Raw genomic sequence first — 127,374 nt, forward strand, 5'->3', positions numbered from 1 at the left:
TGTTTACCAAGATAAGGTCAAAATAGTTACATGGTTTAAATAGTAATATCATAGGCAAATTAGGGAATTATAGAAAAATTTATCTGCCCAATTTTAAGGGAAACATTTATGACCAAACAAGAAATAGAGAGCTTTACAGGATATAAAATGGATAATTTTGATTACATTAAATTTAAAAGAGGTTGCACACAAAACCAATGCACCAAGTTTCAAAGGAAAACAGGAAACTTGGGGGAGGTTTAGAAAGTTCCCCTGATAAAAGCCTTATTCCTCAAATTTGGAAAGAAATGGGACTGATTTATAAGAAGATGAGAAATTCCTCAATTGATAAATGGTCAAACAATGTGGACAAGCAGTTTTCAGAAAAAGAAATCAAAGCTATCTAGAATCACACACAAAAATACTCTAAATCACTGTTGATTTAAAAAATGCAAATAGAAACAACCCTGAAGTACCAGCTTATCAAATTGGCTAAGATTTAAAAAAAAAAAAAAGAAAGAAAAAAAAAGAAAGGAAAATGATAATGTTGGAGGGGATATGGGGAAATTGGGGCACAAATGCACTGTTGATGGAGTTGGATATTGATCCAACCATTCTGGGAGAGCAACTTAGAATTATGCCCACATGACTATGAAATTATGTATACTATTTGAAACAGAAATGTCAGTAAAGAGATCAAAGGAAAAAGGAAAACCATTATATGTACAAAACTATATATAGCAGTTTCTTTTTGTGGTGGCAAAGAATTAGGATATTTATTAAGTAGAGAATGGCTGATTAAGTTGTGATATATGATTGTGATGGAAAACTATTGTGTTGTAAGAAATGATGAGTAGGTAGATATCAGAAAAACTTAGGAAGACTTAGATGAACTGATACAAAATGAAGATAATAACTTGAACATTATACATAGTATACATAGATACATAATATCAGCAATATTATATGATGATCAACTGAATCATTATTCAGTCATTCTGATTGATACAATGATCCAAGACAATTCCAAAGGACTTATAATGAAAAATGCTATCCACTTCCAAAGAAAGAATTGATGTAGTCTAAATGCAGATCAAAGCATACTTTTTAAAAATTTATTTTTCTTGTTTGGGGCTTTTTGGTCTGTTTTCTTTTGAAACATAGCTAATGAAAATATGTATTGTATGACTTCACATGTATAACATACATCAAGTTCCTTAACTACTCAAATAGAGGAAGTGAATGGAAGATAAAAGAAAGAGGATTTAGGAGGCAGCTAGGTGGCACAGTGGATAAAGCATCAGCTCTGAAGTCAGGAGGACTTGAGTTCAAATTTGGCCTCAGACACTTAATACTATCTAGCTGTGTGACCCTGGGCTGCCCCAGCAGAAAGAAAGAGGATTTAAAATTCAAAATAAAAAAAAAAGAATGAATGATAAAAACATGTTAATATTTGTTTGAGAAATATTTAATAAAAATAATAAATGAGCTGAACAAGTTGATATTGAGATAAATGATTATTAATAATTAACAATTTAGGGAGATCCAAAATTCCCCTTTTCTAATGTCCTGATATTATAAGTTCATCTTCTTGAAGAACATTGTGATAATGAGCTTAGACCTATTGTTTCCTGCTGAAACTATTCTCTGAATAGATAGCCTAAAGCTGGGGTTGATGTGAGTATAGAGATTTTTTCTCCTGTTCTAAAATAATATGATGTCATCCTCAGCAACTCATTTTAATATAGCTCACCACCCATTGTGTTAACCAATCAGGTTGATTGCCATTCTCCTTCCAAAGGAACATATAAGCTCCAAGTGCCTTGTCATGTTTGTCTTTGGTCTAAGAGTGACAATCAAGTCATAATCCTTTATTAATAATGTGCTGGTTCTGCTAATAAAATAATTAAATTACCCAGAAGCTTCATCTTTTGAATCTTTTTAATTGTCACGATATCTTAAGAAGGCGCTTCCACCCCTAAATAACTTTATAAGTTTATTAGTATAAACATTCCTAATAATAATAAAAAGGCATAAATTAGTTTTTTTTCAAAAAGTATTTATTAAAGACTACTATGGACCAGGAATTATGCTGGGTATAAATGGATGCAAAGGCAGTATCTGCTCTTGAGGAGCTTATATTGTATCTCAACTTGGTGGTCATAGATAGAAACTCAAACCAATTTCTTCATGGTCTTGGTATTATGGATGCCTGAATAAAAGAGCTAGGACACCCAAATGTCAAAGAAACTGTAAGGGTAATATTGCCAGGAATCCTCTCTAGTCCTCTTTTTCTTAAGAGATCTAAAAAAAAAAAAAAAAAATCAAAGTTAGTTTGAATGGTTGACTGCATTTTTATTCAATCAGTTGTGAGTATCTAGTAGACTTCACAAGAAAAGCCTTCAATCAAGATCTCTTTTATAAAAGATACTTTTTAATACAGTATAGCTCCAAGACATTATTAAGTAAAATGCTTCATGACTTTTTTTTTAAATCACAGCCACCTTTCCAAGTGTGCAGTGCTTCATAGGACAACTAAAAAAAAAAAATTTCAATAATCTTTTGTGATATTACTAACACTTCTCTATGATAACACTATCTACTTGGCATTATCTTCATCATTTCTCAGCATATTAAATATCTAAGTGGTTATATATTGCTGGAAAATCTTCCCATAATTTTGCATTCTACCTCAGAAAACAAGTTGGATTAATGGAAAAGGCACATATTTAGACATAGTTCTAAGAAGGCTTGAGGAATGAACATTGTTCATTTGGGTTCAAATAAAAATTAGAGTGATCTCCCTCATTGTAACTGCCAATCCATGGCCTTTTTCTCCCTTAATCCCATGCTTAAAATTCACCTTATACTTATTTGAAGTTATCCCAAACAGCCCAGAAACAGAAATGCAAAAGTTCAGAAGTATAAAGGACCTTAGCAGTTACCCAGTCTAGTGCATACTTGACCAAGAAAATCCTTCAAGTCACATCAAACCATATCAACTCGCCTTTGCTAGAAGCCCTGAAGAAAAGGGGAACTCTATCTTCCAAGGAATTATCTTCCACTTTGATATAGTGCTGATTATGAGAAAGCTTTCCTTTTGTTGTTTTGTTGTTCACTTGTTTCAGTTGTGTCTAACACTTTGCAAAGGTGTTGAAATGCTTGTCATTTCCTTCTCTAGCTCATTTTGTAGATAAAACTGTCTACCCCTTTCTGACCCAATTTGGGATTTTTTTTTTTGGTAAAGATTTTGGAGTAGTTTGCCATTTCCTCTTCCAGCTCATTTTAGAAATGAGGAAACTGAGGTATACATAGTTAAGTGACTTGCCCAGAGCCACATAGCTAGTAAGTATTTGAGATCAGAGTTTAACTCAGCAAAATGAGTATTCCTGACTGCAGGCCTTTCTCTATCATTTATATGTCATTTATATTCTCTATCATATATATGTCATTTAGCTAAATCTTTCCCTTACATGAAGATTAAACTTGTTTGTCTCAATGATTCTGGTTTTGCTTTGTGGGCCCAAAGGTCTAATCACTCTTCTAATGGAACATCCAACAACTGTGGTACCTACATTTTACTCTCTAAGTGGTCAGTTCCCTATTCACTCCATTTCTCCTTATATTTACATATATTATATTCACTTCAAAATTGTTTTTCCAATATTATCTCTGAAATGTTTAAATGCTTCTCAGATGTGTTTATCTTGTCTGTCCTTTAGGATATAGACTCACAAATTTAATTTCATCTGTATTCTCTACCCTGTCTTGTAACATGTTCTACATGATATATGCTTTCAAAAGCTGTTAGGGATTGACAAAGAATAAAATTGGTCTAATGAATATCATCCACTATTATTGGAGCAGGATTAAAGAGCTTATCTTATGATTCGATGGCCCAATGATCTACACCAATGGTATCAAACCACTGATTAGCATTATGTAGGTATCATTGTATTTTTATTTATTTTGTTAAATATTTGTTAAATAAAATTGTTAATCAAAAAAATTGTTAAATAAAATTAAAATCAATTAGATTTTAATCATGATAGGGATGCACTCTGGAGTTTTTCTGGACTGAGTTTGACCTTCAGCCTCCAGCCTCATCTTCCAGGAAGGGATCTGATAACAAGCAGAGAAGCCTTGGAGTGAATTTTGATAACTTTACTACTGAAGATAGTTGTCTTTTTAACTTTGATTTTAGCTGTGAGAGGAAAGGCTGTCTCATCAGCTGTCCCATCCAAGAACCCTTAAAATAACACTTAAGACAATTAGGTTTTGCTCCCATCTTCTAGTAAGGTTAATTGAAAATGATTTTGGCTGTAAGACTGCAAACCTTATCTCCCTCCTGACAAGTATCCAGACATATGACTATGAAAATGAGGAAAAAGACATATTTTCCTCTGACTCTACTCCCTGTTCTTAGAATTTGAAGATTTAGAATTGAAGAGGAACCTTAAAGTTAGCATAATTTAACTATCTCATTTTAAGGAAAGTTGAGTTGTTTTCATTTATGTCTGACTCTTCATGACCCCATTTGAGTTTTTCTTGGAGTGCTTTGCCATTTTCTTCTCTGGCTCATTTTACATATATAAGGCAAATATAGCTATGTGACTTCCCCATGGTCACACAGTTAGTTAAGTGTCTGCTGTCAGATTTGAACTCAGGAAGATGAATTTTCCTAACTTTGGGGAGATACTCTATCTTGGAACCTAGAACTCAATTGAATTCAACAAAAAATAATTAAGGAATTAGGATGTTCAAAGTATTTGCTCTAAGCACTGCAAACACTAAGACTAAAACAGTTTCAAATATGAACACAAACAAATAGGTTATTTTAGGAAGACACCATTAGGAAAAGTTCCATGAAAGAGGTGATAACTAGAATATAATCTGATTATGTCACATCCTTGCTTAGGAAGTTCTAGGAGCTTTAGTATCAAATGTAAATCCCTGTTTGGCATTTAAAGCCAATCTATTCTAGACTATTATTCTACACTCTTGATATATCATTTCTATTGATAATATTCTAGCAAAATTAGGTTAACCCTAAAAAAGGAATTAGTGAAGGAATTCCAATACAGTATACATACTTTTTATAGGGGAAATATAACCTGGGGTAGAGTAAGATAACTTAGCTTTTTGATAACTGTGCAGTTATAATTGGTTACCTGGCCATGGTGTACTCCTATTTCCTAGTCTCTTTCTCTTTGTTAAAAAACATTCTTTTTAGGGTGCTAAATCCCTTTTAGGGTTAGCCTGCCAATCAATGGCATAATCCCCTTCTCCCCTTCTAACTCCTTTTTGGGGTTAATTACTTGCTAAGTATCACAATAGCTAACATTTAAAGAACCCTAAACTCCTTCTAGGGTTAACGTAGTACTCCCCCATTTGCAATATTTTGCTAGGGAACTTGCCTCTCCCCTCAGTGGCTTAAAATTCCTTGCTAAAATCTTTATGGATTTAACTTACTCTAAGCAAAAATAAAATCTTTGCCCCTTGATTTGAGGGGTAAAATAAATAAGGACCCTGAATTTCGTTCAAAGTTCACTTTAAGCACCATCTTTCTTTAGGAAGTCTGGATTCCTCCAGTTGTTAGTGCCTCCTGTCATATAACTTTATATTTACTGGATACATCTACAATACAGATTGTCTCTTTTCCCCTTCCTCTGAAGCCTTAGAATGTAAGTCCTCCAGGCCTAGGACCTAGAGCCTGACCCTTAAGTAAATATTTTAATAAGTATGTGTTTTGGTTGAATACCTGTGTTGAATTCTAGGAGATAAGGATTCTGAAAAGTAGAGATAAGGTGGGTAGTATTCCTGGCATGGGGAATGGTTTATGCAAATTCATGGAGGAAATTCAAGTTCAAGAAATAGCTGTTTGACTGGATTGTAAAATACATGAAATAAGTCTGCAAAGGTAGATTAGAGCTAGATTGTGAAGGTTCTTAAATTACATATTTAGGAGTTTGTCTATTATTCTAGAAGTGATAGGCCGGCAATTCCAAGTTTATCACAGAGGAGGAGAAATTGAAAACTAGAAAAAGACAGATAAGTAATGGTAGATAGATAAAATAGTTCTGAAGCCATGATCAACCTCAGTCACTACTCCTGGAATGGAAAGGATAAGCTCTGTCAGTCTATTCCCCAAAAACTCACTTATTCTTTCTATAACTTTTTAAACAAAAATACTTCTTTCCCAGTAAAATATAAACTCTTTGATGACAGAAACCATTCTTTGCTTTTTATATTAGTATCCTCGAGATTTAGCACAGTGCTCAGTACATGATCATTCATTGGTCATATACTGTCTATATTTCTTTCTCTCTCTGTCTCTCTCTCTGTCTCTCTGTTTCTTCTTCTTCTCCCCCCCCCACCCCCCGTCTCTCTATATGTCTATATGGATATGTGTAGAAATGGTCATTAAAACTGTTTCTTTTGTGTCTTTGAATCCTAGCCACCAGAGTAATACCTAGAATATAAAAATGTGTAATGGACATTTGTGTAATAAATAAATGACTGCTGCAGCCACCTAGAAAAAATAAGGAGAGAACAGAACAGAACAGAACCTTGGGAACACTAAAACTCAGGAGATAGGAGATGGATGATGAGACAACAGACTGAGAAGGAGAAACCAGAAAAAAAATAAGAGAGAAAACTGTCACAGAAACTAAGAAAGGACTATCCTGGAAGAGGGGAAAATCAACGATGTAAAAAGCTTCAAAGTGATTGAGGAAAATGAGGATTTATAAAAGATCATTAGATTTGGGATAGGATAGTCCCAGTTAAGAGATCATGGTAACTATATAGACTGAAGTTTCAACAGGCGGTGTTATTGGCCTGATTATAAAGAGAACTTACCTCTAATAACTAGAAGTAGCCCAGTCTTCATTCTAATATTATAGCAGGTTCCCTTCCACCATATTGCCTTATTCCTATTAACAAGGAACCCCTGTGGGCAGGGGTGAGGCAAGACTTCAGATTTATGACTCCACTAGAGAATTTGGAGATGGCTAATCCTTCAACAGATAGTAAATCAAACCAAAGAATCCTTTGTTGATTCTATTTTTAGGTTAGGTTCTGTCCATACCCTGTTAGTACCAAATATATTCCTAAAGAAGCACCAAACTAGGAAACAGAAAATAATATTTGTTTATTTCTCTCTGTTAACAACTGACATCTGAATAGTTATTTCTGAATGTTCTCAGTGTACCTGCCTCCTCATGCTATACTATATTTAATCTGCTGGCCTGGGAATCTGATAACCAAGCTTGTTAAATTTATGTATAAACTAGGAGTAAAAGACTGAAATTCTAAGGCCTTTTTAATAAAAAGAATCAGTTGTAGTATGTTGTTTTGGGGCTCCTGTTTTAAAGGCCAAGAATATTTCTTTTGCTTTTGGATTTGTGTTTATGTTTCAAATAGTTGACCTAACAATTTCATCCCCTTTTCTTCTAGAATGATGGGTGGGGAATGTAGGGGTACACCAAATCAATCTTTCCCTAGAGGGATTGTCATATACAACAGGGAGAAGATTTGTTCTGCTTGGCCCCAGAGAACAGAACAAAAAGCAATGGGAAATCATGGGAAAGAAAACTTTTGCTATTTATGAAGAACTTCTTAATTATCAGAGGTGTGCACTAGTGAGACAGACTGCCTTTTTAGTGACGTCCCCACCATTGGAAAATAAAAGCGGAATCTGGATGCTCAGTCATGAAGGAAATATTAGAGAGGGCTTGTCCAGGTCCAATTTATTGAACTAGAACTTCCAAAGGCCCTTCTTCTTGGAGATTCTGTGATTCTTTGAAAAGGTGGTGAGGGATCAGAGGTTAAGGGCTTAGAAAATTCTTTGGAGAAATTTAGTAGTGAAAGGAAGGCAAAATATAAGAAAATGGCTTCAGGGAATAACAGGATCAAGTTAAGAAAAGTTATTTTTATAGAAGGAAGTGGAAGAAAAAAGAAAACTAAAATAGGAAACAGATAGAAAACAAGAAAGAGAGAAACAGTGAAAATGAGGACAAAGAGAAGGAGAGAAGAAGAGAGAAAGAAAGGGAGGAAAAGAAATAGAGACAGAAAGAAAAAGATTGAGTGATTACTAGAGCAAATTGCTAGAAGAAATAAGGAGTCAAAATGGAATAAAAGAAGCAAGATGTTACAACCAACTGAACAAGAAACAATTGTAAAATTTTTAGTGTAAGCATTTACACTTCAGAAATTAGCCACTGCTAGCTACAATCAGAGCTTGATTTGTTATTTTAATTATTGCATGAATTTAACAGTACTAATAATGAAGATTGAACTTTAAAATATGTTCTGCAAACATTTTTTCCAGCTTGGTTGTTAAATATTTACCAGCACTCAAGGCCACAAAGGCATAAGGTGAAGCATCAGTCTTGATCAAAAGAAAAATACTCTCTTGCCATGGGATTGGAGTCAAGGACAAAAAGGAGTAGAGAAAGGAAAGTAAGTTCACCGCAAATGTCCTTAATTTTTTTTTTTTTGAGAAAGTAGAAAATCCAAGATGGTCCATGTGATTTAGGAAGCAGATTTGAAACTGAAGCCAGGTGCACCATTTTGATCATTTGTTGGTATCTCTGAAAATTCAAAGAATTTAACATTTTTTTGGGGGGGGAGAGACTTGAACTTGTGACTTCATTAGTATAGGGTACTTTCAATGCAGTAACTCTCTCCTCTAAATGCATATTTGAAAGTAGGGTATATTTTATAGTCTTAAAATTGAACATTGAGAGGTAAAACTACCTACCCATGGTCACACAGATAATGAATCAAAATGCAAGCCTTGAACCCAGACACACCCAACTCCAAGACCATTCTTCTATAAACTGTGCTATAATGTCATAGACTGAAAAATATGATTGGCCCTTCACATTATTAGTTTGCATCAATTTTATTACAGCTATTTTCTTTGTGATGAAATTCTTTTTTTTTCATTATTTGAAATATGCACAGCATGGATTCTGAATCCAGACAAACCATTACTTCTAACAGTTGATGAACAATTATTTTTAGATGCTTGCTATCTACTAGACACTATGCTACATACTGAAGACACAAAGACAAATAATCTTCTGCCCTCAACAAGTGTATATTATATTGAACAAAGCAACAAATTCATATATAAGTAAATACAAGACATATGGAGAATAAATACAAAGTAATGAGAGATTGGAGGTGGGCATTAGCAGCTAAAAGTATTAGAAAGGCCTCATGTGGGAAGCAGCCCTTGAGTTGATCTGTAAAGGAAGCTAGAGATTCTAAGATTTACAGAGGAGGGAGTGCATTCTATGGTTGGGGGACCATCAGGCAATAAACATTCATTAAGCACCTATTATATACCAAACACTGTGCTAAGATACAAAAAAGAATTTTAAAAATGGGCCTTGCTCTCAAGGAGCTTACAATCTAATTAGGGAGATAACATAAACAAATATGTACAAAGAAATTAAATATGAGTTAAATAAAAGAGGGAATACCCCAAAATTAAGAGGAGTGGGAAAGGACTATAGAAGATGGGATTTTAGTTGGGTCTTTTAAAAAGAGGCTAAAGAAAGGGGACTTAATGAAACACTATCCAAAAGTATGGGAAATAGAAGGTTATATATGAGTAATACAAGTAGAATGGCTTGGCAGAGCCTAATGTGTATAATAGAAAATAAATAATGTACAACAATCCAGAAAGGGAAGAATGGGATGAGATGATGAAGAACTTTAAATTCCAAACAAAGATGTTGCATTTTATCCTAGAAGTGATAGAGAACTACTAGAATTTTCTGGGTTCAGGCCAGACATGGTCAGGTATGCTTTAGAATATCCCTTTCGCAGCCATACAGAAGATTTAAACCAATTCTAAACAAATACGTGGAATGTTCTTTTTCCTTGTTAACAAAACCTAAGCAATTCTTACTGATGAATAAAACAATGGCTTTGGAGTATTTGGAAGGGCTCAATACCATTCTGGAGAGAATCTGCATCAATCATCACAGAAAAAAGGATCTGTAGTCTGAGAACCTGGGTTCAGATGTGACCTCTATTTTCTGACTCCCTGTCTGAACTTGTGTTAGTACAATTCTGGGCTTCAATTTTTTCCTTTGCAAAATGGCTGGGCTTGACTAGATGGCCTCTGAGGTCTCTTTTAGGTGTTCTTATATATTTTCTTAAGACGACTAACAGGTAATCCATATACAGCTTTAGGTCAGAGCTGACCATCAACTTTCAGGACCCCTCCTCAAACTAAATGAACTTGGAAATGCTGCCTGTTTCCATCTAATCTAATATGTATTCCTCAGAAATATATATATATGTATACATATATATATATATATTTTTGCTGAGGCAAAAAAAAAAATGTTGAGTTGCCCAGGGTCACATAGCTAGGACATGTTAAATGTCTGAGACCATATTGGAACTCAAGTCTTCCTGACTTCAGGGCTAATGCTCTATCTACTGGACCACCTAGCTGCCCCTGAAATATCATTCTTAATATTGTAATTATGGTCTAAGGAATCTCATTCTTATAATTTGTACAAAGATTATATTTTCTTAATTTTTTTTTGTGTAGAGCAGTATTAATATGAACACAATCTCAAGTTAAAATCTCCATCTAGCCTAATATATATATATGTATATATATATACATATATATATATATTGCACTTGCATAGCTTTCATTTTTATGTAGAAGCATTATTAATTTAAACATACTGTGTTAATCCTCTTCATTTAACCTATATGCTCATATACATATATGGATATATATGTAATTATTCTCTATATATGTTCACCCACACACATATATAATCTTTATGATTTTGTTTTTTTTGTTTGTTTGTTTTTTTAAGGTAAGGTGAGGACCCACAAGAGAATGAAATTGATGACAGTTTTTGATGTGTGTAGTATTCATTCTGCTGGAATTACAAATATGACATTGGGAATCTTTGGAAGAAATAAACATGACATGAAGAATGGAATGTGGTTTACCACTATATAGAAAAGCTGTGTCTACTCTCAACCACTAAGCATTGTGGCCAAAAACAGTTTTAGGGGGAAAAGGGGAATCCCACACATTTCAGGAGCAAATGAATAATGTCTTCTACAATCTTAAAATAGTTATACAAAGACTTTCCCTCTGAATAAGTCTTTGTTTTTTCTTCCTACCAGTAAAAATTGTTTGATTTTGTGAATAAGGGAAAAGAATGTTTCTTGTCAGAAGTAATATATTCCTAAAGTATGGGAATATACAGCACTGTAAACTGTAAAGCACTGTATAAATCCTACCTATAATTATTATTAGTAAGTTCATAAGATTGAGAACTAAAAGAAACCTTAGAGATCATGTAATACTGACTTCTCAATACTGACATGAGGAAACTGAAGCCCAGAAATAAGGGGGCTTACCCAAAAACCATAAAAATAGTGAATTGCAGAACTGTGATCTGATCTAAGGTCTTCTGACCCCAAAGACTGCAAGTGCATCTGGCTAAGCCTGGAACATCATTTCTTAGCTGAGTTATACAACAAATTCAAACAATTTCACACAAATTTTTTTTAAAAAGTTGTAAATGTCGTATAACCCCTCCCATCTGAGAATAGGATTCATGATACAGAAGGTGTTTTCTATGCTGTCATAGGAAAGCCACATCCATGTACAATTGAAATAATTTATTTACCACTAGAGCACCACAAAACAGTCATACAATGTGATAATATACAGAGTAATCAGTCACCAAAATACAAAACAGCTGTTCTTATGTTTCATTAAAAAAAAAAACATGCCAACCATACAATTGTATTGCTGCTTAACACCCAGAAAATGCTGCCCTAACCCACCCATGGTGTTAACATTTTCCCTGTTCCCCTCCCACCATTCTATGTTCATATTTGCTAAAGGGGAATAAATGCCTAACAGAAGCCCCAAATGAAAAGATTCTGGAGAATTAAAATAGAGCATTTAAAATATTATCAGTGCATCCATGAAGAAACAAAACAAAACAAAACAAAACTTCATCTATTTGGGAGAAAATACCTACAGAAATAAAAGCTCATTACAAAGAATTAAAAGGAAAATGGAAAAAAAAAATTACTCAAATCTGACATTGGGCTGCATTAAGCACACATCAAGCACAGGTTTATCATCATGGCATCCTATTTCTATGCATTACTACATTTCAAACTTTTCAAGCAATGTCTTCATTTTAAACCTAAAGACAAGGAAAGTGATAAGAGGAAACAAAATTAAAAGACTTTCTTTTTGATATTTGCCACTTTCATAATGTCTCCAATGTTTTATTTCAGTGTTTCTTTATCAATCCACTGCCATGGAACAATGCTTGCTTGGGACATTTAGAGATGCAGATACAGGTATTTTGTCTAAGGGGTCTAGCCACCTATGTTAATGTGAGCCAATGCAATCCAAACCTAGGAAAGAGATGACTCTCATTCCAGCGCGCTTCATTTGTAGATAAAGAAGAATTTACCTTCTCTTGGAATATACAAAGAACATCTGGAACAACCATTCACTTTGATAAAAAATAAACCAAACTAGTTATTTCTATGCTGATCTAGTTTTTATTTTTCTTTTAAAAAAATTAAAAAGAAAGAAAGGAAAAGTATATTTCAAATTTATTTTCCCCTGAAAACTCAAAATCCAATTAAAGTCCATGATATTTCCTAGGAGCTGTCTACTCATTATGCAAACAATACATTAAGTGGAATATGTGAAAATATTGATGTAATCAAGTTAGAGATACCCATTTACTCAGCCATCAATTTCAATCAGATCTTTAAGCCCTTTAAGGAAAACATTTCACCCTGACCATATCTATTTGTTTAAAGCTCTTTGTAAATCTCTTAAATCTCCTAAAAGACTGTGGGTTAAGCTTTTAAGATTCTGAACTACTTAGTAATTTGCAGCTGTAACCATGGAGACATAAAGTTCTGTGATTTTAGTCAACATGGGGAACTGCTCTTATAGGAACTCTCTTCACCAGTGCAGACAATAACCTATCTATGAGTTCAAGGAAATTACCTCAGGCATATGGTGGCTCAAGGACTCACCTAGTGCCATCTTGCTAAAATGTATAGAGGCTGAATTTGAACCCTGATTCCAGGGGCAGAAGTCTATCCACTAGGCCATGTTGTCTTAATATACATGGATTTAAAAAAAAAAAAAAAGGAAAAACCAATGAACTTGAATCTAATTCTTGACAAGTGGAGTCAGGTAGCTTATGTCATAATGCTGAACAATATACAAAGCACATGTATAGCAAATATCATATAAACATGTATTTGTAGTGCAAGTAAAAATATAGGGACTCTACTCATACTGGCCAGCTAGAGGGAAACACATTATTCTGGGTGATCCAAAAAAAGAGCCCCAAATTTAAATTCAAACTTATCATAGTTGACAGCATTACAAAATACAAAAATATGGTGAAAATTTACACAATACACGTAAAGTACTTAATGGTTTTTTAATAGTTTACAATAGAGATCTACAGATATGTTTCCAATTAAGCTGGCTTTACTACCCACCTATTGTAATACTATAGGTATGGTTATAGATACCAAAAAGAAGGAAAAAATCCCATAGCATAGCTATACAGCAACACATTAAGTAAGATCTGACAACTAGACCAGTACATGTCAAAACATTTCCACATTTCATTGGTTTTACTAAACTGACATTTGAACCACTTATAGTAAAAAAAAATCTTATAGACTTATCTTTCAGGCTAAAGATTTCTTTTATTAATAAGCTTTTTTCAATACCTTAAACCTTACAAGAAGCTTTCTTAGGCATCTGGCATATGAAATACGTGTTTGGGTTTTGTTTCTTTTCTTTTTTTGTCTCACGTCAGACTTTTTTAGTCATGTAATCACTGACTTCAGTCTTCACTCCACTATGGGCCTTTTAAAAAATTTTTCCCCTCTGGCTTGTCAAGAGTTCAGGTTCCCTAAGCCTTCCATCCTCAGGTTTCTGGCCATTGATCAGGTCTCCTCTTCATCCAACAGTTTTTGCTTTCTGAGGGCCATGAAATGTTCATTGTATAGTTACACACAAATAAATAATGCACTGTTAACTCTACAGCTAAAAGAAATGGGAAAAGGGCTATTGCATAGCAATACAGAGAAATCAAGTGAGGCATGGGACAGGACAGGTACATACAACAACTCCACTTAATGGGATTTTCCTGTTTTTTTCCTTTCACATAATTAACACTAAACAAATTTTTCCAGTGTTTATTTTTTCTTAAAAAAAAAAAAAAAGGTTTTGCTTCTTGTCTATCTCACTATCAAAGAAGATGAAATGTAGGATAAGGCCTTCAACTTTTTTTTTTTTTGCTTCGAATGCCAGTTTTAAAAAAACAAAGAATCAAACTTCCAAAGTATTCATACTAGTACCGCTTTTTCTTTTCTTTTTTCTTTTCTTTTTTTTTTTTTAACACTGATGAACTGAGGCTCTCTCTTTTGTTTTTCTTGGTTTGCATGTCGTTATCATTGCAATCATCATCATAATCATTGTGATCATCATTATCATCATTATCTGCTTCCATGATTTTTAGCTGCATTTGCAAGATTTGACAATCATATTGGAAAGCTGTTCAATCTTGGGTGTTTTGCCAACGTAGTAGAGGATGGTGAGAGGTTCCAAATCCTGTGATACACAGCAAGGAGATGCCGATGCTTCTGGGTTTATGGTATTATATAAGCTGAGAACCTGCAAAGGAAATAAGTGATTGTGAAAAAAAAAGTAATAGGTTGAAGGGGTTTAGCAGATGGCATATAGCAGAATGCTTCTTAAACTTTTTCCACTCCCGACATCTTTTTGCCAGAGAAATTTTTACATAACCTAAAGTATCTAGGTATATAAAATAAATCTACAAATCAAACATTTACTGATAATAAATCATAATTTCAAAAATCACATTCAGTTACATGACCCATAGTTTAAGAAGCTTGCTTTATTGATAACTGATCTTGACTGAAAGTTCTAAGTTTTGCTATTTTTTTTCTCTTTCCCATTCCATCTATATCCATGATAGGCTGCATCTATGTGCAGAGTGAACTGGTCACATTTCACTCAACATTTTTGGTGGCCATGTCAGCAATTCATTTCCTCAATAGTGGTCAGGAAGAACAAAACCAATAAATCAATGATTTTCCCATTTATCCCCAAGAAGCTTCCCCTCTTTTAACTTCGCCTTCTTACCATGATCAACTTTCCTATAAAGTTCCTAAGCACTTATTGATAATGATGATGCAAAAGCTAAAATTTGGTTCTAAATTTCTTTATAAGTGCAATTTTTCCCCCATGTTCATACAACATGTCTTTGTAATTAAATTATGAACTTCTGGCTTTTGTTATCTCTTTCTCCTAGAGTAAGGAACTTTCTGTTAAATACCATAAGATTCATGTATATGAAATGAAAAAATATATCCTCTTAGTCACAACTTTATATGATAGAGTTTAAAGTTACTTTTGAATACAGAGTATGATCCCTTTCTTCAGGGTGAGAATATTGCTGAGACAAAGCATCATGGGGCTACGAATGAAAACTAAATTCAGCATCCTAAGCTGTGACTTCTGAAGCCAGCGCCATGTGACCATAGGCCTCATTTACAAAATTAAAGGGCTGATCCAGATGATCTCCAAACGCTAAATCCTCTGAAGGTTTCTTGTCAAATGAATTAGGCGATGGGATTCTTAGTTTCATTTTTCTCTGAAGCTCCAAAAAGAAATTTCCTTCGGTTTAACATTTGTTTTCAGAAATGAAAAGATCAAGGGCAGAACAGGAAGCCTTCTTACTGCTTTTTCTTTTCCTTTTATTACTTTAAAATCACATCAATTTAGAGTTCCATGTTGTGAAGGAGGGAGAGAGGAAGGAAGAAAGAGGAGACTACATATTTTAATACTATACTTTTAATCCCATGCTATATTCACCTGGATATCCACCAAGAGAAGTCTATAAGTTACCCACTGATTATATGGAAGTATTTCCAAGGACACCATTAATGTATTAGCTTACACACTAACTGGACTTATTTTCAAAGATTCTATGTAGTTTTTCAGCCTCAGACAGAAGTTCTGTTAAAGCCGGCAATATTATCTACTTTATTAAAGTCTAGCTTCTTGGGGAGCTGTCCAAACAACATATTTATGACCATGAACTTTATTCTTCCTCTTTTCCTTAAAAAACAAGCATAACTCCCCATTTTCTATACTACCTATATGTATCAAGGAGACAAACAAAGGGACCAGCCCAAATTGTTTTTTTACTGCTGCCCTATTGGTCCAGAGAGAATCCAGACAAAGGGAAGGGAATGTACGAGAATCTCTTTTGAGACAGTACTCAGTTACCTTGGAATATCAAATTGATTTGATATAATGTTGTTATTTCTTGTTGTTTGTCCTTCATTCTCAAAGAGGAGGGCCATGACACAGGGAGGTAATACTATGACATGCAAGTAAGTTGGATTTAAGTGAGGGAGGGCTGTGAAAGGTCACCTGCCTCACTTTCCCCTTTACAGCCATCTGGGTCTCATGTCTTCCTGACTCTAAATCAGGTACTATCTCCTTTGTACCACCTCAAATGTCAATCTAATGTTTCAAAATATAGAGGAAGAAATGCAAGTCATATTTGCTTGTCTGATGTCAAACAGATATAGACATTTTTAAACCATTTCAGATATCAGAAAGAATTGATATTCTGTGCTTTGGGACAACATTACTGGGAGAGCTCACTCTAAGCACAGGGAAATTCTGTAGACTCATCTTTCACTTCTGGATAAATTATGTGTGTTTTCTGGTGACAGATTCACTTTTCTATTCAGTACTTTAGGATACTCCCATAGGATCTCATAAGCAGGAAGAATGACAAAGATTATGAGGGGCAAATAATAGTGTTTAAATAATTTTTAAAGTTTGCAAAGCACACGACATACATTAGCCCTTTTGAGCTTCTTCACAATCTTGTAAATCAGGTGATCCTCATTTACAGATAAAGAAATTTAAGTTCTGAGATTAAATGGATTTATCAAAGTCACTCACCTAGTGACAGAAGTTAGTTCTAAACTAAGGTACGCTCTTGTTATATCCAAATCTAGCATATATCTCTACTCCAGCATATTATATTGTCTAATCTATCTATGCCAGAATTTGGCAGGTTTTTGACACAGACACTTGAAAACCTGGACAATATGAGTGACATAAAGAAAAAGAAAAAAGCACGAAGCTGCAAGTTAAGAGATTTGGCGTGCTCCAACCTAATGATTCAACCTCAGACAAATCACCTAAATTCAATGAATTCCAGTTTCTCTTCTATAAAATGAAAACAACAACAACAATAAAAAGGCCTGAATTAAATGACCTTTGCCAACCAGCCTAGCTTATTACAATTTCTTTAGTTCTAATGATGAAACAAGATAATATAGCCACAATGCTCTGCAAAACTTGATAAGTTAGTGATTGCAGTCATTCGTTCTCAAGCAGAACCAAAATGCTATCACTATGTTAGAGTCAAATTGCAGTGTGTCCAGCTGTGGCTGATTGGACAAATGTGAGCCTGGAATGCTCTGCCATAGGTTGGAAAAAATAAGTCCTATGAACATTTGGAGTGGACTGTCTAACTTTGTAAATCTAGCGTTTCCTTTGGGTTAATTCAATTCTGCTTTGCTCATAGAGCGCAGCACCTACTCTGATGAGGGCACACCCATCCTGGGCAATCCTGTGCCAGTGTCTCCCATGTCATACAATCGATTCTAAAGTTCTTAGGAGAGACCTTGAGAGTATAATAATACTTGTAGCAACTATGTTATTGTGAGATTTCATGGAGTTAATTTATATAGTGTGTTCCAAACTACTTTAAATATAAATAAAAATAATCTCAAAGATAATTGTCTCAAAAGTCTTAGTTCAGCTTTAAACTATTAAAGCTTAAATGATTTAAAATATAATTAAAAGTCTTAATACAGTTTTAAGATATGAAATTTTAAATTTTTTAAAAATCATTATCATTAAGGTTTAAAAAAGCTTAAAAGTTTTAAACTATTTTTGGAACTCCCTGTATAAAGTACTTTGCAAACTTTAAACTTCTATCCAAATGTCATTTGTTAATATCTTGACTTATATAACTAAAAAACTAATAAATCTTCATATTAATTTAGTCTATACAGAATTTAGAAATTAAAACATTTAACAAATTACTATAAGGACAAGTTACCATCCAGTTTCCAAGTAACAAATTTGTTTCCTCTTATCATTTTGTCTATTAACACAATGTTATTCTGTCACTCATTCATCCAAAAATTATTTTCAGGCTACCTGCTATACACAAAGGAATCCTGAGAGTCTTTACCCTTGGTAAACTTGCAAACTGTTTGGGGAAACAAGCCTTATGCACCTTTTCAAAGGCAGAAAATGATCGGGTGAACTAATAACTGATTTCTCATTTACCAAAGTTTCACATCTTTTCTCTCCCACGTAACAGATTCCTGCAGCATCCATCCATGAATAGTAAGGCACCTACTGCATGCTGACCAGAAATCATTTGGAAATGTCAATGTATGTCTAAATGTTATCGCAATGATGTCAAATTTAAATAGAACCAGGGATCAATAAACCAGAAGACCCCTGCAAGATATATATTGACTTAGAAAACCACGTAGTAGTAATAACTATGTTCCATTGTTTTATTTATTTTGTTAACCATTTCCCAATGGGGAATACTGTAGGTTGAATGTTTGTCACCTCTTCTGTGAACTTTCAATAGCTTTAGAAGTAAGTATTCAAATTAGTGAGGTACTTACTCTACTGTGCTGAGTATCTGAACTCCATAGATATGGGCAGGCACCAGCACAGAAATTAGCATTGTACCCTTTGGGTTCATGAATCCATTTCCATCCAAGGTCTCTCTTGAAATCAATATAAAGTGGGCGCAGACAACAGTTATCCTGTACGTTCCTGTTGAAAGTAAAAACATAGAAAGACGTATTAGAATGAAAAAAAAAAAGGAACCACAGGTCTTTAGGGCTTTGCTGTAATCTAAAACAGGGCTTCTTAAACTCTTTCCACTTGTAACCTCTTTTTGCCCAAGAAATTTTTATGTGACCCTGTTGGTATATAGGCATATAAAACAGGTATATAAATCAAACATTTACTGATAACAAATCATAATTTTGTAACCCATGTATTGAGTTCTGGGACCCTATATGAGGTTATAACCCCACAGTTTAAGAAGCTGGTATATAGAGTGATCCTGTTAGTTCAGTACAGTGATTTGCTATGCTTTATGCCTTGAGCCCCTGGACCTGGCTAATCTAAACTCTGGCCAGAATGATCAAACTTTTATTCTCAATTTCCTTGTCAGACAATAGCAGAGAGAAGATTGGAAAAGATCAAATTCTCTGCAATTCTGAACAAAGGCAATTTTGCAATTAGGTCAAGCATTTATCACGTGCCTGGATGTCAGGCACTATATTAAATCATTAGATATAAATACAAACAGATAGTCTCCACCTTAAGGAAACATATACTACTAAATCAGTTAATCCTAAAGGATTTCAGATGTCTTAGTACAGGAAAAGACTCCAAAGATCTTCAAGATCAGGGATTCTTGAACATTCTTGTGCCACAGATTCTAGTGAAATCTATAGCCCCCTTATCAAAATTATGCTTTTAAATTCATAAAATAAAATAAAGGAGATTACAAAGGACAATAATTAAACTGAAATATAGATCTCAAAATACGTTTTTCAATTCAAGTTTACAGAGCCCAGATTAAGAAGCCTTGAATTAATGCAACCTTTATGTCTTACAGATGAGGAAGCCAAGACTGGGAGACTAAAAAACTTGTCTGTGTTCACCCGTGTGATAAATAGGAATAGCATGAAGAGTAAATGTTGTGCCAGTGAAACTTTCTTGGGACAAAGTACCACCAAAGATGAGTGTATCACCAGTGAGAAAGACTGGCCTGTGTCTCAGCTGGCATAGATGGCATTTTTAGTAATGAGAGTGTCAAATGAAACAAAATGGTTCTAGACCAAGGAATGTAATATTTATTCTGATAAGCATAAATGAGAAATAGGTATACTCTTAAAGCATATTTAAGATTTGATATTCCTCTTTCTATTGGCTGTGAGGGTCACAACAGCTTCAGGTCTCATCTCTAGTTCTCTGGTACTATTGATTAGGATAAAAGTCATCCTGGTGCTTCCTAGACCAATTCTGAAGGAAGGCATGATTTTTACTCTGCTCCCTTCCCTTTCCATATTTTCTGTTGTGGCACTAATCAGGCAGCAAGAAGGACATAGTCTTACTAAGCCTAGCTACAAATGTGTTGCTTTGGGTAAGTGACTTTTCTGTGTCCACAATTCCTCATTTTTACAATAAAGGAGTTGAATCAGATGGTTCAATTTCTAAAGTCCCTTTTAGCTCTTATATTCTGTTACTAGAAATATTTAGGGCTGCTTAAAAAAAAAGTTGTGAAGCATTTACCTGTCAGACACTGTGCTAAGTATTTTGCAAACATTATCTAATTGTATGCTTATAACAACCCTGGGTGGATATGTGCTATCATCAATTATCTCCATTTTGCAGATGAGGAAACTGAGGTGTAGAGAATTTTAGTAACTTTCTTAGGGTCACACAACTTATAAGTATTTGAGACAGGCTTTAAACTCAGCTCTAATTGATTTCAAGCCTAGGGCTCTGTCCACTTTGCTACTTCACTTCTTACATATTGCAACAGGAAAAAAAACTATTACCTTTTCAGCCAAGATGAATCTGTGAAAGGATTTAAAAGTAAGATTTTTCTGCCTTTTATGTCAAAAAGCACTGCTAGCAACCTCTTGTAGGCAAAAGAGAAAGGAGTATATGACATTTACTTAGAATTATTAAGAAGAAAGTTAACAATGAGCCATGATTCCTTTCTCTGGGCTAAATAAGCCAGGAGAAAGATTCAGTTCATAGATAGAAAAAGCCATTCAGAAAGTGAAAGAAGAAATGATTTTATTTGATTTTTTTGTTTTGTTTTGTTTACCTAAAACAATAGGCGGCATCTAGAGCACGCTTCTTCCGCCGGCTGGACTGTTGTGACTCAAGTCTGTAGGAGGGTAACAACATTAGCAGGAGATGTGGGGTCTTCCCACTGTTTTTTTTCCTAGTGGACTTTATAGTTTTCAGATCACTGAAGGAGCCATCAATACCTTAAAAAAACGCATTTGGGTAATAAATATTTAGCTTTTTATCTTCATCAATTATAATCAACCATCTTTATCTCTTTGATCATTGTTACAGACAGTAGGAAGGATGATGAAATCAACACTAGGGTGCCATGCTTGCCACCCATTGAGATGGATGTCATGCAATAGACCATATATCATAAACATAATCACCAACAAATTTTCTAAATAAGTTGTTTTTATTATTGTTATTGTTAATTCTCCTAAATTAGTCTCTCCTCAAGTGGAATTTCAATGCCATGAAAAGAAAGAATTGGTTGGAGAAGTAATCATATAGTAAGTACTTATTCCACACTCCAAGAGTAACCTCCTAAGTTTGGCTCAGTCAGTATCCATTTGGGCTGGTCTCAGGCCATTATTGGCCAAAAGCATGATAATCTACCATTCCTGGATGCCCTGACTAGGCTACCAAACCAGGAATACTTTCTAGCACAACACAAAGTAAGTCTTACATTGAGCAAGCTTAGTATAAATAAAATAGAAGTCACCCTCACCTAGTGCTATTTTGGGAGACAGTGAAGAAAAAGCTTTTTCATCAACTTTATGATATCCTCAGTACATTTCTTGTTCCCTCTGAGGCTCAGAAATGTGAATTCCCAGAAGCACAATCAAGAGATTGTTATTTTAATAATTTAATCTCCATATTCCTAAAAATTATAACTTAGTTGGCTACTGACAGAAATCTTAAGGCCTTCAGTAAAGGAAGGGATTTTTCCATTAGTAAGAAACAGAAAGCCCTACTGTGATCCTTTAAAAGAGTCACAGAAGCTTGGTCAGGCTAGTTCATGAAGAGACAGTAACTCTTAGAGAAATAATGCCACATGATTTTGGTCCTGGATGTATGTAGTGATAAGTTTAGAACATGTCTGGGGATTACTGAGAGTTCTTGCATTCAAGACCCAATTATTGAAACTGTGGATAATTAGTGTTGGCTTTCCTTACATCTTGTGGCTTCTGGGTATTTTATTGATAATGTCCCTATAAGGAGGTAGACAGAGAGAGCAGGTGAAACTGAAATAAACCATGTTTATAATTTATAAACTCTTGGAAATGTTGTGTGAAAAAGGCATTCAAGGGCTAAGTATGTCTGTGGCCCAATCTGTGCTTTTAGGCTCACAAAAGATAGAAGGATATCCAGAATGCAGTTCTCTCCTTTCTGATTTTGAATTTGGAATTTACACCTGTGTAAATAGAGCTAATAGCTAAAATAGGCTTTGGGATTATCTGTGAATTTTTATCAGTGTGTGCCATCCCTTTTCAGATTATAAAGATAACAAAGATCTGGCTGTTCCACTGTCTGAAATGAATTTTATTGTTGAACTCAAAGAAAAATGATACTTAAAACTGCTTGACATTTCTCTGTATTACATTTCAGTCAAAAGGTCAACAAGTATTAATTGAACATCTATAGAGTGTGGAGTTTGGATAGTAGGTATTTTCCAGGAATGTCCCCTTTTCTTCCTAAGCACAGCCAATTCCACCCTTGTTCTAGCAAGTGAAACTTACTATTGCCCCATTTTGAGAATGCATTTTCCCTTCTGCAGCATGACTTTACCCACACAAAGTTCTAACCACCATCCCTACCTGAGGAAACAAAAACTCCAGAAAATTACCTGCAAATCTTGCTTCTAATTCTTCACTTTTATTCGGGATGATGTAATTATTGGATGGTACAAAAGTGCAGCATGGACAGTGTAAACTTATCTTAAATCCCAGGTTCCTGTCTGGAAAACATGAAGTCAGGGAAGTCATTCTTTTTCCCCCTTAACAACTCAGTCACCAAACATCTACCAAGGTAAGCAAAGGGCTGGTGGGTAACCTTTATGGTGTAGCCATTCATGCACAGCTTCGGTGACATCAAACGAGAGCCATTCCCCTTCTGCTCTTGTCTTAACAACCTTGCTATCAATGTAGCGCTGGGTTGGGGATGTTAAGTCTTTGGATTTGAGAATCTGGAAGAAAAGAAAAAGCAGGACAGAAAATAAAGAATTAATATTTATTAACTATGACCTAACTGAAAAATCTTAGCTCCTCTCATGGGAACAGAGTTTCAATTCGCCATCTAAATTTCAAGAAATCACAGAATGAAGAACAAAGTGTTTCCGAATTGGAGTTGAAAGATCAAAGGCTACCTAGGCCATCCCTCCCCGCTCCTCTTTACAAATGAGATCCAGAAAAGCTAAGTGACTTCCCTGATATCATAGCAGTACAAGTGTATCTAAACCTTGGAAGGCATTTAGAATAATTCAGGGCTGAAAGACACCCTTCGAGTGTTTTACCCAACAAGAAATCTTCCAGTCTCATTCTAAAGTCATCCAGTGGGGAAGAACCTAATAACCCTCCTAAAAGTCCATCCTACTTTATGATAGCTCTCATTTTTAGGCAGTTTGTCCTGACATCAAGTCTAAATTTTCCTTTCTATTTCTTTTGGAGCTAAACAGAATGAACCTGATCCTATTTCTGCATGACAACCCCTCAAATTCCCCACTGTGCCTTCTTTTCTCCAAATTGAGTCAGCTCCAACTTAGCTAGCTCCTTCAACTGTTCTCCTATGACAAACCCTGGAGGTCATCAGCATCTAGATTGCCCTCTGCTCAATAACCTCCGGGTTATCAATATCCCTTTTGGTACTTGTGATTATCTATAAACAGGGAAAGCAATGAAATCAGCTTTCTGTTATGATAAAAATCGACATGAATCATCCAGCCAAATTAAAAATAAAAAATGACATTAATTACTTTATTTCTGCTGACACATACTCTACAAAATTTCAATTAGAAAGTCAGTGCTTTTAAGTAAACAATTTTATTGTACCATAGATTTCAGTGCCATATTTATTTAATAGGGGCAGAGGGGTGAGCAGAGGGTCAGGTTCAACACAATGTGCCCTCCCTCCTTCAGTCTCCCACCATCTTTTTCTCTCTGAGTCTCCTCTCTTTCTCATTCTTTCTTTTCTTCTCTCTTGTTCTCACTTTCTGAAGGCCCCTGTTATAAATTTTCTGACAAAGGAAACAGAGTTGTAACCCTAGCTCCTAATTCTACTGAACCTAAATTCCCTGGCAAGCCACAATGTTCTAGGTAAGCATAACATTGGGCTTGTGACTCCTAATGGAACTGAGTAGGATTTATAAAGCACCTCTTACCCCACAGACTGGGAATAAGTTTGGTTAGAAGCAGTCAGGAGCCTGGGTGTAGATGAGAGCTCCCAGGCAAATCTAACTTAGTTACACAAGACATCTTTAAGAGGTATTCATTTCAAACAAGTGAAAAACAGCAGTACTGTGTCCTCAGGTTTTGAAAAAGGATCTACCTTTTTAAATGGCTTTCTGATTCTCTGCCTTTGGGTAATAAACAGCACATGTGAACACATTGACCTAAAACTTCCTGATGTTGGCTACTGACACACTTAAAATCCAGAGTTTCACAGCATCTTTAGACCCAGGGTGATACTACAGGATTTTGCCCTTCTTGATAGATGGCAAGAGGCAGTAACAGCAAGTGGTAAGAACCATGTGACTAACAAGGCATTGAGAATCTCAGATTTCTACTAACCATCTCAACTGGATTTTAACACTAGCAAGTCATTTCAGGATAATGTGGGAAGGAAATCAGGACATCCCATTTCAGTTCTAACTACCTGGGTCACCATGTACCTAAGCAGATTTTGTGAATTCTCCAGTTGTTTAGTTTTCCTGAATGTAAAACCAAAGGGTGAATTGGAGGATATGATCTCTGAAGTCTTTTCAAGTTATAATATGTTATTATTTAGGACTCATTTCAATCATATAGGATTTAATCTCTCTAACCAGAGCATAATCTTCTCAAAAGTTAAGGATCATATTTCTTCTCTTTCTTTTTTATTACACCCCCTAATTTGACCCCTATATTTGTGCACAAATAATTCTGTAGGAAATAATAAAGACATTACTTGGAAGCAAGAGAAACAAACAGTCTCTTGCCAACACATAGTTGAACTATTGAGACACACAGGGCCCATCATCCAGCTAGAAATAAATATATCTTGCCAGCCTAGTATGTGCCATAATTATGAACAATGAAGGAAAGATTTTCAGGAATTTCTATTCCCGAGCTCCTAAAAACTCATCCTAAACCATCTTTGATAAACTCTCCCTGTAAAGGATACCTATTTATGGATCTGAATACATTTCATTTGAATTTATTAAATCTGAATCTATCAAATCCTTTCTGTGGTCATTCATGATGCTTCGATATTTTTTTTCTTTGAATTCTTCCCTTAATTTTTTTTTACACCCCACCTGTGATCTCATTAAAATAGGGAACTCTCAGGGAGGAACTATCAGTCAAGATCAACACCTGTTCTGCAATTTATAGGCTTAGAGTTCCAATCGTTAACTGGGTAAGGTGACTTGCCCAGGGTCACATAGCCAGTAGCTGTCAGAGGCAGATTTTGAACCCAGATCTTCTTTAGGCACTGCATCACACTGCTTCTCGACATGTGTGTGTGTGTGTGTGTGTGTGTGTGTGTTTGTGTGTGTGTGTATTCTTAAAGTTGTTTTGAAAAATTGTTTGCTGAGATGGGGAAAATGTGATGTACCAAGCAAACTAGTGTGCCAGGATACTAGAGATATAAATGCAAAGAATAAAACAATAACTTCTCACAAAGAGCTGGTCCTATATCCCTCATTAGACTCCATTCAAAGGAACATGGATTTTCTCTTTTTATCTTCCCTAGTGCTAAGAGAAAGGGACAGAATGCAGGGAGAGAATGTTCTCTCTGTGTTAATCACAATTAATTGGCTGTTTACTCTGACTTAATTAATTAGTTAGTGACTGTTACTGTGCTGACTTCAGCCTCACTATTGTTCAGTCTCAATGGTGGAAAAGAAACAGAGTAAAACATAGCTGTGGCTCCAAATGGCAGAGAAGCACTGGCGCCTGGTAGACTAAGGAAATTCTAGACCTGATGGAGATATGAGAAAATCCAAGTCATTATTTCACAAAAACAGATGAAAGTTTTCGAAGGAAATTAATAGAATTCTTTTTTTTGGAGGTGATTGGGCTTAAGTAAATGGTCCAGGGTCACACAACTAATACATATTTGAAACTAGAACTGAATTCAAACCTTCCTGACTTGAGTGCCTGGGCTCCAACCACTGCACCACTAGCTGCCTTCTTACAGTCCTTTCTATGCCAGGGAAGTCCTGTTATCTACCAAAGACCACTGATCCCAGAGATGTTTCCCTACATCACAAAAGAGGGAAATAATATTGAGAGGTTATTTAGTCCATGCTCCTTTCTTTAGGGAAGACCAGGGCTTATATTTGTTCCAGAAATATTACTCCTTGTCCATTTCTTCACAGGGAAAACTGATTTTATGGGTAGTTTACTACAATGTTATAACTCCTTTTGTCCAGGAATTTTTTCTAAATCCCCCTCCTCCCTGCAGTTCAAGCTCTTTCCCTCCTATCTGGTCCTTAGTGAAAATAGGAAACAGCTGCTCATCATCACTCACAGAATATCCCTTCATATTCTTGGAGGCTGTTATTAAGTCCTCCCTTAGCCTGCTCTCTCTAGGCTAAATAAACTGACTTTCCTAAATCTTTACTCACAGGGCCAATTTCCTAAACCTTTAATCATACAGGTTGCCCTCCAGAATGAAAGATGCTGTATAAAAAAAAGCAGTCCTCCTACTTCTTCATGATTGCCTTTGACTAAGAGCTGGCCTGGAACCCACCCCATCGTGGCCCAAAGCTCAGAAATCTTAACTCCAAAGGCGTAGCCTTCCTTGAACACTCTGTTTATATCCCTTGCCAAATTAGATCATTTTGGGCAGATTTGACCTTTTGTGGGAGAAAGGGTGGACACACTGACCTGATGTTATCTTCCTTTTAAAAGGTTAAGTAGTTGTTTCTTTGACTCTAAAATTGACAGGAAGAGGGTCCAGAAGCCTCAATTTTAGATTTTCTTGAAGACTCCTTGCCCTATCCATCATCAGACTTACTTTAAAGAATAAATATCTTGAGTGAACAGCAGGGACCTCACCACTTCCCAAAGTAAGTTTCTTCCCAATTTTTTCATAAGTGTGTATATACATATATACACATGCACATATAATACCTACACATATATATGTATATATGCATGTATTTGAAAAAAAACATTTCCAGGCTATTTATAAATAACATTTAGTTGTCTTCCAACTTTTCTACCACCCACAATGATGGTAAATGTTTCATTTATTATAATATTGATATGCATTAACAACAATATGGGATGGCAGGGAACTAGATATGTGATTTCATTGGTCTAGGACAGTGGTCCTCAAAGTGTAGTCCAAAGAATTGTTGGGGTCTCTGAAACCCTTTCAGAGGGTCTACAAATTCAAAATTATTTTTTATTTCTAATATAGTAAATAGCTATAAATAAAACCCATGTGAACAAAAACTCTTTGAAAAGATCCTTGATAGTTTTTTTTAACAACATGAAGATACTGAGAACAAAAATTTGAAAACCACTAGGATGTTCTCTGATTAGGAACTTCCCTTGGCAATGCAGATCAGTATCTTCTCTGCCACTGACAGTCTTAGGGAATTGATTAAGAGGTTAAGTGATTTTCCCAGATTCATACATGTGTCAGAGGCAGACTTCAAATCCAGATTTTTTTGAGGCTGTCTCTCTCTAAAATTGATTCTGAAATACACAGACACATATGTGTATATACACACACACACACAATACATGATGAGATCAATGACATAATGTATATGAACGATCTTGACAAATAACAAAATGCAAATGTAGTGTCATGCTCTTTAGAAACTAGCCTTCACCAGTTAGTCTTCCCTCAGATGACCTGCCATTTTCTGTATTTTTCACCTAGTTATTAATAAATTGTCTACCATCCCCTTCCTTAATCATATGTGTGTTCATTGTGGGTGATAGCAAAGTTGGAAGATAAACAGATTTTATTTTTAAGTAGCCTGGAAATGTCTTTTTCTAGCACATACATACATAAACACCCACACATACATCTATATATGTATATGTGTATTCACATGTGTGTGTATATATTTTATATATATATTCTTTGTGTGTGTGTATATATATATGTATGCATGTGTATATGTGTGTTTTTTCCTTTCTTCGCAAACCTCCCCCAGTACCTGCCACATATAACTATTTAATGAATCTTTATTGACTATTTTTATATCTTCCACACTCTTTAATACAGTCCCTAATCAGTGAATACATTTGTTTAATCATTATCCTTGGGGTGAATTTCTTACTCCTACTACGATTTCTTTAGGGAGTGGGATGGTGCTCAGCTTTGCTCACTTCATTTCCAACTCAGCTCACTCTCTGGACTTCTTTTCCATGCATCCAGCCTTCCCTCCTTGGACCTGATCTTCTGACTGGTAAACTCCTTATCCAGATCCCCATCTCATGAGAGGTCTTAACCATGCTTATTTGACTTCCAGCTCAACTCCCTCTCTTGATCTCTCTTACTCCATCTCTCTTTTAGAATGTAAGCTCCTTGGAGTTAAGGATCATCTTATTTGCTTGTATTTGTATCCTGGTACTGAATAAATGCTCTATTTTGGAACACACCTTTGGTTTTCTTACCCTTGTGCCCACACTGTACACTATCTAAGAATGCCCTCCTTGCCCTTTCCTCTTATCAACATCCTCCATATCTTTGAAGTCCCAGGTGAAATTCCTTTTTTTTCCACGAAGCCTTCTCTAACCAGCATAATCTGAAAGTAATCTCTCCTTCATCTGAATTTCTATGCCATCCTAGAGTCAACACAACTCATCTGGCACTAATCAGAGAATACCTTGTAGGTATGGTTTTATGTGTTCTAACCTCACTCCCTAACTAGATTGTAATCTCCCAGGGGGCAGAAACCAAGACTCTTACTTCTTTGGTCTATGGTCTTCCATAACACCTCAAATATTACCTTGAACATGCTTCCTAGGAACTGAATAAATATTTGCTGACTGATTCAGCTCTAGAAGAATGTAGCTTATTGTGCTAAGCACCTAGATGAGAGTGTTGCACATGCTAGAAACTTAACAAATGCTTATTGAGTTTATTTAAGACATACAGAAAAATTAATTTAGGGTACTCTTTCCCTTAAAGAGTGGCTTATTCTCAAAGTTCCAAAACAAATTTAATACCTAAGCTGTTCACTTTAATTACAGAGGAAAGAAAATTTTGCCAATTAACGATAAAGGAGGAACTAGAATACCAAGGCAATTATTAAAACCAAAGATAACACGAATAATGGAGCTGAACATAACTTTATGCCTATGCCAGCAATTAAAAATCATACACTACCCTGTATTTGGTACTACAAAAGAGAAAAAAAATTGTCTTGGCATCTATTTTAAGGACAATCAGAAAGAAAAAAAAAAGATTCATTAATACAACTAATGCCAGGCCTACAATAAAATTTTATGTAATCATTAAACTCTGCCTCTCTGTCTTTTTCTTTCTTTCTTTCTTTCTTTCTTTCTTTCTTTCTTTCTTTCTTTCTTTCTTTCTTTCTTTCTTTCTTTCTTTCTTTCTTTCTCTCTCTCCCTCTCTGTCTCTCTCAGTCTCTCTCTCTGTCTCCCTCTGTCTCTCTCTGTCTGTCTGTCTCAGTCTCTCTCTCTCTCTCTGGCTCTGTCTCTCTGTCTCTGTCTTTCTCTCTCTGTCTGTCTGTGTGTGTGTGTGTGTCTATTTCTGTCTCTCTCTCTCTGTGTCTCTCTGTCTCTGTTTCTCTGTCTCTGTGTCTCTCTGTCTCTGTCTCTCTCTATCTCTTGCTTTCTCTCTGTCTCTCTGTCTCTCTCTCTCTCTCTCTCTCTCTCTCTCTCTCTCTCACACACACACACACACACACACACACACACACACACACACTTTCAAGTAATAGAAAGCCTGGCCTTGACCAGTGCCAGAAGCCTGGGTGAAATAAGTGGATTTTGATGTTGATAAAATGTTCCACTGTGGCACAAATACAAGTCTGTATTCTCTGTGACTGTAGTCTCCTTGATCACTACTTGGGTCACTTGAGGAGTGCCTGAAAAACCAACACAGAGGAAGGTTATTTCACAGAAGGACCTTAACACAACCAGCACTTATCTTGTTTTTCTCTTTATTTCTCCCTCCAGTAATTGCAATGGCCCCTTTGTAATTGCATCACCCCTAGAGGCCTAAAGTAACATATATCTTAGAAGTTTCTCTCTGCTTAATGTGCTCCCATGAAAAACAGATGACTCTCCAAAGAAAGAAGCACATAAAAGCATATGCTTTATAGGTAAAAAGAAGCTCCAGATATTTAAGTCATTACTATGCCAAACATTACTTTTTGGCAGTGTATACTGAATCACACAAATATGTACCTTTCCTTTATATGTTATGATGAATTATATAAAATAGTTGTTTTTAAGTTAATTTCATCAAATGCAGATGCAAAGCTAAAACTCTATTTTCTACACGAAAACGTTCTTGATACCCTTAATGCTAGTCTTCCCAGTGTTGATTATCTCCAATTTTTTCTGTGTAAGGATTATTTGTACTTAGGTGTTTTCATGCATTCTTCCTCATTAGACTGTGAGCTGTGAAAGTATTTTTTTGTCTCTTTGAATCCCAGAGTTTAGCATAGTAACAGAAAAACAGTAGACACTCAATAATTGCTAAACACTAAGAAAAACGCTCTGTCTGCAATTTGCTTATCTACAATGTGCTTTTCAAAGAGTCACAAAAACATAACTTCTTGATAATTTCAAGCTGGAGGAAATAGAGGGAATGTTGAGGAAGCTGCTGCTATTCTGGATCAACAAGGAGGAGCTGCTAGCTAAAGTAGAAGTGGTCAGAAACTTGAAAGGATTTGACCAGTCATTCTTAGAATTAACTATAGATAAGGCATATCAATGCCACACATAAGTTGATATATAGCCAATCCTGTGGGAGTATAATTTTTTTTAAAATTCAGAAAAAAAAGGGGATAGACAAAATACCATGACCTTAAATTTTTTGAAGAAAGTCAATTCAAGAGGAAAGAGAAGAAAGGGGAGGAAAGGAAAGGAAAGGAAAGGAAAAAGAAAAATAAAGGAAGGAAAGAGAGAGGGAAGAGGAGAGAGGCAAGACAGCAAGAAGGAAGGAAGGAAGAGAGGGAGGGAGGAAAGAAAGAAGATTTCAATGATACAAATTATTCCACTGGAGGAAATAAAAATCAGGAAGAGAATTGTCTAAAGAAACTTAAATAACAGGGAACTCACTGACAAAAATGCATGTATGCATGTACATGTATATATGTATCTATCTATATACATACACATACACACATATAAAATATAGAGAAAATGGAAGCAAGGACAGTTAACTGAAGAATTACAGTAAGAATAATGACCAAAATACCAAAGCCCAGGATGAGTTCAGTGCTATAATGAATTCTAAGAATAACAAAAAGAGCTTTTCACACTCTGTTAAGAGAAAGAGAAAGCAAAGAGGGAATATAACCACTGCTTGGAGTGGATGAAATAATAAGTGTACAAGACAAAAAAGAAGGCAGAACAATTCAAGTATTATTTTCTTTTTCTCAACTAAAGAGCATTATTTTCAAACTAGAAAGTATAAAACAAAAATGGTTAATGAAATAAATGAGGAAATAAATAAGAGAGCAACTATTCATCTTCTAGAAGTTCAAGTTATCAGAATAAATTATCTCCCAGGAAACTTAAAGAACTTGCATGTGTGATTGCTAACTTGCTATCTCCAAGGCTGGCCAAATTAATTTATCTGAGCTTTAGTTTCCCTATCCATACAATGAGATGGTTCAAATAGATCAAAGATTCTTAAACTTTTTTTGTGTGCCATAGATCCCTTTGTCAATCTAGTTAAGCCTATGGATCCCTTATGAGAATAATTGTTTTTGTTTTTTACATCCATAATTGAAGGAAATGTTGAATTTTAGCTAGAAGTTAATGAAAAGAAAAATACACATTTCTTTTCCATCCAAGTTCATGGGCCCCCCCTGAAATCTACCCACAGACTCCTGAACCAGGTTTTCTCTAAAGTCCCTTCATGCTCTAAGCCTTTAATCATTCGATTTTTGAAAAACTTTGGTGAATGGGAGAAATACCACAGACCTAGAGAAAGGAAAATATTGTCTGAATGCTCAAAAAAGAAGACAGTAGTCCAAAATGTTTGACTTTTAATCTCTGGCAAAATTCTAGGGTTTGTTTTTAAAGGAATGTTTTTGTGAGCACTTAGAAAAGAAAGTAGTAATTACTATCATGAGTTCATAGCAGGTTTATGCAAGACTTAAATTGATTTACTTCTTTGACAAGGTTAATAGAGTTCTAGCTGAGCTATGCCAAGGACATATGACTGAGTCTCTTGCACTATAGATTAAGATGGGGATATATGTATAATCTGAGTGATAATATAATTTGGTAGATCCTAAAATTGATTAAACAACCAGATGCTCAGACACATTATCTGTGTACATGTTTCCCACCCCCAATAACGGTACGATATCATATATCCTACCTTGGACATTAGTTATGTGACATTGATCAAATAATCTATTAACTACCTTGGTCTCTAGCTTCTTGGTAAGAGAATGGGGGTTTAGACTTCCAGACCTCTGAAGTCTTTCTCAACTCTAAATTTATAATGCTATCTACTACTCATTTTATAAATGAGGAAGCAAATGGAAGAGCTAGAGTTTGAATTCTGTTTTTCTGACTTTAAATTTGTAACTCTTTTCACAGCACAAGCTAATGGATAAGCCTACCTCCCAAGCGTTTATGACATAAATGATCAGGAGTAATTTTAAATGAGTATGATGTTCAGATAACTGAACTTCTTGCCTTGTTACAAGGGCTTGGTGAATAGCACAGTATATCTGCAAATGATTGATGTAAAAAAGGCAATAAGATTATTATTTTTTTTTACAGCAAAAGGGAGAAAAAGAGGAAATACACAGTCTGTCATTTAACTTTTTAGTGCTTTAGTTCCAGTGGTGTTAAACTCCACAAAGCTATAAATTATCGCTATCTATACTATATTGTATTTTTACTTATTTTGTTAAACATTTTCCAATTACATTTTAATTCGGTTATATTTTAATCTAGTTTGGGCTTCACTGAGATTTGCTAGCTAATTAAAGTGTGGGGCACAAGAGAGTTTGACATCATCATTCTAGAGAAATCTTTCATGACCATAAGCTGCAGAGAAGGTGCCATCTACATTGGCAGAGGGATTTTCCTCACCAGGAACTTCTCTTTCCTAATAAATTTCAGTCCCTATATCTATTTGCAAGGCATAGGGTACTGGGGATACAAGAGTAAAATGGCCCTGAGATGCAGAGAAGGTGTCCCTGGCAGAGGGGTTTTCCTCATCAGGAACTTTTCTATTTCGAAAAAATCAAGTCTCTATCTCTACATGAAAGGCAGAGTGCTGGGTACTGGGGATACAATAGTAAAATGGGCCTGAGAAGCTGACAAAGCATGCTGTTGACATATAAGCAAACTTTGGAATGTAGACAATTTTCAATGAGCATTTTGATCTTTCCCTAAGGCTTATTGGCCTGGAGCAAAATAATCACAGTCTTTTGAATCTCAAAACTTCATGTGCCCTTCCTTCCCCAACCCCCCAAAAAATCAATGCCAAAGATTTCAATTTCCTCATTTGTAAAAGTCAGGTAGGATTCTTGGTAATAGTGTGTTGGACTTGAAGTCAGAAAAACCTGAATTCAAATATTGATTGTGTAATAGATAAGTCACTTAACTTCCTTAGGGTTTGTCTCTTCATCTACAAAATTCGGACCCTCCAATTTAATGAAAATGCCCAGAAAGTGCCCATGTCTACTCCTGACTCTCTGGACTTTCTCTACCATGTAATCTCCTAAGTACCTTCTCTCTTCTCTTTTGCCCTTCTCAGATCCCTATTAGTTTTGTCTTCTCCCATTAGACTGGGAAGTTGGAAGTTCCTCATTAGAGGGAAAGCAGAGGTGGGGATTGAGGAAAGGGAGAAAATGACTTACTTTCTTTTGGCTTATTTTTTGTATTCCAAGAGCCCAGAGCAAAGTTCTACTACAAAGCAAGTACTTAATAAAATGTTTGTCTACTTGTTGACTAAAATGACAACATTGGATTATGTAAATTTTAAAGTTCCTTTTAGATGTGTAATTCTAGAATTTAATATTTGAAGCAAGGCTCATACAATAGCAAGAAAGCAAAGAAACATTGATATAGTAGTTTGAATTGGAAAAATTGCAAGCAGAATTAACCCACTGAAGACCTAAGGAGGCATGAGAATGCTGACTATATTATTGATTTACTGTCAAATTCATGGTAGAGTACTTTAACAGGGATAGGGGATGGAGTCACTGGATTTGTGGTTTTATTAGGTTGGGTGAGTAAACCTTTGATTCCAATGCATATTAGCTACTGCTCTATAATTTTTAGGGAATTTCCCACTGAGAAATTCACTGACTTAGTCAGGGTCACTTAGCAGTATAGGTCCAAGGCAGGATTTAAACTGAGATTTTAAAGCCAATTCCTGTTGTCTCTCTGGGATTTACCAGGCACTGTTTATTTAATAGAAATAAACATTGCTTAAAGTTATTAGAGATCATCTTCTAGTGCAATAAACTCACTTTGTAGATAACAGAGGTGAGCCCCAATAGGGAAAGTGATTTTTCTAGAAACATAGAATTTAGAGCTGGAAAATAGAGGGGAGATCTCAATAGAGGAGAGTCCAATCCCCTCTCTCCACAGATATTAAATTTCTTGTCCAAGGTCACAAAGGCAAGAAGCAGCAAAGACAGGATAAAAAAGTAGTTCCTCCTCAACTCCAAGGTCAGTGTTTTTTCCTTTGCAATTGGTAAATTGTAGAGCTTAGACTAGAATTAAAATCTTCTGAACCCTATCTTAAGAACTCTTGGAAAACAGCTGCAGATGGCCTAACCTGCTTTGGAACAGTAGGAATTGGGTTCTTGCTTTTATTTTTAAGGAAAGGTGTCAAATAGAGCATTAGTCTAAAGTCAGAGTTGCAACAGTGCCAGGCTCTGAAAATAGCAGCTACAGAAGCAGTCTTGAATGGAAAGTACAACTGGTCACGAATTAGGCTTTTTTGACCACACCCATTCACCAAGTGATTGGAACCCAAGGGATAGCCTTAGCGGGCTACAGTAGTGACAATGATCTACTTACCCTAGGAGGGCAGTATGACTTCTGTTCAGCTTGAAAAAATCTGGATATTAATGGTCTCGTGCATACAACGTGTTTATTATATCATAGGACATTTTTTTTAAAAGGGGTACTGTGCTGTGTCTGCCTACAGAGTGGCGCCTCGGTAAGGATCGGTGTGAAGGGGATTGTATGCCATAAAATCTTGGACAACAGAAGCACAGTATGACCTCTTTCAGTAGCACTTTTTGTAAATCTAATTTAATAGCCACTCTTTTTTTGGCTGACCTCTTTTTTTATTTTGTGCACCCCTGGGCAAAATGAGAAATAAAAGCTAAATTCTGTGTGTGTGTATGAGTGTGTGTGTGTGTGTGTGTGTGTGTGTGTGTGTGTGTGTGTGTCTAACAGAGACAGTAAGAGACCAACAGAAACAGAGAGACAGAGAGTGAGAGAGACAGAGAGACAGAGAGAGAGAAAGGGAGAGAGAGAGAGAGAGAGAGAGAGAGAGAGAGAGAGAGAGAGAGAGAGAGACAGAGAAACAGAGAAGAAAGACAGAAAGAGAGAGAGAAGAGAGACAGAAAAAGAGAGAGAGAGACAGAGAGAGAAGAGAGAGAGAGACAGAGAGAGAGAAGAGAGAAGAGAGACAGAGGAAGAGAGAGAGAGAGAGAGAAGAGAGAGACAGAGAGAGAAAGAAGAGAAACAGAGAGAGAAACAGAGAGAAGAGAGAGAGAGAGACAGACAAAGAGAAGAGAGAGACAGAGAGACAGAGAGAGAGAGAGACAGAGAGAGAGAGAAGAAAGAGAGACAGAGAGAGAAAGAGACAGAGAGAGAGAGAGACAAAAAGAGAGAGAGACAGAGAGGAGAGAGAGACAGAGAGACAGAGAGAGAGAAGAGAGAAAGAGAGACAGAGGAAGAGAGAGAGAGAGAGAGAGAGAGAGAGAGAGAGAGAGAGAGAGAGAGAAGAGAGACAGAGAGAAAAGAGAAGAGAGACAGAGAGAGAAACAGAGAGAAGAGAGACAGACAGACAGAGAGAAGAGAGAGAGAGACAGAGAGACAGAGAGAGAGACAGAGAGAGAGACAGAGAAAGAGAAGAAAGAGAGAGAGACAGAGAGAGAAGAGAGACAGAGAGAAGAGAGACAGAGAGAGAGACAGAAAGAGAGAGACAGAGAGAGAGAAGAGAGACAGAAAGAGAGAGAGAAGAGAGAGAGAAGAGAGAGAGAGACAGAGAGACAGAGAGAGGAGACAGAGAGAAGAGAAGAGAGACAGAAAGAGACAGAGAGAGAGAGAGAAGACAGAGAGACAGAGAGACAGAGAGAGAGAGAAGAGAGACAGAGAGAGAGAGAGACAGAGAGAGAGAGAAGAGAGACAGAGAGAGAGGAGAGACAGAAAGAGAGAGAAGAGAGATAGAAAGAGAGAGAGAGAGAGAAAGAGAGACAGAAAGAGAAAGGAGAGAGAGAGAGACAGAGAGAGAGAAGAGAGAAGAGAGAGAAAGGAGAGGGAAGGAGGAAGGAAGGGGGAGGGAGGAAAGAAGGGAGGAAAAAAAGAAGGACAAAGAGATTTTCTCAGAGAGACAGAAACAGAGGCAGATATAGTGAAAAAGACAGAAATAGAGACAGAGAGAGTATAAGTATCTCTGAGGAGGAATAAAAATGGAGAAAATTCTCATTAATCTCATCAAGGCTATGTTCCAAGCATAGCTGACACCACAATTTCCTTTAAAACAAAGATATGTTTCTCTGATTTTGTACTAGAATTAGAGTAGCAAAGGGCATTAAAGATAGTTGTAACTTTAGAGATCTAATTGCTCTTGTTTTACAAAGAAACCAAGCCTCAGAGAGCTGACCTGGACTTCCTAAAATCCAACAGCAACTTTGTGGTAAAGGCAAGGACTAGACTACGCATCCATGTGTGTGTAGCCTATAAGTTCATCATGGCAAAGAGTTGGGTAGAGTTGGTAGGGTGATGGTTTTGCTAAATGATGATCCACAATAAAGCCTACTATTGTCATAGATAATGGATCTAGAAGGAGAAGGAAGCTCTGTGCTCATTTGGTGAAGACCCTGATTTAACAGATAAGGAAACTGAGGCCCCTAGAGACCAAAAGTTTTGCCAAAGATCACAAAGACAGTAAATATCAGAAATGTAATATGAACACTGTCCTCCAACTTCCAAAGACATGTAGCTTTGGAATCATCATTGCTATTTTATCTATAGAATCATTCAACTATATTAGCGCACATACCCCAAGATTTAACTGACAAAAATGTAACTATAACCCAATCTGGTAACTCAGTACTGCAATCCAAGAAGATTTAAGGTATATTTCCAAAAAAGTTTTTTCTCCCGGAGTTCCAAGAGAGTCAGAGGTAACAATGAAAATGCTGCCAATGTGTGTTTCTGTTCCTCTTTGTTTCTCTTGACTCTTTACTCCCTTGTTGGTAATCCAGAGCTCCCCTGAAACACACTGGATAAGGTAGCAAGCTCATTTCAACTCAACACATTCCTTCTCTAATGATTAATGGGGAATGCTCAGCAGATTCCATTCCTCAAACCTATCAGGAACCCAATATATGCAGCCTCACACCAACATCGTGATAAAAGACAGCATTTTGGCTGACATATGACCCAAACACACCACCCCGCTTCCCTAGTAAGTTATTTTAACACCTTAACTGCTCAGTGGTTTGAAGCTCGTAACTGGGTCTTGAAAATAATCCCGTCTAAGAGCATAGATTTAGATAACTTTTCTATCTGGGAAGAAAAACTCTGAGAGACAATAAGGTCAGCATTTCTACAATCATAATCAATATAAATATAGGAGGCAAAATCATTCAACAAACTCCAGGATGTTAGGTGGAAGATATGTTCCCTCTACCAGAGAAGGACATCACTTTAAGAGAAATTAAAGGAATTTCTGCATTACTTAACATGTCTTTTTGATCTAGCTGGTTTACAGAAGAAGACTTTTTTTCACCCCTTATAGTAGTAGAGTGAGATTATGTTCCTGGTAACTGAGTTTTAATGTGGCAATTCACACCTAAGAATTGCTCCCAGGCCAGGAAAGATTCTGAGGCTACTATGGCTTCTCTATAGTTTCATACTGTCAGTGTATTAGGATTGTGTCTGGTCCCAATCCATTAAATGTAGGATGTTATGCTATACTGTTTGATAGAATGAGCTGTAAATATATAAAATTTCTAATTCAGATCTAATTCTGATATGTGATAAAAGCTAAAACAATCAACAACTTCAAGATGGCTCTGGGCTTTTTTAAAGATACTAACTGCTAATGGTTATCCAGAGAAAATTAAGAATATCTATTATTATTATATCTAGGTCACAGAAAATACTTTCTGTATTTTATTATGTAGTATTAAAAAGAATAGTCCTAGCAACAGTTGCCAACTTCAGAATTGTATGGGGATGGGTGGCAAAATAGAGAAAAGGAGCTGAACTTGGAATTAGATTTTGAATCCTCCCTAAATATGTCATTAACCCCTCTTCACTTCCGTGTCTTTTTACCTATAAATTGGGAGTAACAACACATCTCACAGGATTATAGTGAAAATTAAATTATATATGCCTAAATTACCTTGCAAATACTAAAGCATTACTTAAATGTTAACTATTATTATTATTATTATTAATTATTAATTATCCTTCTAGTCCTGGTTTTCTAATTGAAATCTTTGTTATCCTGGGCAAGATGCTTGAACTCACTAGACCTCAATTTCTTCATCTGTAAAATGAAATGGTCTAACTAAAATGAAATGGTCTAAATGACCACTAAGTTTCCTTTAGCCCTATAAGTCATTGTCTGGTTTTATCAGTAGAGTATTTACATGGTGCCATTAAACTGGCCAGATGGTGATTCTGATACAGTTCTTATGATATCACAGGCCAGCTAAGTGGATGCTGCTGTGTTTCCCCTTTTTTAAGATGGTGCCTCTGGCTTGTTTCTGGAATGCTTCTTCAGAAGGGAATACTCTTTTCCTATTTCCCTTTCCCAAACCCGTAATTCTGGAAAAGATTTAATCACAAATACAGGAGCAATTTAATCAAAGAAAGATTACTTGGACTTCCAAAGTGGCCAAGAGTTATGATAAATACCATGGGTTCAAAGGCATTCCCAAATCATTGGAGCTTTATCTGATCAAATTCCAATAAAGGTTGCATTTGGTATAAATCTTTAAAAACATTGCTAGGGCTATTCGTAGCTAGCAAAACTTTCTTACTTAATATTGTTTTTTTCTTTCCCTCTGTAAAAAAGATTTTATCCCTCTAATATTGTCCTAACTCTTGGTGTACATTTGAAATCATACTGGGATCAAATAAATATATGGTCTTCAGTGATGATTAGTATAGCAGGGGGCAGAGAAAGGCAGCCCTGGGATCTTCCCCCTCTCCAGAGTGCTGACAGAATTCTATAGGAAAGCTGAGAGAGTAGAATCCAAGTCCCAAGGTTTTCTACCAAACCAAATGTGTCTTTCAATAGAAGTTTCTACTTCTATGGTCTCTCTCACAGGGAGGGAAGAGATGGCAGTCCCTGCGCAGGCATGATAAAATAGTACTATTTAACTGACCAACTACTTTGAAGAAAAACATGAAAAGTCATTAAAAATGATATGATTCTACCTAGGTCCATATTCTAATTTTAATGATGGGATTTGACATGGGAGAACCTTGAACCCAAAGCATAGGAGGAAGCATCTGGCAACAGGAAGAATGTTAAATTTGTAGTTAAGGGGCATGAATTTAAGTTGTGTGAAAAAGTCACTTAATTGCTGTCTGCCTGCCTCGTTGTCTTCATCTGAAAAATGGGAACAATGATAGCACCTCCCTCACAAGGCTGTAATGAGGATCAAATGAGATCACATGTGTGCAAACCTTAAAACTTTATGTGAATGTTAGCTATCATTGACGTCAAAGAGACCTAATCAGTGTAGATTTGGGGGCTTGTCAGATGATGTCTCCAACTGGGCAAATGGGAATGCATCAACATTTAAGGACAAATAAGGAGTACAAACAGCAATATCTGAGTTCTTCTGAAATAGTTAATCAGTCTCAAAGGCAGAAAATCATAGAACCTAAAAAAGGGTTGACAGATCTTCTAGTGCAACCTCTCACTTGGTTCCAGAATTCCTCTTTCTGTATAATTAATCGCAGTAACTGGTCATCCAGCCTTTGTTTGAATACTTCTAGGGATGAGAAACTCACTATCCCAAAAGACAGCCTATTATATTCATTTTATTATTCTCAACTGATTTATTCACCCTCAATAAGTTGAAATAAAATTTGGGAGTAAAGCAGACTTCAACAGTCAATACTTATACAAGTCTTTGTTTATCACAGTAATTGTTCATGGCCATATAATCTCATGGAATGTTCACTAGTGTTCTAATTTTGGATAAGTCACTAAACCCTCCTTTCACTTAACCCCTTTTCATCCTCTATAAAATGGGGGGAAAAGGGTAGATGTGCACTAAATAATATCTGAGGTGTTTATTTTTTCTTCCAACAGTTCTTTTGGAATCTATTCTAATTTCCCTTCTCCCACTAATACTGAAAAAAAGGAGAACAAATATTTATTGTATCCAGTAAAGATTATGGGGAATCAGATTGAATTCACAATTTTTAATGTTTTTAAAGAAATTAAATTCTATCATTTTCAAGAATGTAACATTAGCAAGAACAAAGTGTTGTCAGGTTTACAAAGTGTTACCAAATAAAAATCCTTTGGAATCTACTTTAAAGAACAGAAGAAAACTTTTGTAATCAATCCATCAATGATTTGAATGTCCATTACCGATTGAAAACCCTTTGATTTCAAATTCTGCTAATATATAAACAGAATCAATGGTCTCTGACAAATTGTTTTCCCTTAGATAAAGCAGTAATCTTGCCCATTTAAATGAACACAAATTGCAGTCAAAAGGTTGCCAAATGAAGATTTATTGCTAGTTTTAAAAAATTTCCCTAAGCAGCTAGGTGGCACAAGGGATAGAGTATCAGCCCTAAAAGTCAGGAGATTCTGAATTTAAATTTGATCTCAAACACTTGACACTTAACTAGCTGTGTGACTTTGGACAAGTCATTTATTAATCCCAATTGCCTGGCCACAAATAAAACAAACTGCTTCTCTTTTCTTTACATTCTACTTTAATGATGAGAGATGATTTGGTATTATGGATAACATAGTGGATTTGGAATCAGGAAGATTTCATGCTTTTTAAAACCTACAAGTTGTTTTCACATTGAACTTTTCTGACTTTTTTATTTCTCACTAATAAAAATGGATTAATAATAATGATGATGCTGATAATAGCTCCCCTCTCTACAAGGTTGTTGTGCGCACCAAATGGTTTCATGCATAGAAAGTACTCTTAAAACTTTGAAGAGCTACATAAATGTCAACTATTATTAATTACATCACCATCCTCATCACAAAATACACCTGCTAAAGCAGCTGACCAATTCTACCCAGTTATCTCATGGGAGAATACCTCAGAGCAGCTACCTTCCCACCAATGAAAGATTTCAATGTTGTTTTGCCAGTCCTCATAACACACCAAAAGGGAACTTCTATGGGCACTTTTAAAGGTTCAGAGTCATAATGCATATAGTCACAATGAGCAAGAATATTCAAAAATGAAGTGTATGCATTGAAATTACATATTTTCTTGTCAGAAACTTTTTTTCTAACCAAAGTAAACATAAAAATGTATTTCAGGGTATCAGATATGGGAGTGGGTGATGGTGAAGATTTCTATACCTCCAAAAGAAAAAGAAGTCTTTCCCTTTCTTGTCCATTCTCCTTTCTTCTTTACTTCCTCTCTATCCATTTTCTTTGTCCTTCATCTCCTCTTGATACCATTTCCCAAATTTCCTACTCACTTCCCTCCCTCCTCTCCAACTTTCAGTCCCTTTACTTTTCTTATATCAGTTTTGTATTTGTATCTCTGTAGGCAGACATTCCATAAATGCTTGCTGATTGACTAACTGATTGATTTCCTTACAGAATCAGCCACTGCCCTCTCTCTTTCCCCTTCAAATAGTTTTTATTTCTCTGGCTCCCTGCTCATAAACCTCCTGATTTGGGGATGAGATTCCCCTGAGATCTGGAAAAAATTACAAAATAGGAAGGTACCTCACCCAGAAAACTATCATTCTGTTGTATCCCTTCAAGGGATATAATAATAATAATAATAATAATAATAATAATAATAATAATAATAATAATAAAGAGAAACACATAGATCATTTTGCAGTTTAAAAAGTATTTTCATTTTGCTATTAAGACATGTTATTTTATCTGATTCTCCCAAGCACTCAATAATCAGGACAGGTACTATTTTTACCATTTTAAAGTTAAGGAAAATAGAACAGAAAGTAAAACTAATTAATAAGCAGCAGAATTAGAATTAGGATCCAAGTTTTCTGAATCCCAGACCACTGCTCTTTTATAGAAACATTTGGTTCACTTCATCATGAAAAATCTCTTTACCCAGAGTATTCATAAATGACATCTCTGTCACGATATGACTACATAAGAGGACATCGAGTCCAAACCTTCATTTGACAGAGGAAGAAAACAGTAATTTGCCCAAGATTACACAGGCCATAAGCATTATTTTTTTTCTCCTCCCTTCCTCTTTTCCTTCTCTCCCCCCTTCCTTCTTTTCCTCCTTTCTTCCTTCCTTCCTTCCTTCCTTCCTTCCTTCCTTCCTTCCTTCCTTCCTTCCTTCCTTCCTTCTTTATTTCTTTTCTTTTTTTTCCTTTTTTTTAAATGTCATTCATACAATTTGGATTTAGGTCTTTTGACTACAAAGTCTACCACTCTATGCTACTTCCCAGTACTATGATATGAACACTCATGTATTATACAGTTGATGTGATGGCCAAATTGGATTAAAATAAACAAAGTTGAAGAAAGAATTCTCCCATTAGTTTACAAATCATCCCAACTATCCCAGACAATTTACCTGATAGAGCTCAATCCGTTGCTCAGACACCCGGGCCTTAGGATTCTGCAGCCGAAAGACCCTGAACTCTGCCTTCACCAAGTTGGAAGCATTCTTCTCCATTGCTGAGACATCAAATCTGACAATTCTAAAGTAGGGCCTGTACAAAGTGGGCGGGATGGCATCTGTAAAAAGTTAAGGGAGTCACTGAGAATGATAAAATTCATTGTTCTCCCCAAAAGACCACAGCACAAGATAGCCCTAGAGACACCATAAGGAAAATATCTGCAGCTTGGTTTGGGTTCCAGTTGCCAATTTAATACTATTAACAATTTAACCAGGAAAAATAAGCATGTGCATTTGATTATGGGAATAACAGATTAATAGAGATTAACAAACCATTTTGAACTCTATTTGAGGGCATGCAGTTAACCCTGTCCTTTAAAAGCTGAGAGTGGTGGAAAATCCTAGACACTTATAAACTAGAACAAGTGCACCACAGTTGATGGCTAGCAATGGCTGTCAGGCTTGCATACAATTTAATTGAAAGTGCCAAGAAAATAGCTTTGTAATGGCAAGTAGTTTGCCCTGTGTATTTTTTTCCTTGAAAGTTTGGCATCAAAATGTTCAATATTATCCAGGCCCGCATACTGCATCTTTTTCTGGTTTCAGTATTTTGGTCCTCTCTCAAACACACACACACACACACACACACACACACACACACACACAGAGAGAGAGAGAGAGAGAGAGAGAGAGAGAGAGAGAGAGAGAGAGAAAGAGAGAGAGAGAGAGAGAGAGAGAGAGAGAGAGAGAGAGAGAGTGTTAGAAATTTGTCTGAGATAATAAGTAATTAAGTGATTTGCCTAAAGTAATACAGCCAGCATAAGTCCTCCTTTGTTCTGGAACCCAAGTGTTGCTGACTCCTAGATCAGCTCCCCTTCTGTTATCCCATGCTATCCTTTCCATCTCATACCTATGATTTCCCTGCTATCTTCTGAGAAATGCTCCTTCTTTCTATAAAACCTCACTTTAAGCTCAGGTTCTGTTTTCCCTATGAACCCTAGTTCCTATTTATTATTTTGCACCTATTAAGTATTTATATACATAGTTTGTAATATATTCATTTAGACTCAATTTTAGACATGTGTCCAGTTTACAAATGAGACAAAAACCATTTTACTCTTGTCAGACCCCATCTGGAGTATTAGTTTCATTATTGTGAACATTTTAGGAATATTAATAATCTGGCCAATGTCCAGAGGAATAATTTTGTGGCCTATTCAGTCTACAATCTAAGACTATTTAAGGAAGAGGTAAGAGGTTCTCTTTTTATTATTCCTCACAGTATATCTATACCAATACTCTGTATATAATGGGAGCTCAATAGATGTTGATTTCCTTCTTAAATTTTTAAATACATATGAATTACTTTTTAAAAAAAAATCCAGATGCCTAGCTCTGTGAACTTAAGCAAGTCCCTTAATCTCTTGTGGTATCAGATTTCATCAGCAACAAAATAGAGATAAAAATCTTATTAATTTTTGAGTTTATTATAATAGCTAGGTGGCTCAGTGAATAGAGTACTGTGTCACCTCGGATAAGTCACTTAACCCTGCTTGTCTCAGTTTTCTCACCTGTTAAATGAGCTGGAGAAGAAAAATGGTAAACCTCTCAAATATCTTTGCCTAGAAAACCCCAAATGGGATCATGAAGAGTCAGACTCAATTAAAATCAACTAAACAACAAAACAAGTATGGCGTAGCAGATGAAAGATCAGATTTAGGAAGAGTTGGGTCCAAATCCTACAACTAAAACTGGAGACTCAGGGCCTCCAGGAAACTTTCTAATGCTCTAAGTTACAGCTGAGTTGCTGATCTATACCAATTTTTCAATTGTTAGTTCATATATACACCCATGAAATCACAAGTCTGCACTAAATGAATCAATGAATAACTGTTTACTTGATTATATAGGGGACTTTGAAGCACAGAGAGGTCCTCATAAGGATATCCATTTTAGTGGTGCAGATTAGGATCTGTTCTGCAACTTAGAGTCTTAGTCAGTTGCCTAAACATTGAAAGCAGCACTGAAAACTTAAGTGATTTGTCCAAAGCCACCCAGCTAGTTCATGTTAGGAGCAACTCTTGAATTTCCGGATTCCTGATTCAGAGTAGTTCTCTATTCCTTATTCTAAACAAATCTCTCAAGTAGATAGAAGGGGAGGGAAAGAGGGAAAGTGTGAGGGTGGGGAGAAGGGAAAGAGTTGTAGAGTGATAGGGACAGAGAAATACAGAGAAAGAGAGAGCTTTACAGATAGAGAGAGAGGTAGGTAGGGATAGATAAATAAAGAGATAAATAGCTAAGGAAAGAGGTAGAAAAATAGAGATAGATAAGTAGATAGACAAATAGAGAGATGGATGGACAGATAGATTGATAGATAGACAAAATACATAATAGGTCTGTGATTCTGGGCAAGTAGATGTACACTGGTCAGAGAGCTGGGCCTGTGATGAGGTCTTACACCAAATAATGAGGTTTACCATCAAATATTGGTGTTCAGTAGCAATTCATATGTGAAGAATTCACAATGACTTTCTCCTTGCAAAAAAGTATCTTTATATATGAGAAGAGGTTACAGACAAAATGTAAAGGTAGAATAAACACCTGGAGTAGTAAATATGAAATAGATGTGAGAGATCATATAGTTATCAAGGAAAGAAATTTTAACAATTAAAAAGGAAAAAGACAAGTTTCTTAGTGGGACTCACACATAACCAAGAGAAAGGGAATATGCCATGAGGTGGTAATATGCCACTGACTGGCAAGCTAAATTCAGACAGAAGTTTAGCCCCCTAAAAGAGTTAATTAGCTAGTTTAAGAAGAGAGACACCGTGAGGTAGAATGCCATGGTGGACTAACTCAAAAGGGATTCAACAAAGTTGGGATAGGCCATGGATAGATTTATAGGGGAAATTTAACCTCAGGGATTTGACGTTATAACTTGGCTTTCTGATTGGATACGGTAGGTTGGCATTTCCCAAGACCTCCACAAGGGTGGGACTGTAAGATTGAGCTGACCTCCATGGAGTCCCCTTCCCTGCTTGCCTCAGAGAGTATTATAATCTTATCAGTTACTTCAGGCTTTCTCTGCCAATCTCTCCCAGTTTTTCAGGACCTCAACACCTGGAATCTGAAGAGCTGAGTTCAAATCTGACCTCAGACATCTATTAGCTATGCAACCACTAGGTGAGTCATTTAACCTTTGTAAAATGGTGATAATAAATAGCACCTACCTCATAGGGTTGTTTTCAGGATCAAATGAGATAATATTTGTAAAGTGCTACACAAAACCTTAAATCACTCTATAAATAGACGCTGCTGTTATTATTTTTACCATTATTATTATGCTACTTCATATCCTAGATCATATATTAGTATGGGTAAGAATAGATATTTATATATTAATTCATATTTTACAAACATTTCATTTGATCCTCACAACAACCCTGCAGGGCAGATGCTTTAATTATTCCCATTTTACAGATGAGGAAAGTGAACTTAAGAAAGTTAAGTAACTTGCATAGGATCATTCAGCTGGTGACTAGCTGACACAGCATTCTATAAAGGCCTGCTGCTATTATTGCTGAAAAGACCCGGATCCAGGTGACTCAGTAACACTGGTCCTTCTTATCCTTTCTTCTCATCCCTTACATTCTGGTCTATGTCCCAACTGGGCCAGCTCAGGGATGGAGAAGGCTATGATTCCAGGTAGGGAGCCAGAGAATACACAGGGCAGTGCCACAGGACATATGCCACATATCATATGTGCTAGCTGAAGTTTGAGAAACTGTCCCCCAGTGAAGGAGCAGCCTTTGCAGCAGTGTAGGGCTTCTCACTATTAGACAGCAGAAGCTGCAAGTGTTCTTTGAAAGAGCATCTTTAAGGAGTGGAACTAATTTAATATGTTTCCTGTTGTCAGGAAAAGTAAACAAGTTTTGTCTTTTATTTTCCCCCTCTCTCTTCTCTTCTCTCAATGGAACCTTACTGGACAGCAGCACATGGACAAACACAATCTTTTCCTCACACACCATAAGCTTCTATCTTCTCCTTCCATCAAGGTTTGTAAATAAAAGCTCTGGAGATTTATTTTTATTCTCTTTTGTGTTTATTAAACTTTGGAGGGTTTTTCTCTTTCTTTCTGGTCTTGTGCCCATACTCTCTCTTATTATGGCCGCCTAAGACCAACAGGTCAATTTCCCCCCCACTTTGTAAGCAAATCACCCAAATGGCCTGTCTTGGGCTTTGGAGTTTTTGAAGCCCTTATATGCAAATATTTACAGGAGTAGCTTGATTGTTATTAAGTGCAGTTGTTATGTTCTCTATTTTCTGGCAAAGGGCCTTCTCCCCCTCTGGCTATTATAACCATTTAGCCTTGTTTAGATTTCAACTCCCTGATAACACAAACCCAGATTTCTTCCCACCCCTTTATTTTATGAGTAGAAGCAGTTTATACATAAGGTGGAACGACTGCTGTGCAGTTCTGCCAGAGGCTAGCAACTTCCTGCCTGGGTCCTGTTGCAGTGGTGGGATGCACATGCTGAGACAACAGCCAACCTACCCTCCAGCCCAGTTCCAGGCTCAGTGCACAGTGGGGACTCAATAAATATTGTTGACTGAATGACTGTCTACCACTTTCAAGATTTGGGTTGCTGCTTTCCCCTGCTGTCATTTGCTTTGGGGTCAGAAGCCCCCTGCCTGTCTGAGAAACTTGAACAACCTGTCTGATGTCTTAGTATTTGAAAAGAATTTTTTTTAAAACCCTCTCTGCTAATTGCTTTTGGCCCACTTCTTTGACCCTGCCCTAACCCTCTGGAAAGCTTTCTAGATGCTCAGTGCGGGAGGACCAAAACAGGCCTGTCAGAATACTGCTGGGACTTCTGAGGCCCACTCCCCCTGCTCAGGGGCCCAGATGGGCAGGGTAGGGATTTAATGACTTGAGCATCACTCATCCACCCAGCAAGACTTGGAGGGATGGAGATTTTTCCTCTGCCTTTCTCCAAGAAGTAGTTTTTTCCCCTTCTGGAATGAGAGCTGTCTATATTGTTCCCTACAGCCCCAACACTGGGTTCTTACTGATCACAAGTCATCAGGTTCTTGACCCTAACCTTTTCTGATACCCCCACTTACCACTCTCCTCACTCCAGACAAACAAATATTCCTGCAGTCCTTTTAAGCTTATCTTTCAATTCTTTTGATCCTTTCCCCACAATAAACCCAGAGTGGCCCTAATCCTTCATATTGCCTTCCTACATACAGAACAGTAGCTAATCCATGGTCAACATTCAAGTATGATTTGTGTTGAGTGAAATCAAAATAAACAAAAAGTAAATAAAAATAAAAACCTTGGATAATTCATTTTTACTTTAGCCCTGATTTCCTGATTCAAACAATGGAAAATAACATGAAGAAACAGGTAAAAATCTAAATTGTCAGAATTCAAGGAAATTTTATTCAACAATTATAAAGTACTAACTGTGTACAAAGTACAGTGCAAATTAATGGAGAGATACAAACTTAAGGCATGGCTTTTGCTCTCAAGTAGCACAGAGTTGAGTAGAGAAGAGGAATAGTTACTAGGATAATTACAAAATCTACATAACACTATCTCAACTAATGTTGTTTTCTAGTATGCTAAAAATAATATGCTGTTCCTTCTTCCCCCTAAGATGGCTCTTCAATTCCCTTTCCTAATAATACTTCTTCAGCTATTGTTTCATCTAGCATTGTGCTTTCATGAAAACAGCTCATGATGACCAAGGTAGGCCAGTTTGGGGAATAAAACACCTGTACTTAATGAACAATGAAGCCAGTTCTGTTTTTCTACATAGTCTTATTCATTTGAAGTACAAAATACAAGTTATGAGTTTACCATATAGGGTTTCATTTACTCCTTATTTCATGTAGGTATGTATAAATCTTGATCAGTCTAAATGTCTTATATTTATGACTCAGTAAACTCATCTTTCTGAGTTCAAATCTGGCCTCAAATACTTACTAGCTGTGTGACATGGGCAAGTCACTAAGTTTGCCTCAGTTACCTAATTTGTAAAGTGAGATGAAGAAGGAAATAGCAAATTACTTCAATGTCTTTGCCAAAAAAAAAAAAAAAAATCAAATGGAGTCACAAAGAGTTGGACATGGCTGAGACAACTGAATAACAACAACAGAATAGAATATGAAAAAGAAGACAATTATAGTCTCTATGGATTTAGCTCTATAGAAAGTGTAATATCTTTCCATAAACAGTAAACCTGGAATTTCTAAAGAACTAGAAGTATGTAGTAGAATGAACAACTGGACTTGGAGTCAGGGGCTCTGGGTTTAGAAGATTCTGCTTCTTTTATGACATTAATTTGCAAATCACTTCATTCCTCTGGTCTAAGCTTAATCAGTCATCTGCAAAATGAAGGTGTTAGATTACATGACCTCTGAGTCCCTTGCTGATTTAAATCTATGGCCTTATTTTTCTAATATTATCTCTACAATAATATAGAGGATAACAATAATAGCATTTATGTAATATTTTAATGTTTACAAAGCACTTTATAAATATTATCTCATTTGATACAATGCTGGCCAAAATTCCTGAAAAGTAAGTATCATATTATTGCCTTTTTTTTTTTAAAGATGAGGAAACTCATCAACAGAAGTTAAATATTTTGCCTGTCTTGCCCAGGATTATACAGTTAGCAAGTGTCTGAAGTGGGGTTTAAACTCAGATTTTCCTGACTCCAGGTCCAGCACTCTATCCCCTGTACCACCTAGATGCACAGCCTTTAAAATCTCAGAATCCCATTAATGGCCCCAGAGCTTCAAAGACACAGTAACTGGTAATAAATTCCTGCTAAAAGGTACTGAGGCACACTTATTCCCAACTCCAGAGAATTGACATGGCTACATGACAAACAAAAGATGCCATATTCCAGGACCAGGTATCCAAGAAGGGATAGAGAATCTGTTAATACTTATAAAGATCATGAATCACTATCTAATCTTGCCAGAGGAGCTCATCAGAAAAAAAAACAATAAAAATATATTAATATACATGTAGCTAAGTTTTACAATGTACTTAACATGCTCTTTATTTGTGCCTCATATTGTGAGTTATTCCTTTGGCTCAGCAATACACTACTAGATCTGCATCCCAAATAAATCATAAAAAAGGGAAAAGGACTTATGTGTTCAAAAGTATTTATAGCAACTCTTCTTGTGCTGGCAAAGAATTAGAAATTGAGGAGATGCCCATCAATTGGCTGAATAAATTGTGGTATGTAAATGTAATAGAATTCTATTGTACTATAAGAAATGATGAGCAGGCTGAGTTAAAAAAAAAAACTGGAAAGATTTATATGAACTGATGCTGAGTGAAATGAGCAGAACCAGGAGAATACTGTACATGCTAATAACAATATTGTATAATCATCAACTTTAATAGGCTTAGCTCTCCTCAGAAATGTAATGATCTAAAATAATTTCAAAAGACTCATCATGGAAAATTCTAAGCACATCTAGAGATAGAACTATGGAGTCTGAATGCTGATTGAAGTATATTATTTTTACTTTTCTTGTTTTTTTTTTCTTTCTCGTGATATTCCCTTTTTGTTCTAATTCTTCTTTCACATGACTAATGTGGAAATATGTTTAATATGATTGGACATGTATAATCTATATCAGATTGCTTTGAGAGAGTTAGGGGAGGGAAAAAATTGAAACTCAAAATCTTAAAAAAGTAAATGTTGAAAACTATCTTTACACGTAATTGGAAAAAATAAAGTGAGCTATTAAGTGGAAAATATGTTGTGAGGCATTATTAGATATGGAAATTTATTTCTAGTGATGTTAAAGTTTCAGGGAAGAAGGTGAATGAATGAATTTTTTTTCTTTTTTAATCTCTTCTTCCAATTATGATAAGACAAGGTAAAAAGATCCAAAAATGGTTGGACTTTTTTTTTAATCTTTGCCTTTTATGTTATTTTTTGAGATATTTATAACAACCCTATAACACAAGTCCTACAGGACCCCATTTTACAATAGGAAATTGAGGTTCAATAAAGTTAAGCTACTAAACAAAGTTTACAAAATTAATAAGTAAATACCACATTTACATTTTCTTACTCAGAGTCCAAGGCACTTTCTAGACTACTACAATGTATTTCATGAAATGGGAGGGAACTATAGGAACTTTTATATATTAAGGGAAGTGAATGTCTGATCCTGGACAAGTATCTTAATTTCTAAATGCCCCAGATGCCCAGGAGAACAAGTGGAAAACTCCCAGGATTCAGAAAAGCCAGAAGGCAATAGATGAATTCAAAAACAATGTTCCTAATCCTGGCATTTCCCCTGCTAGCCAAACACTGTGCTAAAGACTAAGGTTTGATTTTTCCAGCACAGGATATGTGACTCCAGAAAATTGGGTTCCAAAATGAGTGAAGAAGTGACACTCATATGAATCAGGAAGACCATATTTAACTTAGGAAAATGTACAGCCCCTCAGGGTGAGGGTTGCTTGGTTTTATCTTTGTCTCTCTCATGCCAGATCAAAGTCTGATACCAGGTAAGTGCTTAATGAATGCTTATTGAATGGAGGGGGACAGGGGAACAATTTGTCAAATTGACTTAAGGGAATTTATACTTGAAGGGGAAACAGAAAATGCATAGAATATGGGTAATAAATACAATTAGGTCAAAATTTTAATACAAGGCTGGTGACATTTCTGGAGATTATGAAATTAAAAAAAAAATTTGGCTCCAGGGACCAGGGAAATGTTTACCACTATTTTCTGTTTTTTATTCATGGATATAATTTAATAAGAAGGAATTCTTCCATGACATTATTTGCTAGAAGAATTATTTTTTTAATTAAAGCTTTTTTATTTTCAAAATATATGCATAATTTTGAACATTCACCTTTGCAAAACCTTGTGTTCCAATTTTTTTTTCCTTTCCTCCTCACCAAGATGGCAAGTAATCCAATGTAAATATGAACCACAATTTCCCAAGAAACCAAATAAACAAATAGAAATTCTTTACCTTCTATTTATTTTCTGACTATTTATTAGAAGAATAAACATAATTTTTAATTCATTTCCCTTCTCTTTTTTTTTTTTTTGCCTTTTTTCAATACGGTTCCTTTCTTCTTTCCATATTCTTTTCTTCATATCCAAATTCCCCAGTAGCATATTCCCCCACAGTATGGCAAAAGACTTTGCCCCTTTGAAGCACTCTAAAAGAAAATAGATTGAACTAGAAAGGGTTAAATTTACAGCCATTGTCAGGTGAAGGAACAGCTAGTTGAATCCAGGTTTTTAACTCTGGCAAGAAATTCTCTCATCTACTGGTCCACCGAGATCTCTTTATAGCCCTATTCTATGAGCCTAGACAGTGTGGCTTTCTTGACTTTATCTCCTAGATCCCTGTTTCTGATCTCCATTCAGGAAATCAGGGAAGATCCTATTCCTTTGAAAACTTGGACAGATTGATGGTACAAAGGAGAAAGCAATGAACATGCAGTCTGAAAGACTTGAGCTCAAATACTTTATTAATTATGTGACCTTAAGCATGTCACTTAACCTGTTTACCCCAGTTTTCTTGACAGTAAAATGAGTATAACAATAATAGCAGTTGTGAGGATCAAATGAGTTAATATGTATAAAGCATTTTGAAAACCTTATAGTGCCACATAAATGCTAGCTATTATTTTTTATTATTACTAGACTATGTCCAGAATTTGGATTAATTGTCCCAATGGCAATTAGGAAGGAGGGGCAACATGTGATAGGGGAAAGAATACTAGGTTCAGAGAAAGAAAATCTAAGTTTAAATCTTCCTTCTTTTATTGTAACATGAACTTTGGGTTCCTAATCTGTAATATGAAGTGATTGATTTGTACTACATGACCTCCAAGGTCCCTGTTGATTTTTAATTTATGATCCTATGAGGCTTCCCTTAAAAGCCTATATGCTATAATGCTTTCACTCCATAAGGGGAAAAATATGTATGATTTTCATATTGAAAGTTTCATCTTATTGTGACTTCTTCACTTAGGTTCCTTACCCTATCTGACATTTTTTTGGGGGGTAACACAAGGATGCCTTTAAGAATTAGCATAAAAATCATCCAGAAAGCAATGAATTGTAGGAGAGGCCATGAAAGACTTCCTCCATCAGAAAGGTGTTTAATTCTGCATTCCAACAATATTTAAGTGAGCCCTTTCTAAAATTTTTCCATGAAGATCTAACTCTTTAACTTATATATCTGTTTACTAATCCAATAATCCCAAGAAAATGCATCCATTGAATTGAAGACACAGATAAAATTGGGTTACTTTGGAGTTTTTATAAGGTAATCGGTGATCTCAGCATAAAAGCAATTAAGAGGTGATTTCAATTCAGCCTGTGTTGTACTCAGGACCAAAGACTTTCTGAGATCATCTGAGGATCCCCATCAAACCTCCCAGACCCTTGTCCCCCAGCTCCAGACCTAGGGGGGCCACCTGTGTCTCTCATCTTTCTGATATAAGCAGGGCAGCTCTGATATGCATCTTTCTATTAAACTGCTGAACTCTCCCTCTGGCTCTCTAGGGATTGCCATAGACTTCTGACATGCCTCAAGGGAGTGGTGACTTCTTATTTCTGACCTCCAGTGCCTCTGAAGAAGCAATTTGGGGTTCATTAGGAACCCGCTGGAGTGAGCAAAATGAAGCTGCTCATGTAGCGGTCAGGGAGCGCAATCACCTCAACCTCTGCCTATGTTTGCACAAACATAGCCAGCAAGAGAGCAAGACAATTGTGTTTTGGGGTTTTCTGAAATTTGTCTTGGCACGCTGGGTATGGGTTTGATTTCACTACCACATCCCAAGCTGTGCTGACATTCAAGTCACAGTGATTTAACACAAAATGACTGAGAAATAAACAGTGTATCAACAGTGGTTTCTGTTTGCCACTTGGATCATCCTTCCCTGTTAAATGTAATACAGCAGTGCAGCATCTGTAATTTAAGGCATGAACCTCCAAGGCTGGGAATGTGTCAAGCTCTACAAGGCAATGGCACGGACAAACCTAATTGCAACAATGCACAGCTGATGCAACCCAGCCCTTATGCTGCTTATGATGGTGGGTTCTACAGGGACCAGGTCCTTCTCTGAGTGTACCATAAAAAGGCAGCTGAATCATTATAAATAGCTTTCTTTATACACATCAAGCAAAGGGATCCAAGTCAACCCTTGGATGACTACCTGAGTTCTCTGATGTCCATCAAATTTATCCCAAGGTTAAAGATAGTTTGCTTTTGAGTATCAATCAATATTACATTCCATCAGCAAAGAAACACTGGCTATGCAGTCAAACAGAGAAGCCTTGCAGTTCTAATAAGAAGGCACACAACTGGGGTTGAGCCACCAAGCTGAAAACCTTGCTAGATGATAGTTTCAGAAAAGAGATGGTAGGTCTTCAAAATGGAACATTTGGCTTCTCGTAATTTTCTTGGATCTGAATGATTCTAGGATATTAGGTCTAGAGCTAGAATGGAGCCAAGAGCCCATTTTGTCCAATCCTTCATTTTATAATTATGGAAACTGAGGTTGATGGTATTTATATGACTTACTCAAGATTACATAGGTAGCTAAAATCAGAAGCAGAATTTGAACTCAGATCTTTGTGAATTCAGGTCCTCTGCCTCCAAAGCCAGGATTCTTTCTATCACACTATATTAACTCATAATAATCTTTAGAATGATGATGATGGTTTACTCCCTCTAAAATATGGAGGAGTTACTGTTAATGGGTACCACTTAAAGCAACTGCTTCTTGTATTCTCTTTTTTTCCCCACCTCTGTTCTTCTTCCCCCTCTCTCCTTTCCTTCTCTTCTATTCTCTTTTGGAGTTATCTACCACCAAAGCTTGAAGGGACCTTCAGAGCCATTTAATCTAATCTTCTTCTATTTCACAAGAGAAAATTGAAACAATTTATCCAAAGATTTAAGTTTTCTTCTTCCTACGTTTTATGACTATCAGTGGCATTCAGTGGCATCAACTCAAATTTCTGACTCCTTTGAAAGGAAGGGCTTGTGATCACCATTATCACCCTACCACATCTATTCTAAGGGATTAATTGCACAGACTCCAGCTTTGGAATTATATTCAGTCTCCATATAGATAAAATTAAGAAGAATAGAATCAATGTGGATTCAATTAATGGACTAAAGAAAACCCTGCATGTCATCCTATTTATTACTCTTTACAGATTGGAAGCACAGATTCTTTCCACATATGAAGAAACTCAAGCCTAGAATATTTCCAGGGTCTCACAAAGTAACAATTGAAAGATTATGATTATAATTTCTAACCTCCAACTTTTTAAGTTTGCTTAAGAAATTAATTTTTAAGATCTTAATTATTTTTAAGAAGTGAAATGGGGTGAAAAATTCTCAACTCCTTCCAACATCACATTAATGGCTCAATTTAAAATCTTAAAGGTATCTAAAAGGTATCTAAAGATTGGGTCTCTAATTTTCTTTCTTCCTTTTAGCCTGATTCATTTTTCTTTCAGGCTATGTGCTGGTGTACAAGGCTGCTTTACCTATGAGTAGTGTGTCACACCCTCATCAAAACTCAAGCTGGAACAAAGACTCAAAGAAGTTCAGAGTTGAAAGTGGCCTGGGGGTCATCTAGTTTAATCCATACCTGAGTGGGAATCCCATTGATGACATTCTGGGCAAGTGGTCATTTGGCTTTTGTTTAAAGACCTTTTATGAGGGGCAACCCAAGTATCTGCAAAAGCAGAATATTCCACTACTGGAAAGCTCTAATAGTTACAGTTTTTCCTTACATTGAGCCAAAATCTGCCTCTCTGACACGTCCTCCCAGCACTCCTAGTTCTATCCTCTGGGGCCAAATGGAACAAGCCTAATCCTTCTTCACCCTGAGAGTCTTTCAAACACTTAAAGACAGCTGTTCTGTATCCTGATGAGACTTTTTTTCTTTAAATTAAATAGACCCAGATCTTCACCTGATCCTCAAATGTCATAGTGTTGAGTTCTTTAAGGATTGAAAACCAGCATAAATAGGAGGATTTTTCAGTGGTCCTCAAAGTGTAGTCCAAAGAATTGTTGGGGTCTCTGAAACCCTTTCAGAGGGTCTACAAATTCAAAATTATTTTTATTTCTAACATAGTAAACAGCTATAAATATAACTCATGTGAACAAAAACCCTCAATAGTTGTTTTTTTTAACAACATGAAGATACTGAGAACAAAAGTTTGAGAACCACTGAATTCTAAATGAATAAATAGTAAAGTCAAGTTACCAGGCAACAGAGGACAATGTTGAGAAAAGGGGACAGAGTAGGATATAATTGCATTGATCAACTTGTGAGTTTGAAAAGAAACAAGTAAGGTAACTGGAGAGCCTAAATATGAGAAGAATTTGAAAGAACTGGGGATGTTTAGGAAAGAGATGACTTGTGTGGGTCATGATAACTGTCTTTAAGTATATTAAAGGATATCATATGGAAAATGGGGTTCTGTTTGACCTTGCATGAGTGAACTATCAGTAATGGGGAGAAGATGCAAAGAAGCAAATTTAGGATTGATATACAGGAGATTTGTTAGAAAACTGCACAACTAAAACTGTGCAAAAAAAAAAAAACAGCTTCTTTAGGAAGCAGAGGGGATAATTCTTCAAGTAAAGACTTCTGGTACATTTTGACGAGGATTGATATTCAGACATGGATTGGTAGATTAGATGAAGTCTGAGGTCCCTGCAGATTTTGAGGTTCTATGATGCTATGAAGCAGCTAGCGGGGCACACTGTTAGAGCTAGAGCTTGAACTCAAGAAGACCTGAGTTCAAATCCTACCTCAGACACTTACTATCTCTGTGGCCCTGGACGAGTTACTGCTTGTCTCAGTTTCCTTAACTGTGAAATGGGAATAATGATTGCACCTACCTTCAAGGATGGTTGTAAGGATCCAACAATAAAATGCTTAGCACAATGCCTGGCACATAGAAGTCACCATGTAAATGCTAGATTATTATTTTTTAATTGCTTATTCAGTGACAATAAGTTTTTACATTTTTTTGGGGGGGGGCAAGGTAATTGGAATTAATTGTAATTGGAATTGCCTAAGGTCACACAGCTAGAAAGTGTTAGGTGTCTTAGTCCAGATTTGAACTCAGATTTTTCCTGATTTCAGGGCCAGTGAAATATATTGTACCATCTAGCTGTCCCTAAATGCTACAATATTGCCATCATCATTATTATTACTATGAAAAGCTCAGCTCAAGACCCACATTTGTTACTTAGTAATTGAATGAACTTGGACAAGGTTATTTTTGCTATGGAGTCCTATTTCTGAATCAGTAAAAAAAGAAAGAGACAGAGAAAAAGAGAGAGAGAGAGAGAGGACAGAGAGAGAGAGAGAGAGAGAGAGAGAGAGAGAGAGAGAGAGAGAGAGAGAGAGAGAGAGAGAGAGAGAGAGAGGAGAGAGAGAGAGAGAGAAAGAGACCGAGAGACTAGAAGCAATCTAAAGCTTCTCCCAGTTCTAACATTCTATGATTCCTCACTTAAATAGTGAGTAATTATCAGGTGAAACTAAAATGTATGGCTTAAACAGTTGATCTTAATAGGAATTCTCAAGCTGAAAGGCTTCTCTGAGGTCATGTAGTGATCTTCCTTATGAAAGATGAGGAAACTGAGGTCCAGAGATGAAGCCACTTGCCCTGGGTCTCATGGGTAGTGAAGTCATTGATGTTGTTAATATTAGAACTTAAGGCTCTGAGTTCTGAGTGTTCTCCCTCTCTTTCCTCTTAGGCAGCAGCCACTGGAATGGGATAGATTTGGCTCACACATCATGCTAATTTATAATCAGAAGTGCGGTATTTAAATTCAAACTCTGCCACTTACTACTCATATGACCTTGAGAAAATAACTTTAAAATCGCTGAAAATAAGGAGTCTTGAATTATATGGCCTATAAGATCTCTTATAGCTCCAAAGCTACATAAGCTACCTATAGTACCTAAATCTCATTGTCAATAATTTCAACTTCCAACATCAGTGAAAGAAATAACCAGAAAAGAGAAATCTTTGCCTTTGTACCAAGTATTTGACTTATTCTAGACCACAAAGAACCTCTGTTACTCCTCAAATGCCCCTCAAATTTCCTCCACCCTCTTACTATAAGGAATTAAATGAATTACTTAATTTTTCATTGCCTTCTACCAGTGCCCCTAAAGACGTCTGTTATCAACACTATCAATCAATAACTGCAATGGTTGATGGGAATGCTACCTCCTTCCCTAGGAGACAAAAGGAAAAAGAAGAAAGGGTAAACCAATCCCTCAAAGGGAGAACTTAAAGTAGCACATGAGGTTAAAGAAAGAAAATTCCTATCTGTAAGTAAGCAGCATTTGTACCTGGCAGGGACAGTTTTTTTTTTTTTTTTTTCAATACAGGAACTAAACCAACTACTTCAAAATAGGTCATCTGAAGCATCTGAAGGCCTATTTGTTCTTTTGGAAAAATGCTTGCCCATGCAACTATGATATAAAGGAGATGGGGGAGAAGATTGCCAGGAAGGAAAATATGGTTCCCAGAGAGGGAATGTAAGTGTTTCAAAGGATGGTGGTTTAGTTCCTTACAAGGAATATTAGAGTTTCAAAGGACAGTGGTTTCTTAGCATTGGTAGAGGTATTCATTAAGGGTGTTCACTCTTCCCCCATCCTGTTTGTATTGGCAACAGAGCCATGGGCAATTAAGATACGGGAACATAAAGGAATTATAGGAATCCAGATGAACTGTGGCATGAAGAGTTCTGGCAGCAAGCCAAGGGTGTTAGGCTTGTTTTAAAAGATCTTATTAATTTGGGTGCTACCCTGTTCTCTGTTTTTTAAGCCCTTGCCTCCATTTATGGAGAAATTCTCCTGTCTTCAAAGTGAGAGGTGCTGATACAAGACAAGAGTTCTGCTAGGTACTTGGAAGATTCTTGAAGCATATGTATTCTTTTCAGTTGATTTGGCTGGCCTGGAGCAAAATATGTGGTTTGGTTATAAACGATTTTCTAAGCTTTTCTCATTGTGTGTGGAGGAGGCTGAAAAATAGCCAAAATGGTATACAACAGGATTCTTGCTTTCCAAGATTGAAATGCTTCTCAGGACATTTGGGGGGCACTAAATAGGCTTAGAATAAGTTTTATGGCTATTTAGTCTGGCCTATAGCCCCTAGGAAAGAGCTGCCTAAACATCCAAAAGGACAAGCCCCATATTATCTCAGTTCCTTAAAATGAAAAATAAAAAAATAAAAGGACTGGGAGCTCTCCAGTGTTAAGAATAGGAGAAGGAAGAGAAGAATTCCTTGTGAGAAAAAAAATACTTTTCTGCTGTTTTGGGGAACTTGGATTCTTTATACTACCAGCCCTTTTGACTGTTTTGGCAGCCTTCAGAGGACTTTAGATCCAGGGGTCAAATCTCAGGGGGCTCCTGAAAGTCAAGTTTGGGTAATCTCCTCCCTGCTTCCTTTCATCCCTGAAGGCTGTTTAGCTAGGACAAGATGAGCTATTCTTCTTCCTCCCACCACAAGAATGTTCATGTGATGGAGAACCAGGTGAGATAATCTAAGATTCTAAAACCAAATAAATTAGCTTCAATGGGTGTTTTGATTATAAAACTATTCTATAAATATTTTAGAAGGGAAGAGTGGGATTGAAAGGGGAACCAACTATATCTGCCCTTCTCAAATAAATAATAAATAGATGTGTGTGTACAAACACACACACACACACACACACACACACAGGTCAAAAGATATGTCTACACATACACACTTATCAAAGAAAGTCTTATTCTGATGCCTCACAGGTAATGATGCTGGGTTCCTACAAACTAAATCATTTGAACCCAAACTCTACGAGGGCCTACTTATTTGAAAAGATCCTGAATATGGAACCCCTAATGATGATCTATGATCCAAGGACAAGGCCAGTAAGGATTCTCTTCACCAGAAAGCTGATTAACACATGGAACACTTTTTAGCCACAAGAACTTGTCAAGACATTCTATCTAGTAGATATGGAAGAACTGGGATGTATATCAGTAAAGGGAGCATCTACACCACTGAAGTCAATGATCCCTGGAATAAGAATTAATATATGTAGAGAAGTTTATCTATAAATATATGTGTATGTAATTGCCTAAACATATCTGTATGTGTGTGTATGTGTATATGTATGTATGTATGTATGTATGTGTGTGTGTGTATGCTAAGGCAGTTACGTGGTACAGTAGATAATGACTCAGGAAGAATGATCTGATTCAAATCTAGCCTCAGACACTTACCAGCTATGTGACTCTGAACAGTCATTTAATTCTGTTTGCCTCAGTTTCATCATCTGTCACATGAAGTGGAGAAGGAAATGGCAAACCACTGCAGTATCTTTGCCAAGAATACACCCAAAAGGATCATGAAGAGTCAAACATGACTGAAAACAACTGAACAATATAGATATGTATGTTTGAGTGTGTAAATTAACTACAGAAAAATGGACGCATGACCAGTGTACGATTATAAAGGATTAATATTAAGACTACATAACTTTCCAAGTATATCCTGGTGTGACCACTTGAAACAACTTCAGCTCTTTCTGGTTAAGTGAAACAAGCCACTGATGACAATAAATTTAAATCATATGGACTTTAAAAGTTAGCAGCGATCTACAGTTTTTTCAATCCTAAGTGGTCATCTTGTTTCAATTTAACAACCTCCACTGATGGGGATGCTGTTACCACCTGAAGCTACCCATTCCATTTGTAAATAACTCAATTATTAGGAAGCCCTTGCATGTATTGAACCCAAATTTATCTCCTTGTTACAAATTCATAAGATTTAGGGCTAGAAGGAAACTTAAAGATGAGCTGTCTCAAACTCCTCATTTCCCAGTTGAAGAAACTGAGACCCAGAGAAATTCCCTGACTTATCTACTGGAAGAAAGTAACAGCCACGATTTGAACACAGGTCCTTCCATTATAAATCCAATACCCTTCCCACTGTATAATACTGCTCCTATTGGTGCTAATTTGGCCCTCCAGAGTTAGGCAGAAGAAATATAATCCCTCTTCTACATGACAATTTTTTTAATGTATAAGCATTTCTGTCTTGCTTTCTACTCCCTATCCAATTAAAGTCCTATCTGGTACCTCATTGTTCCCTCAAGATATCTGTGTTCTTGAAAGTTTTGAAAAGAAAATGACACCAACAGGGGCAGTATCTCCCAAGCTGTGAACATGGAAACGATGAAGTGTTATCCAAGGACAAGCCTAGGTCAAAGAGTTTTATCATCAATTTGTCCACAGATCAAGGAATTTATTGGCTGCTATAACTTAGAGATCATTTACTACAGCATGGAAAACAAGGTAACTGATATCAACAGAAGACTCACAGGATCGTATATTTAGATCTGGTCAGTAAAGGAAACCTTGTCAAACTCCCTCATTTTACAGAAAGGACAAGAAAGGCCCAGGAGTCACAGAAATAGTCAATGGCAGAACCAAAGTTTTTGAGTATCATCTCTCCCCTAAATCATTTCTTTTCCAGGTTAAACATTTTTCCTTCCAGTTCTTTCAACTTTCTATCCATGTTATCACTAAACCAATAAATTTATTAATAAAGACTAGATCAAATGCCAGAAGGATTTTAATAAGATTTTAAAAAATATTTCCTTCCCAGTAACCCTGTAGTCATAGTTCATTAAATCTAGTCCTGGAGTCAAGAGGATTTAGATGCAGTTCATATTGGCTGTGTGATTCTGGGCAAGCCTCACAGGGGCCTCAGGTGTCTCTCTCAGAGTATGAGCTGTGCAATATTCAAAGATCTGTATTAATAGAGGGGATTTCCCCACTGGAAATAGTCTACAGTGATGAAATCACAGATACAGAAACAAACAAACAAACAAACAAAACAAAAAAAGATAAATGATATAAATATCAAAGAACTACATTTGACAGGTAAGAAATATGAGATTCAGACAAGTTAATTAACTTACTTATAGATACATGGTTACAAAATCTCAGAAGCAAGATTTAAACTCAAATCTACTGACTGCATCCAGAGCTCTTGATGCCACAAAATACTGCATTGACCAGTTGACAGAAGGTCTATAATCTGATAATAAACTTGTCCAGGTTCTGGGTATTCCAATATCACAGGGACTAATATAAAAATCACCAAGAAAAGGTAACGTGGGATGGCTATCTGCATGCTAGAATCAGAAAATCTGGGCTCCAATTACATCTTATATTATCATTAAACTAAATGACTTTGGATAAGCCACTCAAACTCTCAGATCTTTATTTCCCTTATCTGCTAAATAGGGGGATAGCAGTCAAATTACCTATCCCCAGGATTGTGGGGAGAAAAGTGATTTGAAATCTTAAAGCAAGCAATAAACAATTACAAGGACTTAATTGTATCCGATATATTGGAACCCTTGGTTTACAATGACAAAAATGAAATCATATCTGCCTTCTAGGAACTTACATTCTATTAGAGGAAATGTACATATGTAAGAACATGCAAAATAAATTATGCCAAATAAATATGAGATACTATGATTGTATTCATTTTTTTCAATCATGTACAAATGTCTTTCCATAGGTATCAATGTAATATTAAGCTTTGAATTTATTTCATATGAGAAATCCGTAAGGAAATATTAGTAAGCTCACCAAAGTCACACAATAATAACAACAATGATATAGCACCTACTTTGCGCCAAGTACTATGTTAAGCACTTTACAAATACTATGGCATTAAATCCTCACACCAAAACTGGGTTTTGTTCTAAACAATTATTCTTCTAAACAATTATTCTCATTAATAGGGTAGAGTGACTTGCCAGGATCAGCTAGAAGTATCTGAGATCACATTTGAATTCATGTCTTGTGACTGGCAGCTATTCTTGGTACTCCATTCATAAAATACTGATTTGAAGTCCGCCAGATCAAGGGGGAATTTTGCATGCATGGATTTGGACAGATCTGATGTTTTCCAATTCAGATCCTAAATAGAAAGACTGGATTGGGAGGGAAAGGTCAATGATAGTTCGGTAATATAGTATCTTCCCCTATTTATCAAATGAAGAAACTGAGACTCAGGCAGTTTATGTAATTTGCCCAGGAAATGGGAACTGAATCCAAACCCAATTCTTCTGCTTCCAAATTCAGCACATTTTCCCACCATTTCACAGGAAAAGATCTTTTCTCAGGAAAAAGTTCTTTTGGGAAGGATCCCACCACAGATTCTAATTCAGATCTACACAGGAACACAGACTTGAAGACAGCCTCATGTCCTTGGAAATATGATAGGCTTTGATATCCTGACCCCTCTCATGAAATTTTCCTTATTTCAGAGAGCTGTTTCAGCTGCCAAGAGACAGAAGCAGCCTTCAGTGCCAAACAGATATCTGGAGAAGTAGAATCTTGGAAAGAGGTGAGTGGGAGAAGACAGTATGTACCAGGGCTTGCTACCACCTCATTCTGACTCATTTCATTGGAGCAGACCAAGCTATGTAACAGTTTACAGCACCCACCTGCCTGATCTGGGCTTTGTACATCTGGGGAAACAGAGATGGGGGTAGGGGTCCATTCCACAGCAGCTGCTTTAGCAATCCACAAGATCAGTTAGCCCACAAAAGCACTGAGTCCAGTGGCTGATGGATGGATGAAGTGATACAAACCCAGTATTAGGTCTAGGAGGGAAGAACTTGGGGGTCCTTAGAAGCAACTGCTCTCTCCAGTAACTTGGGGACAGGAGGAAGTGGGTTCAATAACATGCAGCAGGAGCCATGCCAAAGAATAAAGAATGCTATTTTAGTAGTAGTCTCATCCCCATTCACTGCCTAACAAGCATCATCCTGCTTTGAGTCCTCATCAAAGATACAGAATGTCTTCAACTATTCACTGGGCTATCCCTCCAGAAAGTTTCTAAATGTTCAAAAATAAAGGCCAATAGAAGATCTTTAAAAAGTCACTTAGTCAATCAATTAGCACTTACTAACTGCTTAACAATGGGTCAGGCTCTGTGCTAAATGCTGGGGATACAAAAGAAGGCAAAAGAAATACCTTGATCTCATGAAGCTCATAATCTAAGAGGGAGAGAGATGCAAACAACTATGTACAAACAAGAGACATACAGAATAAATTGGAGATATTATGGGAAAGGCACAGGGGGATGAGGAAATCTTCTGGAAGGTGGAATTTTAGCTGAGACTGATAAGTCAGAAAAGATATTAGTAATTAGCACTTGAAACTTAATTAGTTCAAGGTAGAAAGAGAAGACAGTGAAGGGCCTGTAATCAGAAAGACTGGAGTTCAAATCTATACTTAAATATTTACTAATAATGTGATCTTGGACAAGCCACTTCATTCTGTTTATCTTAATTTCCTCATTTGTACGAGGACTTGGAAAAGGAAAGGGAAAAGCACTCCAGTATCTTTGCTATGAAAACCCCAAATGGAGTCGCAAAGAGTTAGACATCACTGAAACAATTTGAACAACAACAAACTATGGTCTGTTGACTTTGTTAAAAAAAATTATAACTATATTCCAATGTAACAGATTTTCTTTTTTTTTCTGTACTATTTCTTGGACTTAAAAACATTATTTTGAGAAGGAATTCATAGAGTACACCAGACTTACAAAGGAGTCCAGAGCCTCCAAAGTTAAGAATGCCTATGATCAATACAGCATTTATTAAATAAATGCTATATACCGGGCACTGTGCTATATATAATACTATGTATATACAATACACTGTGCTAAATGCAAATAATAAAAACAAAGCAAAATAACAGCTCCTACACTCAAAGGCCTTGCAAAATATTTTTTTAAAAAAGATACAAGTACAAAGATAAATGTAATCCATAAGGTAGTAGAAAAATCTAAAGCATTCTAGAAAAATTTGAGGATGGAGAGTGGGCTTCAAGGGAAGTCAAGGAACAAAACTTTTGAAGAGACATCAAGGCTCTATGGGCTACTTAAATACAAATGACACTTTCAACATCAACTTAAGAAAATAAGAAGCATCCATTTTCACATGTTATATATGTGCCATAGGGAAAAAAAATGTAATATACTGTAGCTACATCAAACAGGCTTATGACCTGAAATTAACAAATTTCTAGCAATATTTTTATGCTATCAAATGAGCCAGTACTCTATCCTAAACCATCTTCTACTCCCTCATAAATCCTTCCAATGACAAGTCTTTGGGAAAATGTTTTAATTCCCAATGGAGCATTTCATCTTAATCCTGTCTTGATGCATTTGCTTAATAAAGCCAGGGCATGTCTAAGATGAATGAAACTATTACAGTTTCATAGCAATTGTCAACATTTTAGCTTCAAAGGTTAGTTACTTCCAAATTAACTAGAATGCCTCCAAAGGGATATCTCCCTGCTCCACTAACCAGAGCATTAACTGGTCATTCCACCTCTAGATTTTAGTTTGGCCATGAAATGTAGGGGTAGAACTGATGGAGACCTCTAGAGCTGATTTTTAAAAATTTAATTATTATATCTTTGACCCTATGATTAAAGTTCAGATTGAATTCACTTTGAATAATTTTGAGTCAATGAAGTAGCAAAATTCATTCTTTTTTTTAATAGTTGTTGGACAAATCAACCAATACCCACGAATTAAGCAACTACCCATACACAATAATCTGTAAGTAATACAAAAAAAAAAAAAAAAATACAGAAAAAGATAAAATCTCTGAACTCTTAGAAATTGCCACTTTGAGGGAAAACAGTCAGAAAACACCACCAATTGGTAAATATTCAATCGACAAATTCAAATTAATAAACTGATTTTGTCTCAAAATATCTTCAGTCATCAAAGAGATAAGTATTTACAGGAATCCAATGAAGAGAGATAAGTATAAACTAGAATAACTAAGATCATAAAATTATGGAATTAGAAGGCATCCTTATTATGAGGGATTCTTTTCTGTAATTTCTGGCAAGAACAAGAAAAGAAGAAAAAAAAAGCTTTGTAGGTAAAAAGCCAATACTTTTTCCCCTTCAGATTAGTAGTCCATGGCTATAAAATAAAGAAAACTTCCTAAAAATTAGAGTTATCCCAAAGTGTAAGGGAGGTAGCAGATTTCTCTTCAGTAAAAGTCTTCAAGCAAAGATAGTATGCCCATTTGCCAAATATTGTTATAGATGTCGATTCTTGCTCAGAGAATTATAAATTTTGAGTCTATAAGGATCTTTGGAGACCACTTAAGCCAGGGGTTCTTAACTGTTTTTGCTATCCAAATGCCTTGGAAAATCTGGCAAAGCTGATGTTGAAAATGCATAAAATTAAATATATATGACTTCTAAGAAAATTAATTATGCCAAAGTAAAGATGTGCATTTTTCCCGTCCATATTCATAGATTTCCCCCAATAGCAACAACAAAAAAAAACCCACAATCTATCTACAGACTCCTTGAATGAAAGCTGAAGAGGCAAATCACTTGTTCAAAACCCCACAGAAGGTAAAAAAGCAAAGCCAAGGATATGGATCTTGTTCATGATTATAAATTAATACACCACACTTGAAGACAACATAGGAGAAATTACAAAATAGTAAATTCTCCAATAAGCCCCAATCATCACATCATGGCAATTGTTATGAGCCTACAGAACTCTCCAAAGAAAATTTATAAATAAAGATAGCATACTAAAAATAAGGATAGTTATTCCAATGGTATCACACCAAGTATTATTCTTCTTGCTTTCTCTCTTAATGTTGATTAAAGCCAGTTCCCCTCCCTCTTCATCTTCTAACAATCCCTGATACATAGTAGGCACTCTTTAATATTTATTGAATGATATAATTGAATGAAAAACAGTTACATTTTATGGTCTCAGTTGTTTTCTATCTATACATTACACACACACACACACACACACACACACACACACATATATTAGGGGTAGGAGCAGGGCAGATTAAAGTAAGGTGTGTGTGAAGGGGTGTTAAGTGGGGATGGGGCAGGATATAACCAAAATAACTTCAAATCACTGCCAGTAACTGAAAATGTAATCGGAAGTCACTAGACATCAGGACTGAAATAAACATAATAGAGATATAAGGGTGCCTGAAAGTAGTTTTAGCTATTTCTCCTGCAATGCTGCTCAATGAATGCATAAACAACAAATATATGAATATCCCCTTTTTCCTAATAAATATAAGTTCCACATGCATGGGGACTGTTTCCTTTTTGTCTTTGTATATAGTGTTTGGCAAACAGAATACCACAAACTTCAGGTTGTTTTATTGACTAATAGAGTCCACTATAAACATCTCAATAATTCATAATCCTTGACATATTAAGCATCAGATATAAAAGGTGTCAATAAATATATAATAGAGTTAATGCTGAGCCAAGTTATATATTACAGTTAGAAGGAACTTTGGAGATCATCTAGTAACATATGAACCAATTATTTTATACGAGTACAGTAAGGCTGAGAGATTAAATGATTGTGCCTATACAAGTAGTAAATACCAGAGCCAAGAATCAAACATAGCTGTGCCTGATTCAGCCTTCTTTCTACTATAAGGGGGTGTTTGCTAACAGACAGTAATAATAATATAAGAAACAGAGAGGGATTCTGGGTAGCTTATAGATTTTGATTCACATGTAAATCCTGCTTCAGACATTTAATTGCTGTTTAACCTTTGAGAAATCACTTAAGTTCTCTGTGCCTTAAATGCCTTATCTGTAAGATGCCTCTAATGGCCCCTCTAGTTCTAAATCCATGTTCTTTTGATTCTAGGATTAAAAAGTATAGATTTCCCCCCTCCTTCCAAATTATTTTTCTAGTCCTTATCTTTCTTTTCTCCCTTCCACCACCACCAACAAATAAATTAAAGAGACCAGAAGCAGCCTTCCCTTCATTGCTCTCATCAAAAGGGAGAAGTAGCCTCTTTGTTTTTCTTTTACAAATTTGCAAGGGAATCCAAACTGCTAATAGATGAGCCAAGACCCTCCACAACTCTTTGTGGAGAGGCTAATCAAAGTCATCTCCAAAAGAGATCAGATTCTCCTTGGGTGGTATTTGAAGGCTAACCGCAGCTCTATCTTCCCAAAGGATCACAAAACACCAAGTTGGAATGAATCTCAGTGGCCTTTTAGTCCAAACTGTCCCTGCAAGATGAGTGGTCAGTCAATGAGCATTTATAAACCATCTACTATGTGCCGGGCACTGCAATAAGCCCTGCAAAAGAAACACAAAACTCAGTCCCTACCCTCAAGGAGCCCATAGTCTAAACTACACATAGAATAAGTTGGAGCTATTTCAAAGGGGGCTAATACTAAAATTAAGGGGGATGAGGAAAAGCGGGGATTTAGTAGAGACTGGAAGCGAAGGAAGCTGAGAGGAGGAGGGAGACCTCCGGCGGAAGTCCCACCCTCCTGAAACAGTCCGTTCTTCTATAAGAGAGGTCTGATGGTTAGGAAGCTTTTTCCTGACATCAAGCCTGAATTCTCCTCTTTGCAGACTCCACCCTTTGCTTCTGGATTGGCCTCTGAGGACAAACAGAACAATACATCTCATTTTTCTTCTCATTGACAGCGCTACAAATACTAGATGATAGCTATCATATTCTACTCCACCCTTTGATCTTTTTTCAGGCTACATATCTTTAATTCTTTCAAACAGTTCTCATATAGCATGAACCCAAAGCCCTTTATCACCTTTGATACCTTCTCTAACCACCTTCCAACTTAGCAATGCCTTCCCTAAAAAGGGGCATATAAAACTGGGTATAATATGTGGTCTGGCTAGGAAAGAAACAGGAGCGCTACTTAACTCCTTAATCTCTCTTAATCTCTCCATCATCTCTCTTTATTCAGCCTAATTTAAACTTGGTTTTCTCAACTGGAACATCACACTCAATAATCTATATTCCAGAGACCATGCTACCAATCAGTTCTGAGACATCAAGTCAATTGCCAGACTCCTCTAAATTCTTGGTTTCCTTATTTGTAAAAAAAAAAAAAGAAGAAGAAGAAGAAGAAGAAATGGAGGAGGGTAGTATATCAATGGACAAGGAAAAACTTCAATTCCTTCATCTGACACTACTAGCTTTATGCCTCCAGGAAAGTCATTTAATCTCTGCACATCTCAGGCAACTTCCCTACTACTTATCCACCGAATCACTGAGATTTAATGGGGTCTTGGTAACTAAAATGGCAAATCCTTTGTGTATTTGAGTAAAATGGAAACAAAAATACTTGTTCTGTTCTAAGTGCCTCTCTTAATGGAATGAAATGAGATTTTAAAACCAAATGCATTTTGCCGAATTAAAAGGAAAATCCACAGACCCCATGTCTTCAGGATAACATAAGGATTTGAGGCTTCTTTTTTTTTTTTGTCTAAATTCCTCTCTTTTTCAGAACAATAACATTTAACATCTATATTTTCAAAACTTATGCATATTAACTCAGTGAATTCTTAAAATGACCCTGTGAAGTAAGAAGATTAGGTTTTATTATCTTTAATTTACAAAAAAGTAAAATAACATAAATGTAAAAGTTAATCAATTTGCCCTAAAGTCATACAGCTAGTATAAGAACCAGTGTTAGAACTCAGATATCCTTAACCCATATCCAGACCAGACTATTGTCTCAGTTTTTCCTATGTCCTTTGGAAATAGGAATATGGTTTGCTAAAAAGTTCTCTCTATATATATTTTTTTATCTATTTAGTTACAGCTTGTATAATTAGTCCTTTCTTTTTTTTAATTTTTAAATTAGTACTTTAAAAATACAATTCAACATACCCAATTCAATTTAATTCTATTAATAATAAGAACTATTTTTATTACTACTAATAGCTATCTTTTTTTACAAATCAGAACACTAGTTCTTTTATCCACTAATATATACTAAGCAAAGATTCCAGTTTACATAAAAATAAAAGCCAAATCCTTTATCATTCTTCAGAATTTTCATGGAAGACAATATTTTCCTTCAGTTACTGCAAAGTGTGTGTGTGTGTGTGTGTGTGTGTAGAAAGAGAAAGAGAGAGAGAGAGAGAGAGAGAGCGCATAAGAACATATGGAAACTCAAGCTTCAATCTGTCTCCTTGTTAAGTGGCTCATAAATAGTATTTATATGAGTAGCCTGATGGTTAGAATTAATTCACTTTGAGACATTTCACCTAGTATCAATTTATAAATAAACCATGTTATATTTTGTATATTCAAAATCAATGAAAGAAAGAGATATATTTTTATTGAACCTTAGGTCATTTAAAATGCTGCTAACACTATAAATATTTACCAATTTAGCATAAGTGAACCATCTCTATTTGACTTGCCTTTGATATATACATCTATCCACATATGTATTAATTCACAAAACAAAAGTCTATCTATATGCAATACTTTCCTATTCCAATGAAATCACAAGTCTAGTACTATGCATACATATGCACATTTGTGTGTATTTTTTTTAATTGAATCTGCAATTTTATCATTAAAGGAATGCCTAGTGAGGAACTTCCTTTACCAATGCAAGTCAGCCCCTTTTCTGTAATTTATAGTCTTAGAAAATTGCCTAAGGGCACTAAGAGCTTAAATTACTATCCTAATGTTAGTTACATAGCCAGTATGCAGTCCTCCTGACCCTGAGGCTATCTCTCTCTATCAAAAACAAAACAAAACAAAACAAAACAGACCATATATACATACACACACAAGATGTGTAAGTATATGTATTATACACACATTTACATATATTAACATATATATGTGCATGCACATATATACATGTCAACTATATGTACTGTACAAGGGCTTATATGTCATATGTAGTCTGGCTGGGTCAGAGAACCACAGCCCTCCCAACTCCTTGAATTTCTGAATTCTTCATTCCTCTTAATGTAGCATATGCGCTTAATTTTCTCAACCGCTATGTCACACACTGCACCCATTATCCTTCTCAGATTTACAGAGTAAAACTTCTAAAAACTCAATGCAACTGTATAAGGGTACCATAGTTTTCCATTATCCTGGTATATGCTTACCTCAGTAAAACTTGCGATGGAACAAAAATAGGAATCAGGCTTGTAATTTTATCATTATGGGGAACATATAGTAAGGAACTCCCTCTGCCAATTCTGGTCAGCCCTTCTTTGTAACTTAAAAAAGTTTTCTAGAATCCCCTAAGGTTATGCAATTTGTCCAAAGTCACATGATTAGTACATGTCCAAGGCAGAACTTGAATCCATGTCTCCCTGGCTTCAAAATCAGCTCAGTATTCTCTCTGCCAAAATAACTTTCATACGATGAAATATTATTTCTTAAATCTCTATATCCCCAGATTCACTAAATTACTCTCATGGAAGTCATTGGAATTCATGAAACATTAAAATTTCCAGAGGAAAGGATTCATACAATTGCATTGATTCTTTATGGAGAATTTATGGAAAAACAAGGACAAGAATCACATAGAATGAAATGAGTAAACAACAAACCTCTCCTGGCCCTAAGTCTAAGGAAAAATGTAGAAACAAATGGCATGAGAAAATCCCCAAATGAGATGATCTGCTTTTTCACCTGAGATGTGAAATTGCCACTATCTAAGTCCCTTTGGTACTTCAGTACCTAAAACCCATTGGATGTGTTTCAAGCTAAACCTGAATTATATTCTATTTCACCAAAACTATTATTTTAGAGAGGTTTCATATACTTTGTTTTTATACTTAATATTATTTCCTATCTTTCAGAACTACATAATTCTTTCTCTATGGATTCCCAGATTGGCCAAGTTCTATTCAAGTAGACATGCATAAAAATGTGATTTTTAACTGCTAATAATACAAAATCATCTGGTAAAATGTAAGCTTATGGAGGACAGGCCCTGTCTTAGTTTTGTCTTTGTATTCCTAGTAACTAGCACAGTGACAGATAGATTGAGTACTTAATAAATATTTGTTAAATTGAATAATTCAAAACCAGTTTTGTAATTCTCATTCTAAATATTCATAATGTTCAATTAATCTGGGATTCACCCTTTGCAAGAGAAGGAAAGAAAACACCAAATTTCAAGATTTTCTATATTAATTAATTAATTAATATACTCCAAGTAAACTTCCTTTAACTGATTTTTTTCTCTAGTACTGTCACAAATACCACAAAACTATCATACACAAGCAATTTGAAGCTGTTTAAGGGGAAAATATTTGGGAGACAATTCCCAATTATAGGAATACAGATAAGGATCTGGGTGAGACTTTAGAAATCATCAGATCAAATCTCCTATTTTACAAATTAGGAAACTGAGGTCCAGAGAAGTTGAGCAATTTCTCCATCATCATCCATATAGTAGACAGGAATTCAGGTCCTCTAATGCTAAATCTAATCCTCATTCCATTTTATCACACTCTCTCATTAGAATTGGTTCTTAAAAGGGACTCATGCGTTTTTTGTTTTTGTTTTTAATGTTGATAATTATATTTCCTAAGATTATTGATTTCCTTTGTAGTCATGTATATTTCATTTTATGAATTTCAAAAAATTATTCCATGAAAGGATCCATAGTCTGCCAAAGGGGTCCATGATATAAAAAATGGTTAGGAATCCCTATTCTAGAGGCTCCTCAGAATCTGGTGTTTACCTTTCTACTTCTGGGAGTGAATGAAGAATTTAAAGGTTACTTTTATTTCATAAAAACACCTTTTTTCATAAAATACTTCATGAGCCTGTGGTTAATGAGTTGCTACTTCCAAGCCAAAGAAACCAACACATGGGAAACATCCCCAAATCTTGGGCATGCTTCTGACATGTGGTGATATTTAAGCATGTAAATGAAAGAAAACCTAAACTGGATGAAGAATTTACACAAAATACTTTCACTTCTCATCACTCATGCAATTTCTACTTTTTTATAGTGCTGCTGTTTGCAAGCTTGCTTCCTCTGTGTAAGGAAGTCTTTAGTTCCTACTTCAACAGCTCCTGCTGCCCTCTAGGAAGAAAGACTTTTGCCTGGACAAATAACCAGTCTTTCTATTTCATCTAAAAACCATTTATTTTGGGGGGTACTTCTGGGCATAGATTCAAATCTGCAGTGGATTGTGGCATGTATTATATTCTGGAGACCAACTTGGATATCACACATCAAAAGCTACCACTTCTAAAGGTCTTCTATGGCTACTTGGTCATTTCATTTTTTAATCAAACCTTTGTTCTTACAATGAATCCACAACTTCTTTGAACCTATAACATTGAGGTGGAAGGAATTGAGAACTATTTAAATTCTCTCTTTTTTGGGCAAGTCATAAAGTCTTCCTTCCTCTCAGGAATTTTTTTTTCAATTTTTCTTCCCTGAAAATTTCCCGTTCTTTTAGAAAAGTGAGCCCTTAAAGCTTAAGAGTATTGTAAAAAACATAACTTAGAAGAATGTCATGACAGTTCCCTCTTCGATATTTTCCAATAAGAAGTCAATGGTGAAATAATATTGTTACTTTACTACTTTCCCAACAGAAATTAAAATCAATCACAAAATCTTTTGATGGAACAATCAACAGGAGGGATATGAATGGTTAAAAACAACTATGGTCTTGTGCTAAGAACAAAAAGGCAACTGGCAGATGCAATGGATAGAACATTGGGCCTAGAGTCAGGAAAATGTGAGTTTAAATCTCGCCTTAGACATTGACAAGCTGTGAGATCTTCACCAAGTCACTTAACTCTTTTTGCCTCAGTTTCATCATCTATAAAGTGAGCTGGAAAAGGAAATGGAAAATCACCCCAGTAACCTTTGCCAAGAAAATCTCAAATGGAGTCATGAAGTATTAGACATGACTAAAATAACAGCAACAAACAAAGTTATGGTAAGGGTAAGTCCCACATTTTTCCTAGTTTCTTCACCTGCTGACTAATTGGCCAAGAATTATTTGCTTAAACTCCATATGTATTAAAATTTCAAATATGGAAAAATCATTCTTTGTATGAAGTAAGTTTCCTTATCCAAAAGTTCAGTATAGTTGAGCTACAAAGACAACACAGAGACAGAGAGAGAATAGAAGGAAGGAAGGAAGGAAGGAAAGAAGGAAGGAAAGAAGGAAGGAGAATAGGGAAGTGAGGGAGGGAGGAAGGGATGGAAGGGAAGGAAGGGAGGAAGTAATTAATTTGTTTACCTGCAATCTGAATGTGTGTCTTGGGAAACATCTACCAAAAAATGTTTTTGGAGATCTCTGCAGTTTTTCCTTTGCTTTTAAAATTTTCCAACTTTAATTAAATATAGCAAAAATATAATAGCTGGAATTATATTGCACTATAAGGTGCAAAGCACTTTATAAAATATTATTTCACTTGATCCTCATACAACTCAAGAAGGTAGGCCCTACTATTATCACCATTTTACAGATGAGGAAAATGAGGTAGATAGAGGTTAGGCAATTTTTCTAGCCATACAGCTAGGAAGAATCTGAGACAGGATTCCATATTGGATGAAACTTAACCAAAGCACATTTCTAGAGAAGCAAATGAATGGTGGCTGAACAAAGGATCTCTCAATGGCTCCCAAAACAAAGAAGGGTTACCTATTTATCTATGTTACTACCTTCTAACGCCCTTTGGAAAAAAGCCCCATGCATGCAAACTGACTTTTAAAAAGTAGCACTGCATGTGATAGCTTGCTCCAATGCTATGGGGCCAAAAATGGAACAAATACCTTTTTAAAAATGGAAAACAAACTTAAAATTTTTCAGATCATGACAAAGTACCTTTCAACTTGGAAGTCTAGGAACCTCCAAGACATTATAAAGGAAAGAATGAATGGGATACAGTTCTTTTCATTGAAATTTGAGGATTTGTAGGAATTTTTCACAGGTTTGCTGCTCAGATAAAGTGATGATGAGAATAAATTGATGATCAGTATATTTACTGATGTTTTCATAATAATTCAGCTGTGTGAGCTTCAGTTTACTAATTTGGGAAATGAAGGAACCCTTTTGCCATATAAATTTATGCATTTGTATCTCTTGATTAAAAGTATAGGAGTAAAGAGGGCTCAGAGAATGATATTAGATAAGAAAAGTTCAAATGAGTTGTTGAGAATAATGCCTACTGTACCTACTCCACGAGATCAACAGATATAATAACAGCAACAACAACAATATTATTGTTGTTTTTAAAATCTATGAAAAACTTTAAGGTTTTCAAAGCACTTTAAATAATATCTCATGTCATCCACATACCTCTCTGAAGTAGGTGCTGTTATTATTCCCATTTTACAGATGATGAAAGCAGCACTGACAGAAATTAGGTGATTTGATTAGGATCATACAGCTAATAAAAACCTTAGGCAGGATTCAAACACAGATCTTTCTAACTTCAGCTATACACCCAGCTGCCTCAAAACTGACATTCCATATGCAAAGTTTTTGGAAAAGCTTAAGTGCAAGTTAATATTATTTTATAGCTAAGTCCCAATAAGTGTGCATAATGAAACTATGATGTAATCACATGCATTCTAAATTCACACCATTCAAGAGTTATGTAAAATATAGTCATTGATACTATACCAATGGAAATAGGCAGTAAAATAATGCTATTTCATGAGATTCATTATCCTTACCAATTGGGACTATCTGTACTACTATGACTGTTGCTATTGCTGTATTTCTAATTCATCAAGTTTGAAAATGTTCCTCTATTTATTCTCTTTCTCCACTTCAATAATTTTCTCTCTTTTACTAGTTTCTTTAATTAAATAAATGAGGTTTAATTTAGGGCCTACCTGGATCTTCATCTTCAACTCCTTCTTTCTTGGAGAATTCAGTTCAAGAGCACTAAACTAATTTAAACAACTACTTCTTGGACCTGTATAGGCTCAACAAAAATATAAAGGAAACCAGAAATAGAAGCAGAGCAAAGACCATGACAAAAGTCATAGTCAAATTTGCAAAAATTTTTTCATTCAAAAATAAGTAAAATTAAAATGAGGAAACTTCCAGGCTGCTTTATGATTTAGCCACATGCTTTTAATGTGTAATGGTCTTTGACCTCTACCCACAAGGTATTTTTTCTGTTTCTTTTCCCATTAGTTCTCAAAAAGGCAGATTTCTAGCAAAACTTTCACTCAACTCCGTTAGTCAGATGCTGGGGCAATTCATCTAATTCTTTCGTCTTCACACAAAGATCTTCCCTGCTTCCCTTCCCTACTCCCTCCTACCCAGCTCTATTCCTCATCTCCAGAAGAAGCCAAAATCTGGTAAATATTACACTTAGAAGGTAACAGGTTTGGAATGCTTGGCATCCCAGGCTCAATACAGTTCTTTCTTGGCACCTCCACATATTCACTCTTGCCTCTCGCCAGACCGCCTTTGGCTGCATTGTACATTTCAAATAAAGATATCAAAAACCCTCCAACTCTATAAACATTTGCACTGTCTGCTAATCAAAGGAGCCAATAAAAATCATGCCATCCAAAAAATAAATGACATTTTCAACTTAAACTTCTTAAAAATTTCTGACTCTAATGAACATTTACTAATCAGGAGACAAAATGTTTTCCATTTATCAATCTAGTAATTTCTTTGTAAATGCTGGCCCCTGGAAGACAGGGTAGTAGAATTTCTTTTATCCTATCTCCCTTATTCTCAACTTTTTCTGCAGTCTGCAAAGACCAGCCCTATACACCTTTGGGCTGCAAGTGTGGAAGTGAGGGGTAAAGGCTCAAAAAGTGCTATTTATCAGTAATGGAAAGTTTGAATAAGAGTTAATTATTTTAAAGAAGGCTAAGATAGTATCATGCATACTAGCCAAGGAAGAGATAAAAACTGAGTTCAATAAAATCAGATTTTTTTTTTTAAACAGACATCCACATAAGAAGGAGTTGAAATTTTCTCCCAGGAAGTTACTAGAAATTAAATCACCCTTCCAGAATATCTCCTTACCTGCCTGTGGAAAGGAATACCATAACTATAATCTTGGCTTTCTAGTCCTCATCACATTATCAGGGAGTCAGTATCTGCTATTAAACATGTGCTCAGTAGTGCATTCTGGGCCAAATGATGAGATTAATAAGCAGAATGAATGACAAATTGGCACCTGTTCAAGTAGGACTGGTCCTTTGCTTTCCCTTAGCCTCAAATTTCTAGCTATTAGTAACAAGCTGCTCAATGAAAATATGCATCACAAAGGCTCAAGAGTCAAAATAGGAGAATAAAGTAAATGAGCTACTTCTCACTCTTTGAACCCAAAGGGGGAGATAATGTTCAGGTGAAAGAGGGAAAATGAGATCATGCAAGAACCAGAAAGGCGAACTTTGGTCTTTCCTGGTACAAATGCCAAGATGAGGGAAGAAACTAAGAGAAGTTTCCCATGGCATTCTCCTATCACCTAGATCTTTCACCCTACATTGTTTAAACAGTTTCTTACCCACTGGCAAAATTGGGGGGGAAGGGAAGGAAACAGAGGAGGGAGGCCATGTATGCTGACTGAATCGGGAATTAAAGAAGAATTAAGAAGTGTTGAGTTTTCTTTTTGTGGCTTTTGTCTCAACCTATGAATGCTCTGGTAAAGGGAACTCCCAGTAAAAGATATTCCTTTGCTGATTTACTGTTACTCTACAAATATGGTTCAAAGATAATAGATTTAGAGTTGAAAAAGATCTTAGAGATTATTTGGACAAATCCCCTTATTTTACAGAGAGAACAGAGTCCCTAAAAGGTGAAAATAACTTGTTGACAGTCATCAAGTAGCAGAGACAGGAATCACCCACGTGATCTGATTCCAAATTCAATTCTTTTTCATTTCAACACACGATCTAGCTTAGCTTCCTAGAGCAAGGGAGAAGGTTAGTGATTTGTTAGCTAGGGACAGCCAGTCAGCAGGTCAAACTTGAATCCAGATCTTTGTAACTCTGAGGCAAGCTCTTTGTAGACCACTTTATGCTGTCTTTTTTAGGCTTGCCATAAGGATTATTATTCATTTTATTTAAGAGTATTGTTTTATGTTCTTTTACTATTATGAAGTTATTACAAGTTGATTTCTATTTATTCTATTTATTAATCATATTATTATAACTGACAGCTATGTTGTACTTTAAAGTTTGCAAAGTTATTTTACATTGTATCATTTGTTCTTTATAAGCAAACTTATGAGGTGAATGTCATAGGAATTATGATTCCCATTTTACAAATGAGAAAATGAGGTTCTAAGAGAATAAGTAATCTGTCCATAAATAAAAATATATTATATTCTCTTATTTGACTATCACAATAATTAAAGTAATATTAAGTTGTCCCCCTCAGCTATTGATAACCAAATGAAATTATTTGAGGGTATTCCAAGTTAGGGGATGGAACTAAAGATTATCTGGAAACATTTGAAAGTTTTTTTTTTTTTTTAAGAAACACAATTTTGGTATTTTGTTTATGTATGCATGCACACACATACACATAAAATACTTTTATGTATGTTATATTATTGTGTGTAACTAAGCATTGAAAGGAAGGGTACCATTATGCCAGAACAACCTAAAGAGAATGAAAATCAGATGCCTTCACTCCCTCTCTCACCAACTTAGTCCAGTCCATTGATCTCTTCCAATGAAGAAAGAATAAGCTTTGGGACTTGGGTTATAACATATAAGTAAATGGGCATATTTAGTCCATGGCTCTAAAAATCTGCTTGCAGTTATAGGATAGTACATCTGAAGTGGTATATCGAGACAGACACTAGCATAGCTGTGAAGTGAGATTTGTCTTCATTGTCCCACACAGTGCTGTTCTACATTCTTCTTCCTCTCATCCTTCCCTATTTAATGTCTTTTGAATCATAGGCTGACAAGGTGATTTATACCCCACCAGTCTGGAAGGGCTATATTTTGTAAACTAACACACTATGAAATTATTGGCTTCTTGTGTTCCATCCCTTCTCTGCCACCTTCCACAAGTATTTATGTTTTAAAAGGATCCAGGGAGAAAGAAGGACTTAATCCAAATGCAAATATTTCTAAAGCTAGAGTTACAGGAATTAATGAGGAAAACATTTTGGGCAGGGATGGTACCCCTTGAACCACATCATGAGCTATAAAAACTTGTCAAAGGAAAGGGTAAAGCATACAGTCAGGGTATGTATGTGGTATATAGGCACCTGTTGGTTTTTGATTATTTGAGGAAGTAGAGAAGATGGAAGGGAATAGTTTGGGATATTCCTTAGCTTCTTTTAGAGGTGGTAGTGGTGCAGAGGGGGGTACAAATAACTAATTTACACACACACTTACAACAGAAACATACAAAACAGAGATTAAAGAAAAAACTGGGGTCTCATACACTTGAGAAAATAAAATGTTTTCTAAAACAAAGGGGAGCACTAAATTGAATGAATAACTAGTTAAAATGATACCCATTTATAATACTCTGGGGAGGACAGCAGGCTTAGAAAACATGCAGAGTATAGTAATGCAAAACTTTGGAGTCAAAAGACCTGGATTCAAATCCCAGTTCTGCTACTTCTGACCTATAGGATTTTGAATAAGATATTTCCCTTCCCTGAGAATTGTTTCCTCATTTTTAAAATGAGGGTTTTATGCTCAATGTTCTCCAAGGGTCCTTCTAGATTGAAACCCTAAATTCCATCAGACTTCTGCTCAAGCTGGTTTGGAGAGACATGACACTATGGCATTTCTTGATCTAAGGGCCATATTATAACAGAGCTATGCTGCCATTAAGTATTGTGGGTAAAATGTTATCAGCACACAGAACATTAGCTTCATTCCCTTCATAAGTGTCTTCCTTTATTGAACCCACTCAAAAAAAAATTTTTTTTTTTTAACTAATTAAGCTAGTTCTCCACCTTATTCTATAAAGGCCAAGGAATCTGATTGTCCATGACAGCCCTGTTATGCTGAAGATGCCTCTTCAAATTTTCATCACTTTATACTGAGTATTGACCATATTTTTTTAGCACTAGGCTCAAAGAAATGAAAAAGAGATGAAAAGGAAATGGAGGTGGGATGGTTAATGTAACATTTCTAGAGAAGAAATAAAGAAATAGTTAGATTATCAAAATGCATCATCCTTTAAGGCTAATTCAGGGAATCTGATACTTTCAAGCCCTCCTGATATGAAGAAAATTGAAACAGGATAACCTCATCCTCTTGACCCCACCCAATCCCGAACCTAATTCAAATACCGACTAAGATCATATTCCTCTTACAAAAAAACTACCACATTTTCTTTGTCCCAGTTTTTGGAAACCACTTGCTTTTCTCAAATTCCCCTCACCCCACCTCACCCCCAGAAGATATTGAATTAAACTAAATAAATCCCTTAAACTGGATATTAAAAAACATGGACATGACCTTCTTATATTGCTATTGCCTGAGAGTAGCACTTGGAAAGGGGTGAAAGAAAGGTAAAGTCAAAAGTTTTAAAGGGTCTGGAGGAAGGAGAAATTTTCTCACTCAAGAGGAAACAGAGGCTCCTACTCATGAGTCACCTTCTTGGCTTGTCACTGGTAGCCTCGAGATCAAAAATACAAAGGGTGACATCTTCATCAAATTTAAAAGAAGAGACCACCAACTGTTAGAAGAGTGAAAAAGAAACAAAGAGAGTCCTATTATATGAACTAGTCTGTCTAGACAGATGACTAAACAGGGGTCCCTCCAGGGTTAGACTTGAATTTCCTCTACTCAGCCTGCTGGATATTTAGCTATGAAGAAAACTGTTTAAAGACTATAACACTAATCCAACCCCTTCTGCACTGCCCTGAGAATAGCTTAAAAGTTGTTTCAGTGAAGCCGCATGTGTTAAAGCTTCAAGCAGGGATCACCAATTGAGACAAGAAGAGCCCTAAAAATACTTAGGCTGTCTGGCTAAGGACCCAAGTGCACAGACCTAAATTTCTCTTTATAACCCCACTGACAGCAGCTTGAACTCCCAAAGGGAGACTCGTCTAATCTAGGTGTCCCTGCAGGAATATCCATGGCGGGAATGCACAGGAGTTGGACTTCTCCTCTTTCACAATGGCTGGCAAGCAGCTTCTCTCTTCATCCTGGGGTGCCCTGGGGACTCAGAGCCTTTTTGAGCCCATAATATGCTTTTATGAAGAATGCTACTTAAAACAATAACAAAAGTGAGCTATGCTTGAGCAAGGCTAAACAGGGGTTGCAGTGACATAATGATAAGTGTTCAGAGTTCCTCTCAGTAAACAATTAAAAGATAACTAAAAAACTGGATAACCTGGTGGGAAAAAACTTGGGTTGTGGCCAATTTAGTCATTCTCTTCCTGATAACCCATGAAGTTCTTGGTCAAGTCAAGAAGCATTTAATAAGCACTATGACCAGGGGAAAGACAGTAGGCAAATAGCAATGTGTATACAAGATCTATGCAGGGCAAATTGGGGATAATCTCCTGGGGAAGTTGTTAGTAATGGGAAGGAGGAAGACAGGGAACCCTGGAAAGGCCTGTTGCAAGAGGTGGGATTTGAGCTGAATCTGAAAGGAAGCCAGAAAACAGAAATGACAAAAGAAAGCATTCTAGGCATGGGTTGCAGCCAAAATGTAAAGAGATGGAGTGTTCTGTACAAGGAACAGTCCAGTGTTATTAGATCATAACATATATGAAGGAGGGTAAAGTGTGTGAGGAGTCTGCTAAGTGACTCAGTGGATAAAGCGTCCAGTCTGAAGTCAGGAAGACTCATCTTCATGAATTTAAATCTGGCTTCAGATACTTAATGGTTGTGTGATTCTCCTTATTTGCCTCAGTTTCCTCACCTATAAAGTGAGCTAAAGAAGAAAATGGCAACCCACTCCAGTATCTTTGCCAAGAAAATCCCAAATGGAATCACGAAGAGTCAGACAGGACAGAAAGGACAACAAAGTGTAAGAAGACTGGAAAGAAAGGGAAAAGGCTTTAAATGCCAAACAGAGGATTTTGTATTTGGTGTTGAAGGCAATAGGGAACTGTTGTAGTTTATTAAGTACGGGAGTGACATGGTCAGACCTGTGTTTTAGGAAGAACAATCACCCTGGCATCCAAGTGGAGGAGGGACTGCAATGGGGAGATTATTCAGGCAAAGAGACCAGTTAGAGGATGTTATGAAAGTCCAAGCTTGATGTGATGAGGATACACCAAGATGACAGCTGTCATAGGAAAACAGTAGATACAAACAGGGAAAAATGATGGCTTAGCAAGTGATGCGATGGGGGTGGGGGAGAATGCATGAGAGAGTGTGAGGAATTTAAGATGTCACTGAAGGGAATGGGAGGGTGGTGGTGCTCTACAGTGTAATAGAGAAGTTGAAGAGAAGGAAGGATTTAGGGGAATCATAATTAATTCTTTTTTTGGAAATATTCACTTTAAGATATGTACTAACCATCCAATTAGAGGTGTTTAAGAGGCAACTGATAATGCAAAACTATACATTATTTCTATTGCATAATTCAGTCATTTCTTCACTCATTCATCAATTCATTCATTCATTCAACAAATATTGACTGAATACCTACTATTTCTAAAAGTGAAAAGGATGTATGAAAACTACTGGTAATTTTATTTAATAATCAAAATTGCAAATTATCACAATTTCTAGAACTTCTACCTGTTAATAGATTGGTGTTATACTATCTCTTATAAACAGTAATGAATTAGAAAATAATCACAAATAATAACCCAAAACAACCAGTTTCCAAAAAATGTCTGATACTTTTCCTGAAAAGAATATAAAGACACATTATCAAGACTTTTTAATATTTGCTTCTTATCCTGAATAAATGATTACTCAACATAGGAAAGTGGCTGTCTGCAAGGATGTAATTCTACCCATTAAAACATCAAGAGACATTGTCTTCATCATTTAAGTGATTTTAAATCATAAATTCTAAAGGAACATTAGAGGTAATCTGGTCTAACTCCCTCACTCTCTAGAGAAACCGGGGTCAAGAAAGATAAAATGATTTGCCCAAAGTCACATCTAATTAAAGGTAAAGTTCAAAATAAAACCCAAGGAAACAACTAGGTGACAGGATATAGAGCTGGGTCTGCAGTTGGAAAGACCTGAATTCAAATCAAGCTTCAGACATCCACTAGCTGTATGACTCTAGGCAAGTCATTTAACCCCTTTTTGCCTCAATTTCTCAACTATAAAATGGGGATAATAGTAACATCTACCTCCCAAAGTATTACCTGAGGATTACAGAGAGATATTGTTTGTAAAGTGCTTAGCACAGTTTCTGGCATGTAATAAGCACTTAATAAAATGCTTATGATTCTTCTTCCCTCCTTCCCCCAGTGCTGAGGTGATATGGTACCATGTAAATATCCCTGCATTTGGAGTCAGAAGACTTGTATTCAATCAATGGATCAATCAATCAGTAAGCACACAAAAATGAAGCATCTCTGATTCTAAAGTAACTTACATTCTGTTTGGAGAGATAATATGTACATAAACATATATACAAATCCTAACTATGTCACTCATTATTTGAATAAGCCCAACTGGACAAATCATTTAATCTGTCTTGGCCTGAATTCTCTCATCAGAGAAATAAGAAGGTTGAACCAGATGGCCTCCAAGGAGCCTTCCGGTTCTAAATCTACGAGCCCGTGATTCTAGGTTTCCTTCCACAGATAGAAAAAACAGAGGTATGCAGTTAGTATGTCAAAGGCAGCTAGGGAATACTTTTCTTTTGATTCTAATACCAGTGGAGAATGCCCTGAACTCTGCTGCCGAACTTGGAGTTTCACAGACAGGTTTTCACTGTGACTGGATAAAAACAAAGTGGGTTAAAATGCAATAGCAGCAACTAAAATTCCCTAATAGTACAATAAACCGCTGTTCTTAAATATAGAACATTTATTTTCCAAGTTCAAGAAGGGACACAAATTCTCTACTTATCCATCTTGCAAAAGAAATTTCTTTAGTGTTTTATTTTTCACAGTTAATTTAAAATTCCTTTTACAAAAGGAAAAAAAATGTCAAATCTCAATTGAGAAAGCACTGTTTCTGGAGTACTTATGGACCTCAGTTTCTTCAATGTAAAATAAGCAGATTGGACTAGATGGTCCCTGAGGTTTTTTCATCTCTAAAGAAAGGATCCTTCGATTTAACATAACTTTAAAAAGTGTGTAGCAGAAGTATGGTCTACCCACTCATAAAAGTCTGTTTAACAGGTAGGCAGACCTCCTGAGTTTCTGAATGGATGCCTAAGCCTTAGGGCAGATGATCAAAATGCATGACCTTCACTCTGCAAGATCTGAAAAGTTGATCCAAGTTTTCATGAGGTTATTACAGTTTCCATAACTATTCAGTAGGTTAGTTGCTCATGGTGCTTTCACCTGTTTTGTTTCTGAAAACCAATCTGTTCTCTTCCTAACAATAATACTGAAATAAATGATCCTTGAAGCCACACTGGCTTCAGTTCCACAGGGAGCCTCCTTCCTCCTTTCCTGGATGTCCGTAAAGGGCTGAGGTAAGTAGCAGTCTTGGGAAAACAGGCAAGGTACACCAGGAAAAAGGAAGCAATCTATGCTGAATATGCAAACGCATACAAATCTGTACTAGGCGCTTGAGACCCAAGATACGATCCAAGGAAATATTAGAAAAATATGGTCTGACCATTTCGATTCTGGAGGAATCCAAAACCAATTTAGACTCTAGTCTGTGGACAAAGTTCATATTCAGCAAAACAGCTCCAGCAGTTGCATCATACATACAACAGGGCAATTCAGAAAATACAGATGTCCAGCCATGTGCAAAACAATGCTTTCCTTTTTTCCTCTTCTTTCCAGCCCCCACTCCTCACCCCTACCAGGACCCCAAAGAGCAGGATGGGAAAAGTGCAGCATCTGTTGTTACTAAGAATAAGCTGTAGAGATGATTATTTATGAACTTGTAAGACCCAAGGAACCCTACGAGCTCAGAGCCTGTCAGAAAGTTGAACTGCCGGCTTTGCATCGCATTAGGGATGCGCTCGCTCACTGTCTCTGTTATAAGCGATTTCTCTGGTTTTCTAACCAGTCTAAAGAAGCATGATTCCACATAATCTTCCTGATAAGTGTTTGTTAGAATACTAAGGTTTAGTTTTATACGGAATTCTGAGAGACTATGAAGTACATGATGTTTGCATTGGCAAGGGACTCAGAGAAAATAAAGAACACTCCTTAAAAAAAATAGGCTGAGAAATGTGGAATTACACCAGAGATTAGAAAACTGGATAGCTGTGCTCCCTCTAGGCAAAGGGAGGTATGGGGGGGAGGGGGGGGGTTAGTTATGCTAAACTGGAAATGTAATTCAGATCATTACCTTAGAGAGAACATAAGAGATATTTCTCAGCTTCTTGGGGCCATGGTGGCGATTGCCTACAACCCCCCCCCCCCAAGGGTCAAGGTGTTCTGCACTAGAGCAAAGAGTGTTTACAGAAAGATTCCAGGGCACTTTTTATATTTAGAGGAGGAGAATTTTAATTTCTTTAACACAGTCAAGCCACACATGAGACTGCTGCAAACTCCTTGGCAAAACTGGCTGTGCCATATTATAGGTGATAAACTTGCCTTAATTATAAAAAGCGAAATTACCCGTGAAAATGGTCCTAAATGAAGTTTATTTTTCTTCCTTACTTATAGAGAAGAAGCATCTTGTAGTGAATTTAGTACTGGCCTACCAGGCAACAAGTCTGCTCTGACACATACGGGCTATGTAGTCCCTCAGCAAGTCATTTTGCATGTTTCTATCCTCCACACCTCATATCACTTTTCTCCCCTACTCATCCTTCTGCCACAAACTCATTTCTACTCCTCTGGACTAGTCAAAAAGCCTGATGGTTGTTCTCTCTGCATTATGTTTACCTACTCAAAGGCACTTTATTCTTCATTCAGAATCCAGTGATTTTCTTAAAGCACATGTTAATAGCCACATCATCTCCCTTGTCCCCCAAATCAATAAATTCCAGTGGCTTCCTGCAGTCTCTAGCATTCAAATACAAAATTCTGTTTTGCATTAAAGACCTTTACAAGCATGTCCCTTCCTATTTTTCTTATTTTTTAATCCTTACTCCTTTTTATATGCTCTCTGATAGATCAACACTGGCCTCTTGCTGTTTCTCACATAGATCACTCCTCACTCCTTATCTCATGCCTTTTCACTGTCCCCTTGCTTGAACTCTCTGCTTATCTCTGTCTCTCTGTCTGTTTCTATATCTCTCTGGTTCTGTCTCTCTGTCTTAGTCTCAGCCTCTATCTCTCTGTCTCAGTCTCTGGAGATGGGTCTAGGTCTCTCTCTGTCTCTGTCTCTCTCTCTGTCTCTGTCTCTTTCTCTCTGTTTCTCTCTCTCTCTCTCTCTCTCTCTCTCCTCTCTCTCTCTCTCTCTCTCTGTGTGTGTGTGTGTGTGTGTGTATGTTTCTCTCTCTTTCTCCTACATTTTAAAACTTTGAAGTCCTTTAAAGTACTTGCACCCATTATACCTGCAGGGGTAAGAAAGCAAATGACACCATAGGTCCTAGTCTCCTTCTAAATGATTCTCAGCATCTCACTGGGATCTCATCTGCCTCTCTCCATATACCCCTTCCCACTTCTCCATGTCTTGAAAATTTCAATGACAATGCTTTGCCATTGGGGATTTAAGAATTGAACACAATGGAAATCCTACATATTGGGTTGTCATGCAATAGGCAAATACTTGGTGGCTTTCACAACCCTCCTAAGATCATGGATTCATTTCAGAAATGAACTCTAGAGGTCATGAAGTACAATCCTCTCATTTTAATATTCTACTTTCATAGTTTCATTTGGGCTTTTAAGCAAAAGTACCCTAACCTTTATGTCTCAAGTCTAAATGCCCATTTGATCCCAGCTATATATCCTCAACTGCAAAAAGAAGCAAAAATACGTATTGGATATTAAAGTTTTGAGAAAATAGGGCAATGCAAGATGGGAGTCTCTTACTCACTTGGCAGATACCACTATATTCCTTAGTAATGTAAGCAATTTTTCTGTCTCTGAAGCAAGCAAAGAAGCAATACTTTGTTGCTGACATCTGAGAAATGGTTCTCTATCCCGGTTTAAAATGTACATAGAATCACAGAACGTTAGAGCTGGAAAGGACCTTAGTCTATATACCCTCTTTCTATGTGACCCAGAGAATTTAAATAATTTACCCAAAATGACACAGTGAATTAGGGATAAGGACTAGACCACTTTTGATCACATCAGGCTCTCATCAGGCACAGCTGAAGTAGAGGATAGAAGAATGGGACAGATATTTAATATCACAAGACTTTCTACACATAGAAGATACCCCGCTAAAGAGAAGATAAGGAAAACTGGGTACCTGAAGTACCTGGACCTACTAGTAGGGGAAAAAAACACTAAAAGTGCTGTAAAACTTTTTACAAGGAAAGGATTTTGAAAGCTGGAGTGGATCTATTTTGGCATAGTATTCAACACTGGAAGCCAGTGAGAATTAATGTTAATTCGTATATTAGAAGTTCCTTCTGCCCTGAACACTCTCAATTATATAACATCCCAGAGCCTCCATTTATGGACACCTAAGCTATTTCATTCCAGATTTTCTCTAATATGTCCCAGAATTCTCTTGATCCCCAAAGTTCACTCCAGCCCTGGAATTCACACATCAGAAGTATTCAATTACTCAAATCTCCCTCTAATTAATTTGATGGATCCTCCTTAGCCTCAATTTAAATAAGACTTCAGGTCAAAATTGTCTCATTCCTCTACAATATGTACTCCAGACTTTTTTTTTTCTACTTTACTTATTTTTGTATTCCCATAACTTAGCATAATAAATGCTTAGTAAAAAAGCAAGGTGACTATTTTTTTTTTCTCTAGCATGGAAGCTCCCTGAAGTGAGGAGCTGTTTTAATTTTGAAGTTATATCCCTTGTACTTAGCACAGTTTCTAGTGCATAATTCAAACTCACTACATAATTGTTGGGTAGATATCTGATTTGTGATAGATTTTGAAATGAAATTCATCTTTTCTTGGGGCTCCTTAATTTTGTTGTTTCTTCTCATATTTCAGCCTAGATCTATGAACATAGTGAACTACGAAACTGAGAAGACTAGAAGATTTCTCAAAGCAGCTTACTAAACAAAATTCTCCAGTAACTATCTGACTCAGGGCAACCATACTGTAGAGCTGAACTCAGGAGACAAAGTGGGTCAGAAACCCCATAATTCTCACTGCCTGGGCTGCCAGATTCATCTTTCCATGTAGGGAGCAGCTACAAAACGAATTCAAGGTAAGAGGGTGGGGTTGGTTTTAGTGTATGGACACTCATGCACTGTATGAATCACCCAAGCTATTTAATTTAGCAGTGATTTTGTTTTCTATTATTGTCCTCGTTTAAATCATTTGGTCAGATTTTTGCCTGCGGTAATTCCCCTGGAAGAGAATAGTACTGAGAAGTAAGAGAAAACTTTGTTGACCTGAAAATGCCTTTTGGCTGTGACACTAGACTTTGCATTCTCTCTAAGGCTAGATTCTCAGCCCACAGAATGCGGGAATGCTCAGCATGGGACTCTGGCCATGAACAGGCTGGAAAGTCTCGACCAAAACACAACCACAGGGAACTGCTCTTTAGCTTCCAAAATTCCCTTCCTGCTCCACAGCTGCCCCAATTAAACGTACTTGGGTAAGGAAATTTAGTCCCATGCATAACCGATCCAACTTTTAAACTCAGCACCCACCTCTTTGATTGGGGATCTCAAAACAATTACAGGGCTCCATACCATGTAAGCACACTCATTCTTTAGACCCTTATTGTGAGGGATTTGCTCACCCATGTGGAAATGGGTGTTGCAGACTAGAAAACAGGGTTAACTCTTCACTGCTTATATTCAGGACAAAGAGGAAGGGAGACTGGGCAAAACAGCACTGAGGCCAGATTCTCCCTCACTGAGAAACTCTGAATAAGCTTATATGTGTATTCAGATTTACCATTTATCCACAAACCAACTGAGATCATTAAAGATTATTCAGTAATCAGCTGAAAATCCTAACCTTCTCCCCCAAAGTGGATGCACATAATTCATAGATTTATAGGATCACTGGAGTTAGAAATAGAAAGGGCCTTTGAAATCATCTGATCAGACTTTCATTGTACAAGTGAGGAAACTGAGGCTCAAAGGTAAAAGTCATATAGAGATGGATGGATCTATGAAGACATTTCTATGGATATACATGGACACACGTTTGCATGTTTCCATCAGACTAGGAGCTCCTTAAAACAAGGACTGTCTTTTACCTTTCTTTGTATCTCCAGAACTTAGCACATGGTAGGTACTTAATAAATGTTTATTGACTGATTCACATACATACTTTCTGTTTCTCTCTCTCTTACCCTCCATCATTTTCTTCTTCTTCTTTTTCTTCTTCTTCTTCTTCTTCTTCTTTTTCTTCTTCTTCTTCTTCATCTTCTTCTTCTTCTCTTCTTCTTCTCTTCCTCTTCTTCTTCTTCTTTTTCTTCTTCTTCTTCTCTTCTTCTTCTTCTTCTTCTTCTTCTTCCTCTTCTTCTCTTCTTCTTCTTCTTCTCTTCTCTTCTTCTTCTTCTTCTTCTTCTCTTCTTCTTCTTCTTCTTCTTCTCTTCTTCTTCTTCTTCTTCTTCTTCTTCTCTCTCTCTCTCCCCCTCCCTCCCTCCATCTTCCTGCTCCTTCTCTCTCTCTCTCTCTTTTTCTCTCTCTCTTTTCTCTCTCTCTTTTTCTCTCTCTCTCTCTCCCCCTCTCTCTCTGTTCTCTCTTTTCTCTCTCTGTCTCTCGATTTCTCTCTCTGTTTCTCTGTGTGTGTGTATGTGTGTGTGTGTCTTTATCTCTGTCTCTATCTCTGTCTCTGTCTCTTTGTTTCTCTCTCCCTCTCTGCCTCTGTCTCTTTTTCTCTCTATCTCAATTGTTTACCCTTTAGATTAATATCTCCTCTGAAGAACCTCCCCATCCTCTAAAAACATTCTCCTTTTTGGTAATGTTGGCAGGAATTAATGAAGAAGACCCTCCTCAAAAAGAAAAAAAATCAAACAAAATAATCTAAGCAGGTGGAAAGTAAATACTGTTTTAAAATGAAAAGTATTTTAAAGCACCTGAACCATTACAACTGCCAGACCCAGGCTGCAACATTAGAACACGTGGCAATCACCAGCCCAAGATTAGAGGAAAGGGAAAGCAAGCGGCGCCATAGGTCCTAGTCTCCTAAACCATTCCCAACATCTCATTGGAATGGAGAAGCAGTTCATGCAAGGTGACAGAGATGGCCCTCTAACTGCTTGGCACAGGTCGTTTCCACTTAACGAGTGTTCAAAATCACACTCAGCATGGAGAAATTCACTCTGACCCTGGACGCCTGCCCCCTGGCACACAGTCACTTACATTTTTACTCAATTACTATTTCTAAGAACAGAGACGAAAGAAATGCAGACCCTCTCTGCTCCACTATACTGCACGAAAGATTTTAAAATGGTTAGTAGATTTTTCTGTCTAGTCTGTCGGCAAAGATAAAAGCTCTGGTTCTCAAGCACTAAAGGGCACATCCTGTCTCCTCTTGCCCCTTTTATCCCCCTTGAACACACTGAGATATACTCCCAAATTTTCCAGATTAGCTGAGAAATATACTGAGCTCTCATTTTTAACAAGATTGAAAGCAGGCTTCTTGTAACGAAATGACAAGACATAACCCAAACCAAAAAGAAGTGTCTAGGAAGAAACACTGCCCAGGGAACTAGGATAGGTTGATTACTCAATCTGTTTACTATAGTAATAATGGATGAAAATGAAATTAGCCCAAAGTGATAGACTTCAAAAGGATAGAGAAAGCAAATAGAAGAAAAGGAAAGAAATGTTTTGGGTTTCTTTCAGCCCCGAAGTCTTTCAAAAAGAGTTATGCAAAGGATAACAAGTCAGACTTTCAGCTCTTGAATTTAAATCTTGACATGAAATTAAAGTGAGTGATTTCACATAACATAAATAGAAAGAAACATACACACACACACACACACACACACACACACACACTTTAAAGTGAATGTTGAAAAATAATACAGAACAAGCCCAACTTTCCAGAAGATATATGAGAAGACCTTCCCATACCACCCCTTTGGATAGGCAAGAGATTCACAAGTATTGCACAATATATATGTATATATATATATATATATATTTTCAGAGTTTTTCAATCTATTGACCAATTTTGCTGATTTTTTTCCTATTAATATTTTTAATCTTCAAAAAAATACTATTTGTCTTATGGAATTGCTATCTGGAATAGGAAAAGATATTAGGGATGTAAAAAGTCAATAGCAACTTAAAAAAAAAGAAATTAACTATTTGAAACATTTTGCTTCAGAATTGTCTATCATAAGACAGTAGAAAAATAAAAAAGTAAAATATCCTCATTTTCAGAATCAATTAAGTGCTTAGTTCTTTTTCTTTTTCTTTCAAATGACTATTGGGGCCTATAATCCTAGAAGAGGTTTCTTGGTATTAAGAGAAATGTAGAATCTTTTCAGAAGCCTGATCTTCTGAGGAAACCACAGAACAAGCTACTGTGAAATAAAACATAGTGATTCTTCAGAAATGAGGTTAGGCCTCACAAATTGCAGAGTATAGTACCCAAGTGAACTAGTCTTCAGTTGTAGCCATTATCTGGCAAACCAGTTTGAATTGGAATGGTAATATTATTTCTTTCTGAATGCTGAACCTTCACCTCTTTTTGGAATCTAACTGGTCAAATCTTTACTGGGTTCAGGAGCATGCAGCATGCACACTTTTTCCTCACTTTTACCCTTCCTATGCAAAGCTGAGATCCCATGGAGATCAGCAAAGAGAAAATGAATTACACGTTCAGGTTGTCCAACAAGCCAACTCCACAGCTAGGTGTATCATTCTTCTGAATTTCTACTTTTGCAAAGCTGTTTCAAGGTGCTTTCAGCAAGACTATCTCAATTTTCTATTTATATCTCTAAAACTTAGCATAGTGCTTAACACACAGTGAACATTTAATAAATGCTTTTCCATTCCAAGGAGGCAAGATACCCACAAAATAAATCTTGGAACATTACCCCAATTTTCTCTGAGATGTAATTCAATCCAACAAACATTTATTCATTTATTAATTATACATTACTCTCCCAGCATTCTATAATCCAGTGAAACTGTCCTTGCCTCTACTCCTCACACATGGCATTCTATTCCCTATTATCATGTTTTATACTGACCATTGCCCATGCTGACAATGCATGACCTTCTCACTGTTACTTCACAAAGTTTAACATAGGCAGTTCTTGCTTTATATATAGTTTGCATTATGTAACATTTCCAAAAGGCAGTTGTTGATGTGGGACTTGGGTTCAGGAGAGAAGTTAATGCTGGATTGATTAATATGAGAATTCTTTGCATAGAAATGATCATTAAACTCATGTAAATTGGTAAGATCACCAAGAAAAATAGTATAGAGGGAGGAATGAAGAAGACCTAGGACAAAACTCTGGGAGACTCTCATAATTAGTGTACATGACTTAGATGGAGACCTTTGCAAAGGATGGTCAGACATATTGGAGGAAAACCAGGAGAGAAATATGTCACAGAAACCTAGAGAGAAGTGAGCATCCAGGAAAGGATGATAAACACTGTAAAATTCCAAGTAGGTCAAGAAGGCTGAAGATTGAGAAAAGGCCAGGAGTTAAGAGAAATTAAGAGATCACAGTTAGAAGTAAATATTTGGAGTATAAAATGCTCTTACCTCTCCAAATCAAAAGAAATTTTCATATGAAGATACAAGTTATTTGCTTCAGAAATCCACTATCTTGAATTTCAGAATCCTAAGAAAACACTGATCATTTTTATTAGCATAAGATACCCTCAGTAAGTAACTAAACTGGTCACTAAGCTGAAGGTAGGAATGCCAATGCTATTTGGAGCTCCAGGTAATGAAGTAAATAATATCACCATATGCTGCTAATGATTATTATGTAATGCAATATTTTACTTTTGAAGAATAGCAATCAGACTTGGTAAACTGGTCTGCCTTTTCTCCCAAGGAGAGATTTAACAGGAATAACCTAAGTTTAGAAGGAGCTATTACTGAGCCCAAAGACCTGTCCATTTGCCTTAAATAAACCAAAACCCTAGACATATGATGGCTAATTTATTATTTAGTAAAAACTAGAGCCACCTCATCCCATAATAGATATAATAAGTAGATAACAACGATGATTATGATAGCTAATTGTTCTGCTACTAATGAACTCTATGACCTTAGGGAACTCCAAAATGAAGCATATCTGGTCAATTTTAAGGTTCTTTCCAGCTCTAAAGTAGATGATTCTTTTATTTGCTAGTTCTTTTTTCTAAATTTTTTAAAGTGTCTATTTTTATTCAACTAGGCCTGATCTTTTAAAAGAGCTATAGGATTATAGATTTAGAGCTAGAAGGGACCTTTAAGGTCATGTAGTCCAGCCCTGTTATTTTATAGATAAGGGAACCAAGGAAGGCCAAAAGGAAAACATTGACTTACCAAGGTCATACAAGTACCTAGTGGCATAAATTAAACCCAGATCCTCTGACTGAATCCAGTGTTTTCCCCACTAGACCACACTGCCTCCATTGTGGCTAGGTTTTCATTCATCTCTAATCTGAGGACTTTCCTCTAATGGCAGGAAAAGACTGTAATTTCAAAGTTGGGAGAGAACCACAAGAGTTCATTAATTTCTAGTGAAACCCTTACCTGATCTATGAATTCACTCTAAAAGTAGCCTGAAATAGTTGATTATCCTGCCTCTTTTTGAAGACTTCCAAAAATAGGCTCAATTTATTGAATTCAATTATTAAGACACTTTTTATCACTTTGATCTGAAATCTATTGACTATAACTTCCCTTTATCCTTTCTCTGACCTTGAGGGCTAAATCTGACTTTTCATTGGTATTGGGAACTCCCATGTGGGGAAACTCTAACAATGCAGGTCAGCATTTTCTATAATTTATAGTCTTAAGAGTTGAAAAGGACACTGAGAAAGTATGACTTGTCCAGAATCACATTGCCAGGATTTGTCAGAAGCAAGATCCTCATTTGTAGCAGCCCTGTTTGTAGTGGCTAGAAACTGGAAAATGAATGGATGCCCATCAATTGGAGAATGGCTGGGTAAATTATGGTATATGAATGTTATGGAATATTATTGTTCTGTAAGAAATGACCAGCAGGATGAATACAGAGAGGACTGGCGAGACTTACATGAACTGATGCTAAGTGAAATGAGCAGAACCAGGAGATCATTATACACTTCGACAACAATATTGTATGAGGACATATTTTGATGGAAGGGGATTTCTTTGACAAAGAGATCTGAGTTTCAATTGATAAATGACGGACAAAAGCAGCTACACCCAAAGAAAGAACACTGGGAAACGAATGTGAACTATCTGCATTTTTGTTTTTCTTCCCGGGTTATTTATACCTTCTGAATCCAATTCTCCCTATGCAACAAGAGAACTGTTCGGTTCTGCAAACATATATTGTATCTAGGATATACTACAACATATCCAACATATAAAGGACTGCTTGCCATCTAGGGGAGGGGGTGGAGGGAGGGAGGGAAAAAAAATTGGAACAGAAACGAGTGTCAATATAAAGCAATTATTAAATAAAAATTAAAAAAAAAAAAAAAAGAAGCAAGATCCTCCATGATCCAAGGATAGTTCTCTCTCCCCTGTGCCACAAAGCTTCCCTCTTAGCAGAAAAGTCTATCTTGTATTTAGCGAATATAAAAATCAGTCTTCTAGGAAATAATCATTATAGCAAATGACAAGTATATCACCATTCAAACAAATCCTGACCATTTTTATAAGGCTTGTCTTGTTCCTACTGAACAAAGGTAGAACTTAAAATTTATATTCAAGGATTCTAAATCTAGGGTCAGAAGGGACCTCAGGAGCTATGTGTGATAAAATGAGAAACTGAGGTCCAGGAAGTGCCTCTTCTACACACATTTAAGCCTGTCATCTTGCATTTTTGCCCATGAGGAAGTCAGAGGTGAAGTGATCTGGGAAACTTGGTTTTTCTCTACTCAAGTACCTTAAAGAATATGTTGAAGCCATTAACTGTGCTAACAAGAGTCCAGTACTCTATTGTGATCTGCTACATCGTATTTTCCCAGTCAGAATGCTATTTATTTCAGGTTCGGGAAACTGAACAATCTGAGCATTATGGGGGCATGAATGGAGGTCTGTCACTCTCTGTTCTGCAATCAGACACACTACCATATTGTTGCCATATGCTGCTACCAATGGACATCTGCTCACATATGCTCCCAACAATAAGGAACCATATTGTTTATTTTTAAATCCTTTTTGTAACGGCTTACGGAGGAAAAAAACCTCAATAACCAGTTAGCAAAGACAGGAAGCTACATTGATATAAACTGTTTGCTCCTCATCAGATTAACAAGTCAAACAAAGTTTTCTCACTACTATCTGACCTTTGAAGGAGAGATGCTGAAAATTGTTCTCTTAAGTAGAAACCTCAAACAGAATAACCAATAAGAAAGAAACAGCCAGCGGGACTCTGGCTCCGTTAATACTACTTTCCCCCAACTCTGGTATTAGGCATTTCTAGGGGGATTTAACTCCTTTCCCTGGGAAACAGCACCTTCTTCAGGCCAGTATCTACTGTGTTACAGAACAGAGACAATCTCTTTTAATTAGCTGAACTAGGAATTTCTACAGTCATCAAGTGCACATGAGCTCCATGGGTAGGATAACTATTAATAATTTCTGTCAAGCAGTAGTCAAGTATACAATTTAGTTTACTTTGAGTAAGTGAATAGAACCTGGAAGAGTCACCATTAGATACATTTACAGACTGATCAAAAGGCTTTCCTCATCTACAAGGCAATACCTCCTTTTGTAGACAAATGAACTAAATTGAATTGAAGCCAGCATCTTCACTAATTCAATTCATGAGATCACAGTTTATATTGGGAAGGGTCCTCAGAGGCTATCCAGTTCAAGTCTTCATTTTACACATGAGGAAACTGAAGTCCAGCAAAGTTAAAGATTAGTCTGCCATCAAATGGATAGTAATTTGCACTGGTGGACTTTGAACTGGAATCCAACTCAATACTCCTGCTGCATCCAATTTGATCTGGGCTGGACTTGGATCAGACCAATACTATGGTTTAAGTTCAATAATTGAACAAAATGAGACTTGTAAGTCATTCAAAAGGCAACAAACAAAATGATGTTTACTTAGCCATAGCAAGAAGGATGTTTAACAAGGATAGTCCAATTGACTCAGATAAGTGAAAGTCCTTTGCCTTAGTTGCTCATCATAATCCACCAGCCAAGCACCATGGCATACCTTGAGCTCCTTCTCCCTGCTTTGTACTCGGGGACTAGGAAGCGATATATGAGCCTTTATTTCCCTGAGCCAATGAAGTCTGGGGAAGGTCTCCATACCTTTTAAGGAATAACTAGCTCAGAATGAAATGTCTTCTCAGAACTCTTCTTCAGAGCCAGTTTTATTACTTATATTTTACAACAGCCATTTTTTAAAGTTTTATGATGGTTATTCTTTACATTATTGTAGTCATTAATTATATTGCTCTCTTAGCTGATTACTTCAATTTGTATCAATTCATGTGAGGTTTTTCATGCTTCTCTGTCCTCATCATGCTTGTTGTTTCTTAAAGCTCAGTAATATAGACAGTTCTTGCTTTATATATAGTTTGCATTATGCAAATTAACATAAAGAATCCTGAAAGAAATCCTCATTTCAAAAACACATTCATTTAATTTTGCAGCATTAGAGAGCTTGCGATCAAAGGATTAGTTGCTCCACTTGAGACTACCTAAGAAAGGAGACCTTTACTCTCCTTACTTACCCATGTGAATATTCTCCCTGTTCCTTATTCTGCCTGTTCCCATTTCTATGTGCTTCCCCCCCATCCTTCACTCTGGAGATTCTACACCACTATCTATCTTCTTACTCTTGGCTCTGGCCCTGTCCCACATGTTCCTCCTCATACTCTTACTTCTCTGTCCTAAGCCTACTCCCTCCACTAGAAGAGCCTTCTTTCAGCTTCCTTTCCTTCTCTATTTTTCTGGGCAAATTTGTACATGTAAAAATTGCTTTATGTCGATATCTAAAGAATGTCCACTTACATAAAATACAAACTATATTCTACAAAGGTATTTATGTTCCATAACTTGTTTAGCCATTCTCTAATCAATGGATATTTGCTGTTCCTAGTGTTTTGATTAGAACTAGGATTAGTACTGTCTAAATTCTGGGATATGTATACGGCCTTTCCTTTTCTCAATGGTATCTTTGAGATATGTGCTGCATCTCTTTTAGTATTACTCAGAAATCCTACAAACTAAAGCAGGTGCTACTATTTCTTCCCAACCCCAACATTACAATGAGATTCTACTTGGGGGAATCCAACATTAATTTGTTTTAATGGAACACAAGCTTACTGAGGGCAGAGACTCCCTTTTTTATTTGTAAGAATGGAACTTTATTCCATTATATTATGGAATGAATAATATTCCAAAATTATTTAACAAAATTGCTTTATTGTTGTTTTTGAGTAAGTCATGTCTGACTTCTTTTTGTGATCCCATTTGGGGTTTTCCTGGCAAAGATACAGAAGGGTTTGACATTTCCTTCTCCAGCTCATTTTATAGATGAGGAAACTGAGGCAAACAGGTTTAATAGACTTGTTCAGGGTCACAGAGGTAGTAAATGTCTAAGGCCAGATTTGAACTGAAGTCTTCCTGACTCCATCCCTGGTGCCCTGTCCACTGTGTCATCTTGTTAGCCCAATAAATGCTTATTGACACAAAAGCAAGATCTTAATAAATGCTTGTTGACTCATTGGTCAGATGAGTGATCTAGGACAGGTGTGCTGGTACTACAAAATTACAAACACTATACTTCACCCCATCCACAAGGCTCCTGCCTTCTTTTTTCAGTTATTAATCAGCTTGATGATGATACTCTCTAACAACAGGATCATACTTAAAGAGTTAAGCTAGCATCATTCTTCCCTTTATGTAGAACAGAAAAACCACAAGGAAGGAAAAATATCCAAGTTCAGAATGTGAATCAGTGTCAGAGCTGAGATTAGCTCAAAGGTTCTGATTCCCTGCCCAGAGCTCAGTCAACAAATTTAGTAATTTCAGATTTAATAATAGGGTGATAAACATCTATATAACTAAACTAACACACAAGTGAGTGTGATCAAAGGTGCCTACCCCAAATGTGGCTCAGATCCAGAACAGGACATTCACAGGTGACAAGTTCTATGTTATAAGCCTGAGCAGAAAGCTGTGAAAAGAGCTAACTTTTTTTTACTTCAAAAAGAAATAAGCATGTATATGTGCATGTATGTACACATATATATGTGTGTGTGAATGTGTTGAAAGGGAAGGCAACAAAAATAATTGTGCAATAGTTTTTTGAGGGTGTTCACATACATATACAAACACATACATACACACTTTAAGGGGTGACAAACTATTACCCTTACTCTTTTCCCAAAAGTCAATATGATAAAGAAAGAAGGTTATGTGGATTAAGCCATCTGTTCCTTCTCTCCCTTCTCCTCACCTTGTACCTCAAATGATTTGTCTGTTTCTTCACCAACTCATCTAAAAACATTTTCCAAAAAAAAAAAAAAAACTACCTCAAACTGTGGGTATTACATCTCAATACAATCTACAACCAGAATAAATTAACCAGTCTTTTATTGACCCAGTTAAAATAGCTGCTTAATTGCAAATGATAAACAAACAAAAGAACAAAGAGCAAATAAAATATCAATGGTATTTTTCTTGCCAGGAATTCAAAGCAGGATTGTGAGAAGAAACCAGTGGAAAAAAAGAGAGATAAAAACACCAGTCAAGAAATAGGAGAATAAAAGATTGTAGAAGTAGGAAAAGCCAAGATGGAAAAAATGACAGATTTACTGCTACATTTGGTACAGTGAGAACAATCACTGATAGTCAGACTTTACCCAAGAAGCGTTGAAATTATAATTACTGAAGTGAATCCAAAACTTAGCAATTAAACGATCTTTCCCAGAACATTCCAATTTGTGCTCCAGCAACAAGAGAAGGTTTAATGCTCTTCAGTGTATTTATTTTATTTTATTTTATTTTTCTAATCCACAACAGCATGGGATCCTCTTTCAAAAAGTCTTGTTTTTTTTTGTAAAGATGATGCACTTTCAGCCACTTGACAGGGTCCTTTTTCCAAGCCAAAGTTTGCATTCTCTATCTCAAGATTAAGTAACAAATAGGAATTCTTACAACAGCCTGAAGTTATGAATGAATGGTTATTTGTGAACTAGCTTGTCAAGACAGATGCGGTATTTGTCAGAGTAGTGTGGGTTAGATATGGAGAAAAAGAGCCAAACAAACAGAGCCAAGATCTAAGTCACAACATTTGCCTTCTTTTTTGGTTTATTTGTTTACAAAAGACTAAAATGATGCTACATTTAAAATATATATAAAAGCTAGTCATTACTTTTATACAGCTTGCTTTATGTTTTTCTTTTCCTTTGGGAAAAACAATATCTTTTCCTCAGGCATAAAACATCTGAATCTGCTTCAAATTTATCTTAAAAAAAAAAAAAAAGTAACTCAAAAGAACTGAAAAAAACAGTGACAAGTCCTCGTTGTGAACATAGAATCAGCACATCTGCATTTGAAAGTTAGTATATGTTTTCAAACTGGTTTCAGATGGTTGGGGTTTCACAAAATCCAACAATTATTTCCCCCTTTTTTCCTTGATTCTCATTAACTCTCTAGATATGAAGGGAAATTCAATCTACCCATTTCTGTTTTTGTTAACACATGACTTAGTCAAGTAGTCAAAGGTGACTGAACAAACAACTTCTATCAAGTTTCCCTTTGACCCACACCATGCTTTCCTTGTTGTTGTTGGGGTACCATGGGTATATTTAACAAATAACTGAAGCATAGCCAGTGCATTATTCTACTCTCATGCCTACCGAAAATCAGGAGACAGAGAAGATGCCGATGAAGACTTTGGCTATACTCCCTTTGGAGGAATTGGGAGGACATAGACAAGAGCCACACAAGATGAGGGTTTAAGGATGGATTTCCATTTTCACCAAAGGATTCCACACTATATTCTCCTTAAAAAGATCCTGAATCCATTAAAGTATAGAAAAATGTTTTCCTTACCACTAACAATTACAAACTCCTAAGGACTCAAAACTTCATACCTCCCCATTCTATTACAAGGGAAACATGTCTGGTGCCAATGAAGAGGTTTCAAAAAATTGTAATAAGCCAACTAAGATGTGATCTTAAATAGGAATAGCTGCAACTGCTCTTCTGGGATGATATCACTTCCCTTATGACATTTCAGCAGTATGGACATACACAAATCATTTAACTTTATTTCAGAGCCTCAGTTGTCCCATCTGTAATATGAGTATGAAAACATCTGAAGTATCTACCTCACAGCATTTTTGTGAGGCTTGAATAAGCTCATGTATGTGTAATAATAGCTTTGCTACACTGTATACATAAAATATTTTGCAAATCTTGAAGCACTATGTGACCACAAATTTAATAACATTAGTTTTCCTCTCTGATCTTCCTGTCTTCCCTTTCCTGGGAGAATGCTTTCCATCTCTTCCTTTAATGAACTTCACTCTTTCCAATATGTTTTCCTCTCTTTATCATTAATTTCCACCTTAGCTTTTAATGTAGTTCTGGCAGCTTTGGCTATCGGTTGCTTTTGAAAGTGATCATGATGTCCCTCTGAGCAATTATTATAACACATTATTCTAGTGTTTTGCACTACCAGGGATATAAGAAGCACTCAATAAATGCATGTTGAATGACTAACTGTAGCCTCCTGAACTTCCAGATTCATGCCATCTCAACTTTCTTAATTGTGGCTCTGTCCGGATTTGAAATTATTGAGAGGGGAAGCTGAGGTTTGATCATGGTGATAGATAATGTTTGTGCAGGAGTACAAAGTTTACTCAGCTTGCTTTTATCCCAAGGTTCAAGGTATTGAGGGTTTGGGCAATAGGTCAAATCTTGGGGCTACAACTCCTAGAATACTAATTTTATTTCTAACAGAACTAAAAGGAAAGGATAGGTTTTATGGCATACATTTAAAAGTGTGCATGTTAGTATGAATTGAAATTCATCTTGATGTGAGATTTTGCAAAGCTTCTTGAGATAACTGAGGACATCCCAGCATGTCACATAGCCAAGACTGCTCAAGGGCAGTAAGTTACCACATGCTCAAAAGGGTTGGCTTCATTACAATTCTAGATGCTACTGTTGTCACATTACTAGATTTTTACATTCCATCTACTGTTAGCTTTCTCAAATAGGTGTAAAGTCTCCCCGAGGGTAGACAAGAATGGGTCCTTCTCTTTTGTTAGGAATCCCCACAGCATCTAGTGCTGTGCCCTGCTCAGGCATAATAAATGCTGGTGGGTCAAGTGAATCAATGGTATTACCAATGAGGAATCCAAAAGACAAATAAAGTTAGGGTAGCCAATTTTAGTCTCTTAGCAAAAGTGGTACAATGTTAAGAGGAAGAAGTTTCCAATTAAAGAACATAATCAGAAATTTCAATAACCTGTGTCTCATCCATCTCTAAATGGCAGAGAAGAAGAGTTAATTGTACTTAATGAGAGGAGAAATGAGACAGAGGAAAGACAAGTACAAAGACTTACCCAAGTTTCATGACCAGTCATTCTGGTCAATATAAATATATAATATAATATAATATAATATAATATAATATAATATAATATAATATATAATATAATATAATATAATATAATATATATGTATATATATGTGTGTATATATATATATATAACATAATTTTTAAGAATAGAATTCAAAGAATATAAATACAACTCAATATTTTTGAGTGAATATCGCTTAATATCAATAATTCCTCTAAGTTATTTAGTTTCTTCCCTTGGTCTAACAACTAACCAGAGTGGGGAAGAGGATGAGTGCCAAATTCTTCAATCTTCTAGGCTACACATTAAACCCCAGACCATGAGTCAATCTAAGGTTATTGGAAGCTCCAGACTTGGAATGAAAAGACATTAATAAAAAGGGGAAAGATAGTCCTCAGTTGGTCACAAGGGTCACTTGTTCCTGGAATTCTCCAACTAACCAATTCTCTTCTTCATTTGAATTGAAGGAAAGTTGTCAACAACTTTACTGGCATCACAACTACAGGTAAGAGCAGTCACAGTTTATCTCCTTCTTTCTACCACCTCTAAATCCCATCTCCTTGTCATTCTACAAAGTGTCAAAGGCATTCTTGACAAGAGAAATATCTCAATAAACCAAGATTGAATCTTCCTACTACACAGAGACAGCAATACAGCAAATACAATACAGGTCTGACATTGCAAACAGTGCCCAATGGGTTACTGTATCAAATCCTCCCAACCTTATGAAAGTAATTTTTCCAGGCTTCTGCATGACATACTGTGTGTGTGTGTGTGTGTGTGTAAATATATATATATGTGTGTATTACATGTATATATGTATATATACACATATATGTATATGTATGTTTAATTACTACACATGCAATACTTCATATTAACAATCAGGGTGAATACAACTGAGGAATTATGGAGGAAAGGGCAAGGAGGACTTTTTCAGAGGAAACAAAAAGCCAGGCCAGTTCAGGAAGAAAGATGCTGTAGTTCAGCATCTACTTCTGGACATTTGAAGATTAAAAAAGAAATAAAAAACCGTTTTGGTTGAAGGTAGGATGCAAACTTACTCTAAACAAATGACTGAGGCAAACTTTTTAGTCTAAACAAACCTGTTGAGGCATCCCTAACATGTTATTGAGAAAGGGCAGAGAAAGGGAGAGAGAGGGAAGAAGGGAAGGAGGTAGAGAAAGGAGAGGAGAGAAGAGAAGGGAGAGGAGAAGACAGAAAAAAGACAGTGACCGAGAGGGAAGAGACAGAGATGAGAGAGTCAGTCAGAGAGGGGGAGGAGACAGAGAAATAGAGACAGAGACAGACAAACACACACAGAGAAAAGAGAGAGTACCTGAAAAAAAAAAAACATAATTCTCAGACTAAAAACTACCTTTCTTTTTTTAAAAAAAGGAAAATGCACACCATGATAGTTTTTAAATGACAATGGGAACATTTGTTGATCTTTGCCTGGACCTCCTTTTCTCAAGCTGTTCACAGCCTTCAATTCTAGTTTTTCAGTGTGGAAAATACTTTGAGGAGAAGGCCAAAATGTAACTAGAAAAAGCACATCTAGCAAATCCAAACCATTTCTCCTGAATCACATCAATTCCTGAAACCTTACATTAAGATAGCTGAAAGAGATGCTATTTCAGAGGACACCTTCTGTAGAATTCTGATTTGGGGAGGGCAGGGAAATCAGTATGAATTTTCTCATTATTATAGTCATATAGGGGCAGTAGAAAATATGGGCAGTGAGAGCTAGTTTCAAAATTTGGGAAAACTGGATGCAAGTCATACTTCCTGATACTTAAATAAGTAATGATAGCACCCTAGCTAAATGGTGCAGTGCATAAAGCAAAGGCCTGGAGTCTAGAAGATTCACCTCTCTAAGTTTAAATCTAGTCTTAGATACTTGTTATCTGTGTGGCCTTGGGCAAATGACATCTGTTTGCCTCAGTTCTTTAGCTGTAAAATGGAGATAATAACAGTACTATCTTCCAGAATTATTGTGAGGATCAAATGAGATAATGGTAAAGTGCTTAGCATATAGTAGCTCTATGTAAATCAATATTTAATGTATTTATTATTATTAATAACCTTTAATAATTATTAATTAATTAATAACCTTTATTTTACATTCTTTAATTTACTATCCCTTCAGTCTCTAAATGTATTCTAGTCTTTAAGTAATGAATGACCTGGGAATCAAGAACCTCAATTAGGTAGACTCCTCAGGTCAATCAACAACTGGAGATGGAATCTTCTCTTCTCTTCCGCACATCTCAATTTCCTCCAAGAAAGCAGTCTGGCATATTTGGACACTTTTATATGGAAAATGAAATAACCAAGCCAAGTATCCCCAGAAGAGCTGGGAAAGGGGTAATAGTCTAAGGTCAAATTCCACCTCTGTCACTAAAAAAAACTGTGTCTCCTTGAACAAAATAACTTTGCATCTTTTTGTGTTTTTTTTTTCCATCTGTAAAATGAGAGGATTGCAGTAGATGACTTCTGAAGTCCCTACCAGTTCCCAGAGCTATAATGCTGAGAAGTCAAAACCTGAATGTGCCATCCTATATATAGACTGTAGGGGTCACTATGGAGACACAAGTGCTCCTAGCGCCCGTCAAGGAATTGTATTTGTTCCCATAATAGAAGTCAGGTTTCCTAGTGGTTCATATGATGACAGACTTAGATCCAGTTAGAACCTCAAAGCTCATCTCATGCAACTCCCTCATTTTATAGATGAGAGAAAATGAAGTTAAGGGAGTAACTCAATAACACAGACGATAAGAAAGTCAACAGGATTCAAACCCAGGCCCTCAGGCTTCAAAGCCCTTACTGTGAGCTGGAAAAGGCACCAAGTCATTGAGCCTTACTACTGCCTCACTACAATTATGTCTCATTATTCCAGTTTCAAAATATTATATGTATTTTAAGTTATGCTTTTAATCTTTGGATGAAGTGAAGGAAGAAAGGGAGAGACAGAGAAAGGAGGAGAGGGAAAGATAGAAACAGAGAAACAAAAAGAGACAGGATGGGAAAGAAAAGGGAGGGGAGAGGGAGAAAGAAGAGGAAGAAAGATAAAGGGAGGAAATCCTTATCCTAAATCAATAGTGACCTAATCCAGAGTCACCACAAGTGGGCTGCACAGCAATAACAACACAAAGTAATGATGCAATATATGAAGGGAAGGAGAGAAGTTTTTGCCAAATGCATACCAGTAACTCAATTATTCTAAATTCTTGAAAAATCAACGCCTTGGAGATAAAGCCAAAAACACTTCTGCATCCAGTCAGTAATGTTTTCTTTCATTGGGCAGTGGGCCAGTATAGGGTCAATTTATATGTAGAAAACAGCATTCATGAACAAAGGGCTCAGCTACACTCCCTAAACTTACTACATTATTGACACTCACTATACATTCCACAGTGTCACTAGTAAAGATTAGAGGCAGGGGAACTTCTAAGAGGAAATGTTTAAAATTCATGTGAAACAATAACAAAGGAAATTTCATTGTGATTTTTTAGGCTGTATAGTTTAGTCCATCCAATTCAACATGATTGAATTAGCCAAGTGATGACTGACTTATTTTCATCAGTGCCTAGTTTGGCCATGTTCACTCTTCATTTGTACTGCTTATTTTCTATGCAAGTGAAATTTGAGGCACTTCTTCATCTTCCCTCCTAATATTGACTAACATGACATGAATGCTGAGTTAGGCTCCCTTAGAAGAGATCATCAATTAAATTGAATGAATGAGAAAGGGCCTTGGTAAGTAAAAATCACAAGAAAAAACATGCACCAGAAAAAGAATGTACAAACTCCCATTTACCTAAGATAGCTTTCTAATTATCCTTTTCTTCAATTTCTAAAGTATTTTTGGTGCACAATTGCATTTAAAAGGCACTATAGCTTAGTATATAGGAAGACAATATGAGGAGCCAGAGGACCAGAGTTCTTTCTAACCAAAGTTCACTCCTTGTTTGCTGTGTGACTTAGGCAAGTGACTTAACTTCTCTGCTTCTCATTATTCAATTATAAAATGGAGAGAGGGGTAATCATATCTGCACAGCCTGCTTTACAGGGTTATTAAAAGAATAAGATCAGAAAATTCAGGTGAAAATGCTTCAAAAATTGCAAAGAAACATACAAGCATACAGTATTAATTATAATTACTATCAACAAAAGATTACAGGAGAAAGGAATCCAAAGTGAATTTAAGGAAAAAAATGTGCCATTTCATACTATGATAAAGCAACATAAGAAATGAAGAGATTGTTACAGTTAAAGGGAAGAAGGAGCAGAGAAGAGGAAAGGAAAAAAGTTTTAGACCCTTTTGATTTACAAAGCCCTTGGGTTATATTTTGATTGTTAGTAGTTTAAAAACATCAAGAAGCCTATTGAATTTGAAGCAATCTTTCTGAGTCATTCAAGCCTTTTGCAATATCTTTGGAGTAGATGAACCTTGAATCTCAAAAGGATTATCAAAAGGACTAGATGTCCTCTGATTCCCTCTGTACAAACTATGGGTAAACCTTAGTATAACTCTACTTTGAGCCTTAAACTAACAGCATGTGAAAAGATTAATATGAATAAATTCAAAACTAATCAGAGACCCTCTTTAAATGTTGACACAGTATTATTTATATCCTATACATACCTTCTTGACTAAAATTCATCCCAGGAGATTGGCACCTGGCCAGCTCTATTCATATTTACTGTATTTATATAGTACAGTTGGCCAAGGATAATATTTAAGACAAAATATGCCTCAGGGCATATACAATATCTCTTATATTTTCGCTTTTAAATCTCCACATTGCTAAAAATATTTAGTCTGAACTTTATAAAATGTCCTACAAAGGGCTATCAGCAATCTGTAATGATATATAGCTGGCTCAGTATAATTAAAGCATATTTGTAATACTTATGCCAAAGTCAGTCATTGAATGCTAATAACTATGTGGTTTAAAAAAAAAAAAAAGGAAGAAAACCTGAATCAGTGATCTTTCCCATGCCTTCATCTCTACAGCTTTTGACCTTCAGCAAATGCTCTGCAAGAAATGCCAATCTTTTTCCCCACTTCCCCTTCCACTCTGAGACTCCTTTCAGAAATGAAAAAAAGTAAAAACTATGCAACACAGTTCTAAACGGGAAAAACTGGTTGGTTCTCCAAAGCTGGTATTTTCAACTGACTCCTTAAAAAATTATGGTGGGGTGATTTCTTCCTTTCTTTTCTTCTTCTTCTTCTTCTTTTTTTATTTTTTATTTTTGGAAGGACTCCTATAATCCAGAATAATTGGAAAGTGCTGGAAAATCAATTAACCTACTTTCATAAAATCATCCAAGCTTTACATAGTAGTACTCAATCTGCCACTTACAAAACCTGCTACTAAACTGCTGTGATGCACCCTGTTGGTAGATTTCTGGATTCTATGTTACCTTCTCTGTTAATAGACCTATACCTCTGAATGCCATGATAATATTTCAGATACATAGGTTAGCTCTTTACAGGAAAGTAGTTGCCTCAATTGAGCCTATATAACATGCACGGGACTTTTTCTAAAACCAGGGGTTTCCTCCAACTACATAGGGGAAATCAGTAACTGGGAAACTATGGCCTTTAGCTTCTTAGATCTAAGGTTCTACTGGGAAGAACTCTGGATGGATACATTCTTCTGAGATAATCTGGTATCTCTAGAACAATTAGTTACAAGTTAGAAATGTGTCCAACAACTGAGAGCAATTTATTTTAGCTTTTGTTGCTAAACGCCTAAAGCACGACCTGTTCAGGCACCAGACCGAGTGCTTTTCTGTCCACCCAAGTACCAGCAGGGCTGTTGCACGTGCCGGGGAAAAAAAAAAAAAAAAAAAAAAAAAAAGCTGGCCTGATTCCTCACTGTCTCCCTGGTATTGCTACAGCTTGCAATGCCTGCTTTCCGAATATCCCGTTGGCTCCTGCCCAAGTAAAAAGGCTTATTTCCCTGGGGATAACAGGGGTGGCGCTCATTTCTTATAGCTGTTGTTGGAGGGTGCCATAATTACAATAATAAAATCATCCTGCCTGCCAGTGTCCCGAACCCGATGCTGTCATTTCACAATAAAGAGAGACAACAGCGGCAGAAGAAAGGCTGCCGAAAAGGCAGGGGTTCAGACACACTGGCTGTCATTCTGGGACCATCATCTACAAGACATGACAAGCCATAAAGCAGCGACTTGTTAAACTAAAAATAAATATATTAAAAGATGCACCGCCCTGCAATTAGAAACTCTTGGATAAAGTTACCAAGATGGCTGTATTATCTATTTAGGCAAGACGCAGAGAATTTGCAAAAGCGGCCAACAAGTATATAGGGCATGGAAAGGGGAGGAGAGAAACGGGCAGCCAATGAAACGGAAAGAGATTGGGGCTTGGAATACAGTAAAGCTGAAGGATTTTCCCCCCTTGCTTCTTCCTGGTATTTAACCCTCTCAGGTATCACAGGAGGCATTTTTTAAAGAAGCTCTCTGAATCTATTTCAAGCTAACAGCCCCATTCCCTTCTCCCCGCCCCTCTCCCCCCAAGAACTCCACAATAAATCATTTCACTCCAGTCACTACTGTATGCCAGATGGATTTGAGGATATGGCAACCCAGCACAGTCTAGGAGCAGGAAAGGCTCTTTTACTCCCTCTTAGATTTAGGAATGCATCATCAAAACAACTGCCGAGGGCAAATGAAAAAAGGGAGTTAGCACAAAGGTTGAAAAGAGAGGACTTGTTATAAAACTATTAAGCAAAATAAAGGGCAAGAGTTTTCTACTAAACCATTAGCAAAACTATAATGACCAACTGAGTATGAGTGGCTGGGAAGAGAAGTGAGGCTCTACTCATTTTGGGGGAAAAGTCGACTTAAAACTCAAGTACTAAAAAAAAATTCCCATTTCCTTATGAATGAAAGATCTGAAAGTGAAATTACAAAATGGGGAGGAGGAGGAATAAAAAGGGGGAACTTGCATTCATTTTCTGGTGGCAAGAGATGCATTGAGGAGATCAAAAACAAAATTTAAAGTGACATCTTTTTTTTAGAGGTACGTTTTGATGTTGTTGTCGTTTTTAAGTAGTTATAGATAGAGATACAACGGAGACGGATTAAAAATTGACCATCAGATTCGCAATGGGGCGGGAGATGGGGAGAAGAAGCAAGTCTTCGCCCTCTCCTCTCCTAATTTTTTTTAACCATTCAAGTCCCATTTTGCTAACAAACCTTTCCGCCCAAAGAAAATAAACCTACCAAGAGTTCTACAGTCAACTCTGCCCCTGGGGAATCTGGATCGTAGATTGCTGAGGAGAGCTGCCTCCTGGCCAATGGACCGTGTGATGAATTTTCAGGAAAGAGGAAAAAGAAGAGCGCAGCGGAGGGAGATTCGGAGGGAAAGGAGGAAATAGAAAAGGGAGGGGAAAGGAGAAAAGCAGAAAGTAAAGGTACAAAGAAATTGCCTTTAGTTCCCAACTCTAAAGAATATTTGGGCCAGGGGAAAAGATAGCTTGAGCAGAGATGGAACACGGGAGAGGAGAGGACGATAAGAGGAAGTTTGGAAGTACCGGGCACCTCCAAACTTCAGACACTCGAGAAGAATTAAACGCAGCACTTACTTTCCGAATAGTAGGGCATGTCTATTTTGTAAACCTCTTTGGCATAGTACTCCTCGTCGCTTCTCTCCCTCTCGCAAGCTGCTGCCCTCCGGTTGGCTTTCTCCTGGAGCAAGTCCCTGGTACTGTTGTAAATGGAAATCACCTCCGGGGGGACCTCCTCGGGTTCGGGGTACTCTTCAGGGGGGCTGGTGAGCTTCAGCTTGCTGAGGATCTGGCCCCGAATCGCCTCGATCCTCTTGCGCATGAACTGATCCATGTCGAGTGTGCTGCAGGTAGAGAGGCTCAGCGCCACGGTGACCAGATCCAGGGTCAGGAAAACGCTTAGGAGATAATAGTGCATCTTTTTTTTTTTTTTTTAAGAATCGGAAGGGGGAGTTATAAAAGTAAGGGGGTCTTTAAAATGGAAAATAGATGAAGATTTAAGGGAAAAAATCAGATCAAGCACGTAACTTGGCAAACCAAAGATATTGACCAAATGACCTTTCTCAAATTGTCTTAAAAAAAGAAAATGTGAGTCTTCAGAAGGGTGGCAACATAAATAGGGGCTGGGTAGTTGAGTGAGTTAGGGGGGATTCTGAATTTTTCTTTTTTTTTTCCTTTTTCTTTTCTTTTTTTTTTCTTTTTTCTTTTTTTCTTTTCTTTTGGTGGGGCAAGGGCAACGGGTTGGGAAAAAAGAAGGGAAAAACCTCTTAGGCAGAAATCATTGAGCTGAAGGACTCAGGGTTCAGTGTATCAGTGTCCAGCCCGGAGGGGCGAATCTGAACTCGTGTCCTGCTGCCAAAGTGAGGAGAGATGGAGAGGCCCCAGAGTTGGCAACTAACAACCCGATCGAGAAGGGTGCGCCGGGATGCTGGGGGTGTTGAGAAGGTGAAAGAGGGATGAAAAATAAAAAAATAAAATAAAAAGGGGGTGAGGAACAAGCGGCAGCTCTCCCCACTTCCACTGCGGGCGCCGATGTCTCTGGGAGAGAAGATACACACCGAAGCTGGAGGAGTAGCCGAGAATCGCACACGTGTGTGTGTGTGTGTGTGTGTGTGTGTGTGTGTGTGTGTGTGTGTTGGGGGAGAGCCCAGAACACTGAGGGGAGGCGGGGTGCGCTCCGCTTCCCACCCCGCTCTATCCTAGTCCGTAACGGGCAGCAAAGGCGGCGACGATCTTCGCTCCGGGTGCCGCAAGCTGTTGCATGCACCCCGGGCAGCGTGCACCAACCCGGCCCGGGTTACTTCTTGTAGCTGCAGCCGCCTCCTCCTTCTCCTCCTCCTCCTCCTCCTTCTGCTCCTCCAAACCAAACTGTAACCCAGCTACAAACAAGCCACTGCCCCGGCCGCCGCCGCCAACGCTGCCTTCGCCGCCGCCGCCGCCGTCTTCTCCTCCTGGCTGTCCGCAAAGACAGCGGCTTGGAAGGACTGGTTGGGGAGATGCTTTATTCCTAAGGGGGTTGGGGGTTGTTTTCGGTGGGTTCCTTGCTTGCTCCTTTGGATTCCCACCTCCCCTTTCCCCAACCTCTCTCCGTCTTTGGCTGGCTTGACCAATCTTCCCTGTGTTATTTTCGAGCACTTGCCACCCGGAAAGTCAAAGAATCTCTCCGGCTTTCTTTTCTCTCCTTTTCTATCAGGCAACCCTTTGGTTCCTTTCCTGAATGGATTGGAAGACCGTTATACTCTGTTCTCCATCTCTCTCTCTCTCTCTCTCTCTCTCTCTCTCTCTCTCTCTCTCTCTCTTTCTCTCTCCCTCTCTCTCCTTCTCTCTTTCTCCCTCTCTCTCTTTCTCTCTCCCTCTCTCTCTCTCCTTCTCTCTTCTTTTAGCTCAGCTCAGAGGGAAACTTTTGCCAGCAGATAACATCACGATCTTGCCGGGGAAGGGAGATTTATAAGTTCTCCTCGAACCACGTGTTTGCCTCCAACAAAGTGACGTGCTGGGATTGCAGTCTGAAGTCCTCCCGTTTTTTTTTTTTTTTTTTTCCTTCTTACCCCCAGCTATTGAGTCTCTCAGAGGCGCTGATGGGGTGTGGGATTGAAGGAGGTAGGGATAAGTATGAGTATAGCAGCTCTTACAAAAATGATTAACTGCATTTACTTTTATAAAGTAACTTTAGGCGGTTCTTCTGGAAGGTTAGGCTTGCATATACCCTACATTTATTATACCTTCTTTCTGAAAGCCAGGGCTTCATAGTTCTCAATGGCAAAATATATTTCTATGTTATGCACATGTGTGTGTAAGCAAACATATACACATATTTGCATACACACACACAAAGGGACACTTCACCTTTCTTCTGCTCTATTTGCATTAAATCTCCCAGCTTTTCCAACTTGCTCACTCACCAGGGCACACCTAAAGAAAGTCCTCTCTTCACCTATCTCAAATTCTAGATCCGGGATAACTCTCATTCTCTTCAGTTGCTGTTTAATCCACTATTTGGCTCACTCTTCACCTCCTCCTCTGGTCAAGAAGTTTGTCCTTCAGTTTTTTGTTTTGTTTTGCTTTTCCCTATGATCATTCATCTGGTGAACTGAGTTCCAATCTACTACACACACCTTATAATGTTGTACCTTAGTCTCCTCTTTTGAAGAAATGAAAGATAAAATTCTGCCAGTTAACCTTATTCTTTTCTTTTCTTTTTTACTAGTTATATAATAATTAAAGAAGTCAATCTGGTAGGAAGGGCTCCAACACTTAGGAAGGTTAACTATCCCATTCTCTGAAAAACAATGCTTTCCTTCCTTGCAACACAGAAAAACCACAGGGCACTAGTCACAGCTTTTAGAATTCAAGTTCTAGATATGAATAGGGTTCTGAAGGGCATGTGACCAAAGTAGCCAGTAAGCTAAAGGAGATCCTGCCACCACCCTGTAACCAAAACAAAAAAATAACAGAGGAGACTGAGATTGGTAGGCAGTTCAAGAGAGGCAACCAAGAAACAATAATCCTTTCAGTATGTTGAGGTCATAAGGCTTTAAAATGTGAGTAGTTGCTTTGGGAAAAGGGGGTCCATTTTGGCATTGGCAATAATGTTTTGTGACCATACAATCAATCAACAAGCATGGATTAAACATCTAGTATATGGACAGAGTACTAAACTTGGAGTCAGAAAGACCATTTGAATATTCCTCAGGCACTAGCTGTAAGGCCTTAGACAAGTCACTAATTTATCTCAGTTTCTGTTACTTCATCTGTAAAATAGGGAAGTTAATAGCACCTGTCACACCAGATTGTGGTGAAGGACAGGATAGGGCTGAGAGTAAAGTCCGTTAGTAAAACAGGTGTGAGGGTGCTACATCTGGTTGTCATCTATTCCCTACTGGGAAGCCCAGTAAATCGGAGGGATGGGTACAGTAGAAAAGGAAGTATGGCAACCATCTTGGAGACTTTCTATGAAAGAAAGGCTGCACAACCTATGGGCAGATTCTCATCTATTGGTTCAGAACTTCTCATTGAGAGATCTCTTTTCTTTCTATTAAATCAATCTCTATTTCTCAGTCTCAGAGTGAAAATACCACATTTATTTTCTGAAGAAAATTATATCTAAATTCATGGCTCTGTGGCTATTTCATCCTCTATAATTTTCAGGTAACAGTCATATACTTACTTCTTCATTTTCTGAAAAAAATGAGGAAACCACCAAGCTGAGTAAAGAAAAATGAAAAAAAGATAAATGACATTTAGTTTCACTTGGGAGTACTTGCTCATTATTACCAATAGTGAGATATCTACTAAAAAGATCCCGGGTACCCAAAAGTACTTTTTCCAAAATTGGTCACTCAATGAAATTAAAGTATAGTAATGGGGTACTATGTCATTTGTTTATTTCATCTGTTGAAAAGGTTAATATTAAAAATAAATGGAGTGCTCCATCATCTCATTGTTTTTATTAAGTACCCACCCTTGTCCACCATCTTCCTTCCATCTGATCTCAGCCCCTGAATCCTTTGACCCTGATATGCAATTTGTGCCCTGCCTTTCTTGAAGCTCTAGACAACTTCCCAGTTCTCTCTTCATCATGCCCTTATTTAGTTTCCCTCCCTTTCACTTCCAGTATCCTTCTCCTACATTGAAATATAAGTTCCTGGATGGAAGTGACTGCCTTGCTTGTTTCTATATGTATCCCCAGTGTTTAAAATAGTATCTGGCACACAGTAAGCATTTAATAAATGTATCTATAACAATGGCTTTCAGTGTCAACTCCTCCCCCCAACTTTGCTTGTGGTTTGCTGAGTATCCAGATAGAAAAAATACAATGACTGGATGTATCTGTGTCCACAGAAAGAATTAGGAAATGGTCAGAGTGGGATACTAGTTTACCATTAAAATCCTGAAATACAGTAAAGATTTAAATCTCTTGTAACTTAACTTGAAACCGAATTCTTTGTTTTCCACATTAGAGTGCAGGAGGGTGCAGCTGTTTCAGCCACTAACTTTGGCCTACTCATTAAATAGTACCATTCACTTAGGTCTTCTGGAATTCCTACAACAGACTAATCAAATGTTTGATGACAAAACAAATACTTATTGCTATTCTTCAGCATTAACCTTATTGATCTGGGAGGGAGAGGAGCTGGTGAGCTGATGGGTCCTTCTTAATGCTAACAAAAGATCAATTTCATTTATAATCCCATAGTGATTTTAAAGAGGTTGGGGGGAAAATTATTAAACTACTGAACTAATTAAATTTTTCTATATATCTTGTCATCTAATAAATGCAAAAGATGAGAGATAATCCTTTAATGTGATAATACAAAAATAAATAAATAAATATTTATTAAGTGCCTACTATATACCAAACACTATGCAAAGTACTAGGTAGTCTTAAATTCTTGCTTGCAGATTATCCTAATAATACTAGTTTTAACATTTATGCAGCACTTTATGTTTACAAAGCACTTTACAAAAATTATCTCATTTCATTCTATCTACTGTTCCAAATTGCTTCTCAGTTGCTTAACTGAAAAGCATTTTCAAGCCTATGTATGCTGTTCAGATACCTAAAAGGGGAAAGAACAGTTGAAGAATAATTAAAATATCACTATACTATCAATTTCCTATGCATTATTATCTACAGGAAAACTTTTCAAGTTGTAGAATATTAAATTAAAAATGAAATGGTTTTTGTGAATTTTTTCTTTTGTGTGTGTGTGTGTGTGTGTGTGTATAGTCTAAATGTATGAGAAGAGTTATTTTTTTCCCCTAAGATCACTATGACTAATTTTACAAATTAGTAAACAATTAAAAATCATACAAGTTAAAAATTTGACTTTTTCTTTAAAAAATGACATTCTGTTTACCATTTAAAAATAAGATTATTTTATACATATAAGACTGTTTCATAAATAAAGAAATAAATACTACAGAATGTATTTCAGTTCTATATTGTAGCCAATTAAAGGATGGTTAGAGTAGAATCAAATCAAAAACCATTTATTATGTAACTACTATGTGCTACATAGTGAAAATACCAAAAAAAGGCAAATAGTCAACTCAGAGATTCCCTACTCTAATAGGGGCAACAATGGGATAACATGAAAGATGGTAAGGAGGAAAGAAGGGGGCTAGAGAAAAAGGCAGGCCAGAGGGACAGGGGACAGCAGGAAAATAGGAAAGAGCAGGCCTTTTTAAAAATAGGTTTAAGGATTTATAGGTAAAGTTGTCAAAGTTGGGTTGTGAGAGTCTGAGCAAGTGACTGCTACCCTTTAAAATTATGATTAGCTTGTTAATAATTCTTCAGAAGTCTGAAAGTACTCTATTTCTTAAACTTTAAGAGGCACATGGTAAATGGGATGTTCGGAACAGTGTCCCAATGGGGAAATTCTCACAATACATAGAACACTTTCCCACTGAGAGTCAAATTAGGCCTCTGGGCCAGAAGTTTTCCACTCTTGGTCTACTAGTAAATTAGGTGAAGTGCATGAAAATAAAACCTGTAGCAAAGTATTTAGTACCATGACATATGAGTGTCATGAGTAATAACAACTGATTATGGCAAAAGAATCAACTTTTTTAAGGAGGTGGTGAGCAGTGCATTATGGTCATACTCCCAACTACCCCCATCTCCTTCTCCCTCACTTCTGAAGGTCAATAACCCATTTAGCAATACAAGTATTTGACATTTGGTTGCTGGGAAAGAGAACAACACTAAGAGTAGGGTCTTCAATGAAGAGAAGAGGGAGATGCAAGATAAGGTAAATGGAATGGAAGAGATAAATGATGCAGAGAAAAGCAAATCAGATAATACAAATATGACTTTTGGAGTATGCAAACCCATTTCTCAGTTATACATTTTTATTAGAGATAATAATATATGGGATGCTTAGTGCATTTTATCTGGTACACATTTCATTACGGTTTATAGATTGTATAATATATTCCATTAACATAGTTGCCTTGCCACATACAGAGATATCATTTCATATCTTGTCTTTTTTTTTCTGCTTAACAATTAGAGATCAAAAAGATATTGGAATTATTGTTCCACCTAAAAATAAAAGCTTAGAGCAGTCCTTATATGAAAGAGACCATTCAGAGAAGAGAACAACTCTTATATTGATGATTCATTATTTTGGAGGCAGTGTCAGATCACCCAAGGAACATAGCAAGCCCTCAAGCAAGGAAAAGGAAAGAAGTTAGCAAGTGGAATCCAGCTAAACATATCATAAGATCCTAGATTTAGAACTAGATGGAATATAGATATTTGGTCCCAGCCAGTATTTTACACAGGGTAATCAAAGCTCAGAAAAAGTGAAAGTTACCTGTTCCCACTCAAATGTAAGATTTGAATCCAGGTTTTCTGGTTATATATCATCTCCCCTAACTACTTGCATGGGTGCCAGTGGTACTCCTATACTGCTCATCACTCTGCTATACCAGTTTCCAGGTCTTGACTCATCAAAGTACTTACCAGCAAAGAATATACTCCAGATTTGCTATTAGGAGGCCCAAAGTGCTTCTAGAGGCCTTCAGATTATGTTAACACTGATTACTATTTTCCTCTCTACCTGTCCCATTAACTTAAACTGTTACAAATAATATTCTAGATTATTATTTCCATATTAGGTAAAAATGTTTTGTCAAAAATGTTTGTGGCAGCCCTTTTTGAGGTGGCAAGAAACTGGAAACCAAATGGATACCTGTCAGTTGGAAAATGGCTGAATAAGTTATGGTATATAAATGTTATGGGATATTATTGTTCTATAAAAAACAATCAGCAGGATGATTTCAGAGAGACCTGGAGAGATTTACATGAATTGATGCTGAGTGAAATGAGCAGAACCCAGAGATCATTATACACAGCAACAAGATTATATGATGATCAATTCTGGTAGACATGGCTCTCTTCAAGAATGACTTGATTCAGACCAATTCTAATGATCTTGTGATGAAGAAAGCCATGTACACCCAGAGAGAAGACTAAGGGGACTGAGTGTAGACCACAACAAAGCATTTACATTCTTTTTGTTGTTTGCTTGCATTCTATTTTCTTTCTCATTTTTTTTTTCTGGCTTGATTTGATTTTTCTTGTGCAGCAAGATAACTATATTAATATGTATTATCCATGCATATGTTTTGAAAAATTAAAAGCTTTAATTAAAAAAAAGAATTTTAATGAATATTTTAACTTTTTTTCAAATTTCTTTTCCTGGATTTTGGTTTATTCAATTTAGAATTTTTTTTTCATCTTCCAAATTCAGTTTCTCCTTTACAATAAAACCCTATCTTCTCAATAAAATTAAATAATCTTAATTGTGGATTATGTTTTAATCCCAAAGTATTTTATATTTCATCTACACTTTCTCTATACGTTTCTCAATAAAACATAATCTTCTTGAGAACAGAATTGGATTGTTGTTATTTTTGCACTTAGTTGTCTCTAGTCTGGCATACAATACTAAATATTTGATAAATTGAAATTAAAACAAATTATAAATACAATGCAATAAGTCAATTTCCTATTAAATGGATTTTACTTTTTAAAAATTTACCATATATATTTTCTAAGGTATTTAAATTCTTATTGCCTAGGAGTTCTAATTCTACCATTGATTGAAAAGGATCTATACCTATGAGTTCTTATTTTTGCATTATTTCAGGATATGGTATAAAGACAGAGAGATTCAATGATGAGCTTTTGCTTGGGATGATGAATGTAAAACATTCATTTCCCAATTATTTTGACATAATCTTGCTATGTCAGAGATATTGCACTCAGATAATACCTTCCTGACCACCTTCCTGACCATCTCAAGATAGATGGTAAAGACTTATACTAAGATGGAAACTTAGATTGAGAGTAATATATTAATAATTCCCCTCCCTCCTATTCTAACTCTTTGTGCTAAAGATACTACAAAAACTACTACCATTATTACACTTTTAACACATCTTTTTTTTTTCTTGCACCTTTTAGAATAAATGTAAATCTGGATCAAAACAAAGACACAAAAGGCTGAGAAAATTCCTGAAGACTCTTGATATTCATGTGTAAAACATGTTGGAGAAGGTAGAGGTGGGTGAAGCCAGAAAGAGGCTTATCAAGAATTTGCAAAGTGGCAACTAAGTGGAAAAGATGAACTAACGGCAGTATCATTAAATTTTAGAAAATGAGCAACCGATTAAGATTCCAAAAAGCAAAATCTTTCCCTTCCCATTTTAGTGCTGGTACAGAAAAAGAACAGAGTGGTTCTGTTTGTCATTTGGTGCTTTCAGCTCCCCATAATGCTGTCTTTTTACATGTTGATCTTTCCTTTTTAATAAACAGTAACTGCTTCACAAAACCAGGGACACCTGGGAAGTTACTTCACAATATTGAAAGGGCTTATGTTTCCTGTTTAAAAAAAAAAAAATGATGGGGTTGGGATTTCTACAATTTGTGACCTCTTTAGATTGTTTTTGGTTATATCCAAATGTGAAATACAAAGAGAATAATTTCCCCAAATGGCTTGGCCAGCAATTTTCAGAAAGGATGCTAAGTATTTAATCTCAAACAAATAAATTGAAAAAGTGACATTACCAAATTAAGGAGCCCTTACTCTAGCATGGTACACAAAGGTCCCAGGACACTTGGCCAAATGTTTTGCTATAGCTACTAGGGATAATTACACAAATTCTTTTCTTCAAAGAGCACTTCATCTCCTCACAGTGGAATGACTAAGGCTTTACCTGAACAAGGTAAATAATTGAATTGCTGCAGTACAGCCAGTTTTAGCAATGCATCTTATCAACTGAAAGCTGATCTGCTGAGTGTGAAGAAACCAGCCATTCATAGGATTGGGGGAAAACAGTTGATTCAATGATAGCTTAAATCATGCCACCTAGAGGTTCTACAGTGTAATATTTTTATTTAAAAAGGCCCACAAACCAAACTATGTATTTTACCATTGCTAATTTACTAAACATGTAATGTCAAAATTATTTCTATTGTTATTTTTGGTTTAAATCTTAAATTTCAGTGGGGAAGAAAATTTCTTATGTGAAAATCCCTTCAACTGATGCAGGGTAGCAACACAGAAGTTTTTTGAGGTTTATAGATCATGGGGTCGTACATTCAGAGCTTGAAGGGAATATAGAATCTAGTCCAACACTATGTAGATAGACAGAAAACTAGATAGATGAGTACATTTCAATATAATTGATTTCTTTTTGTATGTATTTTATTTTACAAATTTAAAAACATTATTATGAGAAGAGGTCCCTAAGCTTCACCAGACTGCCAAAATAATTCCTCTCTCTCTCTCTCTCTCTCTCTCTCTCTCTGTCTCTCTCTCTCTCTCTCTCTCTTTCTCTCTCTTTTATATTCCAAGGTCTGTGCTAAACACTAGTAATATAAAAAAAGCCATCAAGAACTATTTATGTGTGAGTATATACATATATATATATATATATGTGTGTGTGTGTGTGTGTGTGTGTGTGTGTGTATACACACACACACACACACAAGGGGAGACAAATTCATAGAAAACAAGTTATATACAAGATAAAAGCAAATATTAAAGAGGGGGAAAAACATTAGCATTGAGTGGTTAGGAAAGACTTCCTATAGATTAAAATGGGATTTTAGTTGAGATTTGATGAAAGAGATCAGTTGAGAGCATTCTAAGCTTGGGGTACAACTAGTAAAAAAATCCAGAGCAAAGAAATGAAGTGTTTTGTTCATGGAATAGCAAGGAATCTAGTATTACTATATTAAGAAGAATGTGGAGGGGTATGTTGTGAGATGTTAAAGGTGTGTGTGGGGGCAGTTTTATATAGCTTTGAACATCTAGGATTTTGCATTTGATCCTGGAGATGACAGAGAGCTACTGGAGGTCAGAGAAAAAGGATACTGGGGGTGGGGTGGGCTATCATGTTTGGGCCTGCACATTAGGAAAAATATTTTTGGAGTCTATATGGAGGAAGGATTGGAGAGGGGAGGGGCTTGAGGCAGACATCCCCATCAGCAAGTTATTAAACTAGTTTAGGCATAGGCAATGAGGACTTTTACAGAGTATGGGGAATAGCAATAGGAGAGAAGGGGACACATTTGAGAGATGTTGGAAAGGTGAAATTACTAAACAGATTAGATATAAGCCAGGGGAGAAGATAGTGTGAAGTTGAGGTTACAAATGCAGGAAATTGGGAGTATTGTGGTGCCCTCAATACTAAAAAGGAAGTTTGGAGGGGGTTGAGGATTGGGAATTAGGAAACTGAGAGGTTAAATGAGTTGTATAAAGTCACACAAGTAGTGAGCAACAGAGCTGGAATTTGAACACAGGTTCTCTGACTCCATATTAAATATTCCTTTCATTCAACTACACTTAGAACACTAAAAATACTTATACAACCAGTACTCCAAGGACTTAATCTAGCCACCAGATCACACAATTTAATTTCCGTCTGCCAGTAGAAAAAACTCATACAAAGAACATAGGCCTGTCTCAATGAAAAGTTATTTGAATATTATATTTAAAACAATTTCCAAAGCTTGGAATATTTTGTTGACAGAGAATAAAGTTTAACATGAATGAGTAAAATAGACAGAATAAGGAGGACAAAAGCTTATTATTTACTGTTTTAATCTGCATAGACTAAATTTAATTGGCAGTTCTTCGAATATTAACCTGCAATTGCAATGTTCCATTTTAGTACTAAATGCAAGAATAGCAACTAAAGCTGGTACTTTTTCATTAGATAAATGCACATCACTGCAGTAATGATAGTAATTAGCCTTATATCAGAACTCGCAAAAAATTCAATTGTATTACTTTGGTAATATAAATATAGATGGGGATCTGGTGAAATAAGACTTCAAAAGATGACTGTATAATGATTAATAACCTACAACATGGGTGGTGGCATAAGTCCTAAATTGTAAATTTGTACAATAAAAGGTGATTTTTTTTATTTACAAAGTCTGTGTTCCACTTGCTTATCCTTGATTTTCTGTTGGCCATAAAATCAGGTCATCTGAAGGATGGTCCTAAGTGATACATATAGGTGTATTACATGCATGTTTTTTTTTTTTATGTATATAGATACAACTGTCTATAGATGTCTGTCTGTCTGTCTGTCTGTATGTGTATATTTCTCAGAGAAAGCAAAAGAAATATCAGGTCTCTCTAAACTAATACACAGAATTCTTGACACTATATTAGTATTTGAGGATGCTGTGAATTTCATACTTATTTGCATTCTGTATTTTTTGCATTAGGAAACAGGCTTGTTGAGGTGGAAGGACCAAAATCACTTCCGAGGACACTATGGGAATAGAAAGACACATTGAATAGACTGGGAACTGAAGTTCCAAAAAACAATCCTATTAACTACCTCCAAATAAAGCACATTTTCCTATTAGAACTCTTTTGGTAGAAATCTGGAAATTTTTGGAGCTCTTGAGAAAGGCCAGATTTGGCAAGAACTGCTTTTGTTTTTTGGAACTTCAGTTCCAAGTCTATTCAATGTGTCTTTCTATTCCCATAGTGTCCTTGGAAGTGATTTTTTTTTAGGGGGAGGGGTTGGATCTGGTGAAGTAATAGTTCTGCTATTTACATTCAAGAGCACTAGAAAGTCAAGAAGACCTGGAGTTCAAATCCTGATTCAGATATGAGTTATATGTTCTTTGTCTTCTCACCACCTCAATGAAGGACTTGGACAAGATGGACTCTAAGGCCTCTCCTAGCCCTCAGTGATGATCTTGTCAGGCTATCCCAGGAGAATCTTAAAATTGAACATGCCCCAAACAGAGCATATGTTTCTCCCTAACTAGACTATTTCTCCTTATTCCTGCCCCATACTACCTGATTCTTCTAGTCACCTATGACCAAATCTTTTGACCTGAAAGATGAAAAAAAGTTGTGTCAAATATAGCTCCTGTTAGTTACCAAGTCCCATCAATTGTGCCTCTATAATTTTTCCCATTCTGCACCTCTTCCTGCTTATTTCCTTTGGTACAAAATAGGTAGAGGCCTTCGGTACTATCTCTCTGAAATACAAATCTGAACATTTTTAGTCCCTCTATTGACAACAGAATTCCTAATGACTAGATTTGATTAGGTTTGCCAGTTTAAAGCCCTTCAAAAAGCCCCTTCTCGCCTCCTGAGTCAAAAATTCTTTAGCTAGATATTCAGGGCTATCCACAACCTGACACCTCACTCCCTACCTTTTTATCATCTTAGACCCTATTCCCAACCATAAGTGGCATCATGCTTCAATCAAACTGGATTAGAAACCAATCATTGTGTATATGTGTCAATTAAATTCAAATATGTGTCTAGCATTTATGTTCAAGACACCGTGTTCAAGATTGTGGGCATAAAAAGGCAAAAATCAAGACAGTTCTCGCACCTAAGTTGCCACTGGAGAATTGCCATATACATACACATACCTATATGTATGCTACCACAGGTCCTGTGCTGAAGGCTATTAATTGTTACATGTATGGAACAATTAGTAAAGGTTTCACAGGGGATGATGCTAGCCAACCTGATTTTTGAAGAAAGATAAGAACACTGGAGGCAAGATCATTTTCCTGGCTCTCTCTCTTTGTTAATGCTGTTTTCTATAGCTAGTGTACTCTTCTCTACCTGTACCTTCAAAATCTTATCCTTCAAAACTCATCTCCAATATTACAACTTCTATAGTTTCTTTATTCTCCAAACACACTATCCTCTCCCCCACGGTTATGATAGTATATTCAAAATTATGTTGATTGTACAGAAACATTGTCTAGTATATGTATAGTTTGTATTTTCTTAACAAACTCTCCAATGTCTCCATGCGCTATAGGGACAAATGTCTTAATTACCTCAATTATTTCCCTAGGATCTTATCATAATACTTATACATAGATGATTCAAAAATAGTTTACAAGAATGAAATTGCCTTTCCCATTTTAAATATATAACTGATTATACAAAATATAAAATCATAATGTATTTATAAGCCTATGTCCATTATAGTATCTCCTGTATCAACTTTTAAGTAGTCAAGAGTGAGAAAAAGGATAAATTAAATGTTAAAGTTCCAAAAATAAAGGTCAAAAGGTTGCCTTCCTCATAAATGATGAAAAATTTAAAAGCAGCTTTAAATTATCTTTTTGTTATTTGATTCAATGACTTATAAAGAGTCCTGATATATTTCCCCCACTTCAAGACTTAGGCTTGCTTTTTTTCAGGTTGAATGAGTAATCTCTTACTCACTGTCAGAAATTTATTACCCAACTGTCCCTGGATTTTGATAAAATAAATAAATAAAAATTTGAAATAAATATCTAAAACAAAATCAGAGGAAAGGATCTCACTTTCCAAGAACTATTCAGTAGTGATGTGAGATTTCAAAAAATTATTTTATCTGAAGGAAAAAAGGGAACACATGGGAGACAACCTCAAATTACTGTGATAAATCTCTTTTATTTTTGAACAATTTAAAAAAATACAAAGGTTTCATTTATAATTTACCTATGGCAAAAATTCCTGGGGAAACCTAATGTATACAAACATCTTGTTCTAAAAATGACACAAAATAATAAACATCACTACCATTGTTATCAATGCCAGATGTAAATATGGAATCTATAATTCCCTTCACAACTACATACATGAAATCAATTTCCTCCTTATTTAAAGGAAAATATTGGTGTAGTAAATTGTCTCTACTTACAGACCACAGACATCATTTACCTTGAATCCTAGAAGGATGCAGTTTTATATCTGCAACACATTAAGGGGACAAATTTTGAACAAAACTTATCATCATTTAGAAAAGTTGCTGAGATTGTGTTGGTACTATTCAATGTTTCAGCCACTGCTGTGTCTGGCTGTTTCACTGCAGTTTTGAGAGTTGAGGTCAATCCATTGCTTCTATCAGTTCCAAGCTGGGCGATGAATTGACTTAAGGCCAAATTCTGGTTCTGCAAGAGCAAAGAGGCAACCCCCAAACAGCTCAAGGATGGATCAACAGCTGCAGAGGCCACCCACGCATTGGGACACAACTCTCAGCTGTCTCTCCATTCAGAACTCCAGTTGGGCTTGACCCCATACAAATGTGGTGTTCCCGCTTTGATATTTATGAACCGATTACATTAGAAATGCAGTGTAATGATCCAGGGGTTGGAGAAAATGTTATTTATACAAATGTGGTTAACACCTCATCACTTAAAGCTAAGTTAATATTGTTCATTGTGCTTTTTGTTTTCTGGGGTTTCTCTTGCCCCAAAATGCAACCCACATTTGTATTCCCTGTATGATGAAGAGTGTGATGGACAGAATGAAGCTGTTGGACAACATGAGGCCCACAAGTGAGCCCACTTCTCAGAAGACCTAAATAACTGTGCTTTGACATGAGGATCCAGTGGCTTGGAAAGTAATCTAGAGGTCATAGGTCTATTATCTGTTGCATGGTAGCTCCTATTTTACACTGTTTCTGCTGGAATAAAGAGAAAATTTTAGATTTAGCATAGTGTTTTTATAGATGTAGAAGAAAGGTGATGTTTAAATAAATTTCTAAGGTTTTTCTAGTTAAACTTTATATGATTTAGTTAAATGCTGTACAACATGGAAAGAATGAATCCTAAACTGAGGAAATGATTAAAAAATAATTTGTAAAAAAGTTTAAATACTCCTCTCTCTTCAATATAAATTATAGAAGACCTTAGGTATGAATACAACTAATAAAGTTGTACTATTTTTCAATATTGTTCTCTGAAATTTCATAAGGCTTAAAAAATTTTAATGGCACAAAAATTCATTTTTTGTATATAAAAAAAATCCAGTTTCTAATTGCATTTTTCACTATATTTTTAACAAAGATACAGAATACTACTTAATTACATTACCCTGTAAGGCAGACAGTGCAAATACTATCCCCATTTTACAAGTATAGAAACTGCTTCAGAAAGGTTAGATGATCTGCTTATGGTGGCATGTTTAGCAAAGTATTGGAGCCTCTAGTCTCTGCTCCCCAAGTTCATTACTCTTTCCATCATTCTACTCTGCCTTTAAAATATTTAAATCAAAAATTTGCTTATGCATACATAAGCAAAAGAAATTTAAATGTATATTACTGACTTCATATTTCCACAAACTTTGACTACATAGGATAAAAATCAAATTCAAAAAAAAAACAAACATGTCAAATTATAAATGCATGATATTTAATTAGTAGAAATCAAGGAGAGTAGATAAAGATGAATAGATTGGATAAAAGCACTTCAACAAAGGCAAATCACAATGAAAGCAATTCCTTGTATTCTGACTCAGAGTCCTTATCTGAGCATGAATATTTGAAACTATAGGCAGTTTTATTTCTTGGTCCTTGTCTCAAGGACCACCCTAGGATGTGACCAGGAGGAAAAATCTCAAACAAAAAGTCCAAAAGGAAAAAAAAATCCAATTTTAAAGAGTTTCTTCAATTATACTTAGCAGCTATTACTAAGTCACACCTGAATGCTTCACCCAATTGAACAGCTGATAGGGAAAAATCCTTCAATCCGCAAAAAAAAAAAAAAAAAAAAAAAAAAAAAATCCAGACAATGTCAACTACTGCCCATTGCAGTAATGATTTGCTTAAGATGTGAATGAAGGGAAAAAGAGAGATACAGTCATAGAAATAGCAAGGCATAATTTACTGATAGAAGGCTGATGGTTAGAACAACTAAATGGGAATTTTTGTGGGTTTCTATAGAACAAATTCTCTAGCTATAAAAAATGTTGAATGCTATACTTAGCTAGAATATATAATTTTTAGTCTTTAATGTGTTTCCTTATTTTAGCTGAAGTTATCATTCACTTAAAAAACTTCAGAACATACCATTTCTAAAGTTGGCTAGAATCTCCAGACCCATCAGAATTTCAACTTCAGAAAAGTTCACTCTTTTGGAGCAAAGTATAACAGATTTTAAGATCAAGAGTGAAACTCACAGGGCCTACCTCTGCCTTGAATAGTCAGTAAGATTCATCTACCCAGCTGGCCATAATTCAGACTCCTGTTTTCTTGGGGAGGGAATGAGAGAGCTTTTTGTAGGCACAGAATGGTTCTCTCTTCAGTTTCAAAATTTAGTGTTACTGCCAATTCACCTCAAATAGTCTCTCATAATATCTGCAAGCCCTAAAATATTCCTTCTACCTATAATTAACATGTAATATGGGGATATGTGTCAATCATACTGACAATTAAAGTATGATAGAGCAAAAAATGAATTTTATATTCTTAATTAAGAACATCCCCAAGTGAGGCTAACATATATGGAGAAGGTTCACAGGTCATATTTATTCATTATAATCCTTGACAATCTGCTCTATCGCAGTAATCCTAATTCAAATATAGAGCAAATCCCACTATAACAAATATGATTCCAACAAAAAGTTTCCTTTAAACAACTCCACCCCCCCCCAAAAAAAAAAAACAATTTTCCAAATTCCAGGAGATGGCCTATTTATTTCATGCAGTCTTTGACATAACTGCAATCGAATTTAAAACTTGGGTCAAGGGATTTTTTTTTAAAAAAGAAAAAAAATTATAGTTAATGACCCTGGAAAATAAATGAGGTTGATTTTGGTCTTATATACGCATTATAAGGATATAGTGTAGACCATTAAATTCTGGGTCAGAGGACTTGAATTGATCTCTCAGCTCTTCCACTAAATAACTCTGTGACCATGAGAAAGTGATCTAATATCTCTGGACCACAGTTTTCTCATCTACAAATTAAAAGGGTTAGATAATTTTTCCTTTGAACCTATGATTTCATCAATGTAGAGAACTCTTGGTGAAGAAAATTCCTCCACCAAAAAATTTCAATAATTGTTCTGCAACTTAAAGTAAGTTGCTTAGGGCTAACTGCCCAGAGACACAGCTAGTATGTGTTCAAGATAGAATTTCTAAACTTGAAACCATGTGTCTACCCACTATGCCATGTTACCTTTGAAGATGCTAATTTCATGTACCATAACTTACTCTCACATTTGTATTCATTTAAGTATAACAAATCATTTTAAAATCCCTTGCAGGATGAAAAGAATGGATCTACATCTGAACTATTTGATGAAACACATTTTTAAAAGAACTTATGAAAGTATGTAAAAGTCATGATTTGGAACACAGAACCAAGGATGGGAT

The 127,374-nt window shown here is 36.3% G+C and overlaps 1 protein-coding gene across 1 annotated transcript; it reads right to left on the reverse strand.

Moving 5' to 3' along the window:
• Positions 1–11,643: 11,643 nt before the first annotated feature.
• On the reverse strand, positions 11,644–111,488 carry TGFB2 (transforming growth factor beta 2). The gene is made up of 7 exons (XM_051998286.1): positions 109,795–111,488; positions 43,383–43,546; positions 23,057–23,189; positions 22,851–22,961; positions 21,036–21,201; positions 18,805–18,958; positions 11,644–14,716 (listed from the first exon to the last, which is right to left on the reverse strand). Exons 1-7 carry the CDS (start codon positions 110,132–110,134, stop codon positions 14,558–14,560), a joined length of 1,227 nt encoding a protein of 408 aa, XP_051854246.1. The 5' UTR covers positions 110,135–111,488; the 3' UTR covers positions 11,644–14,557.
• Positions 111,489–127,374: the final 15,886 nt, after the last annotated feature.

The sequence above is a fragment of the Antechinus flavipes genome, chromosome 4 (assembly GCF_016432865.1).
Source record: "Antechinus flavipes isolate AdamAnt ecotype Samford, QLD, Australia chromosome 4, AdamAnt_v2, whole genome shotgun sequence".
NCBI classification, from domain to species: domain Eukaryota; kingdom Metazoa; phylum Chordata; class Mammalia; order Dasyuromorphia; family Dasyuridae; genus Antechinus; species Antechinus flavipes.

Bases quoted from the DNA above. Each gene is read 5' to 3' on its own strand.
- TGFB2 (XM_051998286.1), bottom strand. From the start codon at position 110,134: ATGCACTATTATCTCCTAAGCGTTTTCCTGACCCTGGATCTGGTCACC. The intron at 23,190-43,382 runs GTAAATTGTCTG...CTTTTCTTCCAG, and splicing joins AACGGATTGAGCTCTATCAG to ATTCTCAAATCCAAAGACTT. The intron at 14,717-18,804 runs GTAAGTACCTCA...TTTCCTTTGCAG, and splicing joins CAGATACTCAGCACAGTAGA to GTTCTCAGCTTATATAATAC.